Source organism: Cuculus canorus, chromosome Z, assembly GCF_017976375.1.
Source record: "Cuculus canorus isolate bCucCan1 chromosome Z, bCucCan1.pri, whole genome shotgun sequence".
Classification (NCBI taxonomy): Eukaryota; Metazoa; Chordata; class Aves; order Cuculiformes; family Cuculidae; genus Cuculus; species Cuculus canorus.
This window is the reverse complement of record NC_071441.1, coordinates 52,668,693-52,811,657: the sequence shown is the minus strand read 5'-3', so window position 1 is coordinate 52,811,657 and position 142,965 is coordinate 52,668,693. Positions and strand designations below refer to the sequence as shown.

The 142,965-nt window shown below is 39.4% G+C and overlaps 5 protein-coding genes across 8 annotated transcripts; 4 read left to right on the top strand and 1 right to left on the bottom strand.

Annotated features, from left to right (window-relative positions):
* Positions 1–8,998: 8,998 nt before the first annotated feature.
* Positions 8,999–19,806, top strand: MARVELD2 (MARVEL domain containing 2). Of its 2 annotated transcripts, none has more exons than XM_054055111.1 (7): positions 8,999–9,281; positions 10,612–11,377; positions 12,602–12,634; positions 13,809–13,945; positions 14,583–14,754; positions 15,179–15,229; positions 16,153–19,806. In XM_054055111.1, exons 1-7 carry the CDS (start codon positions 9,088–9,090, stop codon positions 16,267–16,269), a joined length of 1,470 nt encoding a protein of 489 aa, XP_053911086.1. In that variant the 5' UTR covers positions 8,999–9,087; the 3' UTR covers positions 16,270–19,806. The 2 variants fall into 2 exon arrangements, with proteins under 2 accessions (XP_053911086.1, XP_053911087.1); XM_054055112.1 differs by having other exon boundaries at positions 9,244–9,343.
* A 1,968-nt stretch (positions 19,807–21,774) lies between these two features.
* On the top strand, positions 21,775–33,985 carry GTF2H2 (general transcription factor IIH subunit 2). The gene is made up of 15 exons (XM_009561184.2): positions 21,775–21,976; positions 22,066–22,143; positions 23,154–23,190; positions 24,024–24,110; positions 24,956–25,006; positions 25,472–25,526; positions 26,315–26,420; positions 27,422–27,512; positions 27,677–27,764; positions 28,248–28,355; positions 29,581–29,644; positions 30,507–30,610; positions 32,503–32,605; positions 32,907–32,946; positions 33,363–33,985. The coding sequence occupies exons 1-15, from the start codon at positions 21,921–21,923 to the stop codon at positions 33,480–33,482; spliced, it is 1,188 nt and encodes a 395-aa protein (XP_009559479.1). The 5' UTR covers positions 21,775–21,920; the 3' UTR covers positions 33,483–33,985.
* Positions 33,986–45,013: 11,028 nt separating this feature from the next.
* On the bottom strand, positions 45,014–52,927 carry LOC104059504 (survival motor neuron protein). Of its 3 annotated transcripts, none has more exons than XM_054053811.1 (11): positions 52,790–52,924; positions 51,351–51,418; positions 50,167–50,276; positions 50,017–50,088; positions 49,812–49,937; positions 49,100–49,273; positions 48,533–48,673; positions 47,519–47,590; positions 46,884–46,994; positions 45,918–46,002; positions 45,019–45,283 (listed from the first exon to the last, which is right to left on the bottom strand). In XM_054053811.1, the coding sequence occupies exons 2-10, from the start codon at positions 51,403–51,405 to the stop codon at positions 45,946–45,948; spliced, it is 918 nt and encodes a 305-aa protein (XP_053909786.1). In that variant the 5' UTR covers positions 51,406–51,418; positions 52,790–52,924; the 3' UTR covers positions 45,019–45,283; positions 45,918–45,945. The 3 variants fall into 3 exon arrangements, with proteins under 3 accessions (XP_053909787.1, XP_053909786.1, XP_053909785.1); XM_054053810.1 differs by having other exon boundaries at positions 45,021–45,283; positions 49,073–49,273; positions 52,790–52,920; XM_054053812.1 differs by lacking the exon at positions 49,100–49,273 and having other exon boundaries at positions 45,014–45,283; positions 52,790–52,927.
* Positions 52,928–53,484: 557 nt separating this feature from the next.
* BDP1 (B double prime 1, subunit of RNA polymerase III transcription initiation factor IIIB) lies at positions 53,485–102,557 on the top strand. The gene is given in 43 exon segments (XM_054054263.1): positions 53,485–53,666; positions 58,062–58,611; positions 59,259–59,362; positions 60,317–60,376; positions 61,032–61,175; positions 62,059–62,192; positions 63,165–63,259; positions 63,873–63,927; positions 64,615–64,758; positions 66,369–66,647; positions 66,980–67,154; positions 68,148–68,307; positions 70,897–70,973; positions 72,274–72,418; positions 72,586–72,662; positions 73,198–73,357; positions 73,994–74,076; positions 75,145–75,376; positions 75,905–76,092; positions 76,819–77,026; positions 77,511–77,587; positions 78,148–78,358; positions 79,869–79,984; positions 80,681–80,891; positions 81,445–81,629; positions 84,105–84,321; positions 85,257–85,474; positions 86,458–86,854; positions 88,050–88,166; positions 88,458–88,494; positions 90,262–90,345; positions 91,121–91,241; positions 92,209–92,366; positions 93,024–93,156; positions 93,748–93,934; positions 95,123–95,183; positions 96,741–96,930; positions 98,255–98,471; positions 99,378–99,420; positions 100,267–100,561; positions 101,857–101,896; positions 101,898–102,098; positions 102,422–102,557. Coding segments are annotated over 43 exon segments (6,801 nt in total). The 5' UTR covers positions 53,485–53,580; the 3' UTR covers positions 102,551–102,557.
* A 5,415-nt stretch (positions 102,558–107,972) lies between these two features.
* Positions 107,973–142,056, top strand: MCCC2 (methylcrotonyl-CoA carboxylase subunit 2). Its single transcript, XM_054054839.1, has 17 exons — positions 107,973–108,291; positions 112,411–112,477; positions 115,464–115,548; positions 115,810–115,911; positions 116,478–116,605; positions 119,101–119,213; positions 123,793–123,906; positions 128,083–128,147; positions 129,162–129,261; positions 130,116–130,211; positions 131,427–131,499; positions 131,703–131,779; positions 133,833–133,899; positions 134,136–134,292; positions 135,019–135,133; positions 136,366–136,451; positions 141,106–142,056. Exons 1-17 carry the CDS (start codon positions 108,157–108,159, stop codon positions 141,221–141,223), a joined length of 1,698 nt encoding a protein of 565 aa, XP_053910814.1. The 5' UTR covers positions 107,973–108,156; the 3' UTR covers positions 141,224–142,056.
* The last annotated feature ends 909 nt before the right edge of the window (positions 142,057–142,965 follow it).

Here is a 142,965-nt window from a genome sequence, read left to right as displayed (position 1 = left end):
TGCCTTTTGGGGCTGGACAAGGTAGCGCTGGTGCGGGTGATGCAGCCCTTTCTGGAACAATACACAGAAGCATTCATTCGCCGGTTCATCACCACTGCCATGCACCAGTACGGCAGCGAGATCTGCCAGTACCTGGATCAGCAGTAGCACCATGCTGCCAGATGGGAGGACGATGGCTCTGCAGCCAGCACTAGCCCCACCACCTCCCAGGAGAACCCTCCCACCCCTGAACTCATGTCCTCCAGCTCTGCAGGCTCCAATGTTGAGAAGGAAACCAGCAGAGCAGGGTGCATATCAGAGGCCACCCGCCACGGGGATCCTAGATGCTCCTCTTCAGCGCCCATCCCTGCAGAGCAGGATCCACCCCAGGAAGAGCCAAGTGATGCGACGGCAGGTGGTCCCTCTGCCCGGGGCTGCAGCCACAGCCATTCCACTCTACACTGGAACAGCGACTGCTCACTCGGGAGGACCCAGCACCCCCAAGACACAAGGGACCCTGGCACCCAGAACACTCACCAGCCTCACCAGTGTCTGCAATGCTCCTGCCAGTAGCAGGGATCCATCAACTCCTCATTTAGGAAAAAGGAAATTAATTCCTCTTTCCCTGACCCACACTCTGGGTGTTGCTTTCTCCTCCTTCTCCTTGTGCCTTTCCCTGACTTCCACAGCCCACTGTGGGTGGCACCAGCCTGCTGGGAAGCACGATAATGGGTTTGTGGAGTCCCAGGGCCATGTAGGCCGTTTTCCCTGCCACAGATAACCTGTGGATTGCTGACAGTGTCTTTGGGGAAGAACTTACACAAGAGCATACAGAGAGCTGATATTTCTAATGCTGGCATCTTACACAGTGGTAGGAAACATAGAAGCATGCTCCTTTGTAGACATGTGGTCGCTTCTCTCCCAGATGAGTGTATTTGGAACGCTGCTTGGTAACACAGACTCCCTCCTCCTTTGGCTATGTCTTGGGATTGAGTGGAGCCCAGCCACTCGCATAGGAAGTGTGAGAATAGACAATAACAAATACACAGAATGTGCCTGTTAACAGATCTCATTCTAGCAAAATGCAGAGAAGGATTCCCTGAGGTGATCCAGTGTTTACCCTGTGGGAGTTTGGGGAACATTCCTGGAGTGAAGTGCCTGTGTGCCCTCCCCTGTCCCTGGGATCAGATGTTGCTTAAGCTGCATAAGGAAAATCTGTGGCCATGGCTTGGAGGGAAGAGGTGATGGCAAGATTGCTGCCTGCCTCCCAAAACACAACTTATATTTTCACAACAAACCGCTCCCATTGCCCCACGGAGTGCCACACACAGGGCTGCCACTTGGACCACTACCCTCCCATCACGGTGGGATAGGACAGTCCCCTGACCCTACCATTTGCTTACATGTTTTCTGTGCACAGGCACTGACCTCCACTAACTGTGCGCGTGCATTTGAACGTTCATTGGGTAGAGGCTGATTCCAAGGTAAGGGCTTTGCTCTAATTAGCAGAGTGTGAACAACAGCAACCAGCTCAGGTAATACGTGTTAATTGTCCTTGTGTCCAGCTCTCATAGGCAGTTTTTCTGACTAGAACATATTTCCTGTGTCCAGAAGTATTCCCACCCAAAATCATCATTAAAACACGAATACTTGTAAGCCAAGATGAAGAAGTCGTGAAGAAAACTCACCCTAGCATACAAAAGGAAACTAATTCTGAACATTTCTCTTTCATGTTAGCCTTTATATATTTTTTGTCATAGATCCTTTTCATGGTACCTATAATGACATATTTAAAGGAAAATGCCTAAGCAAGATATTCGACCTTTAATTCCCAATACTATTTGTAAATAGAAAGTGTAATAAGGTCTGCTCTTTCTTAGAAAAAGTATTAGTTTCAATGAGTCATGAAAGAGCACTGAATGACTAAAATCAATAACTATAATCGATACCCAAATTCCCAACTTTTTACATTAAATTATCCTTCGTTATTCTGCAATGATAAAAATTGAAGTAATATAGTCTTTTATTATCCTCACTGATAACAATGTATTAAAATTAGCCTTTATGTCTGTACTGCTGGCTCCATCAGCAGACCACTCCCTGGGACTAGGGCCTGGGTGTGTGTCAGGAGTGCAGAGCTCAGCCCAAAGACTCTTAGTCCCAGTTCCCACCGGAATAAATCATTTTGGAGCAGATGTCAATTTGGAATACCTGGGGCCACAGGTCTTCCCAGCCTTCAATGTATGCAGAGACATTGGCTTAACACAGCACACGAAGGTGCCTGGCCTTGGAGCTCAGTGCTGGCGGGGAACACTGAATAACCCACTGAATATTTTCTTGTCAAGTACAGGCTACTGTAACTATGACACTTGGTCAAGCAATGGGATTGGGAGAGGGGCAGTGCTGAACAGGGCATGTGGGGCTCACCAGAGTGTTGGCAATGTCAGCAATTCTCTGCACAGAAACAGCACCAGGAGCTGCTCCAGCCCTGTCATGTCGAGAGCTGTATCAGGACCTTAAGGCTTCATGTCCCTTTTTAAGAATGACAAAGAATCACAGAATCATAGAACAGTTTGGGTTGGAAGGGATCTTAAAGATCATCCAGTCCCAATCCCACTGCCATGGGCAGGGACACCTCCCACTAGATCAGGTTGCTCAAAGCCTCGTCCAGCCTGGCCTTGAACACTTCCAGGGATGGACCTTCCACAACTTTTCTGGGCAACCCATTCCATTGCTCCCTCACCATCCTCACAGTAAAAAAAATTCTTCCTAATATCTCATTTTAATCTGACCTCTTTCATCTTAAAAACATTCCCCCTCATCCTATCCCTGCACTCCCTGATAAAGTGCCTCTCCCCAGCTTTCCTGTAGGCCTCCTTTAATTACCAAAAGGCTGCTATACGGTCTCCCCAGAGCCTTCTCTTCTCTAGGCTGGACAACCCCAACACTCTCAGCCTGTCTTCATATGGGAGGTTCTCCAGCCCTCTGATCATCTTTGTGGATTCTTCTGGACTTGCTCTACTGGTCCATGTCCTTCTTGTGCTGAGGACTACAGAACGGAACACAGTACTCTAGGTGAGGTCTTGTGAGAGCAGAGTAGAGTGGGAGAATCCCCTCCCTCAAACTACTGCTTACACTTGTTTTGATGTAGCCCAGGATATGTTCGGCTTTTTGGGCTGCAAGTGCACATTCCCAGCTCATGTCGAGCTTCTCATCCACCAGCATCCCCAAGTCCTTCTCATCAGAGCTATGTACTGAGTTATTAATCAGTTTCAGGATTACACTTATTCATGTATTTGAATTATTATTTAGGTATTATGTATTATTTATTTATGTTGATTTTTAAAAAGGAGAGGGACAAGAATCCTAAATTTGGTGTTACCCTTACATTGCTAATGCAACAAAATAAGCTGTTAAGGAAAATGAAACAAAAAAACCCCAAACTCTAGTACAGGAATGCAACCACATCAGCAGAAAGACTGAAGCAACTTCCCTTGTTGGTAAGGAATTCACTTAGGTCACCACAGTAGGTGTCTTCACCTGTTCCTTCTTGCAGCTTAAATTGAATGAGTAGTTTAAATTCTCTTTACTTAATGGAGGGAGTCATGACATCTGTTTCACAGAAAGGTGGTGGAGAGAGCAGAACAAGTTGACTTGCTCTTGTCAATTTATTCATTATGTTTAGACACCTTTGTAAATACATTAGGGGTGATAATAGAAAATCAAGAAAATGTAGGAAATGGAGAGACTCAGAATAGAGAACATCTATGTCTGCCTACGTAAGATTCTACTGATTCTTTTTCGCTGCCTTAAATCACAGTTCAGACTATAGCTGAGGCAGTGCCCTCCAACCTCATCTCACTCTAGCAAACAGCCCAGCTGCGCTTGCTGCCCAGGGAGGTCACGTTGCAGCCTTGCCAGTAGGGAGAGCAGGGACAGAAAAATACCTTGGATCCCAGAGAGCCCTAAGTCCACCCTCAACTCAGTTCTAGAACTTTCCTAGAAGAAGCACTGCAGATGCCCACCAAAACGTATAAGTAATACTATGGAAGAGGGGCCATTTGGAGCAGCATGCCTGCCATCCTGGGAGAGAGAAGAGGCCCAGAGCCCAGGTGGTGTCCTTGAACCCTTCTCTCTCTCACTCCCCTCCCTTTCTGTCTTCCTTTCTTTCATTTCCCCTAATGCAGATTTAGCAAGCCAATGCTAATCTTATCCCTAAGAACACCTGTACAAATAAATTCCTTTTCGCACCAATCGTTTGACATCATTTTGCCTTCATTTAGCCTGGTGGGTATGGAGCCCATAAATTTTACAGGGAGAGCCAGGGTCTTACCGTGGCAACCCCTGGATTCTCCAGGTTGGGTCCGCAACAGGAGGTTTCAGTGAATGGAAGGAGCAGAAAAATGACAGATAAGCAATGTGTTTTAAGAACAGCCTTCTGAGCCATTTTTTGACTGGATGCCAATCTAATTAGAAGTTAACGGAATTGGTTTATGAAAACATACCGATTTTTGCATGCTGGCTCACATCACATCTTTTTGAAGTCTTTATTACCAACTCCTCCTTTTTCATTCTTCAAACAGTTATGGAAACCGAGACCTCTGCAAGATGCAAAGGTGTACAATGCTTCTTGATTCTCTTCTACTTTATTTCTCTGCTATTAGATTGTGCATTTTTTTTATTTCTGATATCCTTAAGTACTTCCCCTGATAAGGAAAATAAGAGCCGGGAAACCACTGGAGTAAAAAAAAATCATTGACAAAGATAAGCTTAGCTGAATAAATTAATGGAAAAAAGTGCTATGTACACTTTAAACCAGAAGAAAGAAGCTGTCAGGTGAATTTGCTTTCCCACAGCCAAAATCGCTTAAGTTGTATTTAAGAAGGGCTGCAAATAGTAAAATATAATAGAAACAGATTATGCTGGGCCTCCTTGAGGAGATAAAACATTTAATAATGGATACTTACAGGGAAGATACTTACAGAGAAGATACTTACAGAGAACTTTTTGTGTTCCAGGAACTACAATGGATCCTTAGGACACCCCAGGTAGGTGACTTGATAAGATAAAGTCTCCTGCTCAGTTTACCAAAGGGTCTACAAATATGGAAACAAGCTGTCATTATCATATGCCCAAGATTAAGCAACACTTTGATATGAGCCAGAAGGCAAGAACTACTGAGGTTATGGGTTTATGCTCGGTGTTGTGCTTGGGGGGGGAAAAGGACAATTTTGCTGCCTGAGATAAGAGGGATGGTAGGATGACAGGGTGCAGTTCTGCTTGAGACCAGGGGATGGGGCAGTGCAGAGGTAGGCTCAGGAGTAGGACAAGCCTGGGTGCCAGCAGCAGAGAGCGTTAACTTTAAAGCACAACAGGGTGTTGGGGTATTGCGCTGCTGTTAAGGTGTTGATGAAGCACACACACATGACGTGTGAAGCACTGTGCCAGAGACAGTGAGGAGGAATGATAAGGAGAAGAGCAGGCATGTAGTGGTTTGAAAGTCACTATAAAACTTATTTTATTTCAGCTCCAAGCAAAATAAAGGGATGCTGTTGGCCTGGAGTTCCTTTCTTATCCCTTGTATTTGCCTTTTTTAATCACTTTTTTATCGAGTTTCTCCACATTAAGGAGAAGGGAAAAGAAGAGATTCTGTTCAGGCTGGCTGCTTATGGATGTGTGAGCAATCTATAAAGCATATCCACCAGGATCTTTCCCGTATGCAAATGCACTACACCAGAGGTTTACTTGAAATCTTATTTACTCAGTTGGTCTTAGAACAAGTGTTTTATAAGGGACTTGAAGAGCTGCACTGTGAGTAGCTGTGTTCTTCTGAATTACGTTGCTGCTCATTAAGTGTCCATATTTTCAGTTGATCCATGTTTACAGCAGATTGATGCCTTTCTGAATCTTATGGTTGCATTGTTCTTCTTCCCCACCGCATCTGCCCGGTGCTGACTATGCTGGGAAATAGTTTTACTTCCAGGAAAGAAAAAGGCTACCTGCCTTGAACTATTCCTAAATGTGTATGCAAAGACAACTCACATTGCCTGGACGTGGTATGTTGGACAAAATATCTCTAGATTTTTCTCTAACTGTTCATGAAAGTTAGAAGGCAATTGTTTTCTGCTGAGTTGTATCACCTCAAGCATCTAATACAGCATACATGAATGAATTGTTAACGAATGCTAAACTACATCAAGAGTAGGAGAGATGCAGGCCATTTTTTTATAATTTTTTTTCAACTTCTGCCAGCATTTTATTACAGTGGATTACATTGTTTGTAAAATATTCCACAAAGTATTTTCAAGTATAACAAATTTATACTAAAAATGTACCAGAGGCCATTTCCCTAAAGCACTTGGCCTAGCTTTTTCATTCGGTTGCTTTCCATAGAAACCTCAGTATCTTCTGGATATGTCATGTCACTGCAATTATGGAGTGTGGTTTACTTCAAAAGACTTGTGCTCTACAGAACTTTTGAGATCATACAATGCCCAATTTCTATCTTAGCCACAACTTGGTACAGAAAAACATCATGCATCTGTAACTACTTGAGGGACAATACATTGAAATGCATTCAGATCCTTTGCCCATTGCCAAGAAGAAACCAGGTTCTGGCCTTTATATGAGCCCCAGGGGTTCCTTATCAATTAAAAGGTAAATACATGATGTTTTGAGGAAGGTATTACTTCAAGATTTCTTAGAGAGGTGAGTAGTACCAATGAGATTCACATGCAATGCTAAACTTGTCAAATATTTTACCATAAAATATATTTTTAAAAAAATATTTGCTTTTAGAGGTACATTTACATTGTTCTTTAATGGAAAAATAGACTATGGCCTCTAACAAACTCTGCTCCCTGTGTCCAAGTTAGTGTCTCTCCATACTTCCGTGAGAGTCTTAATGCCACGTTCACGGAGACAAAATTATAGAGTATAAATACTGCAAAGTATTCCTAAATGCTTGCACAGTTTAAACCACTTTAAACTGCCTTGTAATTTTAAATTACTGCTTTTGTGTTTTATATGTTTATCAGAAATAACTCCTCCTTGAGATATGAAAGCTTTTGGCAGATTTTTACATTTGAATCAACACTCTTGCACAGACTTGCAAAAACCAAGACATCAGCCTGCATCAGTGGTGAAATCTATGATCAAAGGATAAAAATTGTCAGGAAACTTTAATATTCACTGAAGACAAAGTGAAGGGATTTATCATTTTTGTGATCTGTATATGTTATCTCCAACTGCTTATTTCTTTTCTGGACTTATTCTTCAGAAGCTTGTATGTAGTTATCATTAAAATCATCACACTGTTCTTTATCATGTAGGATGTATACAATAATTATGGTTTAGCAGATTTGCCATTCATGTTTCAGTTTCCACCTTCCAACTCATACAGTATCAAAAAAGCTGTCTTGCTGCCAAATATCTTTTCATGCTTCTGTTTACCCCATCAATGTCTTTGGATGGAGCTATTGCCGTATCTTGCTATGTTAGTAAACTCAATGAGGAGTCAAGGCAAGGTCAGTGTAACTGTTGCACCTAGATTATTTTTCTTCAGTCAGTATGCATAATAATAGATGTTCGTAGCACAAAATGTTAATGTGATCTAACCATACATATGGTATAGGCGTATTACCTGGTATATAAATATGCCTCTAGCCACATAGCCAAGATTCAAGCTTTCCTGTAGGTTTGAAACACCAGCAATAACATCCTTAAAACTTACTTAACTGAAAGATTTAAACAAGTATCTGTCTTGCCAGAAGTGAGGCATACATGATGTATTATAAATAGGTAAGTCAGGCTCCTCATGTTGCATTATTTTAATATACTTCTTCCCTTTTTTTTACTGCATGGATTTTAGGTATCTGTGTATGTTGAATTTCATTATGGTATTGCCCTGTCTATCATAAAGTCTTAGCACAGTTCTTTTGACAGCCCAGCTCCTTAATAGCCTGTCCAAATTAGCATCATCAGCAAAGTTGCTCGTCTCACTCTTCACCCCCTTTTTAGCGTTGATCTCTGCAGGACTGCACTGGCAACTTTCCCCCACTGCAGGAGTTAACTATTAACTCATACTTCCCTTCCCCGTTTCCTATCTGTTAATTATTTATCAGATCTTACTATTAAGTCATTACTCTAGGCTTTAAGGCTTCTTCTAAGGCTTAAGGTTTCTTTCAAAGCCTTTAGGGGACTCAGTGAGAAACTCCTGAAAACACATACTAACTAGATCTTCATTGCCTATCAATACTTTTAAAGCAATCTCAAGAGTCTCAAAAAGCTTTAAAAAGCCTTTCCCAGATAAAGTAAACAAAATCAGAGTTTGCAGTGCAATTGAAACAGATTGTGTAACATGAAGGATCCAGTAGCAGGTGGTTACTGTGAATGGTATGTAATCCAAAAATCACTGTTCAGGCAGCTGGGTCATCTATGCGATGTTAAGTAAGTCTAATAAAAGGCTTCATGCCTTAACTATGGCTTTACCATCAGGATTAATTAATTTTGCAGGCTACGTAATAATAACTGTACCTGAAAAATACAGTTAATGGACAGTAGGGAACATAGACTAATCCACAGAATCACTAGGTTGGAAGGGACCCACTGGATCATCGAGTCCAACCATTCCTAACAACCCCTAAACCATGCCCCTCAGCACCTCAGCCCAAGTGACAGGGGACAGGACAAGGGGGAATGGCCTCCAGCTCCTCCAGGGGAGGTTCAGGTTGGACATTAGTAAAAAAATTTTCACGGAAAGGGTCATTGGGCACTGGAACAGGGAGGTGGTTGAGTAATCATCCCTGGAGGTGTTTAAAACACGGGTAAATGAGGTGCTCAGGGACATGGTTTAGTGGTAGATAGGAATGGTTGGACCCCACGACCCAAGCCGCCTTTCCCAACCTGGTGCCTATACCACTCTACCCCTCCCCGTCGCTCCCCCTCCCATCCTGCACCGCCCCCCGCACCCTCCGCCCCCGCCATCCCGCACCTCCCCCCGCTGCGCCCCACAGCACTCCCCGCCGCCCCCGCCCCGGAAGCCGCCGCGCCCGGAGGTGCCGTCGCGGCGCAGGTGCGGGCGGTGCCGGCCCGTCCCCGCCCCCGGCCATGTCGGAGACCCCTGGCGCCTGGCCGGGCCCCGCCGTGCCGCCCCCGCTGCCGCGACAGCCCCCGTTCGGGCCCGCGCCGCCCAGCCCCGAGATGAAACCCGTGCGCAGGTTCATCCCGGACTCCTGGAAGACCTTCTTCCAGGGGAGGCGCCACCGCGGCGCCAGCTGGGACAGCACGGCTTCCGACATCAGGTGAGGCGGGATGGGGAGCGGAGCGGCGGGAGGTCCTGCACCGGGGCTGGGCGATCCGCGATGTAAGTACAGGTTGAGGTTGACGTGCTTGAGAGCAGCCCTGCGGAGAAAGACTTGTGGGTGCTGGTGCATGAGAAGCTCGTTGTGAGCCGGCAATGTGCACTCGCAGCCCAGAGGGCCATCCGTGACCTGGGCTGCGTCAAAAGAAGCGTGGCCAGCAGCGAAAGGGAGGAGATTCTGCTCCTCTATTACTATCTTGTGAGACCTCATCTGGAATACTGTGTCCAGTTCTGGAATCCTGAACACAAGAATGTGGAACTGTTGGAACGGCTCCAGAGGGGGGCTACAAAGATGATCAGAGGGCTGGAGCACCTTCCTAGGAGTACAGGCTGAGAGAGGGTTGAGGTTCTTCAGCCTGGAGAAGAGAAGGCTCAGAGGAGACCTTATAGCAACCTGCCAGTACCTGAAGGGCTACAGGAAAGCTGAGAAGGAGTTGTTTACAAAGGCTTGTAGTGATAGGACGAGGGGCAATGGGTATAAAACAGAGAGAGGCAGATTTAGGCTAGACATAAGGAAGAGTTTCTTTACTATGAGGCTGGTGAGACACTGGCAGAGGTTGCCCAGGGAAGCTGTGTCTGTCCCATCCCTGGAGGCGTTCAAGGCCAGGTTGGATGGGGCCTTGGGCAGCCTGGTCTGGTGGGAGGTGTTCCTGCCCATGGCAGGGGGGCTGGAATTGGTTCATCTTTAAGGTCCCTTCCAACCCCAACCATTCTATGGTACAACAAGCAATTACTGTTACAAAGAGTAGAATGCTTTTTATTTAGGCTAAAGTAGAGGTGTCATCCAAGCAATTGTGCATTTTTGCAAGTTAGACAGAACATCCCTCTGATGGCAGGTTTTCCTTCAGACAGAGTTTTTTGGGATGCTGCTCATCTTGTGGAGGTGATAACACCTTGTTTTCAGTGCAGGCTGTGCTGAGCAGGTATGTCTCATAGAACCACCTCTGTTTGCAGCCTTTCTCCGTCTCAAAAGCAAAGTCAGGCAGAGCTGGAGCCAACTCCAAATGAGCAAGAGATTTGACTGTTGTGAAGCTCATAGTAATATTGAAATTAGTCTTTGGAAAGGAACAGAATGTGCATAAGATTTCTGGGAAAATGTGTGCATCTGCGTGTAAGTGGGATATACACCCTGTCCTCAGCTCTTGTCTCTCTATACAGGACCAATAGAGATCACTGCCTCATGTTGCCCAGCTCCTATAAAGGATGCTTGCTTTATAAAACTCCAAAATGAGTCTTAGAGAGTTTATTTGTCAGCATTTTCTGTACTACAGGTACATCTCAGATGGGGTTGAGTGCTCCCCGCCTGCCTCCCCATACGCGCTGCGGCTGCAGACTCGAGCAGTGCCTGGCTCCTGCAGGGACCCCTCAGGAGAATCAGGCGGGAGCTGCATCTGGCGGCCCGAGGCAGAGGCGATGCTGCCCAGCACACAGGAGGAAGCCTGCCAGCAACGCTACGGCTACATGAAGTCCTGGGCTGGGCTACTGAGGATGCTCTGCGCAGCCGAGCTGCTGCTGGGTGCTGCCGTCTTTGCCTGCGTCACAGCCTACGTACACAAGGACAATGAGTGGTACAACATGTTCGGGTATACGCAGCCCTACGGCTATGGCACCAGCAGTGTTTACGGAGGTTACTCCTACAGTGGACCCAAGACACCCTTTGTCCTGGTGGCAGCAGGAATGGCATGGGTTGTCACCATTGTGCTGCTGGTGCTTGGCATGTCCATGTACTACCGGACCATCCTCCTTGATTCCAACTGGTGGCCATTGACTGAGTTTGGAATTAATGTGGCCTTGTTCCTTCTGTACATGTCTGCTGCCATCGTGTATGTGAATGATACCAACCGCGGAGGGCTCTGCTACTACCAGTTGTTTAAGACGCCGATAAACTCATCTTTTTGCCGTGTTGAGGGAGGTCAGACAGCAGCAATCATCTTCTTGTTTGTCACGGTGGTCATCTATCTAATTAGTGCGGTGGTTTCTCTAAAGTTATGGAGACACGAAGGAGCTAGGAGGCACAGGGAGCTGATGGAACGGGAGGTGAGTTATGAGTTTCATTCTGTATCTGCAGGCTGTGGCATGATGGAGAGCAGTTGTAAGATCTGTCCATGCTGCAGCTGGAGTCATATCAGGTGTCCTCTCGGCAGCTGGTCCTGTGAGGGTGAACTTTCACCAGTTTTAACAACATTTAAGATCACTACATGAAAGGCTTTTTTTTTTAAGATGTCTGATCCAAATTCTTGGACCTTTTTCTATTTATTTACTTACTTTGGTAAGGAGCTGGCTCTGTAATACTCAGCTGTCTTCCTGCATCAGTTGATGAGATACTTCCTGGTGTGTATTTTCTAAACAAAGGAAGACAAAAGCAATGCACTTTAATCAGCTGTTTAGTGGTGTTAGGCTTAAAGCTACCTGACATTTATTTAGAGACTGTGCTTTCAGCATGTTAAGTGCTAGTATGAATGACGATAAGAACATGGCAATGCTGATTTTTACTTTGCAAGCAAAACTCTAGGTTCCTTCTTTATGTCTTTTCGGTTTTCCTTGTGATAGATATCAGAAAGTAATAGTAATAACAGAGTTGGCAAGATTTGAATCAACTTCGTCTTTTTCACGTCCAGTATTTTGCATTGCTGCTGACCTTGTCCTTAGCAGCATTCAATACTCGCCTGGTTAACAATAAGTTCTAGTAGAAGAGACATACCATTATCAAACGGAGAATTCATTATGTAAAACCTCTTTCACATGAAAACACCACCAAAAAAAAAAAAACCAACTTCAGAAATTCTATAAAACTTACTGTAGCAAAAAAATTAATGCACATGAGGCCTACATAAGCCTAAATTAAGGAGGGGTCACTGCTTAGGTGATTTTAATAGGAGAGAGCAAGCTTAAAAGGGACTTTTCCTGTTGTGTTTTCTAGGCAGTTATTCAGGCTGCAGTGTGTCAGTGAGTTAATACGGGCTGGAATGTAGAATAACAAAGGAGACTAGGAAGTGGATGGAGTATTTTGTGCAAGCTGTTCCTTACAGCTATGCTCTGGGAGATCCTGGTGTTCTGGGTTTCGGATGGTCGTTATTCCACTATTCTTAAACAGTCTTTAGTTCAATTGATCTGAAAACATTCCCTATACTCAATTTCTTCATACTTAAATATAAGTGCAATTCTCTGTACAGCAGGATTTTTAATTGTTTTAGAGTCTCTGCTTTTCCATATTATTTTTGCTTAAAACTAAACTTGCAGTTCTTTCCATTTTTTTGATAGGTGAAAACGCAGTCCTCTCTTCCAGAAAAGAAGGTAGGAAATAGGAATTTATTTTTCCATGTACTGATATTTCCAAATGGTTGTTCTTTTCCTTGTGACTGTTTTGACTGACCTATCTATATGTTATTTATTTATTTTTTTGGCTTGAAAGAGATTAGGTTTAATTCTTTAATGTAGTCCTGACAACATTCTCCCACCTAGAAGATTTGGAAGAAGATTGTAAAGAAGTTACTGCTAGTTAGGGTAATTTTACCGCTATTTTAGGCTAATAAAATTTACTGTAAACAGCAAATCTGGTGACTGCCTCTGTGTGTGTTCTTGCCCTCTTTCATGAAGTGACAAGTTCTGTAGCATTTATCTCAGAGTCTGGCAGACATGGCTGTAATAACTGGTCATCTGATGCTTGGTAGGTTTAGCAATTCTCCTTTTCCTGTCTGTCTGCTTAATTTGGAGGAAAGCCAGCAGTAGGTGATCTGTCAGTTGAGCTTGTTCCTGTCTCACAGCAGTAGGTGCTCTGTCAGTTGAGCTTGTTCCTGTCTCTCAGACTGCTCCAAAAACCTGCTGTTTCTGAAGCATCAGCAACTAGTGCTTTTTCCGCACAAAGATTTAGTTGCATACACTGCAAAGATTGTGTAGGATCTTAGCAGAAGGTTTTGGTGGTCCCAAGAGAATTTATGGTGTATTTATTTCAGTCTGAAATGTTGCCTGTTAGATACTGTGAATTTCCTACCACTGTTTTCTCTGTTGCTTCAGTACTGGATCAGGATCCCTTTTTTTGTCCCAGCAAGACTCCACATGCTTTTATTTCTGGATCAAGGGATAAATTGTGCGATAGGAAACAATGGGAAAACGGAACTCCACAGGAATGAGCAATTCCTATTCATTCACAAATTAGATGGCTACCCAAGGAAAATTCCTTAAATTATTTTTTTTAAGACAAATCTTTCCAAATCCCAGTAAAGTGTTTATCTGTCACTGGTACTGCTATTAGGACAAACTGAAGATGGGTACTGTGTGTGGAACTTTACTGTAACTGAGTAATTTTGCAATTACACTAAGGGTTTTAAGAAATATCTGATTTGCTTCTGCTGCTGCTCAATATTTGCATATCTGTCTTCAAGTGAGTGTTCTGTGGTTTATGTATATTGTGTTTGAAGGAAAATTGGCTTCATTAAGAACTACTTTTTTTTTTTTCCTTTTAAAACAGTATGAAAGTGATGACAGACCAAGAGAAGAGATCACTTACAGGCAGCTTAAATCATTGGAAAGAAAACCGGAACTACTTAATGGTCATATACCTGCAGGCCACATTCCTAAACCTATAGTGATGCCAGACTACTTAGCGTAAGTGAATTGCCTTTGATGAACAAACTTGATGGGAATACTTCAGTGATATTCTTCACTCAGCATTTCTCATATATACACTCACGGTTTCTCTGCCATGCATGTGCAATGGAAACTCGTAACTCCTTATTATGTTAAGGTTAAAAATAGACAGAATGGGGGCTGATATCAATGTCATAGAAGCAGTAACATAAGTAAAGAATCTTAAATAAAAAAAAAAAAAAACACACACACCCAAATCTCAAATATTAAAGAAGATTGTAACACTCTGCGAAAGGAAAGAAGGCTAACACACAGACAATTTAGAAAATAATAAAATATCTGGGAAATGACTTATCTTATTACTTATCCTGGGTAACCAGCTCTGAGCGGCCCTGCTTTAGCCAGGGCGGGGGTTGGACCAGATGACCGCCAGAGGTCCCTTCTAACCTCAACTACTTCAACTCTTCTGTCATTCTGTGATTTCTATGCTTTACATTCACCCAAATTTCAGCATGTGAGATTAACAAGCGATAATAAATTATGGTAAACAAAGAGATTAACAAATGATACAGAAATTCACTATCAAAGTGAAGGATCCATGTGTTTGTTGAAGTCCTATCTCTAAAACTAGTCCTTGAACCTTTTTTTTTTTAAGGAAATACCCAGCCATTCAAACAAATGAAATGCGAGACCGGTACAAAGCAGTATTCAATGATCAGTTTGCTGAGTATAAAGAACTGTCTGTGGAAGTTCATGCTGTATTGAAAAAGTTTGATGAGCTGGATGCATTGATGAGGCAGCTTCCTCACCACCCTGAAAGCATATATGTAAGTACCTGTGAGATGGGCCAATGGAAAGCAGGTGTGGTATGAGGCATTTTCTGACTGTCTTTAGCCAGGGCACAATGACTTTGAATGCTGGTGGTGACTCCATGGGAGAGAAAATTTCCCCAAATATGTTATTGCTGTTTGGGCCTCAGTCAAGGATACCAAGTTGCAATTAAGTTATATACATGCTTTTCTGGTAGGTTCCTTGGGTTTTTTTCTTCATGCTAGTAGCTTTCAAGTTTGAGTGAGTTAACTGTTAATGTACTTTGGCTGTTTCTTAAGTACAACACTTACAACTAAGATGTTACATTTAGAGTAGATTGATCAAATGAGAATTTTACTTTTGATGAGTATTTTGTAGATTTTATATGAAGATATGGAACACACTCAAAAGTGTTTAAATATGTGTGGTCTCTCTTCTTAGGAACAGGAAAGGATATCAAAAGTTCTACAAGAATACAAGAAGAAGAAAAATGTGAGTGTCTTCATCTTATATGGCTAATGAACCTAATGAATAGCAAAGAGAATGTAAATAGCCAATGTGTCTGACACCAAGTACAGTTCACTAGCTCATGGTGTCTGTAGCTACTACAGGACTTTGTATATTTTGTCTTTTAAAACTTTGGCAAAGTTAGGACACAACCCACTCCATTCATGCCAACAACCTGGTTTAAGAATAATTCCAGTAGCCAGATGTGGGGGAAAGAGAGAACCCAAAAGCTAAGCATTTTCATCTTCAGAGAGTATGTCTCATCTTTTAGCATTCTGCATTCAGAAGAATGGTTATTTTTTTGGCTCCAGTTCATTTACATTCACACACTGACACAGCCTACAGCTAAGTTAGCAACAGAAAACATTGTCTTACCCTTAAAAAGAAGTTTTCTATGTCTTTGCAGCATGGAACTCAGAGGTTCCATGAGGTCCATAATCCAAGAGGTTTCACTTTGTTGTTTCTAAAATGCGGGCAGTAAATGTGTACCTGTGTTCTACTAAAAATGTAACACATTACAAATACTTTTTTTTTGCATGGATTCAAATTTTGTATCCATGTTAGTCAAACTTCATAGCTTTTTTGTGGATAGGGATTTATTTGACATAACACAACACACCTATAAAATCTAAATTATGTAGTAGGATGTCATTTATATTGGCAAATTTTTGTTGAAAAACTGTTCTGTTTATTAAGTAACTGCAGCTTATAAAAGCATAACCTCTTTTTCCGGCATTCCATGAAGGAAGTGGAAGCATGAAATAAGAAATTGTGGCCAGTGTAGAAGACTGTGATTTTGGATATATTTTTATACTGCTGTAATGAAGAACATAATTGGTAATAGACTATTCTTGCAGAAGTTTGAAAATGTAATATATTAATGTAAATACGATTTGGATTTTTGGCAGGATCCTGCATTTCTGGAGAAAAAGGAGCGTTGTGAATACCTTAAGAATAAGCTTTCTCACATAAAACAACGAATTCAGGACTATGATAAAGTTATGAATTGGAATGTAGAAACTTAGCTGTGCCTTCACTTTGTGGATACTACTTCCTATTTTTGAAATTGATATGCATATTTTGAACTATTTATTTACACTCAGAACAGTACATCTATGGGGATTGCTTAATCGCTTTGTCACTTACTTAGATGTTGTAGATTACTGGTACATTTTGTCTGCAGATCCAATTTTAAAGCAATGTAAGGACATTCTCAGATAAGTTTAGAAAACTTGTGCTAGCACTCTGCTTTTATTAGACAATTTACAGCCTGGCCTCTTAAATATGAATACTTTATTGGAAAATACTGTATTTGCAAACTTGCAAAGCCCAGCAGAGAAGGCAGTTCTGAATGCTGTGTCAAAAGTTTGCATAGAAATACCACTAACAATTTTAGGAGTTATTTATAAATGGTCTCTTAATGACGTCAGAGAGAATTGAGCTGTTCTTTCTGGCTGGGGTTTAGTGAAGCTCTCAATCATACTAAATAGTTTTTGCAAGTTGAAAATTAATTTAGTAAGAAGTTTCAAGTTGTATTTCAAAATGCTCTCTTGTATTTCTGATGTTATCTGGAGTTTCAACAAATAAGAGATGCAAAATGACTTTCTGTTTAAACAATGAAAGTGTAGCAAATGGGGGTTAGGGGTTGGGTTGTGCTGGGGGTTGTTGTTTGATTTTGGGGTTTTTTTTTATTCCCCTTTTCAGAGGTAATGCCCCAGATTTATACATGGCCTTAAAGGAACAGCAGTACAGGATGAGACTCATTTTAGTGTTCCTTTGGTGTTGCTGTAGGCCAGTACACTCTGCATACCTTTTCTGGGTCATCCTTGTAGGGATCCGTGGGTTTAAAGGCAAAACAATTCATCAGCAAGTAACAGGACTTTTTCCAGGCAGCAGCTGTTTGTGAAATTAGAATTCAGAAAGTACAGTAAAATGAATTCTCATTGAGAGTATAAATGATTAGTACTTTTTTATAAGTTCAGGTTAAATGTTTTAATGGACATGCTTTCCAGAGCATATCTGCATAAGTTCAATATACATTTTTATATTTAATCTTGGGGATAGGTTTGTATACGCATACTATTTCATAAACTAGTACATTTTCTCTTTGTATCCTTTTTCATGTCTTTGTTTATTTTTATAACTTACTAAATTTGTTAGAATCATAATAGTTTCTTTGTACAGTTTTCTACAACTGCAATTTGTCTGTTCTGAAATATATTTTAATGTGAAAAAAAAAAGCACCAGTGTAACGGTGTTATTCTAATGCTTACAGAGACATTTTGTTAGAAAAAGGTGCTCTGGTTAAGATTATTTCAAATTTCTGTTAGCTATCATTTTTTCTTTAAGAGAAAGTTTTGAACTTTTGCCTTACTTTAAAGGCAAGACATCAGAAATATGTTTCCAGTTTAGAACAGTGATGGTAGTACCAACTCTGTTTTTCAGTACCAGAAATCCATTTATATACCTCCCTGTGGCATTGATATTCCTTCTGAGTTTTGAGCCTTTATTATTCACACTGCAGTCCTGATGGCTACAAAAACCCTCTTACGTATTTATAAAGCTAGCATTCCAATTTTATCAGCCACTTAATTCCAAGAGTTTTAGTGGATGAAGTAAAAGACACCATGGAAACACTGAGAGAATTTTCAGACTTGGCACCTCTTCTTTTGAAAGCCTTCAGTTTGATCTGCCTGGAAGGTGTCTGAATGTTTTCATCATTTTGAAATCAGGTGACAGTCAGTGCTATCCCTTGTTCTTTCTCTTTTCAGATTCCTCTCTCTGGTTTCGGTTTCTGTTCTTTTCAGAGAAGAGGACATTGCTCTCCCTTATAAAGGAGCTAGGCCAAGTGTTTTATAAGTATTGTGCTGTGTGCTTGTTAAACTTGTCTGTGTAACAGAGGTCCTTTCCTAAATACCTGCAATCTAAATGACCTCTCGATGTATACACAAGTTTCTCATTTTTTTATCAGTGGGACTTCTGAGCATTGCATCAGTACCAGGTGAAAAAGATTGATTCAAGTTTAAGAATAAACTGATGTTTATAAAGTGCTAAAAAGAAGCAGACCACTGCTTTCTTTGGAAGATTCACAAGTCTGCACTCTTGGTAGGTCTTCCTCCAAACGAGCACAGAGACCCAGCTTCAGACTTTCTTTGATAGTGGGGTGAGTTCCAGTCTCTGAAAAACTGACTCCTGGCCCCTCAGACAGTGCCTGCATAGCCTCTGCAGAACCAACATGCTTCTCCTTTCTTGCAAAGTTTCCAGCAAATGGGTTGGGAAAAGGGGACACCCTGCCTGTGGCTGGAATGAGGAAATAAACCAAGCGGAGACAGCTGTGTGTGGATCACTCCACATGTCTCAGCAAGGTGTGGCTGAATAGGTTATCCAAAAGCTGGGGAGGGAAGATATGTAGGGATCATCCCTTCTGCCAGCCTTCTGGGATTCAAATAGGATTAGCGCAATGCATGGCATTGGGGTATGCTGAGCACAGAGCCCCAGGAGACAGCATTTACCTTCACAGGAGAGGGCCATTTGTGACTGTTAATGGTGAATTCCTTGCTCAGTGCTGGATCTGTTGCAGACCTCGGCACTGCTAAGCAGGCACTTCTGGCACTTTGCTCTAAACTGGCAATGGAGGCCTGAAAAGGGTCGTGTCAGCAGTGCTCTGAACATGCCAAAGAATAGTAGTTTAAGACACATTTTTATCTCTCAGAGAAATAAGAATTAATATCTGGGAGCTGAAGGCAGCCAAAAGCAAGACAGGCACTAGGAAGAAGTTCTGTGAGAGTTGTGGTCAGAATGAAAATGGTCTCTTGGTATCCATAGAGAACAGAAGGCATATGTCAGACAAAACTAAAGTTATCAGATGATAATCACCTCTGTGTATATTCTCAATCTACTTTGTGGTATGCACACCTAAACAGTCTGCTTACTCATGTGACTAAGTTTTTCCAGAAAGTTGGTAAACTACTTGAATCTCACTGAGTGATATTGCCCATATGTCAATAGGCATACAGCGTCCACTTTCACTTACAGTTTCTCCTTTGACACTGTGAACATAACAAGAACTTTCATTCTTCAGTCTTCCTCTTAAATACTGCTCACCTGGCCCTGCAGACTGCAGATCTACAAATGGAAAAGTCCAAGAGGCTTGTAGTTTCCAGGAATATTACAGTTTTCAAACTGAACTTAAATACATCAATAAAGGGGTGCACTTTTTTTTTGTCTTCAAAAACAGCTGTAGTTCCTGGGTCAAGATAACTGACATCATCTGCACGCTCTTTACTAATTTGTATGTTTTTGCAGGGCACATAAAGCAGTGCCTGATAGATGTAAACAAAAGTATGTATCACATAGTAGGGTGGACTAGCTTTCATGGCAATGTATCAATGAAAAACCTAAATGATTTGAAATTGTAGAGAAGTTATCCAGTATTTTCTTTATTCAACTCAAAATTGATGTGGTGAAGGATTTGAAGCCTTTAGACAATCGTAATCAAAAAAATCATTGTATAACTTGTATTTCTGTCCAGCATTGAAATTCTTGGCCTTAACAATAAAAAGTATCCCTCTTTTGAAAGAAGTCTCATTTCTCTGTTCTATTAACATTGTCAGGCTGCAGACATAAAATGTTGAAATTTTCCATTTCAACATTTTATAAATTGGACCTTTTCCTTCTTAAGTAAGGCTGTGATAAAATGGCAGTAGATCAACCTACAAATGTATTTCAGTTCACAGAAGCAAACCTTGACTTCTTAAAAGAATTGTCCTTTTTCCATCTTTGGGAGTTTTCATTACTTTCCCTCAAAACATCTTGGATTTTTCTCAGGTATGGTTTAATTGAAAACTAAATAATTTCTCCTGTGTTTCCCCTATGTTTCTAAATTGCTCCTGATAAATGGAATAGGCTGGAGGATACAGAAGCAGTTAAGTTTTTCCCCACTCCTATTTAAGGAAATATTACTCCTGTGTAAATGTTTTCTTCCTAGTTTATTGTCTTACTTGGGTGCAGACTGACACTCCTTAGAAACGGATGCATGGCAGCTTTCCTCTAATTCAAGAGGTCAAGCCCAATCTTGGCACAATTCCACCATATCCAGTAAATTTATGATTGCTCTACAGAGAAATTGGCTAACATCATCTCTAGCTTTATTGAGGTAATCCTTGCTGTGATGCTTATGAAATGTAAACTCTTGGTCACATGAGACAGATCAGTGCTGGTCAGAATTACTTTAGAATCATAGAATGGATTGGGCTGGAAGGGACCTTAAAGATCATCCAGTCTAACCCCCTGCCTTGGACAGGGGCACATCATACTAAACCAGGCTCTCCAAGGCCCCATCTAACCTGACCTTGAACACTTCTAGGGAGGGGACATCAACAATTTCCGTGGTCATTCCAGAAGTGGAAACAGTACTCCAAGTGGGGTCTCATGATAGAGGAGTAGAGAGGGAGAACCACCTCATGAGGTTCAACAAGGCCAAGTGCAAGGTCCTACACCTGGGTCAGGGCAATCCTCGATTTCAATACAGGATGGGGATGATGTGACTGGAAGCAGCCCTGCGAAGAAGGACTTGGGAATGAGAAACTCAGCATAAGCTGGCAACATGCGCTTGCAGCCCTGAAGGCTAACCGTATCCTGGGCTGCATCAAAAGAAGCCAGGCTAGCAGGTTAAGGGAAGAGGTTCTGCCTCTCTACTCCATTCTTGTGAGACCCCATCTGGAGTATTGTGTCCAGTTCTGAAATCCCCAGCGTAAGAAGAATATGAAACTGTTGGAGGTGTTCAAAAGATGGGAAGATGAGATGTTTAGGAATATGATTTAGTAGTGGTCAGGTACAGTTGGGCTTGATGATCTCAAAGGTCCTTTCCAACCAAACAATTCTATGACGTTATTACAAAAAGCAGAATATTTATTTAAGCTAAAGAGAGAAGTTTCATCTAAGCAATTATATTTTTTCTTTTTCATTTTCTTTTTTTTCCCCAAGTTAGATAGAACGTCCCTCTGATGGCAGGTTTTCCTTCAGACAGCGTTTTTCGGGACGCTGTTCATCCCTTGGAGACCATACTGCCTTGTCATCAGTGCGCTCTGTATCTGCTGGAACCCCCTCTGTTCAGCCTTTCCCCATCTCAAAGGCAAGGTCAGGCAGAGCTGGAGCCAGCTCCAAATCGGCAAGAGATTTGACTGTTGTGAAGCTCATAATGACATTGAAATCAGCCCTTGGAAAGGAATGGAATGTGCATAAGATTTCTGGGAAAATTCATACATCTGCATATGAGTGGAAAATACACCCTGTCCCCAGCTCTTGTCACGCTGCACAGGATCGATGGAGATCGCTGCCTCGTGTTGCCCAGACCCGATAAAGGATTCTTGCTTTCTAAAGCTCCGGAACAAGCCTTACGGAGTTTATCTGCGGTCATTTTCGGTATCGCGCTGTTCGCTGCCCCGCCCGGGACCCCGTGCGCCCCGGAACGGTCGTTGCGCGGCGCAGGCGGCAGCCGGAAGGCGATCACGGAGGACGGGGCCGGGCGTGGGCGGGCGTTTCCGGGTCGGCGAGGCGGGGAGAGGCCTCTTTTCGTCTTTGGCGTTGACGCCGCATCGCCTCCGCTCAGCCCCTCGACCCGTGCTGGGGCCTCCCTTCAGGCAAGAGCAGCGGCGGAGCTTTCCGGGGAGCGGGGATGGATGAGGAACCCGAGCGCACCAAGCGCTGGGAGGGAGGCTACGAGAGGACCTGGTGAGTGTCCCCCTCCCCTCCTCGCCGTCCCGCTGGTGACGGGCGAGAAAAAGTTCCCTTCTGCTCACTAAAAGCTCTGTTTTGCCTAGGGAGATTCTTAAAGAAGATGAGTCCGGATCGCTAAAAGCGACCATCGAGGACATCCTTTTCAAGGCAAAGAGGAAAAGGTATTTTCTGCCCCTCGATTTCTCTCTTCTGTGAGACCTCATCTGGATCACTGTGTGCGGTTCTGGAATCCTCAACGTAGGAAGGATGTGGAGCTGTTGGAACGGGTCCAGAGGAGGGCTATAAAGATCATCAGAGGACAGGATGAGAGAGTTGGGGTTGTTCAGCCTGGAGAAGAAAAGGCTTCGAGGAGGCCTTCTAGTGACTTTCCAGTACCTGAAGGGACTACAGGAAAGCTGAGGAGGGACAGTCCGCAAAGTCTAGTATTGATAGGACTAGGGGCAATGGGTTTAAACTGGAGAGGGGTAGATTTAGACCAGACATAAGGAAGAATTTCCTCCCTGTGAGAGCGTTGAGGCACTGGCTCAGGTTGCCCAGGGAAGCTGTAGCTGCCCCATCCCTGGAGGTGTTCAAGGCCAGGTTGGATGGGGCCTTGGGCAGCCTGGGCTAGTGGGAGGTGTCCCTGGCCATGGCGGGGGAGCTGGAACTAAATGATCTTTAAGGTCCCTTTCAACCCAAACTATTCTATTATTCTATGATTGTGTGTCACCCTGAGCTTGATAGCAGTTTTGGGCACTGGTGGAGACCACATTGTTCTGGGACCAGGTCCTCTAGGTTGTGTGAGCACACCGGTACCCTTCTGTGTCTGTCTTTGTGTTCTGAACCCTTCAGAGCTCAGGCACCAGGTTTTTATTTTGAATTGTCAGAAAAATTACTAGATAAAATCTTGATATGTTTTATTGCAAATTGTGTTAAAATATTCAAATTTTGGGGAAGGAAAATTACGTTCCATTAAACATGGTAGTAAGAAAGCTTTATTTTGTTTGTTTTCTGAAAGGGATGAAATCTGTTTGTAATTGAGTTGCTTTTCTCTTTTTTCAATGGAAGAAAGTGTCTGTGATTTGTTGTTGCTTCATATGTGCCGGAAGTCTCATATTGGGTTTGTTCTGGACTTTTTTTTTTAGGAACCAGTCATTGTTTGCATCTTACCTATTTTTTTGTGTTTTGTTAGACTCTATGAGCACCATGGACAAGTTCGACTCGGGATGGTATGTTAACGTCTTAATCCTTGTCTGTACTGAGTGCAAAACTGCTTGAATAGGGGTAGTTCAGGGTGGTGGAGCACTGGAACAGGCTCCCCAGGAGCCAGCAATGGCACTCAAGCCTGACAGTATTCAAGAAGCATTTGGACAATGCCCTCAGCTCCACAGTGTGAATGTTGGGGTTGTCCCATGCAGGGACAGGAGTTGGACTCAATGATCCTTGTGAGTCCCTTCCAGCTCTGGACATTCTATAATTTCGTGATATGCCTCATCTAAAAGATGCTTTTGCTGTCTCAGTGTGCCTGAGACCAATGCTTACGCTGTCCACCACACCTTTTTTTTTTTTTTTTGTTAAAGAATGTTCTTTCTTCATTGGCAGCGTGGGATGAGTGTGAGTGTTCAGATGGTGGGGGTTTGGCGTGTTTATTCTGTCAGGGTGTGTTTTGCAACACTGTCAGGTCACAGGAAGTGCACACTTGCACTGTCACTTTTTCTTCATGTGAAAAAATGGGTGTAATTTAAATGAGTTGTAAATAACATTACTTTATACAATGGTGAGCTCTTCAGATGAAGAGGTGAAGGTGCAAACACTGCATATTGTTTAGCTTATCATGAAAGGAAAAGAACACAGTGCATTTTTCGAGATAGTCTTTTTTTTCATTTTGAAGGAAAAGTGGAAAAAACTCATTACTGTTCCCATTGCTGTTGATTACGTAACTCAGTATACTGAGTATACTGTTGCATAGAGAAAGTAGTTGCTTTTTTAGGTAAATGAAAAAATGAACAGCTCATGTAATTGTCTGTTCTGTGAGTGATTGTGATCTACTGTGATAATGCAGATGCGTCACCTTTATGTGGTTGTTGATGGATCAAGAACTATGGAGGACCAGGATTTAAAACCGAACAGACTTACTTGCACTTTGAAGGTATTTCTGTACTCAAAATTTGTTTCCTGTTGTTAATCCACAGTTTCTCTGAAAACTAGTTCAATTTTGTATTTATAAGCATGGCAATCTCCTGTGCCCAGAAAATGCACATAGCCTCATCTCTCCTCTCATCTCTGCTTTTATTTTTCCCACTTGTGCCTGTTGGTAGTCTGTAATTTTCCTCTGTTTTGAATAGTAGAATCTATGTGACGTTAGTTTGCCGTGCAAAGTACTTCTCTATAGTAAAGACACTTTGTAAGTACATATTGTGGAAAGACACATTATGAAAAGCATGTGGAAATTAAGCTGAAGTGTTGCCCCTGATAAGGACTGGAAGAACAACAAACATATTTTATTAAACATCTAGGATTTTTTTTTTTCCTTTACAGTTGTGTTTTGATGGATTCTGGTTTGAATGGATGCTAGACAGTGCTTGAATTGGATTGCTCCTTCAGATTGTGGAGGGCTTGAGCTGTACATTTCGTACTGTATGATCTTCTCTGATAACACTCAGCAGGGAAATGCTGGGGTTTGATTTTGTACAGATTAGTGTTTTTTGGTGTATCTTAAACTTCCATTTGAACCAAAAGTAGTCTAGACTTTTAATTAATGAAGTGAATAAAACAAGGGAAGGCTAGTTTCTGAAATTTACATTGCAGCAGTGACATGAGAGGAAGAAGACTGGAAGGGCTAGGCTGAAAAGGAGAACGAAAGGGGAGGTCTCGTTCTCCTTTTCTGTACCCAATTTTTTTTTAATTATCCTCGATGTTTTGCAAGTACCATCTATGTAATGCATGTAGATAAAACTGTGTTTACTTTTTAACAGTCTTAACATTTCTTTGTAGTTACTGGAATATTTTGTTGAAGAGTACTTTGACCAAAATCCTATTAGTCAGGTATGTATAATCATGCAAGAAACAAGTAAATGGAAATTATTTTAAAAATTTGGTTTAGTTGTAAGGCTGTCTAGTAAACTGGTTTCAGTTGATGGGTTCCTTCCCATCCCTTCCTTATCAGCCCGTGGGAATTCTTGCTCCTGCCTGAACAGATGAAACTAAGAACCCTTCTGTATCCTTTTCCTAAACATAAATTCTAACACAGGAGACTTGCCTATATTTTTTTTTCACATGTTTAGAATTGTAGATTATTTTTGTGCCTTCTGGCAAAAGTACAGGAGATACAGAAATGTATGTTAATTGATGCATAGTATTGTGCTGCTCTTGTGACACTTGCAAGAAAACTTATACACTTAAGTGATTCTGATCCATAGAGAAGTATTAGGCAAAGTATAGCAAAAATGTGAATCAACTTCTTTATAAACTTGATAAGAAGAGTTTTGCCTTTTTTTTTTACTTCTCCAGATTGGTTTGATTTTAACCAAGAGTAAAAGGGCTGAAAAAATGACAGAGCTCTCAGGTAGGGAGGTATTATGTTTTCTTTTAAAATTGGAGATCTGTTTTAATCTCATGTTGATGTGATCTACGTGGATGACTCGGCTGAAAGTGCAGTAATGTTAACCAATATTTTGTATTTAAAAGAAAAGTTATTGCAAATTATCTGAAATGAGGCTCTTTATTTTGGTCTGGTTTGATCTAGAATTGAAATTGCATGCTCATTTGTATTCAGGTTTTATCCAGATTGCAACAAAACCATGTGTTGTTAATTTCTCACTGTTTATTAATTTTATGTTTTATGACTTCCATGAGGCCTGGCTAGATGTTAAGAAGCAAGGTTTCTTTGATTCCTGGCTTCTGTCGCTAGCAATCCATGTGACTTCAGAGATGAAAACTTAATTTTTTTTTCTTTATTTGCCTGCGAAACTGGATGAATTTGAGGATCAATTAATCCCTGAACAGTAGTTTGAGGATAACAGAGGAAACTAATCTCTTTCTGCTGAAATACTTTGTGAGACACTTCACACTGATGTTAAGTGCTAATGATATGCAACAATGATTTTATGCGTTTTGACTTCTTAGGGTTTCTAATAATTGTGTGCCTGTAGAGTAGATATCTCTCTATTACTATTTTGTTTTATTGTTTTTTACATTCTAATTGAGAGGTCAGTTTCCAAGGAGAAATACGGAGTGACTAGTCACAATTTGAGAACTGTTGTTGTACAAGTACACTTGATTAAATATATAGTTTAAATATTTTGGTTGTTTTAATGTGTTGTTTAAGGTGAGTCTTTTTTTTTACGCTTACAGGTAATTCAAGAAAGCACGTAACTGCTCTGAAGAAAGCAGCGGATATGAACTGCACTGGGGAGCCATCTCTATATAATTCCCTAAATTTGGCCATGCAGACTTTGAAGTTAGTATATATATAGGTTTGGGGTTTTTCTGCTTTTTTTTGTTTTCTGTAATCAGTATAATACTGATTGTGAATTGAGGGACACAGACAGTATTTTTTTACAAATAGCATCTTGCATCATGCTGACCTGTGTCTGTGAAAGGCAGCTTTATCTCCTCTTAAAATATGGAGCTAAGTATACTAGTACTGCAGAAGTTAATTTTCTAACAAAGATGCTTCTGTTTACAACTATGCTGCTTATAAGAAACAACAATATTTTGACACAAAATAGGTTATTTTATTTGGTCTGTAAATATGGTGATGAGAGGCCCTGCAATTATTTTTCACTAGAAGGCTAAGGTATGAGAAGGCAGGATTAGGGGTTAATGGTATTAAGGGAACAGGAACAGAAGCACTATTGAATCACAATAATCAGTGGGAGTTCTGGCATGCTTTAGAAAGCTACATTTTTGGGTAGGGTATATTTTAAAAACTTTTTGCTATTTGAGGTATTGAAATATTTGTGGAAGACTTAACAAATAATTATAGCTGGAAACACAAATAGAACAAAACTAGTGGTCAGTGTCATAAAAAAATATTTGAATGACTAGTTGGAAAAGAGTTTTACATGAAGAACTAAAAGGCAGTTTTTGAAAGTAATGGATTTACTGCCATAAACTGATTAGAGATTTTTGTTTTAAGAAATCGGGAAGGCTTACTGCAGCGTTACTAGTTTGAAGGTTAATTTTACCTGTGAGAGTACAGATAAATTATAGGGATAACTAGCATTAGAGCAAATGATCAGATAACAACTATGCCATCAAATAATGTATTTTAGATACTGGAAAGGTTTGGCTTTTGGAAGGTGAAACTCTGGTGCTCAGAGAACGATCTTGCTGCAGTCTTTTATAATTTGTAGGGAACTTCATATTGTTCTGACTTGAGTGTGTCAAAGTCCTTGGAAACTTTAGCATGCAAGTAGCTTAATGTACAGAATTAAATTAACTGTATGCTTTCTTTAGGCACATGCCAGGACATACCAGCAGAGAGGTTTTGGTAGTCTTCAGCAGTCTGACGACATGTGATCCAGCCAACATCTATGATCTAATTAAGGTAGAGAAGTGAAGTTTAACTACTACATTGAACGTTCAAGCTAATCGACTGGAAACAGACAGTTGTAGAGCTATCATCAGTTAATTTCATTTACAATTTTGAAGCTTTTTACTCTTTTCTGTTCTGCATATGAATGTGAACATGTTTTCTTTTTCCATTTGAAGTGCTTAAAAGCAGTTAAGATCAGAGTATCTGTCATTGGCCTCAGTGCTGAAGTTCGAGTTTGTACAGTACTTGCCCAAGAAACTGGTGGTATGTATCTGAAGTTTAGTAGTTATACTGCTAATACATGTTTAAAATCAAGGTTAAGTGTCTAATTTTTCGTATATTTATTAATGTGCTTTGATATTTAAGGATGAATGTTCTGTTGCACTGGCAAAAAATACAAGGATTTCCCAAATATTCAAAATACAAAGTATTTAGTGAAAGTATTATCAGCTGGTAGCTTCATCTCTAGAGAGGAGAAATGCATGTACCTTAAAACCAAGTTTTCCACATACAAAGCTATGTGATGTGGAACTTAACGCAGCAATGTTAATATCTATTACTATGGGGGTAACTCTTACGATATCATTACTGCAGTGTCAAGTTGGAGAAAAAGCTATGGTTCTTCATATATAATTAAACATCCTGTTAATTTTAAAACTTAAGTTATTTTCTGTCATTTGGAGAATTTGTTTTATATTCCTTATTTTCTCATGATCTGAGAGTAAGGCATTTCTTTCTTTTTGTCAGGAACTTACCATGTTATTTTAGATGAAAGTCATTATAAGGAACTGCTGATGCATCATGTTAGTCCTCCACCTGCCAGTTCAAATTCTGAGTGCTCCCTTATTCGAATGGGTAGGTCATGGTTTAGCTAAAGTCCTAGCACAAGATGTGTGAATCTTGTCTTTTTCTTTCTTTTATGTTGTCTTTTTCTTTCTTTGCATATTCTATATTGGAGCCATACAAATAGTTAGAAACGTAATAAAGACATTGCACAACTGTGATTTTTTTATTTTAACTTCTATTTTGCTAAACAGGTATCAGTGTTCTTGATGTTATTCCTGCAAAGAAGTCAGCTTTTAAAGAAAGTGAAGAATTAAAACAAATAAGGCAAATTACTCAACTGCAGTTGGAAACAATAAAGTGTAATGATATTGCTTGTACAGTAGTTAGTGCAAGTGTAACACTTAGAAATGAAGGATGAAAAACTGTTTTATTTCTCCCTCTGTTTTGTTCCCTGCAGAAGGCAATTATTGTAAGCGTAATTCCCTGTAAGACCTAGCTGTTTGGTCATATAGTATGTGTTTGTTAGGAGCACTGTTCTGCTGCTCTTCCAACAAATGGATTAGGTACCTTTTCTTCTCCTGACATATTTCTCAATAAATTTTAGCCCAGAGTTAAAACAGAATATGAACTCTAATGCCATGAATTAGAACATTGATTTCTCACTTTCATCCAGTTGCTTTCACAGGTAGGAATTTTTATGTACAAATAAGTGGTTTTGTGTGAATTTAAATACTGAAGAGATTTACTTGTTTTAAGTAAAGCCTGAGTAGCAGTTTGAAAAACTGTCCACTTGACATGAGCTCTAAAAAACATGTACTAGAAAGAATAGCATCTGTTACAGCCTCTCTGAAGTGCTATAGTCTCATTTGACGTATACTGCACTTGGAAGATGAATATATGCCTGGTGTCTGCATGTAAAAATATTTTCCACTTAGTTAGAAGCCATTGTTCAAGTGAGCATTCATATAGTGCTCTTTCTGCTTCTCTGCCATTGCACATAATTTTCTTTTTATGTTTCAAAAGTAGTCTTCCAGTGAGCCTCGGTTAATAGGAAGTCTATGAAAAGATATTTTTCAGTTAGAGGAAATACAATGAGGGATTTGTTGTTGTATGTAGGTAGAGACCTTAAGGAAGAATTTGATACCTAGTAAGAATATATTACTTCTCAAATAATAGGCAAATAAAAAAAGAGGTAGCCCTTAATGTTTAGAATAATCTTTGTGAACTTTTTCACTGAAGTAAGAAACTGAAAGATTACTTTAAAATCAGTAATACTAGGTGTTTTTCTCGTCAGGTTTTCCTCAGCATATAATTGCTTCTCTGTCTGATCAAGATGCAAAGCCGTCCTTTAGCATGGTGTAAGTAGAGCTGATTAGAATTTAATGATAATTATTTATAATTAGAAAATCTGCTTTTCAGTAGAAATAATGTAAAATAACATAAAAAAATAATGTCTTCAGGCTTCTCAGTAGAAAATTTATTTCCATTTGCACATCTGGTATGTGGCCATAGTTACATCTGTTAAAGAGGCATTTTTAAATTTACATTGAAAATTTTTTTAAGGTAATAAATGGCTCTTGGTTGTGTTAATGCAGTGATTAGAAGACACGAGTGCTACGAGGTATTCAAGTAACTACTACTGATTTTACTTGCATTTCTCGATTCAAGTGTTTTTATCACCATGAAAATAATGATGAGTATGAAGGGTTTGTCTGGGATAAAGTTTGGGGTTTTTATCTATTTACTAATGTGACTATAAAGGGAAGCTTAAAATAGAGGCCTCATTTGAGTAGTATAATAGCACTCTTCTCAATGAAAGGAATCATAGTTTTCAGGGATGACAGAGGAGCCTGAATTTTCAGCAGGAAGTAGTGTCTGCTGTTTGAAGGAATAAGTACTAATGTGTATCTTAATACCGAATATTTGTTTGTGAGTGTTAGTAGAAATACTACTGCTGTTCTCTTTCATAACTTTAATTTTTCAAGATATATTGGCTTCTTTTTGTGGGAAGATTTGGTCTTTGTTCTGTTTCTGTGGGGAAATACAGTTACTGATATCTCATCCTATCAATTGCTTTCTGAAACTTCCATACTCTTGGAACTATTGCATGCAAGCTACTGAAACTTTCTAAACTATTTGTTGTGAGAACTATGTAGTATTTGTAGTTATGCAGTATTATGGTTTTATCTCTTAGTAACAAATTGTCCATTTCTAATCTAGGCAACTGGAAAACAACAGTGAGCCAGGTCTAACACTAGGTGGATATTTCTGTCCCCAGTGTAGAGCCAAATACTATGAACTTCCTGTGGAATGCAAAGTCTGTGGTGAGTAGCAAGAAAAGGCAAGCAGATGAATTTTGTGTTAGTGGCAAGACAGTTAAAGGGTAGAAAGATTCAACTTTAGGAATTAAAAGACAGCTATGCTTTAAGAAGCCTGCATTCTTTTGGCCTGAGTTGCCAGCTTTAGGGTTATACCTGTAACAGTAAAGCTGTGTCATATTCCCAGTATAGTATTGTGAACTGAAAGCCCTAAAGCAAAGGGAGAAAGAAGTGTAATTCACATATGAATGTTAATCCTGATTTAAAAGGGACACCAGTGCTTCAGTGTCCTCAGTACAGGGTCATGAAGGTAAAGAGTGCTTTGGAGTAAAAGAACAGAAGTACCTCCTCACATCTGGGAGGACGTGGGTGAAAGGTTTCAAAGTTGAACACAAGGGCACACTGCACAGTGACACACAAAAGGCTGTAGAATTGTAAAGGGAAGCCTTTTGGTCTTGCAGATGTTAATGGACTGTGCAACCAAATGCCTCCCCCTGCCTAATGACAGCGAGGATTAGGTTTTTTTATAGTATTATTGTGTGAGGGACAGCTGTACTCCTGTTAACTTCTCCAGGCATATGACTAAAACGTGATAGTTATTGTCAAGATGCATATAGTTGCCAAGAGGATGTAATCTATTTTTGTGTCGCCTTGTCATAATTTCATGTCAAGGTTTTCATATCAGCATGAATTTCATGTCAGCAAGATGATAGTGTAACTAGAGAAGTTCTGTGTGTCTGCAACAGATTCTCCTCAGCCACAGCTGTCGGCTTGAAAGTTTATATTGCACGTTTGTGAGTGATGAAGTTTGTGCGAGCCAATTCCATAAGACTAGCCCATTGCCAGGTTTAACCCCAGCTGACAACTAAGCCCCAACAGCCACTTATTCCCTTCCTCCTTCCCAGTGGGATAACAGAGGAAATTGGAAGGGTAAAAGTGTGAAAACTTGTGTATTGAGAGAAAAACAGTTTAATAGGTAAAGCAGGCCAGGCAAATTAAAGAATGTATTCGCTACGTGTGAGAAGCCTTCTCCAGGGAAGCAGAGTTCCATTATGCCTAGTGGTTACTTGAGAAGGCAGATGCTGTAACTCCAAATGTCCTCCTCCTTCCACATTCTTCCACCAGCTTTTATTGCTGAGCATGACGCCATATGGTATGGAATATACCTGGTCAGTTGGGGTCAGCTATCCCAGCTCTGTTCTCTCTCAACTTCTTGTGCAGGCCCAGCCTACTCTCTGATGGGGTGGTATGAGAAGCCAAAAAGGCCTTGACTCTGTAAGCACTGTTCAGTGGTAACTAAAACATCCCTGCATTATCCGGGCTGTTTCAAGCACAAATACAAAACATAGTCCCATTACAGTTACTATGAAGAAAATTCACTCTCTCCCAGCCAAAACCAGCAGACCTGTGTTAACTGAAACAGGGCTGTGGTGTGTCTCCAGCAGTCTTGCAGCAGGCTGCAGCAAGGCTTCGTAGCTGGACACTATTTTAATTGGTCATATGAAACAGCAGAGCCGTTGTTGCCAAAGAGGAGTTGTGCACTTAGATTCAATAAGAAGACTCTTCTGTGGTTGCATTTTGTTTATGGCATGAGGATGAAAAGCTTTCTAACTTTACAGCTGTGCGTTGTAAATGTACTTCTGAAGACTGAGTTAAAGTTTTAACTAGAAATGTGGGCAATTTGCTTGTTCTTTAATTTATATTTGGATTTAATTCTGGAAAGTATGGTGGGTTTGGATTATGGCAGCTGAAGAACAAATAATTTCATGGATTTTTAATTCTTAAAAGCCCTTGAACCACTCAGTAGTGGTTCTTTTTTCCTTTTTACTTAGTGAAAATCTTTTCTGTATTAAACAAAGTCCTCTCTTGTAATAATTTTGACGTCTCATTATTTGCAGGTCTTACATTAGTGTCTGCGCCTCACCTGGCTCGATCTTATCATCACTTGTTTCCGTTGGATGCCTTTCAGGAAGTTCCCTTGGAAGAATATCAGGGGGAACGGTATGCAAATTGTATTTGTGATAATGATTGTACTTGTTGTGGATCTTGTAATTTTTTTTGTCACAAAAGTAAGAATAGCTGGCAGCAGCTTCTTTGCTGCTGGACACCCTTAAATATTTGGGTGGTCTTGAGCACCTCTTGCACTGAGAAATATTTGTAGTCCCATCAACAGTTACCCCGCATGTTCAGTTGAACAGCTGAGGTAATTGCCACACATCTTTACTGTGTATGAGATATTTTTAAACAACATTTTACATAACCCTGACTTCTTTTCAGTTAAAATACATAATTGTGCTTTTAGGTGTTGTCAAGGCTGCCAGGGAGAAATGAAAGATCAAAATGTAAGTAAATTGAACTGCAAAGGGATTTGCACTGAGGGGTGTCAGAAGTAGGCATGATCTTTTAGTATAGTCTTCTGAAGACCAGAAAATATTTATTGAAGTTTATTTCGTGGTTAACTAGAGTTCTCTGTTATAGAGCCACTCCTTTTAGACTGTGAATCTATTAAAGCGTAGGAAGGGATTTCTTAGAGAGTTGCATGAATAAGCTTCCACTCTTAACCATTTGGAAGGATCAACAGTGGCTTGAGCTCAGCACCCTGGAAAGGCTTGCTATGAGCAAACTTTAACTCAGTTGGGTTTTTGTGATGTGAGCAGTATATTTAATCTATTTACACTGTCTTGATGATGCAACTGTTTCCCTATTGGAGTGCTCATTTTTTCTAATTTGACTTATTTTTCTATCTTTTCCTACACAGGTTTACATATGTAAAGTGTGTCAGAATGCATTTTGCTTGGAATGCGATTTGTTTGTTCATGATTCTCTGCACTGCTGTCCTGGCTGTATTCATGAGCAGCCTGCTCCCATATCTGTATGATGTCATCTCCTTTTAGAAATCATCATATTTATGTCATTCTTGTATAAATCTATTTTGTTTATGCAGCCATAGCTTTCACTGATAAGTCTCAAAACAGGAAGGGCCCCTAGATCATTACAGAAAGATGAACAATGGTTTGGGAGCAAACTTCAATTTTCCACTAATGTATTAATGATTTTCTAATGGTTACTATATTCTTGTATTATCTGTGTCTGATTGATTTTCTTTGTTCTCCTCTGAAAAGCTTTGGCTTTTTCTTAACATGTATATTTGTAAATGTGAAAGTGATAAAATTGGGGTTTGTATAATAATGTGTTGATTCATCTATCTTTCATTATTTGTTAAAAAAAGAAACATAAAAATTTATTTTATATAATGTGTTCTTGGTTTTGGTTGGATAGTGGATGTATGAGCTGTACACAGGCAAAGTGCAGAAACAACCACAAAGCCACAGATGAGATGAGATGAGATGAGATGAGATGAGATGAGATGAGATGAGATGAGATGAGATGAGATGAAAAACAAAACCCATTTATTTCTGTTTCTTCACTCTCTGGTGCAACGCCAGAAAACAACACATGGCCAACAGGAACGCAGGCAGGAGCACAGGCACCATGGAGCTCAGTATTTGCTCGCTAGAGTGCTCACTGCTGCTGCTTTGCCTGTATTTATCTGGGAAAAGCAGAGTCTTTGACTCTTTCTCACAGCAGGGCTGGAATCTCAAGGATGTTGTATGGCCTTGAATTTCACAGGCCTATGTTATCTAAACACAGACTTGTATTTAGATAACAAGTAGTGTCAAGCATACTGCTTGTCAAGCACACAAGACTAAACAATTAGTGTGATTTATGTGTTTTTCTTCACCTCATCTGCAGGTCACTTGAACGTTTTTTAATCCTTCTCAACAATCTTCCATTATATTCCACCAGTGGAATTCTGTATTTTTTTTGTAATAATTTAACAAGGATCTTTTTGAGCAATTATTTCAATTAGGGAATATTTCCAATATTAATATCGAGTATTAAGGCCTTTCACCTTGGCCTTCAGTAAGACAACTCAAATACAATTGTTATAATGTACAGAAAATGTGTTAGTTTTAATGATACAACTCAGAACTAACTGAATTCTATTATTGTGTCTGTAGTTGCATGGTTTAAGTTCCACTTTCTTGTAGGAATGTCAGGTTACTGAATTGCATGGAATTTGCAAAGGTGTAAGATCTGAGTTTATATTGGCTATTGTTTGATAGTCACAATATTGAAGATAATGATGCTATTTTTATTCTGAGGCTAGAACAAATTGCCAGAGCTGCAAGTCATCCTCTCTCCTTGGCTAAAACCCCTGGAGCAGGAGACAGGTAGTGGAAGAAGGGGGAGCATGTGTTTTTATGTGAATGTGGAAGAATGGAAATTGAATGCAAGACACTCTTTGCCACTTCACCGTGTTTGTACAAACTATGATGCAAATTTCATAGAATCACGGTTGGAAGGGACCCACTGGGTCATCGAGTCCAACCATTCCTAACACTCCCTAAACCATGCCCCTCACTACCTCAGTGCTGAGGTAATGTAACCTCAGCAACTTGTAACATGCCACACCTCAGTAAAAGGAGGTTGCGATGGTGCAGTGTCTAAAGCAGCACAACACGCCTGTTTTTCTGAAGTCTGATGTTTGTAATGCATCCACAGTGACTCAGTCTGATGTATCTATCTCACTTCATTTTTAAAAGTGTTTGACACATTGATGTCAGATTAGGAACAGCAATAATCAACCACTGAATCTTAACAGTACAAACAAACAAAAAGAACCCCAAACCTCTGTCATAAGCTAGTTCCCTGCTTTTCACACTCACCATATACAGACAATACATGCTACTTTTCAGTTTTCACAGCCATTTTTCATTTCAAGTCCTTTAAATATGCAAATTCTTGGTTGTTAACATAGCTCCTTACGTGCTTTTTCTACTATCTATGCTTGCAGACTGGTTAGAATGCAGTAATTCTACTGTGTTGGCCAAAAAGTTACTTTTTTGGCATCTTTGTTCCATTTTGTACCAAGTCAAAAAATCCCTATAAACTTTTTCTGCTATCAGGTGATTGCAGTGCCTGTTACTGCAAGGATGTCCTAAAAACTGCCGAGAAGGGATGTGTTCATGGATTTTGGGGTGGTCATTCCAAACCAAAGGAATGCCCTAAGCATCTGTCTCTGGGATATTTTGATACTGGTGACAGTGTCTTGATACAATGCTTTCTTCTAATATTTTTATCTTCCCAGTCAGCATTTCCTAATGGCAAGAGAGGTTTGGTCAAAACCCTTTAAGTCTGTTCTAGCTTTGTCGCTTGCTAGATACTGAAATAACATATTTGGAATTAGAAGTTATGGCCATATACTTGGTTATCTGCTTGTGGTCTGAGTAGTAAATTGGCTTCTACTTTTCCTTCTAATTGGATAGTTTGACCTGCACTTCCTGTGTCCTGAAAAATAGCTGTCAGGCCCACATTTTGCTGATATGTAAAGAATTCCAGCTGTGGTGTTCGTGTTTAAAGCAGCATGGAGGAATTGCTTCCTTCATTTGTACTCTTTGACTGGGATTCACTGGATCTCAAGTTTCCTTTTGCTTGTGGGAAGCTACAACCTACTTAATTCTTGTTCCTGTATTTTCTTACTGAATCTGCCACAGGATCAGTCAATTCATGAGATCCCCCATAAATTCTTTCTTCACCATCCTGAAGAACATAGTCAGCTCAACTGTTCCTCGTGTGGAGAGTGTTCCACATTTTTTGTCATTCTTGTTGCTGTTCCCTGCACTTTTTCCTGTTCTAATACATCACTTTTTGAGTTTGCAGGACCTCAGTCACATGTGATTTAAGATGTGATTTAATCATGGGTTTGTACAGTGGCATAATCATACTTTTTTCCTGCTTATTTGTTTGTAACAGACGCCAGGCTTACAGATCAGCTGTCTCTTCCTCTCCCTCAAAGGTGCAGACTGCTTTTTAAATATTGGCATTGTGTTCCCCCTGCTCTGTGATAATATATTGCATACTTGCTTTGATTTTGAAACCACCTTCTGTTGTATGCCCCTCCCCAGTTTAGACAGTGAATATTAATGCAAATATTGCAGAGAATGTCACTTCAAGTCCCCTGAAATTGCATTGTTTCTACTGTGCACAATACTGAGTATGCAGCTCTTAATAAATGAAACATCACATCCAGTTTTAATTGGAATTAATGCTTAGGAATAGTATTTTAGGGTTTTTTTAATAGGTGTAAATTCCTTCAAAGTAAGAAATCAAGTGAGAAAATGAAAAGTACATTGAAACCCACAGTGGATTTGTTGGAGTGGTGGTAGTGTTGCAATGTATTTCAACCTTCCTTATCATTTAAAGGCCCCAAGGAGGGGCTGTGTGGGTCTTCAAGACAAGCAAATTAGGCCTTGATCCTGATTTGTACCCTCTTCCTCCTTAAAGAGCCCCCAACAACTGTATATAATTGCACACTGTCACAGTTTAGTCCCACCTGGCCAAACTTGGCAGCTAAAGCCATGCAGTTGAGCCTCCAGAATTCCTCCCCTGCCCCGCAGGAAAAGGGGAGATGGAAGTGAGAGAAGGATTTATGGGTTGGAAACTAGAACTACATCTTTAATGAAATGATAATTATAACAAAATAATTAGAAAGTAACAAAACATACAAATATATGAGATTGCGCCTCCCACCCCTCGATGATTCTACATTACCACAAATACTGCAGAGCAAACAGGAGGGAATGGGCCCATGGCCAGGAGGGAGCTGGACTCAGGAACTGGATTCAGGAATGCACAGATCAGGATTAGGAGCAACCTGACAGACAAGGTCCTCCCTGGATGTCAGCTATCGCAGAAGAGAGTGAGATCCTCGTGATGTCAATTTATACTGACTATGATATATATGGGATGAATACTCTCTTGGTCAGTCTAGGGTCAGCTTCCCTCTTTGTCCCTCACAGGTGCAGCTCCTTTTCCGCCAGCTTGAAGATAGCCTTGGTTAAGTATTAGCATTGGCCTTTCTGGATACCAATACCCTGTGTTATCTATCACTTAAGTGAAGAACACTGTCTCAAAAATATGCAGATAGTTTTCAGAGAAATTGTTACATACAGCGACTCAGTCACAAAACAGACTCTTAATTTTCCTCAAACTCCAACACACACATAATTAACATCACACACTCTATGTGGAATTTGTTTCATGTGAGTTTATTTTGATGTGTGTATCCAAGCTACTTGCCTAAGCAGCACGTAGAAAGTTCATTGACAAAAAGCAACATAATTCTAATTGGCATTTATCCTACTCAAAAGACATGCATTAACTCCTCATGGCACCTATACATATATATTGATTATTAGGGAGACTGTGTATGAGTATGCTAAACTAAGGACTTCTGTCTGACTGAAGTCAGGTTAGGTAAGCTCTTGCCTGCTAGCTCTTCTTGTATGACTTCATCTTTGTTAGAGCAACTTGCTTTAATCAGAAAAAAATATAGGTAAAATTTTTCATTATTAAAACCCCTATACCTCAAAAATCTCAAAAAACCTGTAAGCTGAACCCATTAGCTGCTGTAAGATGAGAGGACTGGAAGCATCACTTGGAAAACACTATCTCGGATACCTTACATGTTACTTTTCTTTCCTTAGAGCTGCTACTATCTGGGGAGAGCCATTACTTCTCACTAATTGTAACCTGTCATCAGTCCATGGGGGATCTCACAGCTCTTCTCCTGGGTCAGTTTGTTCGGGCACCTTGAGGACATACAGAACTGAGTACAAAGCAATTATTTATTCTCTAATTCGTGCTAAGTATAGATGTGCTATTAGAAGTTCTGAAGTCTAGCATTAGCATGCTGAGCCCCCACTCAGGCAAACAGAGGTTCTCTGCTGGGCAAGCATGTGGCAGGCTCCTCCGGCCACCAGCTGCCCTGTCTGCAGAGGTACCTCCTGTGCATTGCTTCAGGATGTCTCATGGCACTCCCTCAGCAGCCTCTCTCAAGGTTATGCATCTGTGTCATATCAGAGCTTGGCCTTGAATCCTTGCTAGGCAGGCAGCAAAACCCTGAGATGGAAGAAGCTTAAGGGAGGGAGAGAAAGACAGAGGGATGTTATTACTAAGATCCTGCTTCTGGGAGGAGTAAAAGAATCTTGCTAGTGTTGAAAAATACAGACCTAGTACTGCATCTGTTGTAACTTGGCCTTGTAGCTGCTGGAGCTTGCTGCTACACAAGCTACTCAGCTTGAACTATTTGAAGGAGTATAACTGGATTTACTTTTGTTATAGCAAACTCCCTGTAGAGCAAATTTTGAAGAGAAGGCAACCCTACCTTCTGTAGGAGCTGGTGAAGTGCTGTGCAGCCTCACTTTAAAGGATGGCGCTACTCAACTTAAATTTTATTTTGAGAGGATTTTTGTTTTCTGGATTTGTCTTTTACGTAGTAAAACAAAATTTTCATTGAACTAAGTTGGATTCATGGATTGTCTATACATAAGGACAAAAAAAATAGTAGAAAATCTGTCAGCTACTGCTTGCTTTTGTAATCTGTGATTATAAACCAGTCCCTTAGCAGGCAGCAGTCACTTTGTGCAGACAGGACATAAAAAACAACTAAATTATTTTGTGACAATATGGTATGATTTTTTTTTTTATGTTTTAAAAAATGGCAAATATATATCCGCTGTGTAGTACATATTATATGTACATGCCTTTAAAAGCAAAAGACACTGTACTGGGAGAGCCTTCCACCATCTTTTGCTTCTGATGCTGCCATTTTTTTTTTCAAATACTATGGCCATTTCAAGGTAGGTCTTTTCTTGATACGCGTGTGGATTTCTGAAGGAAGAGTTCATACGCAATGAGTTTGCACAGAGCTGCTGCAGAACAGTACTGATGTTCAAGCATGGAGTTGATAACTTAAAAGTAAATCTGCTATAGTGATGCTGTCCAGATGCTTTTCTTTAGCAGCCTTCTGCTGATCCAAATAGTTATTACTGCCTCCTAGACAGGCCAGAATTATTTGGGATATATATATATATCAGATGAGCTGGTTTGTAATTTTTGAAGGCAGTAAAAGCACATTTTAGAGCTCTGAAAGCATAATTATAGTTTTAAATCTTCAAGGTACTGAAATAGTGGAGGGAACAATAAAGTCAGAGTTGCCAGTTTATTGAGGATGTTTTTTCATGCTTTGTATTCATCAACATTTTCATCTCCATGTTACTGAAAGTGATTGGGGCTGTTTCTTGTAGGAAGTCCTAGTTCCCCAGGCTATGGCATAAATATACTGTATCTTGTCTGAAATTCTTCAGAAAATGAGCTCTGTGATGCTCTCTTAGTGAAACACAGGAAGAGCCAGTGAGCATTTCTGGGATTCACTGCATTTTTTATTAAATATGCACAGAATAAAATAGTACCTGCTGCATTTGATATAAAAAATTACTCGTTTTTTTCAGCAACACACATACTACATACCAATATGATTACATCAGTGCAGAAATACATTTACCTTATTTCAGCTGTTTAGAAATACCAAAGGACAGCCCCAATGCATCTATTTTAGGACAGATTTTCTATTTTATGGATAAACTGTGCTAAGGGCACAGACAGAATCACAGAATCACACAAGGTTGGAAAGGACCCATTGGATCATCGAGTCCAACCGTTCCTAACACTCCCTAAACCATGTCCCTAAGTACTTCATCCACCCGTTCCTTAAACACCTCCAGGGAAGGCGACTCGACCACCTCCCTGGGCAGCCTGTTCCAGTACCCAATGACTCTTACTGTGAAGAATTTTTTTCTGATATCCAACCTGAACCTCCCCTGACGGAGCTTCAGGCCATTCCCTCTAGTCCTGTCCCCTGTCACTTGGGAGAAGAGGCCAGCTCCCTCCTCTCCACAACCTCCTTTCAGGTAGTTGTAGAGAGTAATAAGGTCTCCCCTCAGCCTCCTCTTCTCAAGGCTAAACAACCCCAGCTCTCTCAGCCGCTCCTCATAAGACTTGTTCTCCAGCCCCCTCACCAGCTTTGTTGCTCTTCTCTGGACACGCTCCAGAGCCTCAACATCCTTCTTGTGGTGAGGGGCCCAGAACTGAACACAGTATTCGAGGTGCGGTCTCACCAGTGCCGAGTACAGAGGGAGAATAACCTCCCTGGACCTGCTGGTGACCCCATTTCTGATACAAGCCAAGATGCCATTGGCCTTCTTGGCCACCTGGGCACACTGCTGGCTCATGTTCAGTCGGCTGTCAACCAGCACCCCCAGGTCCTTCTCTTCTGTGCAGCTCTCCAGCCATTCTTCCCCCAGTCTGTAGCGCTGCATAGGGTTGTTGTGCCCCAAGTGCAGGACCCGGCATTTGGTCTTGTTAAACCTCATCCCATTGGTCTCGGCCCAGCAGTCCAGCCTGTTCAGATCCCTTTGCAGAGCCTCCCTACCCTCCAGCAGGTCGACACTTCCTCCCAGCTTAGTGTCATCTGCAAACTTGCTGAGGGTGCACTCAATGCCTTCATCCAGGTCATTGATAAAGACATTGAACAGAGCTGGACCCAGTACTGAGCCCTGAGGAACTCCACTTGTGACTGGCCTCCAGCTGGAGTTAACTCCATTGACCACCACTCTCTGGGCCCGGCCATCCAACCAGTTTTCAACCCAGGAGAGTGTGCGCCTGTCCAGGCCAGAGGCTGACAGTTTCTGAAGCAGAATGCTGTGAGAAACTGTGTCAAAGGCTTTACTGAAGTCCAAGAAGACTACATCCACAGCCTTTCCCCCATCCAGTAGTTGAGTGATTTTGTCATAGAAGGTGATCAGGTTAGTTTGGCAAGATCTGCCTTTTGTAAACCCATGTTGACTGGGCCTGATCACCCGGTTCTCTTGCGTGTGCTTCATGATAGCACTCAAGATTACCTGTTCCATGACTTTCCCTGGCACTGAGGTGAGACTGACAGGCCTGTAGTTCCCCGGATCCTCTCTGCAACCCTTCTTGTATATGGGCACAACATCAGCCAGCCTCCAGTCTAGTGGAACTTCCCCAGTCAGCCAGGACCTCTGGAAGATGATGGATAGGGGTTTGGAAAGGACATCCGCCAGTTCCTTCAATACTCTTGGGTGGATCCCATCCGGCCCCATAGACTTGTGGACGTCTAGCTGGGCAAGCAAGTCTCTAACCGCCTCCTCTTGGATCACGGGAGCCTCAATCTGCCCCTCTAACTCTTGGATTTGTAAACAGAAGGAACAACTTTCTTTGCTATTAAAGACTGAGGCGAAGAAGGCATTAAGTACCTCAGCCTTGTCCTTATCCCCTGTCACTGTTGTTCCTTCTGCATCCACTAGAGACTGGATATTCTCCCTCGTCCTCCTTTTCCTGTTAATGTACTTGTAGAAAGACTTTTTGTTGTCTTTCACAGACTTAGCGAGTTTTAATTCTAGTTGGGCCTTGGCCCTCCTGATTTTTTCCCTGCACGATCTCACTTCGTCCCTGTAGTCCACCCAAGATGCCTGTCCTTTCCTCCAGAGCACATAGAGCTTCTTTTTCTTATTGACGCATCTTGAGATCACCCTGCTCCACCAAGCTGGCTTTTCCCCCCGCCGGCTCCTTTTCCGGAACACAGGGATGGCCTGCTCTTGAGCTGATAGGATTTCATTTTTCAAGAGCGCCCAACCCTCATGGGCTCCCTTGCCCTGAAGGACTGTTTCCCACGGGACTTTGCTAATCAAGCTTCTGAACAGGCCAAAGTCTGCCCTCTGGAAGTTTAATGTGACTGCTTTGCTAACCCCCTTCTTAATCCCACCTAGAACTGAAAACCCTATCATCTCATGATCACTTAATCCCAGGCGTCCTCCAACCGTCAAATCCCCAACAAGACCTTCCCTATTCACAAACAGCAGGTCTAGGAAGGCACCCTCCCTTGTTGGTTCGCTAATCAGTTGTGCAAGGAAGTTGTCTTCGATGCACTCCAGGAACCTCCTAGACTGTTTCCTTTCTGCTGTATTGTACTCCCAGCAGACATCCGGAAAGTTAAAGTCTCCCACAAGGACAAGAGGCAGAGATTTAGAGACTGTCCCCAGCTGTTTATAGAAGAGTTCATCAGCAGCTTCTTCTTGGCTGGGTGGTCTGTAACAGACTCCTATCACAAAGTCCCCTTTCTTGTGGGCTCCTCTGATTTTAACCCATAGGCACTCGATCCCGTCCTCACCGTAATCCAGTTCGAGAGTTTCAAAGCACTCTTTGACATAGAGGGCTACCCCGCCTCCTTTCCTACCCTTCCTGTCCCGCCTGAAGAGTTTATATCCCAACAGACAATATACTTGGCTTTATCCAAGTTCTGTCCAGAACTCAGAAACCCTGTCTTCACCACTCTAAGTCTGCTTGCAAGGCTGGCAATTCAGTGTTCATTGACACAGTGCTGCAACATTCATTACAGACCACGGATGGGTATGGATCATTGCACTGAGATACCAGTGCATCTCTGCACAGAGCTAGGTCAGGTCCAGCAAAGCTTTTTAGCTGAATTTTATCACTTGATTACTTGCTACACAGAAACTAACCCCACATTAAACTAGATGGGTGCAAACGCAACTAAGTAGGCTGCAGGAACTTGGTTTATCTAGAAGTGATACCATTTTTTCCCATTATCTAGAAAAACTCAGGTTCTTAGTACTCCAATTTAATGGACAGCTGACTATATTTGACTCTTGTGTACAGAATGAGCTGTTCACTAGGTTTCATTATTTAATGTCCTCCTTTTTGCAGATGTGACGCTTGTTGAACATCAGTGTCTTGTCTCGTTCAAGTTCGTATTTTATCTCTCCCTGACTTGAGAAAAGATCTGATCAGAGCATGGCTGATATTATATACAACCAACCAGCAAGATTTGTGGGACCGTTAACAGAAACAACCCTAAGGAATGTAATTCAGCCACTGAAAAAAACAGATCTTATTTCATTCGAATGACTATAGTGAGATGAATGCAGTGCCTCAAGTTGTAGAGCTGATACAAAAGATAGAAAACATCCACCAGCAGTTTGGTTATTGTTGTCTGTACTAGCAGGATGAGAGAAAAACCGCAACTATGCAACCACCACTTCAAGCACCACAGACTTGTCTGCCTAGCACCCTGTATGTATTAGTTTTCTCCTACAATATTGACCTTGTGGAACAGCTTCTCTTTTAACTGGAGTTTCAAAAGTATATGCAGACCATTCTAAAGACACTACTTTTTATGGTGTGTTTCTCTGCATACTGGTCACCAAAGGGTTACCATAATTCACGACAAGGCTATTTTTAAGAACTCTCTATGTGCTCTATCACTTACTAAATTACAGTGGAGAAAGAGAACGTAGCTGTTTTTCTGATGTGGTGAGTTTGCCTTAAACTCAGTCTTTTAAAGCGAGCTTTTGACTTCACCGAATACGATCTGCCTGAAGCAGCACTTTTTGGACAAGCAGCTGGTTTTACTGAATAAATTTACTGCCCAAAAACTTCATTCAGTTTATAAATTCTTTCACCCCTTGTTCCAGGAGTTTCTTGCAGGGAGAGGACTGAGTGAGCTCCCTGGTTCTGATGAAAAACTCGAGCTAGGGCTGCAGTAGTTGCAGCAAATCAACACATTTAGCGAAGTTGCTGTAATTTTTATTGGCTTACCCTTGTAGCTTTTCTTCCAAAGCAGTCCCTAAAATTATATCCTATTGAATGACTGCAAGGAGTCATTGGAAAGCCAGTCAGAAAACAATGAACATCTACAGCACCATTCAGACATTCCAATAAGAATGTTCTTCATTAACCAGTTAAGTGTTATTGATCCAAAACTGCTTCTTCCAGTTTTCACTCAGTATTTACTGGACTCTTGCCACTTCCATGAGTAAATACTGTGACTCTCCATGTGCCCCCATCACTTTTCAGTTCATAAAAGGCAAAGGTATTTTAAGTACATTTTTACTGCCACAAAATTCTAAGTGGTGTTTTTTTCAGGATTACCCATGAACACTGTCTCTACCCATCAGTTTTCAGGTTGCTTTGCAACTATGGTTTTAGCAATAAACAGTTGCTGAATAGCTGATTTAGCTTTGCATCCCCGCCACAAATCTTAATTTACCTCAGCTAGACAATTAAGAAAAAGCCTTCAATGTGGCTTAGGAAAGTTAAGACTATGTCTATCTCAATTATTTGTGGGAAATTTGACTTTTTGACACTTGACCACAAAAGGAACTGAACGCAGCAAAGTCCAGGCCTGGTTTTGCCTAGTTTCCCTGAAAAGCAAACAACTGGCATTAACTAAATTATCACCTAGTTTTGTGGCTGCAGCCTGTATTCTACACGAGTTAAGAATAAGGGTTGAAACTTAAGTGCATGCTTACCAGACAGTCTGCTTTTTCTAATTTGCTTTAAGTAACGGTACTTACAGGAAGGCCACACAGCAAAAAGTTTCTGGTGTGTTTCAGCCATTCATCAAACAGAGTGATGTCTACTGAAGCCAACAATAAAAGCCACCACAAACTAAACCACAACAAAAGCCACCACAAACTAAACCACAACCCTAAATTCAACGTTTGAAAAGTAGAATTTTATTAACAAGCATTTGTAACAAAAAACAAGCCTTTCTGCATCCAGCTGTCAGATGCTAATCAGGCTCTTAAGGTATCTCCTTCTAACGGGATGGTACACTGTTCTCCGGGCCATGGCCACCAGTAGCAGCACTGCAACACACATCACTACCACAGCTGGCTTCTGAAAGAATACTCTGTGTTTTCTAGTTCCGGTATTGTCATTCCCATAAAAAGTCTGAGGAAAACAAGAGGTGTTTAAATGAGAAATAAATGTAATCTGTCATGTAAGGTTAAAGGACTTAAATCTACCATGTAGTAAAAAGACTTAACAGTTGTTCTGGGGAAGTAAATATTTTATCTCTGCAGTCATTTCTAAATACATTTGACTAGAGGTCTTTAAGAAATAGGTCATTTCAATGCACATACAATTACCAGTCTCAAAGTTATTTGTTCATTTGTTATCAGGGGCAGCTCAATATTAAGATTAATTGACTTGATAAAATTTTGATCATCAGTATCAACCGTCGGTGCACAAGCGACATAATTTGTATCTGGCTTAGAAAGAAGGAAAAATAGTAGTATGGAAGAGCTTTTTAAGTTAACAAACAAGAATTACTCAACTGCACAGAAATTAAATATAGTCACAGAAAAATCAGAAAAAAAGTCCATAAGAGGACTTAGCATTGTTCTTTATGGAACTGAACATTATAGTGAGGAATTCTAAATAAAAGACTTCAAATAACAGCACAGGCACTGGAATAATTAGAACAGAATTGCTCAACAATACCAAACAACTATTGATCTTGCCCTGAAAACAAATTTTTTGAGCAACACTGTATCTTCATTTAGCTCAAAACTACGATACTTACAGTCCTTCAAAACAATGACAGAATTCAGTTATTTTGCATGTGTTTCTCTCTCCAGTGCTGCTTCCATCCGACTTTGTTTTAAACCCTACAGAATACAATTCAGGAAAATCCTGTTTTTTACTAATGTTTTTGCAGAACAGAAAAAATTTGACAGTTTTTTTTCAGTCCCCTACAAGTCAAGAATATCTTTTGGGGAAATGAGGGTAGTTTAACAAGGACAAAAGTCAAATTACATGTCTTCTTTACCATCAGTGGCTCTACAGAATGCTTGCAAATTGTTATTTCTTGTTCAATTAAAAGTATATTAAAGCAACACACAAATATACGCAATCTGAAGCAAGACATTCTGAAACAGGTCTTTTGAAGATACTAAATGGCACCAAATCTCCCCTTTCCGACCTCCCCAGTGAAAAGGGTTTAATACCTCCTGTAATTTTTCTTTCTTCTTAAGCATACAAAGCAATACAGAAACCAACACTCTATGTCTCTATGATTTTTCACCACTATGCTGAGAGCTTCTGATGGACTTCCACAGTCCCAAAAGCTGCTGACGAACACACTCTGCAAAAACGTCAAATTTAATCCTAAACGTGGTATTACCACTCATGCTCAAAGAAAAACACAGAAAATACAGAGGACTACTGAACAATAAACACATTCAGATTTACTCCACCTGTCTACAATGACAGAATTTGTTGTTCCAGAACTACTACAGGACACTGGCTATAAAAGTACCTAATGGAACCCCTTCAGTGGAACAAAGAACAGCACTCACTACACAGACTGTCTCATGTGACTCCTACGAAAGGACAAGAAAACTTACAAAATACCCTTAAATTTAGCTGTCATAAATTAGAGTAAGAGAATTAAGAAGCAGCCCTCTCTAAGTTCCTGCCGAAAACAGCAGCAGTAACACAAAAATAAATTACAAAGACAAAGACATTTCAAGACAGAAGCAGCACATACCAGGTAATAGCCAGTGTGATAACCACTCATGTACCAGGCTATCAACATGGTCCCCAATGCTTCATCATCCTCAGAAGAGTCTGGCCCAATAGGTGGTGGAGGAGGAATCAACTAAGAAATTACAAAGAAAATGTCAGTATTTCAATAGGGTATATCCCAGGTTAGACAGCAACCAATTCTAAAAGATCAAAAAAGCACTGAAACATATCCTAAATGCATTCTCTGAAAAGGAGTCAAAAGAGACTATTTTCTGAAAAAATATAATTTCCAAAGCCTAAGAGGAATATGATTACCGTAGCTTGATGGTACACAAAAAGTTTCATTACGGTAAAATATTTGTCTGCATGAGTGAAACACGGTTAATCACATGCAAGATGTAGTTTCTCCAAATAATTTTTCTCCTGATATTTTTACCAATACCTTTACTGTCGCACAAATGAGTGCAGACCAGACCTTGTGCATTAGATTCTTACAAATGTAATATCAGTAACTGAATGCATTATCAAAGAGCTGGAAAAGATAGACTCTTAACATGAAAACATGTTCTAAAAGCACAGGCAGAAAGCACACTCAGAAAACCTGAGTTCACCAATATTCATCTCTGACACTGTCTTCCTCACTCTCCTACCACTTACCGGTGGTCCTGCTGGGAAGGGTGGGGGCCAGCGTGATAAAAATGATGGAGGTGTCTTGAATTTTGATCCAGGCTACATTGAAAAAAAAATTGAATGATGAAAATTAAAAAGAAATTTTGGGCATTAGAATTTTGTTTAAGAAAATTATGCGAAAGAATTCACAAACCTTAAACTAAAGACAATACACCCCAGCAATTTAACAAAACTGCAGTAAAAACACACAGTAGCTAGTCCTGTAGACCACTCCAAGACTGGAAAAGTAGAACTTAGGTTGCACATGTCACTGAGATAAAGAGTAATGAAACAGGTTCTGATTAATGGAAGCATTTTTAAAAAGATATTTTCTTAATAGAAGTCAGTGGCTGCATTCTCACAGGAAGAAATCCATCTAGTATTGCCTAAAGGCAAACAGGTAATTCCTCTGCTCCTGCACAGCAGGGGCACATGCTGACTAGATTCCATTATGCTTGTGAACAAATTTAAAGTGAGCTTAGATACAAATCTACATATATTAAGGAAAAAAGAAAAGCTAATAAAGACATCTTTCATAACTAGTACTATTTAGAAACCATAATGCCACATTCAACTGTGCTATTACTTAAGGCTCCTATACAACAGGAAAACTGAAGAGCATATCAATACTCCAGCTCTCATAATTCAATAAAGAAGCTACAGCTAAGACCTTTTATGACATCTTGACAACACTTTTGCTGCCTTCAATGTCCTGTGCAGGGAAACATTAATTGGCTAGAAAAAGGGCAGTTTTAAAACATTAGCAGTGCCATCATTAAATGCACTGTCACAGCCCAGGGAACAATATCCCTCTTGTAAGCAGCACAGCACTATGGCCACATCACTACCAAGTGACAATGAGCCAGCATACATACCTGCATATCCTCTCACAAAATGCCAGGTTTTGGATTCTAGACAATGATAAATATCACCCTATTGTCACATAACTTAGGCACCAGGTTTAGCAATGGAACATTAATAATTTCAATGGGCTGAGCTCACCCTTTCCAGGACTGGGGCTCCTGGTGGTGAAGGAAAACGTAGGTTTTGAGGGGAGAATCTTGCTTTAGTACAGTTTTTGTTTTGAGCCGATTGTGAAGATTTTTCACTTTCATCTGTTGAATATGGAGTCTCATTTTCATTCTAGAAGGTCAAGACATTTTTATGAGATGCACTGAACAGGAGCTTACAGCAAGCAATTTTAATGTGAGAAAGCTTCAAAAGACCCATCCACATTCTTCCCTCTCTCTAGCCCTCCTAGTCCCACTCTGGAAAAATCCCATAACCTGACACCTTATCTGCTTACCATTTCATCTATGTCATCTTTCACTCATGAACTTCTTGTTGTCCCCTCCCTTTCTTCCCTACCGAGTTCAAGAATTAAGGGGATAATTTCATTCCCTCCATCAGCTTGTATCCATTCATAGTGGAATTGGGTTTCGAGCCTCAGTCTGAACACCGCATCGGTACCAGAAATACTGAAAAAGTTGATTAACCCACTTTTTCTTTTCCTTTACAGAAGAACAAAAAAGTGTCCCTCACCTCCCCAGAACTGCCCATCCCATTTACTGTTTCATCGCTGGCTGGGGGAAGTAGATCAGACAGGTTCTGCTCCTCCTGATTTCCATATCCCGTGTAAGTAACAACACACGTGCCCCTCTTCTGATTGATGGAGGCAATAGTTGCTAGGTACACGTTACCATCCTCAGACCAAACAGCATTACAGCTGTCACCAACTTTCCACTGCAACAGAAGCAACAGAGGCAAGTAAATGCCTACACCAACAGACAGAAAGATGCCTTTTTCTAAACTACTTTTTGTCCCAATCAGCAAAGTGGGCGCTGGTCTCTTCTCCTAAGTATTAAGAGACAGGATAAGAGGAAATGTTGCATCGGGGTGATTTGGACTGGATATTAGAAAACATTTCTCTACTGAAAGAGTGGTCAACCATTTGAAAAGGCTGCCTAGGGAAGTAGTGATCTCCTTCCCTGGAGATATTCCAAAACCATGTGGCTGTGGCACTTTGGCACACGGTGTATAGGCACAGTGATGTTGGGCTGACAGTTGAACTGAATGAGTTTAGAGATCTTTTCCAACCTCACTGACTCTATGATTCTAACACGACTCCCCCTTCCTTTGTGTTCAGTGAAATTGCTCAACACGATCTGTAAGGTTTACCACATTACCGCCACCACAACTCCAGCACACTACTCTCGAGGCCACGAAAAAGCCACTACTGAGCAGCACAGAGCAGCAGCACACGCCGGACGCGCGAGGTGACCTGTTTCATAGGCATGGCGTTGCTCTTCTTCCTATTCCTGTTCCTCCTATTGTTTTTCCTCTTCATCCGCAGGCGCTGATCTTGCCTATCCGAAGGCTCCGAGCACTCTCCATTCCTTAAGGCGTTCTGCGGGAATAAAACAAAGGAGATGGCCAATCCCGGCCCCTCCGCGTCCCACCCGGCCGCGCCCGCGCCGCCCCCTTACCTTGAAGGAGGCCACGGCCTTGTCATACGCCTTGATGAGGGCGGTGTCGTCCCACACGTCCGAGTCGTCGCTCTGCAGGGCCCAGAGAAGACTTTACCCCCGGCTCCGCTCCGCTCCCCTCCTCCCCGCCGCCCCGGCCCTCACCCCTACCTGTCCGGTGCCGCGCCGGAAAAGCACCCGCTCCGCCATACCGACAGAGCGCGCGCAATGCGACGTCACTTCCGGCCCCTCTGGCCACGCCCCGGGGGGCAGCCCCTGCCCTAGGAGAGATGGGGAGGGAGTCAGCGTCGGACAGGAAGCCGGCCCCGAGGGCCCCGCGCGGCCACCCCAGCGGCGGGCCTGCATCGTTGTGACGAAGCAGACACCCTTCCCTTCAACCCTGCAGCTTCTCCCAGGTTCCCATCAGCACCAAAGGAGCCCACGACATAGAATCAGAGCATCACCAGGTTGGAAAAGACCTCTTGGATCATCGAGTCCAACCATTCATATCTGCCACTAAAGCGTGTCCCCGAGCACCTCACCTACCCATCTTTTTAAGACCTCTAGGGACGGCGACTCAACCACTTCCCTGGGCAGTCTCTGCCAATGCCCCATGACCCTTTCTGTGAAATTTTTTTTCCCCCAATATCCAGTCTGAGCCTCCCCTGGTGCAGCTTGAAGCCATACCTCATTGTCCCATCCACCAGCTGAGTCCACAACTCGGCCATTTTCCACAGCACAGACTCACATGTAACTGACATGACATGCAGCAGCAGTTCTTCTAATACAAACTTCATTTTCACCTCTATTATACTTAAGTTGCATTACCCTACAATCCAACCTGTTCTTTCATTTCTTGGTAACTTAGCAACCAACCATTGATCAAGTGTAACCACTTCAGATTAGACAGCATTTCATGCAACATTTTATTGTAAAAATAATTTAGATGAGATTTACAGTTCAGACCTCTGTAAGGTTAAACACATTTTACAAGTGTGTTCCATTCTGTATGAAGCAGTACTGCAAGAATTAAGACAAGAAAGTCTGTTCTAACTGTAATCTCAGAAATTGTTACTAGAACCATTAAGTGAAACCAACAAATGCAGCCAAAGCTAGAGTAAAGCTATTGCTTGGTTCTCTTATTGATATGCATGCAGTGTAGTCAGTTTCATAACAGCACTCCAAACAACTAAATCTAAGCTAACCAGAAAATACACTAAACTCATGGTACTTTAATAACTCTGCAAGACAGACATTTAATCATTTCATGTCCAGACACCTCTATGAACTATCATCTAGGCCCTCCCGCCTCACTGGTGCACTCAGTCTCTTCTCCATACAGGCAGCTCATTTACCTCCTGCTTGCAGAGACTTCCTTTCATTTGCTGCTTTTTTTTTTTTTTGCTGCATTATTTCAGAGTCTCTGTGAAGAAAAAAAAAGTTGGATTTCAGATACTGGCTCACTGTTTTTCTAAGCAGAGCCTCCCCCGGCTTGTTTTTGCCCTTTAGCAACCCTGCACTTCAAGGCAGGAGAAACACTAGAATAAAACTCAGTTAGCCATGACGACACTGTTTCTATCTTCCTGATTTATCAGTACAGTTCCCTAGGAGGTAAGTAGGCAAGCTACTTGATTAAGGCAAAAGCTGTTCAGAAGAAACAAAAGCTTTACAGGTTTTAACAAAAATAACTGTTTAACAGCAGATATAGCAAAACACACATCCACAGTTTACGCTCTGGCATATGAATAGAATGTGAATCAAAACAAGGTATCCAAATCGGGAGCAAATCTCTCAAACAGATTCCAGCATTCAATACTGCTTACAAACTTTCCTCAGTATCCATCTCCTTACAGCACTTGAGTCTGCTCTGACCTGCCAGAACTGGTTTGCTTGCTTGTTGTTTCTTCCTGCCTTGTTTCTTTTGGACCTGAAGTGCTCTGGACAAAGTAGGCATAATCACTGTATTGTTGAACAAACATGTCCACAAGTCTGGAGATACTTCCCACGTTCAAAAATGAAAGCTTCACCTCCTCATTATTTCAGTTGTGTCTCTTCCCAGCCTTTCTCCAGACTTAAGATAACCTGTGCCATCCTTCAATCTGAAAGACTGATATCTCTCCAACCTCCAGTTACCTGTAACTTCAGGTTTATGGGAACAGTTTAGGACTGTCCATTTTAAACATCAACCTGTTCACAGGATTGACAACTTTGTACCCACCCCATTTCTGTGCTGATAAAAGTACCTGCCATATCAACAAGACAATAACCCTGTAGAAGCAGGAGTTCTGTGCGTTCTTCACACCAATAAGCTGTCTAGCAAGCAGCACCAGAGGCCCAAAGGAAAGCAGCGTGAGCAGCATAATATAACTGCTCCTCTGCCTTAGAAAATATATTTCAGTGACAGCCCATTAAGTACTTCGATGAAACCTAATTCTAGCTTAAATATACTCCAGTTTTTCTAACTACTTCTTGTACGGAAGAGTGGATACAAAAGCACCTCCTCAGTCCAATACAGGCAGCCGAGCGTTGCCCAGTGCATGGCGCAGGAGCCGAAGGAGCGACCCTGCCAGTCAGGAGAGCTGGCTGGGTAACAGGTCCCTGACACCTTAGAGCTGACACACGGGCCCTCCCGAGCGAAGGGGACCAGGAGCCAAGCCCCACTGTCCTCCTACCGGCGGCCTCTACAACAACTGCAACGCCTCGCCGAGCGGGGACACAAAGGCCGGGGCCAACACCGCAGCTGCTTCTCCACCACCCACGGGGACCAAATCCCGCCACCCCGCACTGAACTCACGAGTCATGGCGAGACGCTCAAGCCACACCAACAACTTCGACCACCTTTCCCAAACACCTTCCCACCTCCCCGGCCCAACGACGCAGCTTGTAAAGCCTTGAAGCGCAACGTCCGGAAGGGCTGGGCCAATCACCGACGGCCACTGCCGCATCGCCCCGCCCCTCTCTTGGGCCACGGCCCCGCGATGAGACCGCGCCCACCTCACCGCCCCTCACCGGGGCCACGCCCCTCTCTGAGGCCCTGCCCCTCCCGTAATCCAACCTGTCGCTGAGACCACGCCCCTCTCAAACGCCCGCTCCTCGCTCAGCCCCGCAACCCTTCCTAGACCACCCCCTCTCACCGAGACCACGCCCCCGCCCAGCTCCTCGCTGAGGGCCCCCGCCCCTTGCACCGCACGACCTCCTCGCCGAGGCCAGGACCAATCACGGAGACCACGCCCCTCTCCCAGTCCCTCGTTGAGGCCCCCCCATCTCTCCGCGGCACCACCCACCTCTCGCCATGGCCACGCCCCCTCGAGGTCACGCCCAGTCCTAGTTGAGCCCCCCTTTGAAGCCACGCCCCTTCGCTGAGGCCACATCCCCTCCTACAGTCCAGCCCCTCTCAGAGGCCCCGCCCATCAGCTAGACCGCGCCCCCGGATAGGCCACGCCCCTATCACGTCGGCCCCTCGACGTGGCCCCGCCTCCGCGGTGACGGTGCGCGCCGGTGCGTGTCGCGGGAGCGTGACGCGCCGGCCTTGTGGGCGCTGCTGCTGCTCGCACTTCTCGCCTCCTTCCGTGCCGGCGCCTCGCCATGTTCCGCTGGGCCCGCCTCACTGTGCGGCCCAATGTGCGGCCGGCGGGCAGGCCCAGCGCCGCGGACCAGCTGCCCCCAGACAGGTGAGTCCCGGCGGGGATGCGGGGTCCCCGCCCCTCCCAGGAGCTGCCTCAGAGCTCCTCCTAACCCCCCGTGACCCGACCTGGCCGCGAGAACTGCTCGCTTATTGCAAAAAGTGCAATTTTTTTATTTAAGCTAACGTAGAGTTCAGTTTCTTCCGAGCAGTTGGCTTTTTTTGAACGTTAAGGAAAAAGTCGCTCTGTTCTTTGCGCAAACGGTGTTTTTCGGGATGTTCTTCATCCCTTGGAGGCGATACCACCTTGTGCTCAGTGTGGTCTGTGCTGAGCAGCAGTGCCTGCTGGAACCCCGTCTGTTCGCAGCCTTTCCCCATCTCAAAGGCAAGGTCAGGCAGAGCTGGAGCCAGCTCCGAATCGGCAAGGGATTCGACTGTTGTGAAGCTCATAATGACATTGAAATCAGCCCTTGGAAGGGAATGGAATGTGCATAAGATTTCTGGGAAAATTCATACATCTGCATGTGAGTGGGAAATACACCCTGTCCCCAGCTCTTGTCTCGCTGCATGGGATTGATGGAGATCGCTGCCTCGTGTTGCCCAGCTCTGATAAAAGATACTTGCTTTCTAGAGCTCTAAAACGAGCCTCAAAGAGTTAATTTGCTGACATTTTTGGTATCATTAGGGCTGCAAGGGAGGGGCGTGGTGTAGTGCAATGCTCATTTTTTCTGGCACTGCAGCAGCAGGCAGCAAAAGGTCTTTGCACTTCATAATTGGATGACTTTTGCTTTGCATTTACTGCTTTGAATTCACTTCTTCATGCATTAGTGATGGAGAATTTTCTATCTTTTCCCTTTTTGATTGCTTAAGTTGTAAGTTAAGTTTTCATTGCAGTAGTAATGCGTAGTAAGGTTGGTCTGAGGACCAGTCCTTCAAGACCTCCTTGCTGCTTAACTCTGTCTGACTGCTAAGCCCCACACAGCTGCTTGCTTATCCCCCTCCTTGCAGTAGGATGGGCAGAAAATCAAAATGGCAGTAGTGCAAAAACTCTTGGGTTGAGATAAAGACAGTCTAACAGTCAAATCACATGATTTGATTTCCTGAGTGCAGTATATGATGACATGCAGCACAGTATGTTTGTTTTGTGGTCTGCCAGAAAAGTAAAGGCAAATGTGAAAATACCTTGCATATTGGTCCTTCCAACGAAAGGCATTCCTTGGTAGCTGCTCAAATTTCTATCTCTCGGTAAGGCAAAAGCCACACCCAAAATCAAAGTAAAATAGGGAATTAATTCACTGTTTGCTGTTGGCAGGTTAGCAGTTCAGCCATCCGCAGGAAGCAGGGCACCATCACGCATGACAGTTACTTGGGAATATACTTCAAATGTTCTCCTCTCTTCCTTCTTCACCCAGCTTTTACTGCTGAGCAGGATACCAGGTGGTATGGGATATCTCTGAGGCCAGTTGGGGTCAGCTGTCCTGGCTGTGTCCCCTCCCAGCCTCTGCCCCACAGGTGGGGCAGCATGGTAAAGGGCCTTGATGCTCTGTAAGCACTGCTCAGCAATAGCTGAAACATGAGTCTGCTATCCATATTGTTTTGGTCACAAATCTGAAGCATAGCACCGTATGAGCTACTCTAAAGAAAATTAGCTCTGTCCTTGGCAAAAGCAGTACAGACCAGTTCTTCAGGACATTTCCACAGTCTGATAATTGCTCTACAGAACAACATTCTCACTTCTTTTAACTAATTGGTTTTGCATCTTGCATGAGTACGTCTGTTCTTGTAGTTGAAACTTGTCCTTTATAATATAATACAAGGTCTTACAGTCTTTCCTGCAACTAGCAATTCAGGTGTCGGTCTCATTGGCATGGCATGTCTTCAGTAAACCAATGCTGCCTTTTATTCAACTTATACAGTACTTCTTTTATAGTGAAACTTGTCTTGCATTGTGCTGTAAGGATGTTTTCCTTTCAGATTTTATTTATAAAATGTGCGTATTACAGAGATTAGGTATCTGGATCTTTTGTTGTCCATTAGTTATTTTTCTTAAATTAAGATATAGTTACTGGTTTTAAGTGTTGTGGTACTGTTGCTGATTCAGCAAATTTATTGAAGACTTATATGTTTGTAGATTAATGGGCATTTCAGTGTAATCTAACTCTAAGTTTCAAAACTAGGCACTGATGCCATTCTGAAAGAGAGAGTATACTAGGGGATCCATTCAGGTGGCTGAAGAAAAAGACCTTTGCCATATATATAATAATATAAAATGTTTTTCTCAATCCATGCAGAAAATATCCAAGCACATAAATCTACAAAACCTTATCCTGCTGTTTCAAAGAAAAAGTAGAGCAGTTACAAGAAATTTAAGACTGTGATGGAAGTTGTTGACATTGAATATAGCATACAAACCCCTTCAGTTTGCCAACATAGTGAAACATATAGGATGTGGCTACGAAAGAGCTTCTTTGGAGCAGGTTTAGAAAGTGATGAACTTGTAAGTAAAAACACGTGGAGCTCTGGAGTGCTGTGGTGGGTTCCATGGCTCAGCTGGAGAGAGAAGGTACTATCCAACGTAAAACTGCTGTGAGACTCTCAGGGGAACTTTTTGTTCTCAGAGCAAGTATAAAAGGCAGAGGTGGGAGCTGCTGCTTTCTTGCCTCTGTTTGGTCACCCTAAATTCCACAGAATAGCTGGTTCTGAAAGTTTTTGGTCACTTTTGAAGGCGTATAGCAAGCAAATAGGAGAGAGCAGGCCCAGGGATGTGTTGCAGGGTAGACACTGTTCCTGGGGAGCTGTCTCTCTAGGTGATGCATTTTAAAGATTGTGTGTCTGAAGATTTGGGAAGAGTGGATTTGGGGAAAGTCACATGATTTGATTTCCTGAGTGCAGTATATGATGACATGCAGCACAGTATGTTTGTTTTGTGGTCTGCCAGAAAAGTAAAGGCAAATGTGAAAATACCTTGCATATTGATCCTTCCAACATAAGGCATTCCTTGGTAGCTGCTCAAATTTGTGTCTGTGGTGTCAGTCACTTTGTTTTGTTTTGTAAATGCTGCAGGGGTTTTGTTGAATATCAGGGCAGTGAAAATTGTCTGAACATGAGGTGTTTTTTTTCTTTTTAAATATGGTTTCTGCTCGATTGTATTTAACTGTTCAGAAGTCTGGTGTGGCATCTTGCTTATGAACTCCACTGAACACGGGTTTGTGTGGAAAAGATGAATGAAGAATTAGTTTGCACTGTCTCACTCTCAAAAAACAAATGGTATTGGGTGGAACTTGCAAGGTTCTCATTCAAAACACATAGAAAGGCACCATGAAGTGAGGGAGCTGAATTACTTGCTGAGGGATGTTCTGTATGCTAAACATGTATATGAAATCACAGTGTGGGACAAATTGATTCAGCCATTTAACATAAGCTGTTAAAAAAAAAACCCATATAATCTGCAGCATTTTCCTGAGTCACTGACGGTAGCTGGAGAGAATTTGGAAACATTTCACTGTGTCTTTATGCTTTCTTTGTATTCCTTCAAAGGCATTTGCTTATGACCGCCTTTGAAGATGGCTGAGTGAGCCATGGGTGTGGTCCTTATACAGGAACAAGGCACATTGCCAGTGTAAAAGTAAAAAAGCTCTTCATGACTCAGTGAATAATTTCTGCTGCAGTCTTACTGTGAGTAGCAGCCAAAGAGCTAGGCACCGGAGGAGCCTGCAGATTTAGGAAGTCCATACTGGTTGGCATTTTTCTTGCCCTTTGAAAATTAGTTCCGTGTATGGAATAGAAAAATTACTTAAAGAAGAAAGCTTTCCAGGCAAGCTAAAAGTTGTTGCTTCTAAAAGGCTGCTTTCAATATGTTAAGTGTGAGCAGTAGAATAACAGCAGGCAGACTGCTGAAGCTTTTAGTGAAATTCACATTTTATCTAGGATCTTTGTGCATATGTATAAGAGAAATGCTCAGACGAATTGTAATGAAAGTCATCAAACTGCTTGTTGTATATAGCTTTATTAAAATACTTTAAATATGGCACCTATGTTATGTGGGCTATTTTTTGTGTAGTTTATTTTATTTTATGTTATTTATTTTATTTTATTTTATTTTATTATGCTTGGTAGTCTCAGCTGAGAGTAGAGAGCCTTCCAAAAAAAAAGTGTGGGAGGAGGGGAAGGAACATGTGTGTTCAGCGTTATTTATCACTTAACTTGTAACAATAACATTAATTAATAGTAAATGATATTAGAAAATCATATACCAGTTCTTACAGCTGATTAGTTTATGAGTAAGTACCAGCTACAGGTTGGTTCTACTGTGGCTTCTTGAACTTAACTGTATTTTTTCTGCAGCACTATGTTTATAGTGCTCCGCAAGTAAATGTATCTTGAAAGTAAGGATTACAGATCTGTCACTGTAAAGTATTTCAGAATACTCTTCTAAATTTTCTAGTGATGACAAGGCTGATAGCTCAAATGGCACTGGAGAAGCTAGTAAACCTTCAGAGATGCCTACGCAGAGAAGAAAACGGATCTCCACCATGCCCAATCTTGTCAGACCCAGAGCTGGGCCTTCTGCTGAGCGTTCTGCATCAAAACCACAGAGGCGAGGATCACAGGCTGCTGATGGCGGTGCTCCACGTCAGAAAGATTCCCCTCCATCAGAAAAGAGTAATGCTGAAAGCTCTCCGAAGTCTCCCATGCTGCCTGAAAAGAAAACACCTGTGCCACAAGTGCCACAGTTTTCTCCACTAAAAAGATCGGTGAACAAAGAGCAAACTGTAGGTGTAGCTACGCAAAAGAATGATGATGCCTTGCAGAAGAATGTACCCTCCCCACTCAAGGAAAGACCAACACAGGAAGGATCAGAAACACAGGAGGAAAAGCTACCTACGAAGTCTGCTCCCATAAAAGAGAAACGAATGTGTTCTGACCGTGAAAGGATCCTCAAAGCTCGGAAATTAAGAGAAATGCTAAGAGAAGAGCTGAAGAAAGAGCGGATGGTAGGTTTCTGTGTTAAGCAATGGTGATCTTGGAAGTATAATGATATGCAATTCACCAAACATACTTTCTCTTTTTGCAGTAGTATTCAGTAGTTTTCTCTTTTTTCAGTAGTATTTTCAGCTGCTTGCTGCTAGTGGCTTATGAGTCTGGCTTTAGTCTGTTTATGAGCGGTAGGAGCACCGAGTCCCCTCATAATACAGATTTCAACATAAAATTTGTATCTTTACATTTGATTAGACCCACAGCCTTTACAACACGATACCTGCTATTATTGTCAACTTTCTAATTTTAAAAATTTCGCAGTTGGTAATACAGTGGGGAAATGTGCTGTAAGAAACATGGGATTTGGAGTTTCTCGTGTCCTTCCAATCTGATCGTTTACCAGGTTCTGTAGTTTCTGATAACTTTTCACTTTTACTTGTGCCAAGCATTGAATTTCTCTGACAGATTGTCACTTAAGGGTCTGTGGTGTCCTCTCCGGCAAAGGGATGCTTTTAAGATAAACTTATTTGGTTGTTGAGGCAGGAGTGGGGAACAATAAAACTACCTGAATGGGCTACTTGGAATAAAAAGAAAAAATATTGTAAAATACAGTGTTTTCTGGGTAAATTTAAGGGATTTTTTTTTTCTTTTTATATGGAAACAGTTGAAACACAGACCTCCAGTAATTGAAGGACGGTCTCCACCAGATCGTTCTAAAATGACCATGAGAGACTTGATATACTATCTGCCAGAAAACAATCCTATGAAGTAAGTGTGACTTTTTTCCCTCTCCTTAGGTTGACTGATTTTTATTTTTCCTGCAATTTAATAATTGTGAAAAGGAGATTTCTTGAATCTGGAGTACTAGCACAGATGCAGTATTGTTGCAGTTGTAACAAAAGCTTCTAGACATTTTCAGATCTGCCCAATCTTCAAACACAAATGAGAATGGAAATTAGTGTACTTGTTGAAATATGAAAGCACAAACATTTTGCCAGTGTTGATTTATCTCTGTATAAAAGCAGAATAATAATATTTATTTATTGCCTGCCTGCCAAATCTAGTGGACCACAGGAAGCTGAACATTTCTCCTTTCTAGACGCTGAAGTGCAAAACACACTGCAAGACCCATAAGTTCTCTCCATTCCAGATGGATGGATGTAGCCACTACTGTTGCCTCTACAGGTTTCACTGGTAGCAAGGCTGCGTGAGCATCGCAGAGGTGTGCATACGCAGGGAATAGCAGTGCAGCTGCCTGCAGAGACTGCCACAGACAGAGCAGGGCCTTTTTTCTCCAACTACAAAACCCAGTCACTTAAACATTAAGCACAGCTATCCAAGGCCTGTTTTTCCTCTCAGTAACAGATGAGTTTTCTGTTATCATCTGCTCATTAATGTTTCCATGCTTGTGTGTTTTATTTATTACTTTTCTTGTTATTTTTTCTTTTACACTGAATACTGCTTTAGCATATAATGAACCAGATACTCTCGCGTTCACTGTACCTTTTCAGTGGATTACTCCTTGAAATATCTTGCTTTGGTCCTTGCTTATACAAAAGAAAAGCAAAATTCATTAAGCAGTGGCCGTTGTTCAGTTAGACTCAATTCTATGTGTGGTACAAAGAATTGAAAAAAAGCATTATCTGTTATCCACTAAAAGCAGGTTTTGTGAAGCAGACATGTATCTGTGCAGACTGTATCTCTATTTTTATAAAATTCTAGGTCTTCATTGGTAGAAGAAAAGAGAACAGAGAAAAATTCTGCCGTGGGTCAAGTGAAAGAGTAAGTCTTGGTGATGGAGGTACCTGTAATCAAGAAGCTTTCTGATGTTGGGAAAAAACCATGTTTCCATGGTAATACTAATGGTGTATGTCTTTTTTTTACTGCTTCAGTATCACAGTCCTTATTTATAATGAATTGTAATTTAAAAGAATTGTTTGGTCAAAGACCATTTTGCACTTTCAGGATTATGTGTTTGGATTTGTCTTTTTACAAAGGCTTACAGTGATAGGACAAGGGGCAGTGGGTATAAACTGGAGAGGGACAGAGTTAGACCAGACATGAGGAGGAATTACTTCACGATGAGAGTAGTGAGACACTGGCACAGGTTGCCCAGGGAAGCTGTGGCTGCCCCACCCCTGGAGGTGTTCAAGGCCAGCTTGGATGGGATCTTGGGCAGCCTGGTCTAGTGGGAGGTGTCCTTGCCCATGACAGGGGGGTTGGAGCTGGATGATCTTTAAGGTCCCTTCCAACCCAAGCTATTCTGTGATTCTATGAAAATCGAATGAATAGCAGATTCCAGATTTTATGTATTGACTAACTTGCTATGGGGTTGTATTGCTGGGTGGCTCATTAAATTTCTGAGTGTCTGGTATACAAAGCAACAATTCAGAACGCTAACGAAAGTGATGTTTTCATTTGGTCTTTTAAATTGTAGACAGGAAGAGAAAAGTACTCCTGATCATGAAGAGGAAGATGAGGAGGAAGAAGAAGATAATGGGGAGGAGAGTCAGGATGGTCCGCTTTTAGTTCCTCGTGTGAAAGTAGCAGAAGATGGTTCAATTATTCTGGACGAAGAAAGGTAACAAATTCTGTGCCTGATTCACAGACAATATATACTTCAGCGGTGCTTAGTTTCTGAGTAGAGAGCAGTTACTTTGGACAGGGACAAAGGTGAATATGTCTGTGTTGAGAGTTGAGCTATCCTAACCTAGGAACCAGTGTGATGGTGTAGGAAAACTTGAAAAGTGGTTACCTGCATCTCAGTAGTGGCAGAATTTCTCTATGAGAAATGTTTTTGGAGAAGGAAATAGACAGGAACACATCATGTTTATTGCAGTGAATGGTTACTAAGTATTTGTCAAATGTCTAAATGCCTTCTACTTATTTAACAGCTTTGTTTCTCACAGTTGTTTGTGTCTGCTTACTGTTTTTCAGCTGTCAGTATGATTTGCTCCAGCTTTTCATTATGCACGTTACCACTTTAATCAGATGTCCACGTTTGCAGTAAATTTCCTTAGAATTTGGCTTTTCTAAGTGTTAGACTATCAAATTACTGAGTTCCCCAAAGTAATCATCAGCATGATATTTAGGCCAAGGTGTAAGGATAGAACAGTAGTGGTAAAAGAGTTTGAGATTATTCCATGAGGGTATGGAAAGGCTCTTGTGGGTTTGCAAAATCATTTTCTTGAATACTAAAAAGACAGTCTTTTTTAAAGATAATTAAATATGTTTGTACTGTCTTATAAAAAGGGAAAAGCGAATTTTCTTGCACAGACTGAGTAGGATAATAGTTTTTTTCTGCATTCTCCCATTACAATACACATTAATGTAGTTATTAAATCAAATTGCACAGTTCAAACTTTGAGTTGTGGCAGGGAAGATCGAATAACTGGCTTATAAACATCTATGTGTCTCGTTAGCGATATTTTCAGGTAAGTCTTTTTGTGTGTGTGCTTTTCCAGTTTAACTGTAGAAGTTCTAAGAACAAAAGGTCCCTGTGTGGTAGAAGAGAATGATCCCATCTTTGAGCGTGGCTCTACAACCACATATTCCAGCTTCAGGAAAAGTTTTTATACAAAACCATGGTCAAATAAAGGTGAGTGTATTTTTAGTTTCAAGTTTTGAGTCTGCAGAAAAATCTTAGTTTTCCGTCTAAGCTTTATACTCAACAGTTTTTTATTTTTAGTGGAGTAATTGGATCTGCTTATGTGTGATGTACTCTCAAACTTCCAAACTCTTACAACAAGCAGAGCTCTGATTTTTGCTGTGAAAATTGCCATGCTTAAAAAAGATCCATTGCCTTATGATATGCAGGATGCCTGTGAATTTTTTCTGTTGTGGATGTTTAGATGCTGTCAAAATGCTTGCCTGCTTTAACAAGAGCAATTCTCGTGTCCAGATATTTGAGCTCTACATGGAACAGTTAGCACTTCTAAACAACTTCTTCACTTGGTTCTTCCAGCATAAGCTGGAGTAAATTGTATATACCATCTGTATGTAGGCTGGTTTCAGTGCACGTAGACAGCTATGCTTTTATGAAATGGTGTGTTGGTTTTTTTGGTTGTGCATGCTGGGAATTTATTCTTATCTCTAGGCTAACAGCAATGTGTGACTTTTTACTATTGGAAATATTTTGGGTTTTTTTTTGTTTTTTTACAAGTGCAGATGAAAAAAATCACAAATAATTATTAGCAAATAATAACGGAGATGGTATTTTTACATATTCTTTTTTTTTCCTGATTTCTGTTTGTGATGTTGGTGTTGTAATGGAAATGTACATCAGCAGTTTGGAGTTGGTTAGCTTTGATTTACGAGCTTTACAAAACAGATTTCACATTCTAAAGTTTTATAATAGATTAGATAGTTCTTCCTGTTAGTAGTTCATTCAGCAAGTGTTATTAGAGATAGTTAAGTAAAATAACACTCATATACCAGCTGAGCTGAACTTGCAGCCACAGTAGATAACCTTAAAGTTATCAGTCTTGTTGCATTAAGTTTGAAAGGTGTTTCAAACAAGAAGGATGGTTAACTAAGTACTGACATGTATGTATCTTCCCCTCCACTCCAGAAACAGACATGTTCTTCTTAGCTATCAGTATGGTAGGAACAGACTTCTCCTTGATTGGACGCCTGTTTCCTCATAGAGCCAGAGCAGAAATTAAGGTAAAAATTGACACACTCAGTAAAACAACTAAACATCTGTGTTTGCTTTTCTATTTCTTGTTTGCTATTCCAGTGCTTCTTCTATTAATATTAATAATTTTGATGTTAATTTGCTCTCAAGCAATGCTTTTTTTAATACCTGTTTCCAAGAGGTAGTAAGTAGTTGAAACATTAAAATGCTGGGTTAAATTCTAATCAACATTTGTAGTAAAACTAGTATACCTAGACACAGTTTGTCTTGGGCTTATTTTAATTGAATACTGCTGTTAAGCATAAGAGAATGTTTGGTGTCTGTCTGCTGTGTTGACTGTTCTGTGGCATCCAGCTGGAAATAAGCTCTGATATTTGAAACCGTACTTGGATTGGAGTAAGGACAAAGGTGTTGAAAATAATAAAAACTTATGACTGGTGATATCTATTGGTGACAGATTTTATATTTAAAAGTTAATTACGAACTTGTATTCTGTGAGTGTGCTTGTAAGTTTTAACAGCTTTAGTTGGCGGAATTATTTTTTTTCTTTGAGAAAGGCTTATCTTGCTTGATCTGCCATTTGTATAATATAATGTTGCGTTTATTGCTAACTGAAATAGACAAATATACCTTTGCTTTTAGAACAAGTTCAAACGTGAGGAAAAAGCTAATGGATGGAGGATAGACAAAGCTTTCAGTAAGTAAAATAAATTTACCTCACCCTACAATGAGTCATTAAATGGTGATCATCTTTTTTCATGGTATTTCTTGTCCTCTGCCTTGTGTGAATTAATTAAAAAGATTTTGCTCTTAGGTAGGTTCAGAAACTGAGGAATCTTAGGTTTTTAACAAGCATAGTTCACAGTAAAGATCTTTAGGTTTATTTTTTTGGTTTTCTGTATATCTGATAGGTAAGATTAACATAAACTTTCCTGTATCTATTCAGCTGAAGATTATTCTGATTTCATGGGAGTTTCTAGCAGAGTTACTTACTGTAACCTGCTTTGAGAATCCTTAAAAGCTTTGTCTATTATTTGAGTGAGCTACCTATGTCCTAGAGCAGCATGTTAATACATTATTTGATACTATGGTATAATTTGTATATTTGTCACTTTGTACACTTTCTAAAATGCTAAGTACTGTGAAGTTTTTATGATTTCTTGTTTGGTTTTTTTTTAAAAAAAAAACAAGCTACATCATCCATGTATATGTCGGCTCTAGTCACTGCTCAAGTGATAATTTTCAGAAAGAAATCTCTGCTTAAATTCATGCAAGCCCAGCTTTTTGATATTGTAACATGTACAACTGGTTATTTTACAAAGCAGAAACTTGGAAAATGTATCAACTTTGAAATCTTTTCTATTTCTTTGCTTTAATATGATAGAAGAAAAGCGACCCTTTGATTTTGAGTTCTTTGCCCAGCTGCTTGAGAAGGTCTTAGCAGATGAGGAAAAGAGGAAGCAAAAGACTGCTAAAAGCCAGAAGCCAAGGGAAAAGAAGCCATCAAGGCCTTGCAACAAACCAAAAGGTACTTCAAAACAGTGCATGAGATAGCTTTACAGAGCAGCGTTCAGTAATGTTTTGCTAGCAGAGAAAAAAAATCACATAGGGACTCTTTTCCTTCTGTGTTCTGGGCAGAGCAAGAGGATCCTGGCTTCATAGCATAACTTTTTTCAGGTGCAGTTTATTGATATATGGGCTGCTAATAATTGGTAGCAACTGGTTTCCTGAGATGTGTTTTCTCTGGGCAGAAGTGTGGGACCATACTGAGATTAGCGCTCTTCTGTGGTCTGAAGCACTGAGATTCTAAATGGGATATCCTAGTTTTACAGTTGATGAATATCTCCATATGCTGGTAGTGAATTCACTTTTAGAATTCTTGGGCCAAAGCTGCATTTTTGGCAAGCTCTTCTATGACTTTTAATTTTTCTTACATTGTAAACCCTTTCTTTTAAGTGTTCTGTTTCTCCTTTAACTATAGTTTGACTCTGAAGGGTGTGGTTCTTTTCAGGGAGTCTTGTAAAAGTTGTTTTAATTTTCAGGTCTATTCCAAGTGAAGGATAAATATATATTTGTTTACTGTTGATCACAATATAGTGTCTTATTACCCCAGTACCTGTGAAAGAGCCTTCATAGGTGTGTTTAATTTATAAAGTTACATTAATGGTATTTTATAAATTCCCTGCTAATTCTCTGAGGTTATTCACATGTTTGTTCCATAAGAAACGATTTTCTTGTAAGTGGTATTATGGAACAAACAAGTGAACAATGTTTTTAAAGGGGATGCTAGCTAGGAAGCAACATCACTGCTTAAAATTTATGTAGTTGCTACCTTTCTATAGCCTTGATTTCAGATTTGGTTAAGTAAAATATTCCACCTATTAGGACTTACAGTTACATACAGAAATTCTGTTCCTAGACTTCAATGGTAAATTAAAGGTACTTTATGTGTAAAGCAGTGTGAATATGCTTTTCTACTTCCCTTGCATTTTGAATTCTTTCTTACAGGGGAACAAGTTAATGTAAGAATAATAAAAAGCATAGGGAAAGGTTTTTTATGGTTAATAAAACAAGATCCAGACAAAATGTCCTGACAAGGGGAGAGAGGGGAATTTTAGAAACTCGTTAAACCCAGAAGAAAAGTTGTGAATTATTAGCTAAATAGTAATTCAGCTTTTTTATGTGAATGAGAATGGTTATCTGCAATATATTTACTGATGAGAATTACTTTTTCATGGCATACTTTCTGAAACCGTCATCACTTCTTTCTGCAGAAATACGATAATTCTTTTCAGGAATAACAAGGCCTGTTTTCCCAGATCCAAAAGTGACTGTGTAACCTGTTAGGAGGAATAGAAACAAGAACATTTACTAAATTGGCTTTACATCCTATATTGACTTTGCCCTGGTGAAATGTTCCACATACAGAACATGTTTTGCTTTTAGAGTTGAAGCTGATCTGTGCTGAAGCTTTTCTGTTAAGACAGTGGCTGACTTCTTATGGTCCTGTTCCTATGCCTGGCAGGATATTGGCTGTGATGTATTGAATCCACAAGTTGTTGCTTGTGAAAATATCTTTGATTTATGGCTCCTAATGCTCCTCCAGTCTAATAACCAGGGACCATATTGTTTCACTAGCAAAAGCTGCCAGCACAAAAGCTGTTAATGATCAAGATGATCTTCAGGAAACTGGAATTTCTGATGCAGAAACAGAAGCAGATGCTGTGATGGCTGAGAAAGAAAATGAGGGATCTTTGGACGTTTCTGAACAGGCAGAAGAACAGGTTGCATTGGAGCCAGTGTTAGCAAAAAAGAAGAGAAAAAAGAAGAGAAAAGGTGATCCTGAAGAGGAAAATCTTCCGGAAGAAATGGCTGCCCCTTCAAAAATTGCAGACAGTGGGAAATCCTCTAAGAAAAGTAAGAGACAGAAGTGTTTATTTCAAATGTTCAAATGTAAATTTTATATACAGATATTGCAAACTTAAATGAGAGCTTGGGTTTTGATTTTATGTCATTTTTTCTGCCTTGGGAGGCTGTGGAACGATGTCTTTCAAAATCAACTTTTCACACTAAATCTAAACACATTTTATTTTAGCTGAGAGCAGTTCTCTTTGATCTTAATACTTAGGCATTTTCTACTGGGATTATGTATCTAAATTAACTCTTGCTTCACTGTAGCGAGGATGTGAGAATTGGAATTCTGAGATGTTTCCCATAAGGTCTGAATTGATTTAATTCCCATTCATTAGCCCAAAAGAAAGTGGTCTGTGATGCAAACGATGATAACACTACCTGTACAGAAGAGCTGGATAATGTTATTGAAGGAAAAGAAGATGAGACTCCTGTTACAGTGGAAGAGAGTTCAGAGTCCTGTTTGCCAGTGGATTACATACCGGAGAGGGAAAGCGGTGACAATTTACGCAGGTAAATTTTACAATGCAAAGCTTAGATAAAATGAAAAATAGTTTAAATAGTTTTATTATTGGTTTTATGTATTCATGCTTGCCCTCATGTTACCTGGCACAGAATGGGCAGATTTTAAGTTTCTGAGGACTGTCCTGGCTTTTAGTTAGCTGATATTAATTTGCTTTCAAAATATATTCTCTGCCTTGATTGGCTGTCCTTGCAAAGTTAATGTACATTAGTACTAAAATCACATCCAAAACTGCTTTCGCTTTTTCCTTTTTAGGATGTTTTAACTCCTCATATTTGTTTCAAAGCAGTGCTAAGTAGTGTTACTTCACACTTTGGATTTATATCTATGATCTACTTCTAATAATATAGTTCTTGTGGGAAAGGAAACTTGCTCAGACTTTATTTGTGCAGGACAAATGGGAGGCAAGCTTCTGGTTTCAATTTTGGGCATTATTTTACTAGAAAAGTGCATGTTTGTTTTATTAAACTTGTCATATAAGAAAGTGGTACATATAAGAAGTCATCATGAAGCTGTTAGTGCTATTTCAGAATTTTGTGTGTTAATTGTTGTGTTTAGCTGTATTGTAATTGTTTATTTTGTATGGATTCCCAGAGTCTTCTATGTGTGTTAATACCTCATTGGAAGCATATGAGGGAACAGTATTTGTCTTTGAACTCAACATAGATTGTTACTGAAGATCAGGGAAACAACAGCTTCTGCATACAATGTTCACAGTAGTAAAGTCTGTTTAAAATGACTATCTATTCTAGAATATTGAGATAAATTTTTAACATAATCTTGTAATAGCATTGCAAAATTGCTTTGAAGCTCATATTCTGCAGATAACACTAAAACATGCAAGATTCTCTGAAACACGTGTAGTTATTTAATATCAAAATTGCATAATTTTTTCTATGTAACTTGATCTATCTGTAAACCATAATAGTCTTTTAATTAAATTACACCAGTGTGATGTTTTCCTGTGCTTTTATTGATTTCAGCTTAGAAGATAGCAATGATGTTCTACTAGAAATGGAATCTCCTGAACTGAGAACCCTAGTTAGTAGAGATGATACATCACAGGAAAGCCAAATTTCAGAATTACTGGCTTCAAAGATTGGAAGCCAAGAAGGAGAATCTGAAGAGACCAGGGAAACAAAGGTATTTTTATCTTTTATGCAATTCTTACTTCTTAAGATCTTCTTCTTCATTATAATGATGTTTCTGTAAATCAAAGCAATTTTTTGGTGTTTTTTGTAATATTTTTACCACTAGGTGGAAAAAAGAACAAGCCTGAGAACATTACCAAAATTTGAATACTATCAGTTTGGTTGTCTGCAATGGGTTGTCTGTTATGCTAAATGTATTTAGAAAGTATACTGTGCATGCCTGGCCGATCTCATAGACAATTTAAACAGCTGAACAGCTGAGTTATTTGAAAGTGATGCAGTACAATACCAACAGTAAAACCTTGGAGGAAGGTTTTGGCATATGCTTACTAGCATGGTGTTGGAAACTGATTTGAGCAGGATGAACATTGGATTGTTTGTGCTACCTCAGAATGGAAATATATGTAAACTCTTGCTCACTGCTAGTGGCTGCCATGAGGTTCTTCAGCAAAGTTACAAGAAAATTGACCAAGATATTTCTTGGGGTATTGTCTGATCAGGTCCAGTGGTTCAGAAACTTCCTGAAATTGCATCTGGCTTCTTTTGAAGCACTTGATGTACTCATGAGTTTGGCTACTTTTTTGCACCTATCTGTACCTTTGTGATGAATTGCATACTGCAGCTAAGAGTTCATTCTTTTAACTATTCACTTCACTTAAATATATATATATATTGTTTTATGCCTGATGCCTGGTAGTTTAATATGCAGTGTGCTTCCCTTGTTATGTGCCTGTTTATCATTGTGCTGTTCCTGATCATCTTCTCCAAGCTATTATTGTCCACAATGTCACTTTTTCCTCTTTCCAGCAATATTGTTCTCAAGCTGAAGAGTCCTAGTCTTACTTTTCTCCTCAAACAGAGAAAGTTCCATTCCTCTGATCATCATTCTGTCCTCGCATCATTATCACTTCTTTTAACTTAATATACTGTTAAAATACTTGTGCTGAGGGGAATGAATTACTTTCTCTCGTGCTTTCTAAGGTGAAGAAAAGAATGATCTTATGTCTAACGTTTGTGGTGAGGGATTAGGAAATTCCTAGTGTTATTGTTTCCATAATGTGATGGGCAAACTATTTGTCCTTTGGCTTTTTTTTGTACGGTTCTGTTACCTAAAATAATGTCTCCATCTTAATGGAAAATCATCTACTTAGGATCTGCACAAATACTAAATGCCTGTAGTTGGAAATACTGTAACAATACAGTCTCATGGTATTGGTTAGAATAATATTTATAAAAATAGATTAACGGAACAGGACAACATGCTATATGCACCAGCCTGTTATAGTGATGTTAGTAGCCTGAGTAGCTAAGCTGTCTGGCTGATTCATTGTGGCTCTTTGAAGGGAGAAAAAGGCATAATAATCTCTAAAATTGACAATTTCAAAAGACCTTTTTATGTCACTTCTAATTACCTTGCTCTGCTGTGCGTAACATACTTTACCAGCCTATGAACATAATCACTGAACTAAAACTAGAAATACTGAGCCAGCTGGTGATGTGAAACATGATTCTATTAATATTATTAAAGATGTAAATAAAGTACATAAATAATTGTTTTAGGCAGTAGACTTTTCCGTTGGTTCACTAAATATAATAGATCTCATAAAATCTTTGCTGTTATTGTGATTAATTAACTATGTTGTCAAGTTCTTTTTCAAAGTGATGTTCAATGCTGTCTTAAATTAACAAATTAAATGCTAGACCTGGAAAGTAATGGTAGATGATACTGCCTAATAAGTCTGTTACCAGCTTCATCCAAAGAAAAGAAATGGGCTGACAGGAACCTCATGAAGTTCAGTAGTGGGTCATCCAAAGTCTGGGAGCCGCTCAGATGGAAAGCACCTTTGCAGAAATAGCCTTCAGCCTCCTGGTGGACACAAAGATGAACATGAGCCATCAATGTACTCTGGATACAAAGAAACCTAATGGTATCCTAGGCTGCCTTAGGAGAAGGAGGGAGGTGAATCTTTCCCCCTGTTCAGTTTTGGTGAGGCCACAGCTGGAGTACTGTAACCAGTTCTGATCTCCCAGTATGAAGGACATGAACATACTGGAGATAGTCTGTTGAAAGGCCACGAGGATGGTGAAGAGACGAAAGCATCTCTCCTGTGATGAAAGGCTGAAAGAGCAGGGACAGTTCAGCCCAGAGAAAGAGAAGGTTCAGGGGGATTTCTTTAATGTCTTCATAAAAACTTAAAGGGGGGGTGCAAAGAAGACAGAGCTGCGCTCTTTTGAGTGGTGCTCAGTAAAAGGACAAGAGACAGTGGGTGCAGAATGAAATACAGGAGGATCCAGCTGAACATTGTGAAATACTATTTGAGCATGAGAGTGACTGAGCACTGACACAGAGAGACTGTGAAGTCTGCTTCCTTGGAGATATGGGACATGCTGGGGACCAGCTCTGGGCATTTCCCTGCTTGAGCCGGAGGGCTGGGCCAGGTGACCTCCAGAGGAACCTTTCAGTCTCAGCTGTTCTGTAAATCTTGTTCTTTATTCTGCTTTTCTTTACATTACAACAAGGAGTTCTTCCACAGTAATTGTTTCTTTTCTACAACATTGTCGTTTTCTTTTCCTTATTTAGAACAAAGACATACATGACTTACGTAAACAAGATGAAAATCGGAGTGCATCAGAAAGTGTTTCTCAGTCTGAAATCATGTGAGTAGAATTATCTTACCTTGCAGTGGTACTTGAGCTGAACTTAGATTTACTTAATTTGGATATAATTCTAATTGATTGTGATAGATTGTACTAGATTATGCTAACTTTTTTCCATATTCAGGTAAGTTTTTTGATAGAAATTTTAATCAATGCTTTGACTAAGATTTAAAAAGTTACATGGGAACCAGATGGAAGACTTAACTAAGCTTAGAAAAAAGCTAGCCCGTTTACAGTTAGCAAGAACTAGAGATTTCTCTGAAGAAATTCTGCTGGTTTTTTCGTGAACTTTAGTTGTGAAAATTTATTGTTTTTCATAAAAATGCTGCAATGTGTGCTCTGAAATTCACATTTGTCTATTGGAGCTTATTAGCTGTACACATCATGTATGTTATATTCATACCTTCCTATGGTATGGGAACTCTGGCTCGTTGGAGTTCAGTGCAAAACCCTAAGTTGATACATGCCTCTCTGTCTTACTTGCTCTTCTTTATGAAGTTAATCTTCGTGACTATTTCATATACTTACTGCAGTAACTGAGCAGTGCTGTTTTTTAAAACGTCTGTGCCTAAAGTTTCCGTTTTTGTGTGACCAGTGACTTCCTGTTCCATGATAAAATTTTTTAAAGGTGATTAAAGGATGGACTAGCAGTTAATGCTAAATTCTTTTTCACGCTTGTGTCTTGGTGAAGGAAACGTGGCGAAGATTGTCAAAGCTTTATTTGTCCTGGCCTAGGAAAAATATAATAAAGGGTAGTAGTTCCCAATCTGGACATTATTGGTAAGTTGTAGGGCTCTGTCAAACTATATGTGAATCCTAGAACACTTTATTGCAATGGTTAAGGACACAGAGGCTGATGAACCTACCCCATTCTTCAATAATGTGTGGATGTTGACAGTTGGAATAGCTGTTTCAAAACAGCAGTTCATAGTTCCGTGAGTGGAATAGCTTTGAAAGGGGATGGAAGGACAGGACAGGCAGATGCACAATTTTGTATGTAAAGTAAATCTGCTCTATTTTGGAGCAAATTTCTGTGTTTTTATTGAAATCTGTAACCCTGTTCACACTGGCATCAGTTTGATCCTTTAATCAAAAGGTATTACTGTTTATTTAACAGTGAGAAACATTTCCTTCAGATATTTTTAAGTAGATTCCACTGAAAGCCAGCAAAGTTGTTAAAGGTTTATTTGATGTTCTCTGCATTTAGAAGTAGCATACCTTCTGATATCAGACAGATATAACTCTTGAAGTACATCTTGGACATCAAAGACTTTAAATTTCTCTTTGTTTATATCTTAAGGAAAACTGAAAAGCCAGCAGGCAGAGGGCGCTTGCAAAGGCTTAAACCTGGTTTAGTGAGATCATCTGGAAGAAGAGAAGCAGCAACTCAAGAGACAACAGAGGCCGAAACTTCCTCTCCAGACTTTGTGAATACACATGAAAAGGTCTGAAGGAGAAACGTTGTTTAATATGCTATGCTTTTGATGCTGTATCTGTTTCGACTAATGCTGATACTGTGGACCAGCTACAGTCTAGTTAGCAGTAGTCTGAGAAATGTCTCTGAGGTATCTATATGCTTGTCCAAGAGTAATATTCTGTGCCTCAATTCCAGTGCTCTGAGCAAGACAGTAGAAGAAACAGCAATGGAGCCACGGAAGTAGACAACATGGATTTGGATACTAAATCTGAGTAAGTATTGAGATCACTTTTCCAATCTCCTGGCATTAACTAACTATAATTGTTTATTTATTCTGTATAACACTGTTCTAAAAAGAAGAGTAATTGTGAAGTTTTAATATAAACCTTAAATTTGACTTTAGCATTTTCTTGGGTTATATCAAGTGGTGCTCTTGGTAGAATGCAGGTACTACATTTCTGGGAAGTACCATCTGTGCTTGGAATCTGGGAGGGGAAAGGAAGGGAGGTGATAACTGTGGCTTCACCTTCTTTCCACCCTTGGTCACCAGCTAATGGCTCTGCATCTGACACTTGCAGAAGCAGCTATGGTATACAATCTGCTTAGGTTTCTCTGCTGTGTGATAACTTCATATTTTTTAATAGATAGATAAGTTGACTTTACGTGTTCTTTTAAGACTAAATGAATTTTAATTCTCACGTGAAGAAACTTGCATAAGTTTGCAGTAAAGAAAACTGCAAGTCATTGAATATTACATTGGCTTAAATATTGTGTAGTAAATGTCACCATTGTGAATCTTTTGTGCAGAGAACCTGAAAGAAATTTGATTGCAAAGCCAGTAGTGAGAGGATGTCGACAGAGATTTAAGCCTAATGTTACAAAAGCATCTGGAAGGAAAGAAAAGCCTGAAAAAGATGGAGGAAATGATAAAATGCCCCATCCACAGCCTAAGGGGGAGACTGGAAAGGTAACTGGAGATAATGCATTAGCTAAAAAGTTGGTGGATGTAACAGCAATGTTATCTTTTTTCCTCTTTTGTTTATTACTATTTATTACAAAAGTTGCAGGTAAATGCATCATACAAGTTCTCCACTGTGCATGCTTGGTGAGTAGGGGCCTGCTTTGCAGGCGGGTTTCTTATGTTCCTTTGCCAAATTGGCAATCTTGATGACAAGGCCTGATTTAATACATCCTCCTTTGGTCCAGATGTTCAAGATGTTCCTTACATAAGATTGTGAATGCTTTGATCCTTTATTTATTGTAAGTTCTGCTATTTAATTTAATATTAACACGTTAGTCTCTTCTGCTGGTCGCTTATTAAGATACAATACACTTTTGCAACCTCAAAGCTAAGCCTAAACTAAGCTGGGAACTTGTCACACAAGCAGTAGATGCCAATAATCTCTTATGTCCAGCAGTGAATACAATTTTAGTTGTTTGATCTAGATTTTACTGCACCTTTCTGACTATGTGAAATGTACCCTGTAATTCTCTGTGTCTGTCCTGTGGATTTTTTATCCTGTTACGGACAGTTGCCTTGTCTGTTAGGTACTGCTTTATAAATGTAAGAGGGTTAATGTCTTAATGTTTTGTTTCTGTTCAGAATACTGACCAAAATAATATGTCAGATGCTATCAGTGAAGAAGGTGCAAAAGAAGATGATAAAGTTCTAGAGGCAGTGTCTCAGTAAGTATATAAAAAATGAGAAGACATGAGCAACTTCCCAGCAATTTGCCGTTCCTCTCATGTCTGGTGTTATTACCTAGTGAGGTAATTCTAGAAGTTGCTGAAGAAATTTCTGCAATGAGCAGAAAATTGATAGAAGAATAGGAATCTTTTAAAATGTATGAAACAAATACATTAAAAAAACCCATAAGGTTAGTCCCTTCAAAACCAAAACAACCCTTCTCCACTCACTATCTTTAGTACTGAAACACATCAGTTTCACTGGATAAGTATTTAAACAATAGGAATAAGCATTCTTAGAGTGTAGTGTTAAGTGTGTGGTATTAGGAGGAAAAATTCCAACATATGGGCAATTTGATGCACATGTTAATTAAGCAGTGTCCCTTGTATTTTTCTTCAGTGGAGAAATGGTAGCTGTAGTACAGGAGGAAGAGATGTTTTACAGCAGAGATAGTAAAAAAAAAAAAAAACAAAAAAAAACCCCAAAACACTCCCCCAAACAAAAACCAAACAGACTTTTGTATTAAAACAGGGATAATTGAAGAGGATGGAGGGAGGTAGACTGGGTTTGGTAATCTGCCAGAAAATTGCTTTAGCAGTCATTTATTTTATTAACTTGCTTTATAATTTGGTGTTCAGGGTAAAAAGACGTAGAAGCACCAGACAATTGTAGTGTGTATCTGATATATTTACACTATTAAGATTACGAAGTTATTTATGTGTTTTCTGAATGTTTGTAATTTCTAACCCTTCATTAAATTAGGTCCATCTACCCCTAGACCACATAGGAATACAAGAAGAGCTATTATGGGTCAGAAAAAGGTCTGTCTAGTGTGGTATCCTGTCTCCATTGGGAAAGGAGAAAGAACAGGTTTAAACTTGTCAGGTGCTTGTTCAGTCTCTAGCAGATAAACTTGCAACTTTGTTTCATTAAGTTAGTGCATAGCTTCAATTTAGGTAAGTGTACATTAGTAACTTTAAAAATAAAAAAAGGAAAAAATCTCTTCTCCGAGACTCCTGCCGCTTTCAGGTGTGTTATATACTCATTGATCTCATGTATTTTTCTAGGTCTAGCGGAACAGCTGATTTACAAGAAGACAGAAAACTGAGTGTGCTGAAACCAGCACCTCTGAAGAGAGGCAGAGTGCAGAGACCAAAACCAAATCTAGGAAGAACTGTTACAAGGCAAAAAGACCTGACAGATGAAAAAGATCCTGAAGAGGAGAAAGCTGAAGGTGCAGAAGTAGAAAAAGATCTGATACACCATAGGGATGAAAACAATGATCCATGCCTCAAAAATGTAAGTGTCTTGAGCAGTTGCTTAGGCACAGTTTTTTGCTGGGCCCTAGGTAGAAGCCTTTATTAACAAAGGTTACATACCACGTAACAAAGGTATGTACCATATATATGTATATACCAATTTGTAAGTATAGCCTTTGCATGTTTAGTTTATTCTTTCAGTTTATTCAAAATAAACTGAATTCTCATACAATTTCTTCATGCCTGCACTTGGATTCTGTTTTCCGTGGATAGATGGATTATATCTCACTTTGTTGTATTATTTATGCTACTAGATCTGAAGAGAGAAGTGCGAAGGAGAAAGATCTCTTGGAAAAGAGACCACTTAGATAGCAAATATGTAGACAAATAACAAATTTTTACTTTTAAAGTATCTGCTGGTATTAGTTAGATGCATAGGACACAAGAGAGATATTTTTGACTTTTTGTAGAGATACTAAAATAATTTTTTTCTTTTCTCCCTGCTCTTCTAAAAGAAAGGTCAAAGAAATGTTTCATCTTAATAGACTGAAACTTTTATTTTGTTTAGGATGTGATGGTTCCTGAAGGCATTCAGCCTTGCAATGTGATGTTAGAAGGGGATGTTTCTACAGATTCTGAGATGAACTCAATACATACAAGGCAGCGTCCCCAAGAAAAGTCCTCAGAAGCAGAAAGCTGTGATAGTGAAAACGGATTGTCAGATGTCTCAAAACAAGTTTCAGATTTCAATACAGGGTAAGGTCAATTTTTTAAGTGGAGAAAAGGGACAGATCAATATCTGTAGGTATTCTGCACTTCAACAGTCAACTCCAGCATTACAAACAAGTTCTGTATCTATAATGAGATATATAATCAAGAAAATACTAGACTTAAACAATCCCATGTTTGCTGGAGAACACTAAATTTAAATGCTATTTGATGTTAATTTGATCTTTAGACTATGAGCTCAGATTTCAAATAAATGTGTTTTTTCCGATGCTCAGTTCCCGTAGTACTTTCCATGTTGGTCCTCACAATGGACCTCTATATGGGTATGTAAATCCTTGAGTATAGGATTTGGTTTCGTATTAAAGTGTCTTTAAAGAAAAGGCAACAAAAACCCACAAACAACTGTGCTATAATTCTACTGGGTAGTTTTAAACGTGATTAGACAAAGGCATTTCTAAAATGTTTATATGCCTCTCAAAAAGTGAGTGGCAGTTGCACTTTTTTAAATGGCATCTTTTTTAAAATTACCTTTGCTCACCTGTTTGTAAGATACACAGTCTTTTAGTGATCTTAAGTGTACTTTCATTGCATCTTTTTTCACCATGTTAGTAATTTTGTTATCACTTTAGGAAAGCTATAGATTTTCCTACTTGGCTACTGTGTCAAAGAGAGCTAGGTAGAGGTATGTCATGCATGACTTGGAGAACCACCGTTGTCCCATGACTTCAGTTGTTCTTTTGTTTGGTTTTGTAGGCAGTCTGGTCCTCAGAAGGAAGAAGGAAAAACTGTTGTATCATCAGCTCGGCTGCTGAGGAGTCGATTCCAAAGACCAAAGCCAAATTTAAGAGCAACAAATAGTAGAAAGGAAGTGCTGGATGTAAATTATAAAGGTGTATCACAGAAAGATACCAGCAAGGAAGAAAGTTTGACACAGTGTGACAGTATCCTTCCTGATACAGATGTAAGGCTTTCTTTTTGCTTTGATTATATTTTAACTTTTGGATCTGTGAAATTAGATACCAATGATTTTTAAAAAATTAAGTTAATCTTTTTTTTTTAAACATTTTTTTCAAAAGCTGATGGAAACTCCAGTACTTTCCACTTGGTTTTATGTGAGTTGAAAAAGATTACATCCATTCTGTATCTCTTGTTAGGCGTCCAGATGTCTTTCTGACCTGAGGTGACCTTGTAGAGCTGACAGTGAAGAAAGAAAAGTATAAATAGAATATGACAAAAAAGAAATCTAGATTTCAGGCTCTTTTGTTTAAAAGAAATAAATGTGAATTTGTTCTGGAAGGACTAGAAAATTATTAATGAGCAGTTACAGAGGAGTTTTTGCAGGAAATACTACAGAAAGTGATTAGTACCAATACTTGTAGACATCATAATGTCTCCTGTTGGTTTAGTACCATGACTTTTTTCGTTCTTGTGTTTACATTTTTCAGAAAGCAGGGAAATATGAAGTTCTGCAACAATTGGAATCTGAAGTTGAACAAGGACACACCTCAGCTACTAATGCAGGGTAAGAGCTCAGTTACTTCTGTCTTGACTGTTGCAATGAAAGTATTTTAAAAGGAAATCACTTTGCTAATGAATTGCTAACTAGCAAAGAAAATCCAATAAAAATACTCAACAAAATCTCAATTCTCATAGTTTTGACGCTAGTGATATGAAAATTCCACTTACTTCTATGCTAAATGTTAAATTAATGAGCGTTCATTTTACAACTGTTTCATCATCTGAAACACTAGATTCATTTTGTGTAAGCAGGGGGATACTAGTTTGCCTATCAGAGGAATCAAATAAAAATTCCTTTAGCTTTGTAGTAATGAGCAGACAGTAAGTTAATGGCTCCAGCGTGGTAGTTAATTCTGTTGTGGAAGTAGTTAAGACACCAGTGCTTTGAAATTTTTGCTGTAACAGTTTTGTTTGTAACTTAAACTCTGCAGAGTTTTAAAATTTTTTGTATGGTGTCTCTTAAAACCTCCCTTGTTTTCGATATGTAAATATAAGGAATTGTGTTTGTCAATGACATGCTTTTGTATTAAGTTTCTGATTTATTTTTATTCTGCCTTGCATTAGCATCGATAGCAAAAATACCACTGAAGAAGAAAGTAAACAAACACCTCTTCAACCTGTCCAGTTAGGGCGGAGCAGATTCCAGAAGTACAAGCCAAACTTGGGAAGAGCTGTTGGAAAGAAGGACTTACAAATATCAAAAAATGAGAGGGAGAAAAAGCCTGAAGCAGAGCAGTTGATATTGCAAAATGATGAGACTGTCGATACTGATATTGTGAGTCTTAATATGAATAAGCACTTTGCTTTCAAAACTGTAGTTCCAAGTTGTGTGTTCTATTTTATGAGGTTAAATTAGAACATGCAAGTTGCATTCCCTGAAGTTGAAACACCATGAAAAAAATTCCCCAAAGGCTGATATGTTGAGGTATTGCAGGTATGAAATCAGTGATGGCTACAACTTTTACTATTAATGTCATCTGGAAAATAAGAATCTGATTTTGATTGGATTGCATGATAGAAAAAAATTATTACGTATATTTAAGGTAATGTACAGAATAAAAATGTGGTTTATATTGCAATACATGCAAAATTAGCCTTTTTGCTCACTCTGTATTTCCTGTTTGGATGAATGAAATCTGTATTGAGGAATCTACTATTGAATATGAAGAAAAGGCAGAGGATAGCTTTTTTTTATGTTAAAAAGAACAAACAACCCAAATACTTCATGCTAATTTGGTAAGCTTTGACCGGCTTCACAACTACAGAACCTGACACTCCTCTTTTTTACACAGGTAAATAGACTCATTCACCTATGCTGTTTATCCCCAGAAGCACTTTACTAGGCACTGTAAAAGGTGTTGAAGCCCTTGAAAGCCATTGAAGTATAATGAACTCTTCTGTGACCAATTTGTGGGTTGCTTATGAATCATGTTATGGATGATAGGCATGGAGATCTCAAACACAGCTAACCTTTGCAAGAGTGACTTATTTTTTGGAGTGGTTATAGCTGGTTTGGTTCTTGAACCTGTGTAGAGCTAGCTTGGAGTACTTATATGCTGCATTCCCAGAGAGAAGCAAAAGTGCAGTACTGCAGCTGCAGTGTCCCTCTCAGTGGCAGTGTCAGCTCAGCCCCAGCTCAGATAGCAATTTGTAGTTCAGCATTAGCTGTTCTAGGCCTGTGGGCTGTTGACCATGCACATACATCTGCTCTGTGACGTGCAAACCTGTAGAACCACCACAGGTCCAGTGCTTCTCTGTACTAATAAAGCTATCACAGACCTAGAGTGCTGAGGGATGTCTTTGAGAGTCTTGGTTTTGGAATCAGTGTGGCAAACACAGAAATAAAACTAGAAAGACTTTCTGAATCTGCAGTTGTGTTATACTGGCTTGGGTGTGCCTGTGCAGTGCCCAGTTTCCCAGGCTTTTTCCATTTGCCAAAGTATTTTATTTCCGTAGTGCTTCATGTAACAGAGAGTTGATGGAATGCTAAATAGAAAAATGTTATGCACAGTGCTTGGTGCATACAGTATTTAAGAGTCTTAACACCAGGTAGCCCAGGACTGAGACAACTTCTGTTCCCACTTGCCTATAAATTGAACTGCATGCTCAGGTATATTATCCTTCATAAACACAGCGTGATTCTTTTCTTGATTCAGATTGGGAAAATAGCACAGATTTGTAGTTTTGGCTTGTTGGGTTGTTGTTTTTTCTATTAAATACACAGTTGTATTAAAAACTTGCTTGATTTCTCTTTTTTTTTGTGCTTTGTTTATTGCAAATTAAAGAGTGAAAAGGAACCTGTATTGTGTCAAGCAGATGTATTGAGCAAAGAGCGAAAGGAACAGCAAGAGGAACCTCAGGGACCCTGTATTTCTGGAAACATATTGTGTGAACAAAGCAGGTAAGCTTAGAGTTTAGCTAAATTGCATTTGAAAAGCTTTCATCTGGTGCATAATGAGACAGCTTTGCTAGTGTGAATTCTTTTGTTCCTGGTTAACCTGTCTTTCTTGTATGTTTAATTTTTCAGTGCCTACAGGGAGCTTTTTCCCTTTGTTTTCAGAGCACGTTTTTAGCTGAGCTGAGCATACTTGTCATTTCTGATCTGGTACACACTTGGTCTATATGAGCTCGTAGCTCTTTTTGAAAAAGTTTTACTGGATCTGTATTAGCATATACAGCAATAGCAGAAATAAATTTTGCAAAATGTCAAAGACCTCTTTCACTTATCCTAGTGTGCTCTTCTATTTTACTGCTGCTGTTGTTAAAATAAGATCGTTAGAATGTGTTAAACTGCAGATACTTTGAAGTTGGTATGGTTAGCAACATGGCTTTTTTCTTCATCTTAAAAATGCTTTGACAAAGAAATGTTGTTATTCCCTGTCACATGTTAACCATAAATACCCCAAATGAGAAATATTTATTTGAAAAGGTAATTTTCTTCATTTTAAACAACTGTGTATCAGTCTCTAACCATCTTGTATAAGTGTTGATTCAAAACTTAATGAATGCATAATTGCTTTATTCCCCTCTCACCCAAAGTCAAGTGACATCTTGTTTGTTTTGGTTTGTTTGCTTAAATTTGCTTTAAATTTGCTAGTGCTGAAAACCCCACTTCCCAAGAAGGAGCTCTGAAACCAGGACAATTTGTAAGAAATGGATCTCCGAGAACTAGACTGAACCTTAAAAGAGCATATAGCGAAACAGTATCTCCTGTGACACAAGAACTTGCGGCTCCAGCTGAGGAAGAAGCAAATAAAGGAGAGAATCTGCCTGTGGCAGAAGAATCTGAGGAACTTCTTTCCTCAAAAGTGAGAATTCAGTTATTTCTGACTATGCTTTCTGGTGCTTGGTTCTGCACCAGCTGTTTTTAAGACATCTAAATAAGCTGTTTCAAATGCATAAACTGGTTTTGGACTAGTAAGAATTACAGTCTTGCTTAGTGTTTGCACCCTAATATGAAGTCTTCTAAAATTCTGTTAATGACACATTGATAATGTATAGAATTCTGTTAACAATTTAAAGATTTCACTTAAACTGTGAAATTTCAGTTATGTTCATGATACACAAATAGTTAAACCAATGCCATATTTCTGTTGCTGGGTTTCTTCTGAACTCCTCAGTGGTTGCTTCTGAATGACTATGTTTGTCATAGTATCTGCTTTTATTAGGTGAATACCTTCTTTAAAGGAACAAGCAACAGTGATGGGTTCCATAAATCACTTTGCAGTTTTTATGTGAAGTTTTCTGTCATGTTAATGTATTGGTCATAACTTGCAATGCTTTGTTTGATAGGTGATATATTTTGTGCTAATATTGTTGTTTGATATTTTTTGCTGGTTTGTTTGTTTTCACAAATCTAAGGATGACGTGGAGATACTATTTTCTGGGGGGAATTTGGCCAAGAATGACAATGTAGACGTAAATCCAAAATGTATGAAGTCAGAAACACTCTGTTCCTCTAAAAAATCACCTAACTGCCATAGCAAGGGAAAACAAGAACATCTGTCTACAGATGCTGTAGGAAGCATCCAGGATACCACGGAAAGGTAATGTTCCCATTGACATGCTAGATACTGTGAAGGTCACTAGGTGGCGCTTTTAACATTTTTTTTCTCAAGGCTGTTTCCTTTTTAGAAGGTATTTTACAGGTGAAAGTAGAAGCGAGTAATGAGAGTGTAGCTGTCTGAATTTCTCAGTAATGCATTCTGAGGGTACAGTGCACCATAAATGTGGACTGTGAAAAGGAAGACTGAGTAGTGCTATTTGCACTCTCAGTTGAGAAGTAGTAGGTAGACTAACATAAAAAAAGATCTTGCTCTCTGAGATATGTTCGTTACTGTTTCTTTGCAGGGGAAGTTCATGTGACTGTGTGCAGTGTTCTGGGTCTTTGGTGGAGGGGATGCTTTTTATTTGTGCAGAGTATGAGGCAGATAGTACCATTTACACATAACCATTCTGGGTTATGTTATAATCTTTTGCTCAATATAATATTAAGTAATACAGAGCAGACTCAAATCAATTTACTTTTGCTATTTTCTAAAATTAGATTCTGGTTTCCATCTGTCTCGAGCATCTGTCTAAAATCCCTTCTGGAACTTATGTTGAAATTATATCCTAAATCTTTGTGCTCACAAGACAAGGGTCTTACCTTATAGTCTTCTTGGCTTTTGTGACAACAGAATTTCACAGGATCACAGAATGTTTGAGGTTAGAAGGGTCCTTTGGAGGCCATGTGGTCCAATCTCCCTGCTCAATCAGGGACACACCTTGCTGGCTCCCCAGGACTGTGTCCAGGCAGCTTTTGAATATGGCCCATTTTAGAAGCTCTACAATCTCTCTAGGTAGCGTGTGCCATTGCTTGGTCACCCTCACAGTGAAATAGTATTTCCCGATATTCAGAAGGAGCCTCCTGTGTTTCATTTTGTGGCCATTGCCTCTTATCCTGTCACTGGGCACCACTAGGAAGAAACTAGCTCCATCTACCTTTACACCTTCCCTTTGGGTATTTATTGAAGTATTATTTATTTGGGTATTTATTGAAGAGATTTCCCCACCCTGTCCCACCAAGCCTTCTCTTTATCCAGGCTAAACTGTCCCCGGTCTTTTCAGCTTTTCATCATATCATAAATGCTCGTCTCCCTTCACCATTGGTAACCCTTTGTTGGAGTCTATCCATTATGTCCCTGCCTCTGTTCTGACCAGTTCTGAAGACTCCAGTACAGTACTCCAGGTGTGACCTTACCAGCTGAGCAGGGGGAAAGGATCACCTCCCTCACTCTGCTGCCAATGCTTCTCCTAACACAGCCCAGGCTACAAGGGCACATTGCTGGCTCATGTTTATTTTCATGTCCACCAGGATGCCCAGGGTTTTTCCTGCAAAGCTGATTTTCACCTCTATGTCTCCCAACAGGTACTGTCACCTGGGCATGTTCTTTCCAGGGCGCAGGACTTTGCCCTTCCCATTGTTGAACTTGAGGTTCCTGTCAGCCCATTTCTCTAGCTCCAAGTCTGCATTCTCTGGAGTATCAACTACTCCTTCAAGTTCTGTATCATCTTTAAACTTGCTGAGAGTATACCCTGCCCCATCATCCGTATTGTTAATGAAAATGTTGAACAGGACTAGGCACAGTATTGACCTCTGCAGTGTGCTGCTAGATTTTGGCCTTCAATTAGACTTTGTGTGACTGATCACCAGCCTCCGAGTCTGGATGTTCAATCACTTTTCAGTGCACTTTCTTATCTGCTCATCCAGCCCATATTTTGTCAGCTCCCTTTCGAGGGTTTTATGGGAAGTGGTGTTAGAGGACACATTAAAGTAAAGGTAGGCACTATCTACTGCTCTCCCGTCGTCTGTAGAGCTAGTCATTTCATTGTAAAAGGTTTTCAGGTTGGTTAGGCATGACTTCACCATTTTGAATCCATGCCGGCTACTCCAATTTACTTTCTTGTTTTTCATGTGTCTGGAAGTGGTTTCCAGGATTAGTTATACCATCACTTTCACAGGTGAGGTGAGGCTGACTGGCCTGTAGTACCCTGGATCCCCCTTCCTGCCCTTTTCTGAGGCATGAGTTTAAAAGCCCAAGATCTGTCTTATGACATATCTTAAGATACGTCTTACTGATCTAAATGTGCTTGAACAGATGTAAGAATTTAATCCTGTTTAAAAGCTGTACTAGCTTGCACACAGGAATTAATGAATACATTGTTCGTATGGTTGCTTAATTTTTGGAACCGATGGTGGTATAGCTGAACCTTTCTGCTGTACCTGACTTTTTAATGTTGTTTTCCATCCAAAAGATTTTTCCAAAAGTAATCAGGTCCACTACTGCAGAAAAGCAAATTATCTCCTTTGCACGTTTTTCTTCTTTCATGTTGTTTAAACTTCACCAAATGAATAAATAAAAATGCAAAACACTTGGGTTCATTTCTAGCTGCAAGTACTAAATATTTGGTAGTAATCCAAGCTTGTAGACTATATTTTGTAGTTCCTGAGACATAAAAGTTGAATAATGCTTTTGTAGGTCCAATGATAAATTAAGTTCTGGGGAAGAAAGTAAACAGTGTGATACAAAACCTTTGCATGAAGTGAGGGGAACCCACCGGAGCCCAAGGCCAAACCTAATGAGAGTTACTAGAAAAAAGCAGTATCCTGAAGAAGGTGAAAACAGAGAAGAGGACCATGCCAAGAGCAGAAATGCAGAAGAGTGTTTGGTGTTAGAAAAAACAGGTGTATCAATGGTAAGTGGTGAGTCAATTTATATCTCAATTCTTGTGGTTAAGTTCCTAGAATCATACATGGCACAGAAATCTAGCATATGGCTAGGAAAGGTTAATATGATTCTTTCGGTTTTTTAATTCACTGTTGGAAATTATTCTGAATAAACAGAATCTAGAAACACTCGTACCAATTAATTTCATGTCTGTTATTCATTGGACTGTGGAAATTAAGGCAGCTGTCTAACATCATGTCTTGCATGTCTAAAATCCTTGTAAGCATACTTACAAGCTGAAATGTACATGAACAAAGTTCAGTCCTTCTGCTTAAACTTACTCAACGAGCCTAACCTAACCCAGACTAGTTTCTTCTCTGTCTAAAGTTGTGATATCTGAATCAGGTTTATCTGGTGTTCTTTTATTTTCTGGATGGATGACTAAAATCTTTCCGTTAACATACTATTTTATCCAGGCATCCATAGCTCACAGAACTGTGCATGCTGATGCTTTTTTGTGTTCTGGGATATGTTTCTGCGTCTATGTGTTGAATAATATTTAAATGCTGCTTTTTAAAGCTATGGTAGTTTTTTCATCCTAGTTTGTTCCAAGGGCAGAAAAAAACGGTTTTTCCTTCCTTCAAACTGTTCTTCAAATTAATAGATAGTTTTAGAAAATGATTTATCGTTCTAGCTTCTAGCTCTTGATAAGTTGAGCATGGCTTTGGTCTATTAACCAGCAGCACCATCAGGAACTCAGGCATCGTAGATAATAAATTCTAATGACACTTCTGTTGTAGAGCCTGAAATTACAGAAAATGGGGGAAAATGTCGTTAGCTATCAGAGATGACAGCTGAGCATGTTTTCAAGAAACTCAAACTTGGTTCTTTAAATCTTTTGTCACCAAAAACAGTTAAAAATTTTTGGCACTTAATGTAGTAGTGATTGTCTTCTCTGTTCAGCAGGAATCTGTTAACATAGAGGAGGTTGCATCCCTCTCAGAGGCTACAAGAAAACACAATTTTACAGACTCTGTTGAAGAAACATCTTGTAAAAGAGTCAGGCAGGATAATAGGCTCCAATCTTCAGAGATACCATCAGAGAATGAGAGTCAAATAGAACAAGATGATGATTCTCAGCTTTCTACATCTCAAGAAAAAAATTCAGACAATCTCACAAGGTAAAACAACTAATTTTGGCTTGTCAGTTCAACTGACTGGTTTTGGTTTTTGTTTTTTAAAAATATAGTTATTAGTCATAGTTCTCCAGTGTTATGCGAGTGCATGCAGGATGTCTTTGCATACTGGTATCCTGTTGTCTCATACCCTACCTGCAATCTCATAAAATGAACACAGCCAGCACTCCCAGCAAGCCATCTGTTTGGTTGGTCTGCCAAACAAAGTTCCAGCCTTTACTTCAACAAGAATTCCTGATTTTGAAAGGCAAGGCTTTGAAGTACCCATATTGGGGGCATAGGGATTATGGGATTAACCTAAACAGAAACTCCGTGCTGGAAGTGTCCTTTGCTGCTATTTGTTTGACCTCCTCACCAGTTTAGCAAGGGGATGTTTTTTGAGGGAAGTTTGGAATTAAATTTGGTACCCAAGGTGGTTGTGCCCATCATTTTCAGGAGGGAAATAGTAAACAGCTTCTGTTGAAGAGATTGCTGTCTGAGAGACCGGAGGAGATAATTGTTATCATCTAACAGTTATAGTTTCTAGATATTAGTCTGATCAACTGAAATATCATCATCTGGTGCTCCTAGTATAGCTTTAGGAAAAGAGAACTGGAAATGCTCCCATGACATAGAAAGCATGTGACTTCCACATCCCTCAAAGTGAAAATGAATTCATACTTTTCCAAAGCAAAGAATTCTGTATTTTGTAAATATAGTTGTGCAGATTTTCAACACTCTGAAACTGCATAATACACCTTTACAGTCAGTACTTCGTGTATACATGAAGAAAGTAGGATTTTTGATTAAATGGTATCTGCATGCGTTTTTGTCACTATACATTAGGAAGTAAATAGATTGTATTGTTGATTGCCATGATCTGTGTTATTCATTGAGTTCGTTTTGATTTGTGGTACCTCTTTTTTTTTTTTTTAAAAATGTCTTGGATTTTGCTATTTTTTTAAACACACTTTCGTTCTGTACTTTAGAAGGCAGTCCAGAAGGTCATCAAAACAGTTAGTGCTACCAAAACATGTCTCGGGTCTAAGAACTGCTGCTTCTTCTGCCTCTGAGTGTGCGGCTGATGGCAGTGAGAGAGAGAATGAAAGGCAAGAAGTCAAACTGAATGTTACTAGAGGCACAAGTCTGAAAACTACACATATGAAGAAATCTGGGAAGGAGCACAGAAGTTCAGAGATAACCGTGGTAGTGCCCCAGGCTTCTCAAGAGGAAGAGGGGGAGGAGGAGGAAGCAGATGACTTTGAGCCTGATAATGAAAATGAATGCTTTGCACCAGAGGAAGTAAATGAAGGTCTAGCATTTGTTCCTATAGGTCTTCAATCTCCAAAACCTATTCCTGTTCGGACAGAAGAAACCATGGATGAGGTATCATGTAGCTAGGTTCTGGATATGTACTTCTAGTTTGAGTGTTTAAACAGCTTTTATTCTAATTGTGTCTCTGAGTACTTGAGGTTTATCCCAATTTAGTTTAATTCATTAAGAATGTCCTTGAGAGTAGCAGGGGTATTACTTAGCACATGTCACATGTACTTGGTTTTTAACAACATGTAGTATTACATCAGTTTAAGGTCCAGTTATGCTTAGAAACTGTGTTTGGGTCTGCAGGGGCTTACCAGTTTGTTTTTTGGGATTGAATGTCGGTACAGACTTCCATGATTACTACAGGTTTTGAAGCCTAAGATAGAACAAATGGAGAATTTCAATTTTATATTTGAATGTTAGGAAATGAGGGAATGAGGGAGATATATCTGTATGTGGTGTCCCCCTTGACAATAAACTTCTAACTGTGTGGTGGGCTGGCCCTGACCAGCAGCCAGGCATACACAGCTGCTTGCTCACTCCCCTTTCCCATGGGAAAAGGAGAAAACAGAAGGAAGCTAAGAAGACTTATGGAGTGAATTAAAGACAGTTCAGTAGGTGAAGCAAAAGCTGCATGTGAAAGGAAAGCTAAATGAGGAATTTGTTCACTACTTTCCATTGGCAGTCCACTTTCTGGAAAGTTGGGCCTCAGGCTGCTGAGAGTTACTCTGAAAGACAAATGTCATAACCACAAATGCCCTCTTCCTTGTCCTTTCCCTTGGCTTTTATTGCTGAACATGACATCATATCATACGGAATATGCCTTAGTTCAGCTTGGGTCATCTGTCCCAGCTGTGTGCCTTCCTGACCTGTTGCCAATCCCCAGCCTACTTGCTGGGCCAAAGAGTAAGAAAAACAGACCTTTAACATTGTGCAAGCACTGTTCAGCAACAGTAAATACAACTGGTTTTTTTTTCTTTAGCAGCATAACATAGTTTGGTGGAGTAATACACAACTAGAAACAAGGTCTTAGGCCATGTGATGCTGCCACTTAGATACAAGCAGCACTATCAGTTCTGCCTCTGAATCATGTAAGTGCTGCCTTCTCATGAGGCTGATCAGTGCTGACTGATGAGCATAGGTGGTTTATAAATTTTTATAATAATTTACATTTGACTGATCTTGTAGGTTATAAAATTTTGCATTTGACAGATCTTCTAGGGGAGCTGATTTAATATAGTTTTAAAAATTATTTTTACAGCTGGAAGTATTTGTGACTATACCGGATATGCAGGTGGCTACTGATGTTGGATGTCTCCCTTGCACATCTGTCCAGCCAGTGGTAGAGAGGGAGGAAAAAGTGAGCACTTCAACAGCTGTAAGAATATCATATTTTTGTTTGTTTCATTGCACACACAAAGTTATGTGTACAGCATCTGGTTGCCATGGCTGCTTTTCAGAGTGTAGCTTAGTAGACTCTCATATGTGCCACACAGATGTGAGGGACACAGCTATGGGAAACCTGTGTAAGTAAATAGTGTTAGCCTTTAAAATACCTTTTCAAAGCCAGGGTAGCCTTTTGGGCAGAGAATTTACCCATAAGCATTAAATGAAAATTGTGGACTCATTTTATGTAGAACTTTGATATTGTTTTTCTTTTTTGTTGAAGGAAGCAATCGAACATGAAAATCCAGAGGTGAACAAAGGTAGATATGGAACAATCTTGTTCATGTCTTTACCATTAACTTGCTACAATCTGTAGTTTTTCTTGCTGCAAGTTTGGAGGTTTATAGATCTTATAAAGAACCTGCTTATGAGATACTGGATGTTTTTATGTTTGGAGGGAGATTTAAACCATTTTCTTTCTTACTGTTCTCTATCAAGCAGGGGGACCAAGCATTGCAAGGTTCTGTTTTCCAGAGTCAGAATGTGCCTTTCATATATGCCATCTATCGTTTTCCCATACTTTTGCTAGTTTTACTGTGAGAAGAGTAAACTTTGCGAGTGTTCACTTGCAGCTTGCTTGATGTGTGACTGGGTGATACAGTGAGCAGATTGATAGCTTTGTCAACTCTGTCGTCTCTGACTTTAGTATCCTAAACAGATAAAATAGCACATGTGACAGACTGAGGTCACAGTCTCCCAGAAGCAAATATTCTTTACATATGAGATACGTTACAAATCCTTATGAATCTATTCAATTTTTAAAATAGCTTTCACTTCTAAATTTAAATACTTTCTCAGTACATCTTCCTAGGAAATTGAGTGGCTGCTGTCTTAGTTGAAGGACAGGAAACCTACTTTGTTCTTTCAATTTAGGCCAATTTCAGTTTACAATACATTTGGAGGATGGAACTGTTTTGTTGGATATGACCAATTAGCAATAAGCAAAGGGATGTATTCTGCAGAGACGTCATGAATTGAAGCTGGGATATGGATTAACACTTACATATTACAGATTTTTGTGATTAAACTGTTACCTCTTTCTTTTCCATTTGTGGTGGGCTGACCTTGGCAGGCTGTAAGATGCCCACCCAGCTGCTCTCCCACTCCTCCTTCTCAACAGGATGAGGGAAGAAAATAAAATTGAAATAAAATTAAAAAGCTCTTGGGTTGAGATAAAGACAAGGAGATCACTTACCAAGACAGACTTAACTTGGCCATAGGTTAAATTAGTTTTCCTGAAGTGAAATAGAGTGGGATAGTGAGAGACAAAGACAAAGCCTAAAACACTTGTCCCTCCTTGCCTTCCTAGGCTCAGCTTCACGCCTTGATTTCTCGCTTCTCTACCTCCTCTGCCCCAAGCAATGCAGGATGAGGAGTGCATGTTGCAATCAGTTCCTAACACATGATCTATGCTGCTGCTTCCTTACACTCTTACCCTTCTCCCATGTGGGGCCTTTTGTATGGGGAACAGCCTTTCAGGATATCTTTCCCACCACGGGCCTTCTACAGAGTGCCTTTGCCTCAGAGAATATCTGCCTGCACAGGTTGCAGGGGAATCTCTGCTTACATTCATGGAGAACCTCCTGCATCTCCTTTCCTACCAACCCTGGTGTTCGCAGGGCTGTTTCAGACTCTTTTTTCGTCTTGCTCTTCACTACTGTACAACGTTTTCCCCTTCCTTAAATATGTTTCCCAAAGGTGCCACTGTCTTGGCTCAGCTGTGTCCTGTGGTGGGTCAGTTGGAACCAGCTGTGTACAGGCCAGGCCGTTGGCTGCCAACACCTTGCCACCTGTACACAGTACATCATTAAAGGCAATAATGTTGCTGCTTTGTGGTTTTACAGTAGCTTGAATTTAGTGGGTGAGAATTGCTTCCTGTGTACAAGCATCTTGAGCTGTAAATGGCGACAATTTAAAAAATACGTACTTCGCTATATGGATGATAGTGTCAGTGCTTTTTGAATATGGATAAGTGGATTTGTGGTTGATATGCTTGTGACTTTTAACATATGTGAACGACTTTGCAGGAATTAATGATGGAAGCACAGAAGCTGCCATGACTTTACTTGCAATGGGTGATCCAATGTTCCAGTTAAAAACAAGCACTGAAGGTATGATCTGATTTATAAGACAAAGCCCATGCTTGTACTGTCTGGGCCCACCTAAGGAGGGATGGAGCAGTGGCTGCAAAGCTCTTCCACATGGTGCTTGTGTCGCAGGAAGTCAAGAGTATTTTATGCTTTTTTAGTCCTGCTGAATTGTAACACATAGTGAGATTAGGCAATGCAGGCTGGCTGGAAAAGTAAGACCATGTTACTGGATACTGCCAACTGCATCACTGTGCTAGAAGGATGTTTGAGACCTGTTTTAGGAAGGACGTTTGAATTAATCTGGTTACCTAAACTGGACAAAAATGGAATCAGGCTTAAATGACCATAACTGTTGGTGGTCTTTTCAGGCCTTTAGCCTAAAGCATAGCTTTTTCCACCTAACTAGCTACAACCTGGAATTACCTGGGCTTAATGTAGTGCTTTATACACTTTTATTTAGGATTTATTATCTGCTTTCATTGGTTGGATGTTGGTTGCTGCATTCTTACTATCAAAAGTGTGATCTTGGGACTGTATTTACCTGGGATTTGGATTTGCAGGTTTGGAGAATGCAGATTTTATTAAATCAGGCTTGAAGTTGAACATCTATATAATAGCTCTATATGCATGCCAAGTTTGAGTCTATTGAGTTATGCTTTGCTACTCTGTTTAGTGTTCTAAAGAGAATGGACACACATGTTACCCGCTCAAGATGGGTTGAACATGGCCAGTATCCTTGTAACCCACAATGACTCCAAACAAAATAGAACTCCTAATCAGTATTTACTTTCTTCAGACACTTCTACCAAGGAATCGGTCCCTTCTGAGGATGGAAACCACATTAACGTAGAGGATCAAAGCACTGGCACAAGAATAGATATTGAAGAATATTTTGAAGAAAATACTACAGATACCAGGTTAAATCACTACTTCATTTTTTTTAGTGAGGGAGATTCTTCTGACACTACTTGCTTTTGCTGGGTTCTTTCTGGCATTTTTATTGAGTTGCAAGCAGTATTGCATTAGCAAAGACTTTTCAGTGTATGTAACTTGGTATGTAATCTGGAAAACCCCTCTTGTCTCTCTCTTACAAGTTTTGTGAGGTGCTGGTATATAATTTTGGGATGTAGAACTTGTTCTTCACTTCTGAAGTTAAGTTTACCCTGGTGGGCGAGAAAAGAATATTTGAACTTCATTGGTGTGGATTACTGTTAATTACCAAGCTCATTTTCCTGAAGTACCTCACAGCTAATCAGGCCAAGACAAATTGCTTAATTGTCACTGCTGCTGTAGGACATAGATCAAAGATTCAGAGCGAAAGGATGTCAAGGTTCTGGTTGATCTTCTATCATTAGATTTCTTGATGTTTTGCTTTTTTTGTTCAAGCATTTGTCAAGGTTGGAACACCTTTTCAGAAAAAAATTGCTGGTGATCATGTTGTAATATTTGAAAGACTGTTAATTGCTTGAAAAAGCTATCAGCTCATACACCTCTGAAAAATTACAATCAAAGATATCTTAAGTTCAGTGGTTCTTTCATTATATTATTAAGCAGAATTTATTGGCATGTGAACAGTGTTAGATTTCTGATATTTTCATTTTTTTAAAATATTTCAGTTACTCTTTTCTTTTTTTCCTTCTGTAGGTAGGGAACATCCTAGTTTGCAGTACACCTGCCTGTTCCAATTCCAAGATCTTTATTGTTCTGCCAAGTAGTCTTCTGTCTCCTCTGCCAGCTGCAGCCTTTGTTTCAGCTCTTCATCTTCTCATCTACTCCATCTCATATTTTCTTCGCACAGTGTTGTTTTCTGGAAATACTAATTTCCTCTCACAACTGTCAAAAATCAAGAACTACATTGATGGCATTTTTCCTTTTTACTTGCAGTGATAGCTTTTTGCCTACAGTTGATCATGTGAGACTGACAAGAGACAGACTCCTGAAGACTGAGACAGACTTTGGAGTATTGGGGTCCAATGAAGACATAATTCAGAAGCCACTTAATACATATGTACTTGTGGAACAACTAGAGCAAGTTCATAGTGGTAAGCTTTTTTATTATCCTAGGGTTCTGACAATGGTTTCTTCTGATAGTCTCATCTCTTTATTAAACAAAACTAGGCGGCAAGTAGTTTTTGCTTTCTGTTCCTGTTCATAGATGATGCATCACCACTGTAACATAGGGCATCCATTTTCGGTATAGTTTTATACATAAGTATACCTTTCAGTATAAAAGCAAATTAAATCTGCATAGCTGTTTTTCTGTGCAGGTCTTAAATCACCTAGAAAGCCCTTAAATTACTGGGCTGCCAATTATAGAAATATATTACAATACAGTGTACTTTTTTTCTGTTATTACTATCTTCTTCTGTTAAAATGAGAAGGGGAGATACACAGAATTGCTTTGGTAGTCTTAAAGCAGTTACAAAAAGGTCTTCAAACTCTAAGTTACCTTCGTATCACTGGTAAAATGTACAACATACCAAAGGCAAGAAGAGATTTGTGTATATGTTTCATTTATGTAAGATGTGTACATATACAGCAAAATTGTTAATAATTTTAAAGTATGTTTATATATACACGCATCTATATATGTATACATTTTAATGTACAAAAGCTTATGTGTAGAAATTATATATTTATATACACACACGTGCACACACACTCAAAATTATTTTACTTTTTATGCTTATGTATCTTAGAATCTGCCAACATGAGGGGTAATGCAGAAATGCAGAAGGTGGAACTAGAACCAGCTGCAGGTGATTCTTCAGTTCTGCATGATTTTGCAACTAGAAGTATCGAACTTGCCAAGCAAGCAGACAAAATGAAGAGGTAGGAAGAATTACCAGTTAATATTGACTTCAGGAGTAAAGTTCTCTTATAATATGCAGTTTAAGTTCCCACATAGCATGCATCTGTGATGGTAACTGTGCTTACAGATATTATGTGTTGTTTATACATGTATACAGTTTAGACTTTTATCTTGAAGGATTTTGTCTTGTGTGTTGTCCTACAGCTTTTGGAGGTAAAACAAACCAAGCAAAAGAGCAAACTAAGTTTGCCGTTTCAGAACTTAGTAATCACCATGCTGCTTAATTGTCTCCCATGTAACTGTGTCTGAAAGGACATGTTAAGGAGTTGATCAGTTTAGAAATGTTAACAAGCTTGTAAGTCTTCCTTCTTGGTCATGCTTTTAGTAGTAGGGTCCTAAGTAGCAGTGTTAGGAAGGTTTTTTCCCATAATACTTTATGTAGACTTGTTCAAAGATTACGCATGTTTAGTAAAACAGTGTAGGCTTTAAACAGGTGTCCCATTGTTCTCTAACTGCATAAGCTTCATAGTGAATAAATAATTTTACAGAATTTACCCTATGCACTAGTTATCTTCCATTGTTTTCAAATTAACTAGATATACACCCTACAGAACAGAAAAAGATACGAGAGATGCTTCTGGAAATGCTGGAGATATAAGACCTGTAACTGTATCACCAAAACCTGATAAATCTTGCATTGAACTAGAGGATTATCTAAATCAGAGTTCTGTGGATGGACTTCCTGAGCAAAATCCTTGTGCTCCAGAGCACAATATATGCACAATCAACTTTACTCAGGTAAAGACTTAATTTAATTACAGTCTAGAAGTGCTCAGTTTCTGAAATTCTGTAAAGGAACAGGTTTTCAGGGCAAATGGATTCACCCATTTTGAAGACTTGGTACTTGAGCTGGTGTGTGAAAATTTTTTTTTTTTTTTTTGGAAGAGCATAACCAAACTTGAACTTCCAGACAAACTTAATTTTGGTAAGCCTCACAGCTTATACTGAGAGGAATACATTAGCAAATTTTTGAGCAAGTTAGAGTTTTGATGGAAGACATTACCTACAACTCATGTATTTATTTAGTCTGATGTCTTACTGTTGTATTTGTTTAAATTAAAATTAATAGTCAAATGTTACTGCTGGACACAGCATTTTATTGCAGCGTTCATTTGCTTTATTTAAAACAAGCTCCAACATTGCAATGCTCTTTCCCATTTCAAAACCTGACTATATGTTCTATGTGTATATTATCATGGACAAACTGTATGCCTTTCATATCTGTTTCTTTGCAGTGGTTTGTGTATCCCTATTGTAGTATAGATAAGTACATTATTTATTCATGAGAGAAAGGTTCACGCTCAGTTCCCTCAGGTTTTCAAGTGTTGCCCAAGATTAATGTACATGCAGTTACAGTGGAAGAGTTGATAAGTGGTAGCTTGTTTCCCCAGAGCAACCTGTTGGTGTGTCAAGGCTGATCTCATATTAGAACAACAAAAAAATGTTTCGGCTCTCAGGGCTGGCAGAGAGTGCAAGAAGAGGAGACTTGTAGTGGGATATTTTTGGTTTTAGCAAAGGTACATGCTGTAAAAGGGAAGGGATAGACGAGTTGCAGAGTGCTTTTCCTTGACACTCAATGTGCTTGTAATGGTTGGGGAATTCAGGTTCTTAGTGCAACTGAGCAATATATTGTGTGAGTCATCTCTGATAGAGTTGTACCATTGGAAGTATAAATTTATTTTGACAAACCATCAATACAGACAGTGAGCTGCATGTACATTTTATATTGCCCAAATGTATCTTGTCCTTGTCAGGCTAATATCCTTCAGCCTAGGAGGCAGAAGTAAAATCTGACAAAATGCAATTATGATGTTATCATTAGATTTTTTGGCTCTTCGGCATTTGACATGTTTTGTTTTTTTCCTGTTTTCTAGAGTTATTTCTCAGGTTTATTAACTTGTTTTATTTCAAATAAATTATTTCTAGGAGGAAGGTTGTGCTCAGGATTCTCAACAACAGTGTGTAAGCAGCACAGAAGAGCTTTCAGGTATAATGTGCTAATATTCTAAGTTAGCAAAAGCCTGCAGTTGTGTATCTTGCCATTATGCAAAAATGAGTTTAAAAAAAAAAAGTGTTTTCATTGAAATGATTCATCAGTCTAGTTCATTAACAAAAATAATGACCCACAGCACAGTGTCATTCCCTTCCCTAATGTCTTACCATTTCATTTCATTAACACAAACTGGACTTGGAAACTTTTTGAATGGCACTCTATTAAGTTTAAAAATCAGTGGAAAGGAAACTTCTTGCTCTTTCCTCCCTGCTGTGAGCTCCTGCTGCATACCTTGTGCTAGGTTTAGCACTTGTTAGAGCTCTTTATGAGCCTCTGACTCACTTGCCCATCAAAAATTGAGTCTGGCAGAGAGAGACAACGTGTAGTTTTCCACTGTCTTAGTGAGCTGTAGTAGCTCACGAAGCTGTTGAGTGAATGCAAGTGTCAGAGTTGTGTGAGCAGGAGGGCTGCACTCTCCTACGCTGTAGAGCAGGGTAGAAAGGAAAAGAAGGAAAAGGAAGAAGACAAGACTTCCCTCTTTAGCAGTAGTGAGTCAGCAGATTAATTGCTACCTAAGTATACATGATGAAAGGTATGAAGGTGGCTGCTATTCCCTAAAACAAATTGAAATGGAGCTAGTTTGGAACAAGTACTTGCCTAAGGTACGAGAAAATCACTGTATCAGAAGCCCAGAATACTTGCTTTGCATGGAAACTGCAGTCCAATGTTGTAACTCCTGTGCATGTGCAAAAGATAGGGCAAATACTCCTTCTTCTTAAACATCTGTTATGCTGTGTTATTGCAGGAGTCTTGCAATGCTTTACAGAGCATCTTAAATCATCTTTAATTACATGAAGAACCAAAGCGAGTTGAGCTTGGAATAACAGCAGCTTTGCATGATTAAGAATGAAAGCTGTTTTAAGTAATGGAGCAGCACTGTTGTTTTCTATCTTTTGAGAACTTCACAAGTGTTCTCTCCTTAAAGTCATTCTAACAGATGACAGTTGGCAGTTATTTGTTACTGTCCATCTGTTGACTAAATTATTTATATTTTTAATATATTAAATTCAACATCATGCTTATCAGATCCTCTTCTACAAGTCTGCAGCTAGGAGAAAAATCCTTGTGTTTGCCATTGAAGCAGCAGACTCCTGACATTTAGAGAAATAGCTCTTCATAATTGACAGATGCAATTAAAGACAGAGTGTCATTTAATCACTGTTACACAAGTTTAATTAAACTGCAAATTGTTCTTTAATGCTAGAACACCCATTTTAAAAGCTCCATCCCTACTAGGTATTTTTTATATTCTTCATTCTGAATAGTAATCAGGAATTCACTGCAATGAATAGGCTCCAGGGGGTGACAATGCCCGTCTCAACTAAGAAGAAAGGAAGTGCAATGTCTCAAGGATATACTCAGTGCCTTTTCACTGGAGAAATGAGTGCCTAGAATTTAATCACTTCAGGTAGGGAGGGTATGAAGAGAACATGTAATTTCAAACTTGATTAATAGATTTTTATGTCCCTTTTTCCCTTGAAAAAATTGTAGTAATGAACAACTATCATGGATGCCCAGAGGAGGAACAGACATTCATTTTAACATTGGTAGAAATTCCAACTGAATCAAAAGAGTTTGATCCATCTGCTTTGCTGGAAGAAATCTCAGAACCATTACTACCAGCCCCAATACTCATCAGTCCATTAAATGGAAGTGAAACAACTGTAACTGAAGTGGAGAGGTAGATGCTTTGTTTTGGTGAAACAGTTTTTGTGAAGCTTGATTGTTCCCTGAATGTGCATGACAGATCAAAATTTCTCAAATGAAATGCAAGAGGAAATAATTCTGGCAGACTTGTTGGAGAATTAAGAAAGTGAAAAGGGCTCTAATGAGATTTCAGAAAGATCTCATCAGTGTTTAAAAGTTAGTCTTTTATTAAGGTTGACACCAAAGTCCCAGCTAACGTCTGATTTATCCTTTATAGCAAATATTCCTTTTTAGTAGAGGTCATATGTCCAGCCTCAGTCTCTTCTGCCAAGGAGACTTAGAATGAAAAGCAGTTGAAATTAAAAATCTAAGAATGCTTGCATTTCTGTATTACTGTAACAGTTTTGTGAAGCAGCCTTTTAATGATTCCAGCTTTTTAGTGTGGATGGTCTTCTGGAGAATGTGCTAAACAGTGGACATAAATTCATATATCATTCTTTTCAGTTTGTGCTGTGTTCAAAAGGCAGAAAAGGCTGAAAAAGCAAACAAATTAATTAGTCAACAGAATAGTAGCTGTTTTGCAGTACTATGATATAAAGAGTTTGAGTTTCTTTTACAAGGAGTACTCCTCAAAGCAATGTAACAAAATTGTTGTGTCAGCATTACAGTTGAACTAAATCTCTATATCAGTTTAGGAGGAGAAAAAAACAACTTCAAAGGAAAAAGTGTTTCAAAGTTATAGCAAAACCTGTTACTATAGTAATATAAGCACAGAAATCATTAGAGGTGTGATGCAATTTCACATCATTATGGAGGACCTTGCCTTGAACATCGTTTGTTAATGTCATTCCCTTAGTTATTGAAAGGATAGGTATTTCAGTCTTTTCATTTTGGCTACCCAATGCAAGAATTTTAACTCTGTGGATCTATTGAATTGCTGACAGGCAGAGTTAAGGTACATTTACTGTCTCGTTGTTCCATTACTGCTGTTTCCCTAGATGTTTTGCTGTCTGAGAAGGTGTGGGGATGAAGATTTAACTGTGTATATAAGTCATACCGTATTTTGGGATTCTAGAGTAATCAGTTGTCATATTTTTACATTTTATGAAACTGTTAATTGGAGTTCAAATAGAACAGATTCTAATGTAACTACATTCAATTATGGCTAGAAAAAACTTCATTCTGTAACTCAAGATAGTGCAGCAAAATTTTTCTTGGTACTAAATAATACATTTGAGGTTACTGTTGACACTAAGCAAGAAAATCACCGTAGATCCATGTGTAATGTCTATATACAAATGTTATACAAGGCAAATTTTGGCTCATGTTCACAATAATGACTTTTTATATGTAAACAGCATTGGATCCTTCACAACTGCAGCTGATGAATTTTCAGCATCTTTAAACTGTAGTATGGAAATGAAACAACTACAGAGTGTATCAGTAGAGCCCATTCTAGATTTGCAGACAGCTCAAAAAAGGCCAGCTGCTAAGCTTGAAAAGAATGATTTTCCTCCTGCTAAGAAAACAATGTCTACTGTTGTACTGGAAGGTGACTTGGAACCCAGTTATCAGGTGAGATGGTAATTTAGTGAGTCCTTATGCATAGTGTAGGTGCGTAACATGTAATATAGTATTTTAATTATGTTTATAACCATATCACTTGCTTAAAAACGTCCTACTGCCCGTGTAACTTTAAAGGAAACCCAACATCCATAGATCACTTTTTCCTTTGAGCTTTACATCAGCTTTTGAGTCAGTATTATTGTTTTTCAGAATCTGTAGGCTCTTGGTTGTCTTGGTTTCTGTTTTTTTATTGGGCTTAGCTTATTAGTAAGCAGTGGTACGGTCTTATTTGGTTCTTGCACCACAGCCTTTCCAGCAATGACATTGCAGGAAGGGAAACTCTGGATGTGTATTGGATGACTGGCAAACTGTCCAGGTTAACTACACAATGTTATAATTCCTCATAGTGTCTGTTACATTACAAAGTTGTTAGAGATGTTCCTACCATTTTTTTAAAATAGTGGGTATTAGTTTAAAAGAAGCTGCAAATAAAAACTGGGCAACATGCTTCCAGCTCCCCTCTGTGCTTTTAGACTATAACCAAGCTTCTGGCTGTGACTACTATTAATTTTTGTGAGTAGGCTAAGATTGTGTAGTGTGTCTGAGTGAAAGAACAGGTGATAATTCCCTGCATGATTCAGAGAGCTTTTCTAGGAAGGACTGGATAACAATCCTCTTCCTTCTTTGACATGTCATCTTAACATCTTTATCCTGAGTCATTTGTCATAAGAACCACCTTGAAAAGCCTGCTTGGGAAATGAGTTAAGTAGTAAATGATACTGTACAGAAGATGTAGTCTGCTGTATCACTCCTGTTCTTAGAGCTGTACACACATGATATAACTTTATCAACTACCATTGTCTGGTCTGTATTGAGAGACAGAGAAATAACTTATTTTTTTCTTTTTAAATACAGGGTTATTCAATTAAATCCACAAACGCTCCAATGATAGCTTTTGGTAGGTAAACTTAGAAAACAAAGTATAATTAATGTAAATGCATAAAACATCACAGATTATTTAGGACAACAACTAGTACTAATCTTGTCTGAGGCTATCTAACATAAAAGTAGAAACAAATTTTCACAGTAATACCCTAATGCCACCATTCTGTGCTCTCTGCTATAAAATAGATGGATTGGATTACATAACTCGCTGCTAATTTAATAATGGTTCTAAAAACATAGCTGTAGCTAGTCTATTTGTTAGATTTGGGAGAGGGTTTTTGACTAAATATGGTATCTTAGCTTAAGCGAATATTTCCACCTGTTGGAGAGCGCTAATAACTAAAGATATTTTATCCATACTATGCCAAGATAATTTTTCTATGTTGTTTTGTATTTGTCTTTAAAAAAATATATGTAATTGTTTGAAAGCTTAATCTGCCTCTGAAGAGCCAGAGGGAAAGCAGAATTGCTGACAATGCAGTCTTCAGTGATCTGAGACTGAAGGGTTTAAGAAGTAGTTCTTGACCCTGAAAAAAATTTTAAAGGGAAATTGTGGAACCTTAAATATAGATGACTTGACTAAGTTCTATGGTGTGCTGTAAAGGGGTGTGTATGTGCTATAAATTCACACTTCTACTAGCTTTTCACCATAACTTCTGTAAGATCTTACAGACTTTAAAAGTAGACAGTGAACTTTTATTTCTTAGCAGTGACATAAAAAAATAAAATGACAAAAAAATGGACAAAAAATCAGCCCTTCTTTTGTACTGGTGCAAGCCATCTAAGCACCACAGGTGTCTTAGGGCTGTTGTGTTATCACTGAAGTTAAGTAACTGGAGACTCTCAACACCTCTTATAGGGAATCCTTTTGAAAACACAGAGGCTTCAGCAAAGGAAGATGTACTTACCTCTGTGTTGATTCCTGAGTCGGTGTCACCACCGGCTCAGAAAAGCCAGCTTGAGACTTCAGAAAACTCAGGGGAAGCACCAACTGAGAATTCAGCATCTAAGCAAGAAGAGGAGATAATATCTAGATTAACTCCTAACAGAAAAGCAGAAATAAGTGGACAAGGAAAGCAAGGGGACGTTCATGAATCTGGACAGTTGGAACACACTGGAAGCCTAGCATCTTCTTCAAAAACTCCATTACTCAGGTATTTATGCAATAATGTTTTGTCAGCCTTTTCTGTTCAAAAAAAAAAAAAAAAAGACTTTTTTTCCATATTGAGGCTTTTATATCCTTTTTCCACTTGGTATTTCAAGACAGGCAGTACTGTTGTTTCTGACCTAAATGGCTTAAGACTTATAGTACGTATTCTCTTCAGCAAATTAGATAGAAACAAACTGTGTGCTTTGAAATTTGAATTATTTTATTGGTTAAATGAGCCAATTGACCAAGGGACACTACTGACGTATGGTATGTCTACTTAGACACTGACAGATGTGACATCTGTTGGCTATGAGACAGATTTGAGATAATTGTTGTTTTCCTTAGCTCAGTCTAATGTTGTGATGTATACACCCATTCACTTGTTTTGATTTTTGTCCGTCTGCTAATAAGATTTGTTACTGGTGTAGCAACCAGCACACTGGATTTTTAGAACTAACAGTATGTGTCATTTTCCGAAAGGAGTTTCAACCTCAGAAAGCTCAGAGGATATTCCTCTATCCATCTGACTGTGTTTAAGTATTTGTGCTACTGCTCTCTTTTGCTTTTGCACTCACTGGTTTTGATTTTGGTCCTCTACCAGTCTCTCCTGATCCTGTCATTCACTCTTTCATTGTGCTTGTGTGAGTACCAAAACTGGTGTTTGTACCTGGGACATCCACAGCAATTGGGTAGGGATGCATTAACATCCAGGTCCTTGCCCCGAAGTTTACTCTGAGTTGTAGACTCTTAGCAACATGAGCAGCAGATACTTTCTGTACCTCCCTAATCGCTGTGAATTCTGTAATTTTGCTGGTAACAGGTATGATGCCGTTAACAGGCTGAAACCCTGCAACAAGTAGTCTTCTTTCTGGTGTTTAAGACTGTCTGCTGTAGGTTCCATCCTTTGGAATCAGGTTTCTTTTTCTGTTGATTACATGAAGGATGCTCTCTTCAGTTTGTTCTTTAGGAGTATGTCTCCATTTCTCTTGGAAGCTTTCTAAAGATCTGGTAGCTTGTTACAAACTCTAATTTAGCAGCAAATTTTAGGTTCCTGTTCTCAGGGTTGAAGATAGTGGAGAGTCTCTGTAACTCTCAAAAAAATTTTGTGCCAGAATATTCAGTAATACAGAAGCCTTTCTCACAATGACTTTTTTTGGGGTTTTTTTTCTTAGAATTTTCATGGATCTTGGAAGTGTGTATTTTGTTTCCTGTGTAATGAGTTGGACTCCTGTAATACTATTTACATCTTACTTTTATGGAACAATCCTATGACATCCTGACTGTATTTGTTTTGAATAGGAGTGGACGAAAACCACTGGGATTTTTGTCTTTAATTTGCAAAAAAAAATAGTTCTGAATCTGCAGAAGATACCAGAGGGAACAGAGGAAAGATCCAGAAACCTCGGATTGTGGCTCCAAAGCGAATTGTGAAAAAAAGCACCCCATCCACTAAGGATGATAGGGAATCTTGTTCCCCTCCCTCTACAAGCACATCATCATCTGCGAAATATGAGAATACAGTTGCTCATGCTGCAGTTAGGGTATGTGTTTACTTTTGAGTTTTTGAGATATGAACAGTGAATTAGCTGCTTCAGGGTAGATGGGTATGTAGAGTTCATGTTTTGAGAGGCATTTGCTCCAGTGAATAAATCCTGATTTGTGCATGTTGAGGAAACTTATAAGGGAACTAAGTTGTTTTCTTTTCTCTGCACATTGTCTTCTTGTTTCCCATTTTCATTAAATTGAAGGTTCTGTCTAAATTTCCTATGTTTACTGGAAGCTCAAGGGCATATATATGTAGACATATACAGATAGACACACATGGATTAAGACTGTTAAGAGCATCCTCTTCTTTCTCTGTTAGGTTCCGAGTAATGAGCCATCTAAGAAGCCACCCCCTTGTGCTAAAGATCAAGAAAAGGATGAAGAGCCAACCAGAGTCTCTGAGTATTTTTTCAGTGACATCTTTATGGAAGTGGATGATCCAGAATAGCAAATTTGCTTTATAAAAACCTGACATCTGAGGCTATAATGCAGCAGAAAAAGACTATTTGTTTGAAAGTCCTGGTTTGTTCTGATGTTCATTACGCCATACTTACTGTCAGCCAAGCTGTCCATAAAGACGAAATGGATTCCCTCTGAAGCCATTGGGATACTTTTAAAATGTTGACATAATCTAAACCACTACATTGATGTCGTTGGATCAGACAAGTGGCTGCTGGCTTATAGTTTCACTTGTTTAGATCACAGAATCACCAGGTTGGAAAGGACCCACTGGATCATCAAGCCCAACCATTCCAAACACTCCCTAAACCATGTCCCTAAGCACTTCATCCACCCTTTCCTTAAACACCTCCAGGGAAGGCGACTCGACCACCTCCCTGGGCAGCCTGTTCCAGTGCCCAATGACTCTTTCTGTGAAGAATTTTTTTCTGATATCCAACCTGAACCTCCCCTGGCGGAGCTTCAGGCCATTCCCTCTTGTCCTGTCCCCTGTCACTTGGGAGAAGAGGCCAGCTCCCTCCCCTCCACAACCTCCTTTCAGGTAGTTGTAGTGAGTAATTAGGTCTCCCCTCAGCCTCCTCTTCTTCAGTCTAAACAACTCCAGCTCTCTCAGCCGCTCCTCGTAAGACTTGTTCTCCAGCCCCTTCACCAGCTTCGTTGCTCTTCTCTGGACACGCTCCAGAGCCTCAACATCCTTCTTGTGGTGAGGGGTCCAGAACTGAACACAGTATTCGAGGTGCGGTCTCACCAGTGCCGAGTACAGAGGGAGAATAACCTCCCTGGACCTGCTGGTGACCCCATTTCTGATACAAGCCAAGATTCCATTGGCCACCTGGGCACACTGCTGGCTCATGTTCAGTCAGCTGTCAACCAGCACCCCCAGGTCTTTCTCTTCCATGCAGCTCTCCAGCCACTCTTCCCCCAGTCTGTAGCACTGCATAGGGTTGTTGTGCCCCAAGTGCAGGACCCAGCATTTGGCCTTGTTAAACCTCATGCCATTGGTCTCGGCCCAGCGGTCCAGCCTGTTCAGATCCCTTTGCAGTGCCTCCCTACCCCCCAGCAGATCCACACTTCCTCCCAGCTTAGTGTCATCTGCAAACTTGCTAAGGGTGCACTCAATGCCTTCATCCAGGTCATTGATAAAGACATTGAACAGAGCTGGACCCAGTACTGAGCCCTGGGGAACCCCACCTGTAACTGGCCTCCAGCTGGAGTTAACTCCATTGACCACCACTCTCTGGGCCCGGCCATCCAACCAGTATTCAACCCAGGAGAGTGTGTGCCTGTCCAGGCCAGAGGCTGACAGTTTCTGAAGCAGAATGCTGTGAGAAACTGTGTCAAAGGCTTTACTGAAGTCCAAGAAGACTACATCCACAGCCTTTCCCCCATCCAGTAGTCGAGTAATTTTGTCATAGAAGGTGATCAGGTTAGTTTGGCAAGATCTGCCCTTTGTAAACCCATGTTGACTGGGCCTGATCACCCGGTTCTCTTACATGTGCTTCATGATAGCACTCAAGATTACCCGTTCCATGACTTTCCCCGGCACCGAGGTGAGACTGACAGGCCTGTAGTTCCCTTCTTGTAGATGGGCACAACATTAGCCAGCCTCCAGTCTAGTGGAACTTCCCCAGTCAGCCAGGACCTCTGGAAGATGATGGAAGGGGGTTTGGAAAGGACATCCGCCAGCTCCTTTAATACTCTTGGGTGGATCTCATCCGGCCCCATAGACTTGTGGGCGTCTAGCTGGGCAAGCAAGTCTCTAACCACCTCCTCTTGGATCACGGGAGCCTCATTCTGCTCCTCTAACTCTTGGGTTTGTAAACAGAAGGAACAACTTTCTTTGCTATTAAAGACTGAGGCGAAGAAGGCATTAAGTACCTCAGCCTTATCCCCTATCACTGTTGTTCCTTCTGCCTCCAATAGGGACTGGATATTCTCCCTCGTCCTCCTTTTCCTGTTAATGTATTTGTAGAAAGACTTTTTGTTGTCTTTCACAGACTTAGCCAATTTGATTTCTAGTTGGGCCTTGGCCCTCCTGATTTTTTCCCTGCACGATCTCACTTCCTCCCTGTAGTCCACCCAAGATGCCTGTCCTTTCCTCCAAAGCACATAGAGCTTCTTCTTATTATTGACACATCTTGAGATCTCCCTGCTCCACCAAGCTGGCTTTTCCCCCTGCCGGCTCCTTTTCTGGAACACAGGGATGGCCTGCTCTTGAGCTGCTAGGATTTCATTTTTCAAGAGCGCCCAACCCTCGTGGGCTCCCTTGCCCTGAAGGACTGTTTCCCATGGGACTTTGCTAACCAACCTTCTGAACAGGCCAAAGTCTGCCCTCTGGAAGTTTAATGTGATAGTTTTGTTAGTCCCCTTCTTTATCCCACCTAGAACTGAAAACCCTATCATCTCATGATCGTGTAGTCCCAGGCGTCCTCCAACCGTCAGATCCCCAACAAGACCTTCTCTGTTCGCAAACAGCAGGTCTAGGAAGGCACCCTCCCTTGTTGGTTCACTAACCAGTTGTGCGAGGAAGTTGTGATGAGAATGGGTGCATGACTATTTCCAGAAAAGTGCAATGAAAAAATGCTTAATTTTCTGACAAGTCTCTTTGAATTTTAATGCTAAAGCTTGTGGTACTGGTTATACAAGTTCTTTACTTCTTTTTGTGAAGTATGTTATGTTAGTAAGGTACAGTAAGGATGAACCTAGATCACGATGCAAATACTGGAAGATAGTGTAGTAAATACAAAGATGTGTTCAGCACTGCAGGTATTTTTATTAGCATTTCCAAATTATGTATTTTTGTAAGAGTTTTTAATGACATAAATTAAAAGATCCTAACTTGAAAAGCCAGATGGGTTTAATTCTTTAAAAATGTACTGAGGACAACCAGAAAAATACAGTTTACTAAAAGATGCTACACAATGTCTGTCTTTGCAACTGTCCTTTTGGATTGGGAGGAAGAGGTTAATATTTCCTAGTATGAGTGCTAACTTCCTCCTAAATTTGAAAACAAGGGGATAGATACCATTTCTTTTCTTTGGTTTTACATATAGGTGTTTGTATCTCTACTGACTTCCTTAGTTTCCCTTGTGCAAAGTAGGACAAAGATAGCATTTAAACCATGACCAATGTGATTGCTTTGGGGATTTGCTGCTTTGAAGCAGTTGAATTTGAATGATATTTCTCATGTTGCATGTCTACTTGTACTGTGATTCACTATAAAATGCTGGTGTATCTTTAGATGTTTGTCTAATTTTTTTACTTACCTTGTCAAAAAGATTGTCTCGATGAATTAACAAGGTCCATGCAGTCCTAATGTCAGGACGTCACTGAAAGATGCAGTATTTATTTTGAAACTCCTTATTACACAAAAATGACTGTGCAGTTTGTGTAAATTTTTGTCCTGTTAATACCAGTAGGTACTTGTGTAAAACATAGATTTAGTATCAAGTGAAACTGATGTTTAAATGGTATTGTTATGCTCTCAAGAAGCCTATCTTCAGCTTTGGACTGGATAATCATTTACTGGCAAATATTTTCATATAAATATCTATTTAATCTTGATGAAGCTTGAGAACGTTTGCCTTTTTAGAAGTTATTGGCAAGACTTCTCAAGGAGCCTTTAAAATTTTGTGAATGAGGAAAATACGCAGAAAAGATGCTGTTACTGCAAATTGCTGTGTTATCAGGCTTCTGTCCATCAGCTGTGGCAAGCAGCAGTATCCTCTTGAGATGACAAAAAGGGACCAACAGTCCCAATGTAAATAACTTATTCAAAAGCATAGTGCCAACCTCCACCCAAAAAACCCCACGACCACAGACGGTTTCTGTTCAGACAAATTTAGGCAGTATGCTTTGCCTAATCCATTTAACTTGAAATGTTTAACTAAATATTGTCTTACTGTAAACACAATGAAATAGATTAACCTATACATAAATGTCCATGTATTGTATATTTTGTAGATATTATTTTATATATGCAAGTGTTTAGCTCCTGATACATGTGGCATGTTTAAATTACTTATACTGATAGAGTAAAATAGATTTGTGGGGAGTGGCTATAAAATAATTGCCCTCAGTACTTTCTGAGGTGTAAACCATTCTGTGTTTAGTTGCATACATTTTAGTTTGCATTCATATTAAAAGGAAAAAAACCCAACTATTTCATTACTAAGATTTAAGGTGCCTTATCTACCTTGTTAATCGGGGTTACACTTTTTTTTCCCCTGCAGTAAAATACATGCACTTTGTTAGAGAATTTTAATTTGAACAGAGATAAGACAACTTTGTGTTCTCTTTTCTGTATAAGCATTATAATGGTGAAGGATATAAGTTCAGTGAAATCCCAATGGCTGTTAGTTTAGCATTTTTACAAAGATGTGGCAATGACTGATTTGCTTTGTCTGGCACCCTGTATCATTGCAAACAAGCTTTCTGTTTCAAAAAAAGAGTAGTCATCTTCTGTATGTAAATTATATGAATAAATTATTTTTTATTACCTGTGTTTCTGTTTCTTGGAATGTCGTTTGTGGTTTCTAAATGCTCAGAGGCATAGTATGTTAGTGAAAGTGTGGGCTCAATGCGTAGCCGAAGTCCCGGCTGCCCCACTGGGGTGCATGCAGGTCTGCTTGTTAGGCGTGTCCAGCTGAGAGCACAGAAGCAAGAGCTTTGCTGTGTTTAGTGGGGTTCGGTTTTGTTGTAGAATAGAGTTTAATCTACCCGTTATCTGAGGTCCCGGCATTCTCTCGTTGTAAATCCTATGTGTATAGCGATAGAATCATAAAATGGTTTGGGTTGGAAGGGACCTTAAAGATGATCCAGTTCCAGCCCCCCTGCCATGGGCAGGGACACCTCCCACCGGACCAGGCTGCCCAAGGCCCCATCCATCCTGGCCTTGAACACCTCCAGGGATAGGGCAGCCAAAGCTTCCCTGGGCAACCTGTGCCAGTGCCTCACCACCCTCATAATGAAGATATTCCTCCTTCTGTCCGGTCTAAATCTGCCCCTCTCCAGTTTTGCCCCTTGTCTTATTGCTCCGTGCCATGCCACAGGACTAAGGGAATGGCTTTAAAGTGGAAAAGGGGAGATTAAGACTAGACAGAGGGAAGACCTTCACCACGAGGGTGGTAAGGCACTGGCACAGGTTGCCCAGGGCAGTTGTGGATGCCCCATCCCTGGAAACGTACAAGCCCAGGCCCGACACGCCCTAAACGCCTGGCAAGAGGCGCCCCAGGCCCTGGGGGGGCTTCGAGGTCCCGTCCACCCCAACCCCTTCCATGATCCAGCGCTGAGGGGCTGAGTTTCAAACCCAATTTCCCGCTCCCGCCTCAGCATCCATATCCCAGCTCGGAAAGGCGAGGTGCGCGAGCAGGACTCCCCTAGGACTTCTCGCAGCCGAGCAGCCGCCGCGGCCCCGTGCTGCCTATTGGCTGCGGACGGGGAGGGGCGGCCGCTCCGGCCCCGCTCGGCTCCCTCCGGCTGGGCTCGGCTCCTTTCGGCTGGGCGCTCGGCTCCCTTCGGCTGCGCTCGGCTCCCTTCGGCTGTGCTTGGCTCCCTTCGGCTCCGGTCATCTGGGCTCGGCTGCGCTCGGCCACCATGCTCCTGGGCCTGCGGCGCCTGCTGTGGGGCTGGCGGCTGCCCTGCCGCGCCTTGCCGCCCGCCCGTGCGTACCGCGGCGATGCCGTGGCAGCCGTGGGCTCGGCCCCCGACGCGGGCTCCGCGCTCTACCAGGTATGGCCGGGCCCGCAGCCGCGGAGGGGCCGGGCCGCCCTCTGGGGGGGAGGGGCACACAGAGCGGTGTCGGTGTGTTTAAGCTAAAGTAAAGTTTCATCTAAGTAATAGCGTTCTTCGAAAGTTAGACAGAACGTCCCTCTGATGGCAGGTTTTCCTTCAGACAGAGTTTTTCGGGACGCTCTTCATCCCTTGGGGACGATACCTTTTGTGCTCAGTGCGGTCTGTGCTGAGCAGGTGTGTCTGCTGGAACCCCCTCTGTTCGCAGCCTTTCCCCGTCTCAAAGGCAAGGTCCACCTCCGAATCGGCAAGGGATTTGACTGTTGTGAAGCCCATAATGACATTGAAATCAGCCCTTGGAAAGGAATAGAATGTACATAAGATTTCTGGGTAAATTCATACATCAGCGTGTAAGTGGAATTACACCCTGTCCCCAGCTCTTGTCTTGCTGCACAGGATCAGCGGAGATCCCTGCCTCGTGTTGCCCAGCCTTGGTAGAGGATGCTTGCTTTCCGAAACTCCAGAAAGAGCCTTAGAGAGTTTTATTTGCGGCATTTTCGGTATCAGACGCGCTGACACCGCGCAGGTTCTTGTTTGGGCCCAGGCAGGTGCGGGGGATACGGTGGATACGGAGCACGTGAAGCAGAGACGAGTGGGTGAGTGGTGGAAGGCAAAGTCGGAGAATTCCTTGTGTGTACATCCATCCCCAAGTTGGAGACAGGTGGGATAGTTTCATAAAGTCATGGCGCTGCTTCCAGGAAAGAGCAGAGAAAAGGAGAGATAGGTGGAATTACAGTTGTCTTTGCGAAGAGAACAGTACTTACTTCTGGTGTAAATTGTTTATTTTTAATGGGGCATTATTAATGTCACCTGTTTAAGATAAAAATGGAGTTTATAATTAGGCCAAGAATAACAGTGTTGGGTGTGCATCAAAACTAGTACAAGGGCATGCATTTGTTTTCAGATTTATTCCAAGTAAAATATCAAACAGCTACTGAATCAACAACGTATTCCTACTGAAGTATTTCCTTTGGTTCTGTGTTTGGTTTTGCAGACACTAAATTTTGCGATAGAAATCAACTGAAACTTCTGTGACATTTCAGTATGTGTATATATACACACATACAGAACTTGTGTGTTTTCATATTTTGCATACAAAAAAAGTATTTTAATAATTGTGTTTACTCGACTAAGCTGTTGCTGGATTTGCATTTGTGGCTGTACACTTGTGATTTCATGGTAACTTTTGTGGAAGGCATTTTTTACTTTTTGTGGTATTCATGTATTTTGGCAGCCACTTCCAAAAAGATGTCAAGACAGGAAAAGTTTGCCTAGCGCTGCTTGACAAAGTCACTTACTTGGGTACATCTAATACGTCATTCAACCACTGAAATAGCTAATAGTGTTAGTATTTGATAGAAATAATTTACAGAACACTGTAAATGCATGTAGTGCTTTACAAACACAGAGAGCTGAGGTTCCTGCTGTGAGATACTAAACCATCTGCAATCAAAGTAATAGAGGGAACAACAATGCAAGCACAAGAAGGTGTAATGGTACATGATGAAGGTCTTGCCTTCTTTAGCTAATGTTTGCCTTTTTGGCTGTGAATGCAGCTAGACAGGCTGTGTAAACTGTCTTTCAAACCAGACAGAGAAAAGTAATGTAAAAGTGGAGTAAGTCTGAAATTCTGGAAAATAAAGGAAAATCTATGCGAAGATTCTGAGTATAGCTCTTACAGCAGCTCTGTTTGTGTTGCAGCAATTGGGTTGGCTCATGCAATAACTATAGGATTAGTCTGTCGGTTTTGCCTCTTGATCATGCTTTAAAGTTTGTAGGAGCCTTCTTACTAACAGCAGAATTTTATTCAGCTTAGGGGTGCAAGGGCCAGTTTCCACAAAGAACTTCAGTCACTTAATTGGCCTTTTTATTGTTAATTAATGAGGAGCCCATAAATGTATGGTAAACCTGGCACATTTGGTCTGAGAGGAGCCTTTTCTGTATGTATTAAAAACCTGCAGTAGGATTTCAAGGCATCTCTACTTTTCCTTTGTAAATTATAGTGAAGTCGTGTGCTGGCTAAAGGCATGAAAGATAAGGATAGAAATTAAGTGAATTTAAGCAACTCAGGTATTTGAGTGCGATAATTTTACAGGTGATCTAAAAAAGTCACAATTTTTCATATAGAATAGCTAAAGTAGCTACAGTCAGGTGTTAATTCAGAGTCTAATAAACAAGTGAATAATTGGGACTGCTGTGCTCCTTTTAATTTCTTCTGCCATTTTAGCTGCTTCTTTACTCCTCTGTCAAAGGTGAGTTTTTAAGCTCAGTATTGTGTGCAAAGGGCGAGTGTCTTTAGAGAGAATAAACTGAACAAGGAGAACATGGAAAATACCTTGGGTGTAACGCTGTGAAGTGAGACAGCTGGAGAGGCCAGACACTCACACATAAAATAAAATCAGGTGTTGTGGCAACTGCAGGTTTTTGAAAGTATGGAATGATAATGGCTGTTTTACTGATTTTTCACAAGAGAAAAAAACAACAATCGAAAAAAAAAGAGGAAGCGAGTCTTTTGGAAAGGAATAAAAGCAGATTTTGTTTTCTTCAGTGCTGCGTGTGGCTGTGGGTGCTGTCCATAGCCTCTTCTGGTAGTGGCACAGTCAAATTAACGAAATGTGGCTTGTTTTGTCCTTGTTTTTTGGATGCTGTGACAGTGGTACGCCTGCCAGTAGGTCAGTGCAGGTCAGGAGGAGAAAAACAGGTACAGCGGTAGGTGTTGGAGCTGTGCTCTTGGTGTGACAGGGAAGTGGAGGATTATAGTGTGGAAAGAACCAGACAAAGTGTAATACTGGGGTGGACATACTTATACAGCCTTACAAGGGAGGGAGGAGATGCAGAAGTCTGGTGCTCTCCTGTGTCCTTGGTAATCAGGGGCTGCAGAGTGGCACTGCACATCAGAGATTTGGTTAACTGAGGCTGGTATTTTGAGATGTTAGGTGTTGGCTAGCAATTGAGTGTGCAAAATTCATGCAAGTGCAGGCTGCGAGCCGTATCAGAGGTAGTGCTTTGCTAGAAGATGGAGAATCCTTCCGAAGAGCCAGCAGGAGCGCAGGAGTTGGAGTTGGTGTTTCACTATGTCACCTTGGTCTTGCTGGATGACCTCTAAATGCTGACCTCGCATATTAGTTGTGTATAAGAGCTGATAAAATTGCCAAGACCTGGTTTTACCTGATATGTTTTTACCTTTCAGTACAATATTTTTAATCTATTTGTTGCAATTAAAAAGGGGGAGAAATGTGTTCCTCTGACAGTTTTACTGTGCAGCTAGAACGGTTTGAATGTGAGGTGCCTGTATACCTGTTTTTCTTACTGCTTTGCATCTTAGTGCCTTTCAGAGACAGAGCTGAACAAACTTGTCTGCAACACTTGTTGCTTCTAGGGGAAACCTTAGTTTCGAGTGTTCCAGATGACTCAACACATTTTTGAGTCTGTCAAAATAGAGTCTAATATTTTCTAAGTAAGCATTAGATAAGGTAGTATGGGGAGTGAGTGGGTTATGCAGTATTTATTACATTTCTTTATTGCAGTTACACTTTTCAAAGAGGTAACATAGCTCAGTATGTCTGGGGGCAAAAAAACAACCCCCAAACAAATTTAGCTTGGCTAATAACTTTTAGTTCCTAAGAAATGGTAAAAATCCTCTACTAATGAGCACACAGAGTTTTTGATAATTCTGATAGAAATGGTAAGCTCAATACTGGATCAGTCATATTAGGTTAAAGAAGCAAACACATCTGCAAAAAGAAAAAAAAACCATGAAAAATAGCACTTCAACTCTGTAGTGACTAATTCTGTTTTTGTTTATTACATCTGGAATATTCTTTTATAATCCTAATGCACTAAGAGTTTTTGCAAAGCATGTTTATTAAATGCTTTGGGGTCTTTGAGGAAAGGCAGTACATAGATAGGAATGTTATTACTTGAAGGACAGTACAGAGCTAGTATTTAATAAGCTAAAATGAAATTAGAAGAGAAACCCTGTGCTTTCTGGGTTATTTATTAAAGAACAATGTTTTCACTCTTGACTGAACTTAAAATGCTCGTTTTTCTCCCACTTAGGAAAACTATGAACGAATGAAAGCACTGGTAACAGAACTCAAAGAGCAAGCAGAAAAAATCAGGTTAGGTAAGTATGATAGTCTAGCATTTAGAACATTTGGTCCCAACCCAATTTTAGTCTTTGGATTTTCCCCTGTAGCTCTACATTCATTAATCAGCTCATTCATACGTTCATTAATCAGTTCATTTGGGTATGGCTTATTTGCTGGATTATAGTAGTAATACTGATTTTTTTTATCTGTTTAAATCTAGATTTACTGTCTTTAGTTGGTTGAAAGTCTTAAAAGGTTTACATCCAAGCTAACTTGTTTCAGGATTTAGGCTTTTTTTTAAGTAACTCAGGCTAGCTAAGAAAAATATGTGTACCATTAGCACGTCTTTGTTTACCACCGTGTGTAGTGTATAAACACATTTTTTTTTTCTTTGCCTGTTGAGTATCAGAGCAATAGCCTAATGCAAGCAGATTCGTAAATTACTGGAAGCAGATGTAAGTGAAAGCAAGGCCGATTTAGTCAAACAGAAGATTAATTTCATTGCCAAGGAGGTAAAAAGTGAGAGAGTAGGAAGTGAAAACTGGATGTTTAGAGTCGGTTAGTTTTTTAGTTGGTTAAGATCCTGATAGTCAATGGAATGTATGTTTCTGATGGCAAGGTTTTTTTTTTTTTACATAGATAGGATTATTAATAAAAGGCATTTAATGATGCACTTTGCACTTCACCTGCTTACTTGCTTCATCCACTGTTGCGTACTTTTATAACAAATTGGTGTTTCAAATGTGCTTCAAGTTGCCTTTTAGTCTCTTCACAGGCAGAGAGGATTTTCAAAGACCCTAGCTGTAGTTGTGTTGGTAAACAGAAGCAGGTCTGTAATAGCTTAAAAGATTGAAATCTGTCATCTTGTCTTGCAAGACTGCCAGAATTAATTACACTTGACTATAATTAAAGGAGACGGTAAAATGAAAGTAGTTTATAAATGCTTATGTCTTGTTGCTGGAGGTTGAGATGCAGTTATAATTCTCACTTTCTTCTGTCTGTCTTGATACTGTCTGTCTCTTCATACAGTGTTTCTTATAGACTGTGATTTCTTTTACAGTTTTGGAACGAAGCACAGTTAAGATTTTGTGTTTATTGTTTTTTTCTTGCTTGCTGTGAAACAAAACACCAGGATTCCTGTGGAGGTGCTGAAACCCATGGACTTACCTTTCTGTCTTTTATGAGTGTGGACTGTTCAGCAGTTCCCTGTGTGGTTCATGGTTGTGGCCTTCTTCACTGCTGCATGTTTTCCTATTCTTGCACATTACATGGTAACAGGACAAGAGTGTGGCCCTCACCCCTCACCTTTTCTCTATCTCGGGGAGCTCTACTGAGATGTTAAAACACTGTTTTGAGTGGCATAGATTGAGATTGCTTTGCTGGTCATATAAGTATATGAGAAGAATTAGGTACTTACTTTGGATAATTTTGAAGGATAAGTGTGACATTTTCTTCTTTGTAAGATCTGTCTTTTTGAGGATGAGCACTTGCTTAGGCCTTTGTAATGAATGCTTCTTTTTTTTGTCTGTTACTTCAGTGGGTAGGGTATTTCTGAACCCATACACCATTCTACTGAGTAATCCCCCTCTGTGAAACCACCCAGGAAGGTGGTTCCTGCTATGGTAAATTTCAATGGATAGATTTCTGATGGTAGCCACAAGAAGCAGCTGAGATACTTTTAGTCTCCATGACTGACAACAATCATAGCATGTCAACAGTCACAGTGAAGTTTATGTAAACATTACTGTAAAGGAGAAATTAAACAAGAGAATTCAAATTAAATGCCTCCGAGTTTGTTAAATTGGCAAGGATGCTGTTTCTCACAACCTGCGAAGTGGAGGCTACTGTAGGGTAGAGTAAACGTCTTGAAATAGAATGGCCTAGAGGGGAAGCATTTATGATGGGTGTGTAAAGAGAGAGGGTGCACAGAGATGGCAAATAACAGGATAAAAAAGTATTTTTGCAGCATCACTTCTGGGCGTGAATAAGAAAGGCAAGATAGAGGTCAGAGAAAATGTTGTAGGTGTCATGATGTGGGGTGTTGAGAACTTGGATGAGAGCGTTAGCTCTGTGGGTGGATATGGGAGATGATATCTTAAGATGCTTGCACAGAAAGATTTAGAAGGTTTAGACTTAGGGCTGACTGTGGAGATCTAATGGACAGGCTGAATCAGAAGTAAATTGTGGGCTTTCTGGCATGCCTAACAGGTACGAAATGATGTGCATAGTGATCAAGAAAGGAAGTAAGAGAGAGAGTGAAAGCTAGGCTTAAAACCCCTGTTTCAGTGATGCTTAGCTGACAAAGAAATATTGAAGTCTTAGAAGCAATATTAGCAAAATAGCACCTTATTTATTTTGGATGGGGAAAACAGTTTTAGTGATGAGGCAGATCGGTGATCTATGTGCATAGACCATTTGTTACAAAGAGGCTGAGGTGTTTCAACAAATCTTAGGTATCAAACGACACAAAGCTCTAGAGAGCAAAAGATGTGATTTAGGATGACCTCAATTTAAGAGCTGAAATGAAGCAAAGATAAATTTGATATTAAATTCTGTATGTCTGAACTCTGATACCGTTTTGGAGTGGTCTAAGGAATTGAATCCAGATTGCTTTGGGTCTTTCAAGACTGAATTCACTATAGCAATATTGAACCAATTGGGGGAAGAGTATTTCTTATGGTTCTTACTGTTGTGCTTTTGTGTGTGCATATGTGATTTCGATGCTTCTGTTCATTGCTAAGCAGTGGGAGAAGTTTCAGACAACTGTATTTATTCAAGTCTTTACCTTAAGACTAACTATAAAAAATGAGGGGGAAAATGGAGTAGATTCTGAAAAGCAAGCATTTTTATCAGTACCTTAAATCTGGTTTGAAGTGAAAACTGTTATTTATTAAATTCATTATTAAGGTCCATACTTCAAAACTGGGAGCTCATCAGTATTTCCATTCTGAGTTTTAATATAAGTGGTAATTTATCTATCTGTGTCCATAGTAAATCTAGCAATTTACTATTTTATCATAGGAGGTGGAGAAAGAGCTCGTAAGCTTCACACGTCAAGAGGAAAGCTGTTACCCAGAGAGAGAATTGACAGGCTTATTGATCCCGGGTAGGTACTTTGTCCCTAAAAACAAAAAAAAACACTTCAGGTTCCCTTTTGATGGTACATACTGTAACAGGCATGTTTTCTCTTTTGTTTCTGTAAACACTGGCAAACAACACAATTAAAATTTAACAGAAGTGTTCATTGAAAGACTCGTCTCTTTTTCTAAAAAAATCTAATTTTGAAAGATTTGACCTTTTAAGTGAGATTTAGTGACAAACATGGCTGATACCTTTTTAAAGTCATGTTGTGTTTGTCATTATTCAGGTCTCCATTCTTGGAATTCTCTCAGTTCGCAGGTTACCAGTTGTATGGTAATGAAGAGGTACCAGCAGGAGGCATTATCACAGGCATTGGACGAGTATCTGGGTGAGAGATACTAGTGATCTACATTATTGATGATATGAAAAGGAACAAGGTATAATTTTACTTAGTTTCCAGTATTAAGCTGTTAGAATTTTCAGTGTTTTGTTTCTGACACCCAGAAAATCAACAAAGTTGGTATCTTAATTTGTTCAGTCTTAGCTAAAAGGACGTGATTTTATGGGTTTTTTTCAGTTAGTCTGTCCCGTATTAAAGCAGAGAGCACAGAATGTTTCCAGTGTCCAATTAAGGGAATAAATTAGTGCAGGAGTAAGGCAATTTTCAGAAAAATGGAGGTATTCTAGGCTAAGAACTAGTTTCCTTCATTAAAATTACCCCCAGGGCTATTGTTGAAATGAAATATGATGCTATACAGTATTATTTTATGGAGTTAAGGGACTGTGAAACACAACATCATAGTGCTGAGACTGCTGATGTGATGCTTATTTGAGGGAATGCAGGAGAGGGCCATCAGGGCTTCAAGGGTCCTTAGCATGTTACAGTTCTTAACCAACAAATATACTTATTTGTTCGAAATAGTCTCTCCTCTCATGAGCTTGTTTTACTTTTAGGGTGGAGTGCTTAATTGTTGCTAATGATGCAACTGTCAAAGGTGGTACCTATTATCCCATCACTGTTAAGAAACATTTACGTGCTCAAGAAATTGCAATGCAAAACCATCTCCCTTGCCTGTATTTGGGTAAGTCCTGTTGCAGAAGTAGCTGCATCTGATAGGTCCAGATGTCTAGATAAGATGCTGCTTCTTTAGATAAATGTTATTCAGACAGATGCGTTCCCAGATTTGGCTTAATGCTCCCAGATGCACTTACATAAATGTATTTTCATCAATACTGTGTTACCTCTACAGATTGGTGGCAAATCGTAACTCGAGGGTACCCACAGGTTTTCAGGTCTGTTTTCTGCACTGTGATAGGGCTGGGTTCCAAGATACAGTTGTAACTATGCCACTGTATGACTTCTTTGTTATTCCTTTCCCTTCTGTCATGCTTGAGCAATCCATCCTATAATCTCATCCAGTCTTAATTCAAATTACAGTTTATATCAAAAAAGTTACTTTGCCTTGAGTAGGTATCTGCATGAGAGAACATAAATAAATTTAAAAAGTCCTAGTGTCAAAAGTGTCGGTGATGGTTTGGATCAACAACAGATTTTCACAGTTTTGGATGACTTTTACTGAAGTAGAAGTTTGATTGTGTTTTATTTAGTATCTTGAGTTTAGTCTTTTAAATAGATATTTAGCCAAACCTTCGTGTAAGTTTTACATACATATACTTTTATTAAACATTAAGATCAGAATATGAAGTGTCTGTAGTATATTATAGGTTTTATTTTTTTAGCCTGCTTTTGTACAAAAACAAAAGCTTTCTGCTAAGGTCTGTCTTTCAGTCTCACTACCCAGTAATAAGTTTAGAACCCATTTGCCATTTTCAGCCATATTTAACAGAGATTTTTAAGAGTGTGTGTTGCTGTGGATTTTGTGTAGGTCATTATCGGAGGACAAAGACCTTTTACTGTCTCAGTTTAAAAAATAGGATGGGTTAGTCTTTGTGTGTTCTGCTTGGCTTAGCAGCATACATAGCAGCTGAGAGGTATTAATTGGTTTGCTAGTCAGGATGTTTGTACTATTAATAGTTAAATAGTCAACATAAATGTAGGTCCTGGCCAGCATAAGTGTTTGTAATTTCTTGCCCTGCTGCAGGCCAAACATGCAAAGAATACTGAGAGAAGATACAGGGCCGGTGTGAGTGGGGACTTCGTGGGATTGTTACGCTGTATTGGAAAGCCTCTTGGAGGCAAAGGGAGAGCTAAATTTTATCTTAGTCATTAAAAAAACCCCAAGAAACATAACTTTGCTGTTTGCAAAACAACTGTATGATTTTTTTTTTTGTTCTCAATTATTGGCAAATTCTATCTGTTCAGACAACTCGTCTATTTTTTGTGAGTTATCAGCAGTTGTGTGTGATACAGATATGCTTTGAACAAGAGTTTAATTTTTCTTTTCCACCCTTGAGATGTATAATCCCTGTATGTGTGTATATATATATATATATATACACACTGCTCCTCACTCAAACATGGTGAATTATTTTGCCTTGGCAATTTCTGTACCTGGGCTTGTATCAGTTCATTTCAGCTGTGTGGTCAAGAAGGAGTCCTTTGTCATCAGTCAGCACTTTGCTGACCTGGTAATTTTCATACCATTTGAACTGCCTTTTTCCTCAGTGGTAACCATCTCAGTGTTAATTCATTGGTATGAGCACCTGGTGACATTTGTCACCGAGTCAGTCTCTGGCGTGGGCATTTTCTTTTGTGTTCAGAGATGGCCCATTTCACAACACTGGTATGTTGACCAGGTTGGAGTTTGTCTACTTGCCAGAGCTGATGCTGTTTTGGGACAGTGGTTCTGCAACAGCAGGAGAAACAATCAAAACTCTGTTTCAAGTAAAGCTGCATGTAGGGCATTACCATTTGCAGTCGTGCATCACGAGAACGCGCATGTAGGCTGTTGCTTGTATTTAAAAATGAATTACCAGCAACCAGAGTTTTCAAAGATGTTTGGACTCTCTCTGAGTTTACTTCTAGTTTTCTGCTCTTCTTTGGAGTGTTACGACATGAGGCATTTTCATGATTTAGAAGTGGAGAGGTGGCCATAGTTGAGCTGGAGGGCACATCATGAGGCAAGGCCACATAATGAACATTCCTAAGGATAGTATAAGGTCCTCAGTATATCTCTATAATCAGGATATAAAAGTACATATGCTATACTTCTTGAAATCAGTGGTGGCTAGTCTTGCCCTTTTCTGGGACATGTGACAGAATTGCAATAGAATAATTGAGTTAAAAATCTACATTGAAAAATGTTCTTAGTTTAAGTGTTTTGCAGTAAGATGAGTTTAGAAGTTTGTATAGGGAGTTAGGATTGCTTCTCTAAGCATATCCAAATTTATTTTCCGTTAGAATGTTGGGTAGGATGTTACTTGGAGGAGGAGCATGTTACTGTTTTTCTTTTTTTTTTCCAAGAAGAATATCCTAATATACTTAGATAGTGGAGAAATAGTATAGCCTTAATGATAGTAATTGCTATATATTTTAAGTAACATGGCGATACCTTACCAACAACTTAAGTATATAACACTGTTCAAAGACGTGTTAATATATCTTCATTCACTCTAGTTGATTCAGGAGGAGCAAATTTACCTCGGCAAGCAGAAGTATTTCCAGATCGAGATCATTTTGGACGTATTTTCTATAATCAAGCAGTCATGTCCTCACAAGGAATTCCACAGGTAATTTGCTTTTGCTGGAGAATGAAATGTACTAATTAGTTTTTGTAGTTGCTGCCTTTATTTGATTTCAAGTCATGTAGCCATGCATTGTTTTTCACAGCACTGTGTTATGCTGACCTGACAGAGTGGTCTGGGGTTGGAGGCACTGTAAACACAATAACTACCCTTGAAAAGTCATTATAGTTTTGGAGAAGCTGTCTTCTTTCTTGGCCTTAGTGTTAATTGCATGTCCTACCAGCTCCTATCTTGGAGTGGGAAAACGAGGGACTTGACAATATGGTGAGTAGGGCCACGTGAGGAAGCGCTAGGAAATCTCTTCAAACTGTTGACTGTTGTGCATCAGCACTGTAAAGGTGAGGAACCGTTTAATGATGTCTAATAAATGAGACATACTTTCTGCTCACAGGAGTATGTGTATATTTATACACCGATGTGCTCTATGATAAAACTGCCCTAACAATGAAATTCTTGTCTAATGCATTAATGATGCATAGAATTACTGTTAGTCACAGTTCCTGGATTTAGAAGTGGGTTTGTGTCATGGTTATTTCAGGAGTGCATTTGGGTCAGTTTTTTGACGCAGGTGGTGTGCTAGGAGAGGTGCACTTCTGGATCTGTTACTCATATAGAATGTAGAACTGTTTGAGGATGTGATTGCTGATGGCAACCTTGGCTACAGAGAAAGCAAAGAGCAGAGTATAAGGTCCTGATGGAGGTGAGGAAGGAAGGTGGCAGGATAAATACCCTGGACTTAAGAGAAGAGTCTTAGACTTGTTAAGGGAATTGTCAACAGACCTCTAAGAGGCTGCCAGGGTGAGCGGAGGAGTTCATGGTCTTTGAAGATGACCTCCTCCAAATAAAGGAGCGTTCCAGCAAAGCAGACAAGCAGGTCATTCCTACAGCATTGCTGTCTAGTGACTTAGCTCCCAGCCTCTTCATATGGTTGTGTGGCCCTCTCGTGTGCCTGCCTTTTACTCCCCTTTGCAGGCCAAGGAATTCAAGCCTACTTAGCCATTTTTCCAACAGAGAGCGTTCTGTAAATTTGATGGTCCTAGCTTTTCTTTTGTAAACCTTTTCACAGGTCTCTATCACTTCTGAGATGAGGGAGCCAGCCTACTCAAAATGTTAGCTAATGGTGGATATAGCATAATGATACACACTATTCTCTTTTTCTACTCCTTTGCCGGTAGTGCATAACATCTTTGGGTTTTTTTGAATTCTCAGCAGTGAGCTGGTGTTTTCACTGAATGATCTTAAAGAGCCTGCTTCTAGGTGTAGTTGTCAATTCAATGCCTGTCACTTTATATGGGCTGGGTAAAGGAAATTTTCAGGATATTCTAGATGAGAAGAAAAATTGTTTTAGAACCTTAGGCTCATAAATAGGTGTTGGAACCTGAAGTTGAGTAAATGTTTAGCTAACTTGCTCTTTAATCTGAGTACTGTCATAGAAGCATTTCACTGGCACGTTGTTATGACATACTGGACTGTTGAACTCATCATTAATGTAAAGTGGAAATAGGTCTTAATTTTCTTCATTGTTACCAATGTCTGTCATTGAGAGGCATGCTTGGGCTGGAGCCATTTTTATTTATTCTCTGTGAGAAGCTGTGCTTGTGTGAATCTTCTAATCCAAAAGGAAGAAGTCAAATCTAATACTTCCTTTCAGTTTGAAGCAGGCGCACCTATTACAGATACAGTATTGCATCTGCATTTGACTCCTCCTTGCGTGGAAGACATTGGTTTTGCATGATTTCTGAGGAAACTGCATTTGTTACCATGATATCTTTTTAGCACATTTTGGAAGCAAGTCAGACTTCAGATCTTCACTCACCTTTTCCTCTTTCAAAGAATCCTGGAATCCATTGCCTCCAGAGAAATCCAAGGCTGAAGATTTGAACAATACACTAAACCTCTTTAGACATAATTTAACTTCTGCAGTTCTTTCTTCCCAACAGTAAAAGTGGAGCAATTGCAGTGATTAACTTGATCTCCAGAGAGAAAGCATTGTTTAGTTAGGAAAAAAAAATATTTAGGAAAAAAGACAGTTTGCAAGCTGGCTGTCCTGCAGAGTCACCAGTAGGTTTAAGTTGTACTTTAGATTGATACATGTGAATGAAATTGATCTCAGCGTTTTTGTGGAACAGTCAAGGGAGACAGTCACAGGGCTGGTTTGCTGAATATCTTTTTAGGAGAAGTTTCGGTAAGCCTTATTTTTGCTAGAGACTGCAGTCATTATCTGGTACAGGATTAGTGCTTTTGAAATGCCGTGTCAGAGATGAATACATAAACCCAGTCTGCAAGGCTGAAATTACTGACTTTAGGCAGGACCTTTCTCAAAATGCCTGGCCCTAAAGTTGTGCTGGTGTTTTCCTGCATGTCTTGAAACAAATTCAACGTGTTTGTAAAGTTCCGTATGAAGTTGAACTTGGTTTTGTGTCAGTTACCACCTAGTGTTGTAGTAACACTAGCATACTTTGATACAACAAAAACTAAGGGTAGGAAGGATTTGCCTCATAATAAAACACATTTCTATTTTGGATTGCACTAGTGAAAGTTTAATTTCTTGGTGTTACACTGATGAAAGGTTAATTTTCTTAAGATAGCTGTAGAAGACTGGGAAGAATGTTTTACTGAAATGCTTCATTCATAGAAAGGGTGTAGTACAGATGTCTTTGGGAGATGTTTCTACCCATTGTTTCATTTCAAAAAGTTGCTATTGGCATTCATAAATCTGCTACCAATTCTGTGCTAACAGACTGTGGTAGCTAGAATCATCTTCCCTATCTAGGGAGAGGTTTCATTAGGAAATGCGTTTGGAAATTATGCTCTCTGATTTCCATTCCAGTTAATTCTCCTAACTGGATGTTGTTAGTTTTCTACGTGCTGTTCGGTTGCCTATGATGCTTTTAATTTCCCTCTCCACTTTTACCTGTGACTAATTTATTATCCTCCTACTGCAGCTTTAAATACATTGATGTTTGTATGGCTGTGAATCAGAAAACTGTGATTAGCTTCTCATTAGCTGCTTCCTGAGCTGTCTCACGCTCATATGCTGCCTGGATACATGGGGAGCTGATCTGTGGGTATGAAATACTGTATATGCATTCCAGACTGCGGGATTTTATTTTGCTTTTAAGTAATTTCCTATGCAGTAATTCAAAGAATGAATTCAGGAAGTAACACATTAGTTGGGAATTTAAGATTGTACTATTTGACAAGTAGATTTTAGTCTTTCCAATATATACGTATCCCAATTTATGTATTGGAAAAAGTAAGACCTGAGTTTAAGTTTAAATGCAGGCACATTTTTTAGCCTGAGCATGGTAAAATAAAGAGTAAGAAAAAACTACAATTCCTGGGGAATAAATCAAATTAACTTTTTTGCCAAGTGTCTCCCATTTTTAGATGCTTATGTTACCTTTGTCTTTACCTGGAGGTATTTATTAAGTGCACAATAGAAATGCTGTAGGTTAATCATGTGGCTGTGAGTATAGTTTAACACAGTGAAAATCATTTACAGCAAAAGCTGTTTGATTTTGTGATGGCAGGTTGACATAGTTCATCTGCTCCTGCTTTAGATACAAGTAATGTGATTCAGAAATTTTATTTCTGTGTGGTCTTTTCTCTTAAGACCAAACACAAAATTACCATTTAATGCAGAATATAATTTGAAGTTGCTGTTTCCTATTGTGTTAACTATTTCCAAAGTTAACACAAAATAAGATTGTTTTGGTTTTTTCATATTTTTTATGGCTGTGAAAGAAAGCAATAATTAGACTATTACATTCTTATTGCCTGCCTTTTTGATATGAGTATTCAGTTTCTTTTGCTTTTCAAGCCATTTTGAAAGGTCTTTGTAGGAACTCTCTTGAAGGAGAAGTTCAGTGAGAGAAGTTTACTGTCATGAACATATCATGCTACGATATTTGTCATGTCTTGTGTCAAATTGGTTTAGTGGAAGTGTCACCAAAATATTTTGGGTGTACTCTGTTCATTGGGTAGATGTTCATCTCAAAAGTAGGCCTACGGTTGAAGCAAACGTTATCCATGCTAAAGCCTATAACGAGATAGGCAACACGCCTTGAAGGGACAGAGTTAATTAGTTGATCGATTGAAGGACTGAAGTTACATACTAGTAGATGTGAGGAAGTTTCTTCAAAGCATGTTAACGTTGGTGAAACTGTGCTAGTAAGCAACAAATAAAGCTCTAACTGAAGTATAAATACCAGGAGCAACCTCTAGATTTCAACCTTTTACCATTCATTGGTAAAACTAAATTTTATAGTAGAACATGTGCCTCTGCAACCATTTCAAAAACCTAGCATATGGTACTTGATACATTAATTTTATTGGATGGCCTGAAAATCATGATTTTAGACTGCTGGAAGCTAGATAGATTACCTGTTTTTTTTAAGAAAAGCTAAAAAATAAATAAAAAGTTTGCTTTGTCAGGCAAAAATAATCTTGCAGTGCTGTTCTAGTGCTGTATTAAAATCACTGCAGTATGTAGTGCCATGTGTGTTTGCTGGTCTTGAAGGTTGGACAATTCATTAACTTCTGGTTTTTGTCTTCCCTGTAGATAGCAGTGGTAATGGGGTCCTGTACAGCAGGAGGAGCATACGTACCTGCGATGGCTGATGAAAGTATCATTGTTGGCAAACAGGGAACAATATTCTTGGGAGGGCCACCACTGGTAAGGATACAGAAGCTTCTGGTAACATGACCCCCGAAAATATTTGTGCTATTGACCATTGTACAGCTTAAATTATTGACGCCTTTCTTGGTGAGATATTTCCAGATATTGTCTAGATTAGTTGGCATTTTTAAAGTACATCTGAATATTTATATCCTAAATTAAAACTTTTTGATGTATTAGGGGTGTATATATGCATTAAAGTGTTTTTATAGTACTGCTTTTAGATGGCCATGCACATTATAAATGATAAAATTGTGTTCTGTATTAAATCATATAGTCTCTAGGTTTGACTTGGCATTAAAAAAAAATTACAAGCACATACATTATATCTTGGAGTCAAGATAGTGAACTTCAGATGCCGGACTGATGAGCTATATTTTATGTCAGTTTACAGTGGAGGTGCACTTAGGATGGATTTTTTCAGCATTTCTTTACTTCCTTAGTAAGGAAATACTTTCTAAAGAAACTGACCTGAAGAAATCCTGTGAGTTAAAACTTGCTTTATCGTGGAACTCGTGGTGGAAATTGTGACTGTGGAAAATATTGCAGCATGAGACATCTTTACGACTCGGCTCCAGCAGGAAAGAGAAAGCTTGATTGGGCTTTATTTTTTAAAAAATAGCTTCAGCCAGCATATGTTCCAGTGTAGGCTCAGTTTTATTCTGATGCAAATAATAATCTTTGTTAACAAAGATTATTTTACTTAACACAAGCTTTAAGAGAAGACACGAATTTCCAGTAGTAAGTGTTGGGCAAGTGCTAGAGCTAACAGATAGGGCAGCACCAAGTGCAAGTGTTACAGTCACTGTGAAGTCTTGCTGCCTAAACTTGTTTTTTTGAAATAGACAGATACTTCCTTATTGAATGAACTGGTCTGAGGTAACACTTTGGCTCTATTTTTGTTATAGTCTTTGGGGAACTTTTAGGATTGCTTCCTGCGACGAAGCCAAATGCAAATCAGATGTCTCTCTGAAGTCCTTCTAAATCCCTCTATAGGAGGCCTAAATGGAGAAATTGCTTTGTGACAACACTGCTCCACTTAATCCCTGTAGTTAAGGAAGACTGTGAACCTTCTGGGAGTTGCTTCTTTCCACCATTTAAGATACTGGGAAAATGTAGCAGGTCCCATTAGCTATGGAAAGACAACCACTGACTGATTTTGTTCTTGACCAGTTCCTAGGGCATGATTGTGTTAATTTTCTTAAAAGCATGAAGAACTTTACCTGTGATGTCGTTTAGCGTTTACTCGCATAGCAGTGCTCTTGTTTCCACAGTATGTTGTTGCATTTCATTCTTTTTCTTTACTTTATGCTTTCTTTTTCCCCCACTGTGTCATCCTGATGCTAAAAGTGGATTTAGTATTTTATAGCTTTTTTTTCTCCCGAGTTCAGTGTATAGATTGATTTTGAATTTTTGTGCAGCTTACAAAAAAAAAAAAGTCTTATTTATGCAGACATGCTTTTCTGTGGCTGGTAAGTGCTAATTACTGTTCCAGAATATCTTACATTCAGAATGTTACTGACATGCTGTAAGCAGCAGGGGCACACACACCCCTATAAGTACAAGGTTCCTTTGTTCTCTACCATAATAAAGTACATGTTTAGCTTGAAGTATTTTATTATTTCAGTGGAGGTTTTCCAAGTTTACAAGAAGAACAAAGTGATCATGAAAAGCAGATGATGTAATTAATAGGAACTCTGTCAGTTAATGCTGAATTATTTATGGCTTATTAGAATTTAGAATGCTAGAGTTTCTTTGTTGGAATTTCTTTGGCAGTAATTGTTTCTAGCATCTTACGTGGGTCTCTGTTCCTTTTTGTCTTGTATTAGTCTCTTTAATAAAGTTTCTTGCTTAGGGGTAAACAGACAAATCCTCCCTTAAACGTAAGCAGTTTTCAGTAAATTTATCACTATAAATTAGGTATTAGGATTTCCTTAGTGAAAAGTAGCATAAATGTGTCTTGGAGAGCTTACTTAAAGCCAGTTTCTTTCAAGCTCAGCATTAAGCAGGTACAAAGTAGGACAGTAATACTCAGTACTACCCAGGAACCTGGCTAGGAATCTAAGAAAAGGGAACTTGTTCTAAGAGAATGGTAGTAATTTAACATCACAAGAAAAATTACATCATACATGTGTGTTGCTGAGATGTAGCGTAGGAGACTCTTGCTGCGATAGGCAGCTGAAAAAAGGTGGCCTCAAGTCAGGTCTCAAAAGCGAAACTTTGCTAGGCAAGTCAGTGACTGCAAAGATGCTGTAAAGTTACAAAGAACATAAACTTTCCACCAGTTGCAGAAGAAGATTTCACAGCTATCCACCAATTTAATTTGATCCTTAGCAACCTGCAGATGTAATGATTCTTATCTCTGTATGTATAGATCAAACTTTAATATTGCTACCTGTCAAATTTTCTGTTTGGTAGAGCTTTTCATATTCTCACTGAAAATATTTTGCTTGCCTTTCTCTAAGCATCAAAATTACTTTGGACTCCCATAGAAACTTCCATTCCGTGTTGTAGCAGATATTGTAGACATTATTGTGTATACTGTGTTCTCCAAAATGTATTTCCTATATAAAGAAAAATGTACTGGATTTTATCACTCACTTACCTAAAAGAAAATATCCTAAGGAAGTGAAAGAAAATCCCTGAAGTTAGTAGTAATTAGTCTGTTGATGTATATGTTTTTAAAAAGTGTATTGTAAGCAGTCTAAAGTGCAGGTTTTCTTGGCCTTCTTTTTAGAAAGGCAAGGAATAATGACTTCATTAACAAATAGATCTCAATAGTAAGAGGAGAATTGTCCGAGTGATAGTATTAGGTAGGGCCATTTTTCTGCACTGCCCCAAGCTGAGGAATCTATGTTCTCATCCTTGGTAGTCCATCTCTAAACCTAACATTGCTGAGTCCATCATTAAACCATGTCCTTAAGCACCACATCCTTTAAATACCTCCAGGGATGGTGACTAACCCAGCTCCTTGGGCAGATTCTTCCAGTGCTTGATAAATATTTTGGTGAAGAAATTTTTCTTTATTTATCCTAAAAGCATGTTTTTCTGTTTCTTTTTTAATGAAGACTCAAGTTAATTGTGTCTTTGACAGAAACTCATTAATTAATATCAGAATGCAAAATCTTCATATTACACAGGTAGCCATTTAAATTTAAAAGCAAAAATCCTGCTTACATAGCAAGTTCTGTGCTTAATTTTACAAGTTCGATAGTTTGGAAGTTTGTGTGCATATATATATATATGTTTATATACTTACTGTGCTCTGCTATCAGACATGAAACTTGGAAACTGAAATCTGTTTTGAAAGTGATCATAGTTTTCTTTCCCTTGTCTCTTACATTACCGCTGTATTCTCTGTGCATAACGAATAATAATTTTGCTGGCTTAAAAGGAATCTTTTTCAGAGTAGTTACAGTAGAGTGGAACTGCATCCAAAAGAGTTTTTTTACCACACAGTAAATACTGCTTTGTTTTAAGAAGGAGTTCACTGACTCGAATTATCCTGTTCTGTCTAAGATTTGACAGGTCTAGAAATTAGATTGTGTGTTTCAGCTATTGTTATGAGTACTTGATCCAAACAGTTTTATGCCATTAATATCCTTTTTTTTGAGAAAATTATTCTTACTAAATTATTATGTGTTTAATGAAAAAATTAGAAAATCAAAACTGCTAATGGTTGTTTTATCATTAATACATAAATAAGTTAAAATCCACTGAAGAGTTTGTGTAGAGAAAGCAAAGTTGAACAGCACTAAGTTTCAATTGAGTTATTGTTTGAAACAGTGCAGGAAAGTATCACATTTGAAATTGCTTGATAAGTCCTAAAAAAATTTTGGCAAACACACGTTTGTACATCAAAAGGGTATGTAAGTATGCCAAAGGGTATGTAAGCCAATATTTGCCACAGTAATAAATAAAGCAGTAAGTGGAGGATCTTTCTCAATAAAAATTGCATATTAATGCTACAATAAGGATACAAAGTCAGAGAAATTAAGTAATTTTGACAAGACTCTGTTGGCACATTTTAAATGCTCTGAGGGAAAGTAGCTGTGAAAATACTATTAATGAAGCATTTTTCAAATATCTCTTATTGCTATAACTAAGCAAATATAATTACTAATGAAAGACAAGTGTCAACTTTGAAGCCCATTTTAATTTTTTTTATGGTAGGTTAAAGCAGCAACTGGTGAAGAGGTATCAGCAGAGGATCTTGGAGGGGCAGATCTTCACTGCAGGTTTAAAGAAATATTTTCCCACAATTAATTTCTTCCATCCTTTAGACTTTAGTAGGGTGTATTTTATTTTGTGTTATGCTATTTTTATGTTATTTTATTTTCATATAATCTTGTTTTTTAATTTCTATGTAGATTTTTTTAAGCTATATTTAGAAAATCAAGATTTTCTATGTCCTTGCCAGGTACTGATGAATAATTTTATCCTTAAAGTAGCACAGTTACCTTATGTTACTCTAGTTTGAATCTAGTCTCCTTCATTTACTACTTTAAAATACTTATTGTGTCCAATGTACTGCAGCATCATGCATAATATGGCAGACTTTTCTGTACTGGTTAGTTCTGAGTATTAACAGAATAGTGCACATAAAGATAATATAGTTTGCAAACTGTGTCTTACTGTCACTTAGAACTTACCACAAACAAGGTGAAAATAGCTTGTGTGTTTTGTGAGAGAATACTTGTTATCAAAACTTGCTATTCTACATGCTTTATGGTTCTAAAATGAAAGGAATAGTAAAGTTAGATATCACTGTACAATAAGTATTAGTGTACACTAAATGCTTATTTTTTACTTCCGTTTACTGAAATAATTCTTTTTAAGGGCAGTTCATAACATTTTTGTAAACATACTTGAAAATATAAAGAAAACATTAGTTTTAATTTCCATATTAACAGTGTTTGTCATCTTTTATATTGACATTTAACGTTAGTTTTGATTTCCATATTAACAGTGTTTGTCATCTTTTATATTGTCATTTAGATATTTTACTTCCTAGAGTTGCTATTTTATGTCATGCCTGATAACATGAATATACTGTTTCAAAGAAAAATTAATGGCTGGGTTTTATTTTGTAAGTAATTTAATAACAAAACAAGGAGAGCTGTGTTGTAGCATCTGTATTTTAAAGATAAATATAAAACTCTTAATGACTTAGAAGTTTTTAAAACCTCAAATTTTCATTGTAGGATTTTTTTTTTTTAAGTCTTCATATTGCTATTATTATTTATATACAGAAAGTCTGGTGTGACTGATCATTATGCTTTGGATGACAATCATGCACTTCATCTTGCAAGGAAAGCTGTAAGAAGTTTAAATATCCAGAAGAAAGTAGATGTAAGTACATAGACTCTGAAAACACTGTGGTGTTTAAATTGGGGACATTTGTCTTCACCTGATCTATACAACACATTTTTGGTCACTTTTAGACACTTTGAAAATGGAAATTATAGTTATTCCCCTTAAAATCACGGGGATGACATGCAAGAGTTCAGGAACTTGTGCATCAGGGTTACAGAATTGCACTTTAACACAGTCTTGCAAGGTGCTTAATTTAATTTTGAATGCACATGGTCATTCCTGTGGACTTAAAATTAAATATCTGCTAAAGCATCTTTTTGAATAAACATTTTATATAATCATTAGTGAAAAGTATAAACCTGAGCAGACAGACCTAAACAATGTCATCATATCAACTTAAAATTTCCTTGTAGAAATCTTTATGCATAGCATATGGAGAAGGAATTGCCTTAGCTTCCTTCGGCAGGAGTCACGACTGGGTGAATTGAAGATTAGAGCTCAGCAGCTTAAGGAAGGCTAGAGGTTGTATGCAATTACGTAGCAAAAATCTTCATTGATTTTTCAGAATACTACCTGCCTAATAGAGCACGGGGGGAAGGTAAGCAAATGGGAGGCGGTCATGCTTAATTTTGATAACATGAAAGAAGGAGCATGTGTGGGGGTATACACAGGAGTAGAGGTAAAGGTAAAAGTAAATGAGAAAGTGTTTTCAGCCTTCAGTTTAAGAAACTTGATCTTCATGCAGTGAGGACAAGTGAGTGCAGCCATTTTGATGTGGTTGGTGAAGACTGTGCTCAAAGCAGCTGGCAAATTAATTGTTTCTGGTTTTAAGTAATAATGGGGACTAATAATTTCTTTGTTGTGTAAACTGTTTTGTTAAATTGTGACAGGTGGCTATAGAACCATCAGAAGAGCCTTTATTTCCTGCTGATGAAATATATGGAATAGTTGGCGACCAGCTCAAAAGAAACTTTGATGTCAAAGAGGTAGGAGTATAAATTCAAGACTGCATGATCATGCATGCATGCACTCAGTTTTATTGCAGGAAATCACTCTTCATAACATAGTTTGTCTACAGAAATCTAATACGGGGTATGTAGCAAATATTTAAATTTCGTAAAATCTTTTTTTATATTTTTGTCCAGCGGATTGATTGCAATGGCAATGACATATTGGAAGTACAGTGCTTCTTGGTTATATTTTAAGGAGAAGAAGCAAAGTTGAAAGCATGCTGAAAAAGATGCCAGGTAGCAGGGAACTTTGTCTTGGTAAAGCATTCTGTAGACTTGCTGAGTGATGTGATAGCTTTCTTTTCCTGCTAATCCTGTGAAAGTAAAGCTCAGTTATTTAAAGATGTACAGAATATGAGGACCCCAAACAATTCATCTCTCTTCCAATCACTAACGGAGACTGTTGTACTCTGCTGCAGGCCTAGTGTAATTACTTCATCCAAGACCACATCGTTTCTCATACTTTCTGTAGATCTTGTCATCAAAGCCTTTTTCACTACCAACCAAGTATTTTTTTAGAAAGAGGCTTAGGATGTACCTTTCTTAAAATACATCATCAGAAATTACTTGGATTTTCTTTGTGTTAAGAGGAAAAAAAGTGAACACATTTTTTCAGTCTCATACTGCACTCTTGAAAACTGTAATAGGTTGAATTTAAAATTGAAATAAGTATCTTCTGACAAATGTCTCAGTAGCATGGATCTGTGTTTATGTAAAATGGCTTCTTTGCATCTCAGAGAAACCTCAGAATACAGCTTCATTATTTTTATATGTCACAAACTTAAGCAAAGATGAAAATAAACTTATCTCTGAGAAAGTGACTCATGGCTGTATATGTTTTTCTCTTTATAAATGTGAGCCTGTTGAATAATGTTTACAATAACCAGAGGTACTGGTATTATTTTAAAGTTAAACTAATCAGGAAAGCTTTGTTCCTGTATAATTTAAATTGTTTGGTTAGACTATCCTTAATCTTGAAATTCTCTTTTTTATAAATGTGACATAAATCACACTTTAAAAAATAAATAGACTTTGCCTGCGATCCACGTTATTGATATGGTGGGCTGCATAACGGTCTCTAAGTGGAAAGCATTTGTTTTAAGCTAGGTATTAGCATGGTCTTTTTTCCTAAAAAAATACAAAACTATCTAGGTTTAGGAATTTCATTGTAATTTTTTTTTTTTTTCTTAGGTCATTGCTAGAATTGTAGACGGAAGTAAATTTGATGAATTCAAAGCCTTGTATGGGGATACTTTAATTACAGGTATTTAGAAATATGAGTATTTTTTATATATTCTCACTGGGTTTATACTTGGAATTGTTCTGTTTGGCTCACCTACTGATATTTTTTATAACGCTTTTCTTCAAAAGAATAGTAGTTTTTGTAACCAAGAGAAAGTGTTACCTTTATATGCTATGGTAAAATAAATATATGTAAATATGTTCAAATTTATCTTTCTCCTTCAGGGTTTGCAAGGATATTTGGGTATCCAGTAGGAATTATTGGAAACAATGGTGTTCTTTTCTCAGAGTCAGCAAAGAAGGTAAATAAATAGATCATTTGCTGCTTTGCCATTGGGAAACAAGACCTCTGGTGGATGAGTTGGTCTTTAAATGAGGAACTTTTCTAAGTAATAGAAGTGGACTGACTCCATGTTTTTGATGTAAACATGAAAGAGCTTAATAAGCTGTAATGGTAATTTGCCCTGTTTTGGAAACAGTATTCTCTAGTCTTTTTTCTGATGTGAAGTAAATAGGTCAATAGGAAGATACACATAGAAAAACAGCATTTGAATTTGTGTTACTACAACACAGTTGCTACAGTATATTGTGAAAGTTACTACTATTAGAAGAGAGGTTCATGCTGATTGCTTAGAATACTATAATGACTATAATTCCTAACCTCTGAATTGTGAATTACTACAATAAATCACATCATTGGTTTTGTAATAACTAGAAAATTTCAAGCCTGGATTCCAGTTCTCACTTCATTGGTTTAACAGAGATTTAATTTTCATGCTTTGCTGTGGCAGCTCCTGGCTCAGACTGATGAGTGAAAACGTGCAGTTTCATTAAATTTGTGAACTCAAATACCTAACTAGTGACATCTTTGATGGAATATTGTGCTTGCATTACCGTTAACAGTGCTTTACAGATTGGGCTTGGGGGACTGATTGCTATAAAAAGTTGCTGGGTATGGCAGAGTGGTTACTTTGTTCTATGTTGTTTTGTTTAGTTCTTTATTTTTTCAAGGAACTACTGTCAGTAGAATGTGTCGTAATAGCAATTACGTATGGTAGTTTTGTTCTAGCAGGGCCCTCAATCTAATGGTGAGAAAATCAGTATTGAAAATCTATACGAAAAAGGAAGCCTTGGTGAGAGATTTGGGGAAAGTAATTTTACTTGATTTATTGCTTTAATAAAATAATATACGAAATTGAGTTTCATGTACTGAAGGAATACTTTCAACGTGGAACATGGCATTGTTTTCAGCTAGCATTTGTTTTAACACAGTTACTTTGAAGTTGAAAATAACTTTCAGTATTTCTAATACTTGCAGTATTTTTCTGATAATTTAGTGCTGCAACTTTTTCCCCATCAATGAAAAAAAGTAAGGGATCTTCCTTGCTGACTTTTGCTGGCATATCAGTACTGTAAGAGGAGATGGTCAGGTTTCAATTGCTTCACTTCTAGAGGCCTTTGTTGGTGGTGTTACTTCTATAATTTCATAGTCCAATGATATTTCTTTTTTTTTTCTTTTCAACTTTTAGTAATGAGTTGTGACACATTTTTCACATGATCATCACTGTGCTTTTCAAGTAATTATCTGGAAAAGTTAGCTAAAGATTATGCTTTATGATTTTTCTCTTTTTTGTTTTCTTTCCATAAATTTTGCTGGGTTTGTACTGTGAAACTGTTAGAAGTTTTTGTTTTTTTCACTTGCTGTGCTACATACCTTTTATTATTTTTTTTTTTACCACAAGTGCATAAATAACTTTATTGACTTCAATTATTTCTATCTTGGAATCTACTGTTTGCATCTTTGCTAGGAAAATAGTCTTTTCCTGGAAAATGGGAAGAGGGCATATGCCCTGAGGAAAGAATGTTACAGCAATTAGTGGAGCCATAAGCAAATAGTGTGTGTGGGCCTTTCTCAATTACAGGGAACGATTTTCTTCTGTGCAGGAGGTGGGGAGGTATTTTGTTTCTGACTGACTGCTTTCATTTTCCTGACAGTGTCCTACAGAACTGTATGTAAGATGGCACGCTGTGAAGCTCTCTGCACTTTAACTACGTATTGGCTAAGTCAAAACAATTGAGCTTTTCAGTATCAGCAGTAATGCTTTTTAAGGATGTTATTTCTACTTTACCCTTGGTCTCACAAATTTTTGGCATTTACTTACTTCTGCTAGAGGGAATGCGTGTTTTGCAGTAGACTGTGGATGAACCAGTAGTAGTACAGCGCTTCATGATGCAAATACTGTCATAGACTTCAGTGCAAGGAGACTTGTCATAGGCATCAGAATGCTGGTAGTAATTGCTTCACTGGTGCAAATTTTAATGGCTTCCTTTTTCTTTCTTATTTCCACTCCACAGGGTACACATTTTATCCAGTTGTGTTGCCAAAGAAATACTCCCCTTGTGTTTCTGCAGAATATTACAGGTGAATAAGCTCAATATTTTGAAGTTTCAGTGTGCTGCAGGCTTTGCTGTTAGCTGTTGTGGCTATGACTTCTGGACAGCAACTTGCATGCTTTGTTGTGCCTGTATCACCAGCCTGTTCTGAAACAGCCTTGCCTTATTTTTTGGTTGGGGTTTTTTTTGCATAGGATGACATATACCACAGTCTAATAATACTGAAAGTTAGTAAGCCTTTTTTTTTTACGTCGTAATTCTTAGGTTTCATGGTTGGTAGAGAATATGAAGCTGGAGGGATAGCAAAAGATGGTGCCAAGATGGTAACTGCTGTAGCTTGTGCCAATGTGCCTAAAATAACAGTAATTATTGGTGGCTCTTATGGAGCTGGAAACTATGGGATGTGTGGAAGAGCGTATAGGTAAGTGATACTTCACATGATGACAGGGAATAAGGTTAACTTAAGAGAACATAACTTTAAAGAACCATTCTGAAAAACAATCTAAATTCTGCAGACTTACAGATATTGATAGGCTCATCATTAACCTTGAATTAGGTGGTGGAGGAGATCTTCTAACATGTAAACTTGCTGACATGCTTTTGTGTCATTTTAGCTCTTGAAGGAAAAATTGTCCTGTCCTAAACGATCACAAGGTAGTGTGGGCTGGTCCATTATTCTTCATTCATCTGAGGAGTACCAACTTGTGCAAAAATCCTTTATTCGCTTTAACAAGCCTTGTTTTGTGAGTAATGTCTGCAGAACCCTAAAAGGACTTTTTTTTTGACCCTTTGGACATGACTCACGTAAATGTTTTTCATTTTTCAAGGTCCCTGATAATAGTGAAGTTGTTGGTGATATTTTAAAAAGAAAAATTCCTGCAGGGTTGGAATTTTTCTTGAGAGAGAAATCAAGGGACTCAAGAAAGCGAGAAATAAATTTTTAATGTGCTTGAATATAGGGAATACTATTTTCACATTTTCAAACATAATGCTGCAAGAATTGAAGTACATGAATTTGCATTCTTTAAAACCTGATATATTGTAAGATTCTTATGCACAATAATGAATTCTTAGCTGAGTGAGAATAAGTCCTTTATTAGGAAATAACCCAGTGTCTTATTTTAATATACAATATGTATTTTTTCAGTCCAAGATTTCTTTATATGTGGCCAAATGCTCGCATATCGGTGATGGGAGGGGAACAAGCTGCAACTGTTCTAGCAACAATAGCTAAGGACCAAAAAGCAAGGGAGGGCAAACAGGTACATCTTTTTTTTTCATTTGCAGTAATGTTATTATCATTTACTTTTTCACTGAAGTCACTCGCTTTATGACCTAGGAAGGGATGTTACAGGGTGAGACACAAGTGCTTGTCATCCTGCTAGTACCACCTAGTGCACTGACGGTCATGAAGCATTTGTAAAATGTTATTGTTTACATCTTCTAAATGTGAAGATTGTTCATGTCATTCCTTGTCTTTGCTTATACCATCACCTTTTTAGATTTTGTGCATCAGATGATTAGTTCTCCCCAAGATGAGCAGCCAGGGATCCCCCCTGGTTTGGGATTATGTGATAACAATGTGTCTTTTCAGTAATTTTTGAAGTAGGCACTTTTATGGAAAGCTTATCTTCAAATTATTCAATGACTAAGAAATACAAAACTTAAAACAGTTTGTAAAGGTTTGGAAAAGATTTTGACTCATTTCAACATTTTAATTGAAAATCACTGGTATTTTGTTTAATCATCTTTTCTAATTTCTCTGTACACTCTTTTCTGCTGTGCTTTTGAATTATGTAGTTTATACTGGTTCTTTGATCCCATAAGTACTGATTTTATTGTGTTCTCTTAAAATTGCCTGTACTTATCATGGATAGTTATTCAGAGTAATGGAGCAGTACATACACATTATCTCAACAGTTTTTTTCTACAATTTACTGGGCTTACTGTGGGTAGAATATATTCATCCTCATCTCTGTCTTAATTTAATAAATTTGCTAATGCCTAAGGTGGGCAGGATGATACACAGAAACAAGTTTGAGAAAAATAGTTGCAGTTAATGTCAGTAAAATGTGTTAGAAGCTTGAAAATCTTCTGAATTACAGTGGTGGCCACTCTGGATCACAGAAAAAAAACCAGTGTTAGAATAGCACAGACTTATTTTATTAAAAAATCTTGCCAAAGGCAGCTCAGAGCAGCATTTGTTCAGTACAGTAGCTTCAGTAAATTTTCAAATGGTAGTCTCCAGTTATTCATATAATCAGTTAAGTATATTTTTACTCTTCCAACTCACCCATCGTGAAAAGCGGTATTTTAATTCTGTTGTCAAATATGCTAAATTGATAATTGTTTGAAGAAAGGGGGGAAAACTTTTGGGAGGCCTTGTAGGCAGTTTCTTTGTGTTTGATGCTGTGTATAGAACTCTGCTGTCATTGTGGTAGAAAATAGTAAAGAATATCTTCTGTGTGTTTGGGTTTTTTTGCGTGTTTTTTAGTTATCTGAGGCAGATGAAGCAGCTTTGAAGGAGCCAATCATCAGAAGGTTTGAGGAGGAAGGAAACCCTTATTATTCCAGTGCAAGGTAACATATAAATGACTTCTCTGAAACTCATTTTAATCACAGGTCATAACAATAACATCTACATGTGGAAGAACAGCAAAACAGAGCATTCTGGAACAAAGATTATGTTTGACTGTAAGAGTGCAACACAATAAACTTCAAACCAATGTTTTATCTGTCTTGTCTCTGAGACTTTGTAGTAGTGCTGTTTCAGAAGACAGCATGTACTTGGAGGACTTACTCTGCTGTTTCTGGAAGTAATGATATGGTAGCATAGAGTTTGTTCCATGTATTTTATTCTGAATCAGTTTTATATCATTCTGTTCAGTGTAGTACCTGGTCACCTTTCTAAAGCTCATTGAACAGTGTAGTGAGCGGCTGCAAGTGCATGAGGAAGAATTCATTTTAGTGGGAATCTGCAAGTAGAAAAGGCCGGTGGTAAAGGAGGAGCTTCAGGAAGACCTGAAACCATTTGCAGATCTTGGGTCATGATCTTGGTAGGTGGCTGTATTGGGTGATAGCAGTTTGGATAGGGCATTAGCTGATGGGTGCAGCATATTCGTGTTTGTTGAGGAGTCCTTTGCAGCAGTTTGTGTTCAGGTTAATGGCATAAGAAGTCTGGAGACAAAGTCTGGAAACAAAGAAAGCACAAAGTGGTTGGGATATGATAAACTTTGATGTGAGCATCATGGGCAGAAATTATGTGAACAGGCAGGTGCAAAGTACTCTGTCAATGTCATAAAGATTTCAGTAAGAGAAGGAGGTTGGGGCCTGTCTGTCTAACTTGATACCTGGTTAATCTCAAGTATGACAAATTTGATACAGCAGCAACGTAACATCAGAGTTTATGACCTGTTTATTATGAGCTGAAGGGAAATATAAAATTAGTGGTAGCTTTTAATCTGATTTCTGTTGGGATAGTAGAATGAACTTAACTGAAATAATCATACCTGGGGGACCCATCCTCATTTTAAACTTCAATAAAATTAGTTCTTTCATCAAATGGAAGCTCTTGCCGTTTTGCCCTGGCTGATATTGTGATGGGATAAATATTCTCAATAAAAAATACAGCATGAAGTCTGTGGTGTCATCTACACAGATTTCAGTGGTTCAGTCACTGTGGGTCATGGATTTAGAGAGAGTTTTAGTCTGATCACTGTTTGGTCTTTTGTTCTGGCAAAGCCCTGTGTGGTAGCGTTGCAGAGAGTTAATATTCTCAGCTTCTTGAGGTTTTATGCATATATACGTAGCCCCCATTGCTACTAAGCTACAGTTTATTGGGGTTTTTACACGCAAACGATGAGGATACTTCTGTGAAATCTTGAATGGTTATTGACATGGACTGCCTGGTGGCACATAGGTTTTGGTTTAGTTGGTTGGTATTTTTTCATCTTTTTAATTGATTTAAATTGCATAGGATTTTCCCTAAATGGAGAGATAGTGTCAGCTGTTGAAAGCTGTTGAAAGCTTTTGTATGGTGTCTTGAAGATCAAGCCTAGTACCTGTGTCAGAAAAGCTTGTGCCCTGAGGCAGGAGAGAAAAATGAAAACACATACTGTCATCTTTTTATGACTAGATTTTAAGCAGAAGAATTTTCCACTGATATAATATTAAAAAAATGAGTCAAAACGCCTGTATTTAAAATTAACCCCTATCATGGAGGAGAAGATGAATGGTTTGGGGTTTTTTTTTCAGTTCCTTTTTTTATACAGGCAGTAGAAACAGTCATAGTCTCTTTGTACTCATGATTTAAAGTATTTTGATTTAGTATATTAGCAGTATAAAAACTAGTCCTCTCCTCAAAACCAACAGACCATTGTCAGTCTTTACAACAGTAAGTTATTAATTTGCAAGGAAGTAGTTTTACATGTAAGGTTAAAGTTTAAAAAAAGTCTTATTCCACACTTTTAATGATGCCTAGTGATTTTTAGATGTGAAACTTCAGTATTTAACACCAGCTTTATGCTCTCTGCTGAGCAACTTTTATCAATTTATGCTTCCAGAATATCAAGCCATTTTGTGAAGTTAGGTTGCAAATCCAGAATGCACCTCAGTATATAGCCTAAGTTTGCCTAGCGTAAGGATAAGGAAGTGCTCTTAATGCTAGGTGTCTTGTTCTTCATTTTAAGAAGAGGGTAGTTACGTACTTCTAATTGCGCTGCTAGCTTGGAGGAGAAACGTAACATGCACAGACGTGAGCTGGTTGAGAACTCCTGTGGGTCTGGCTTGCTTGTGGTTGGGTTGGTGTGACACTGCATGTGAGCCAGTAAGGCCAGCGGAGACAAGTCAAATGTCAGAGATGAACTCCCGCTGAGGTTCATCTGGCTAAAAGCAGTGAAAGTGAAATGCCTCTTCACTGAGGAGTGCTTGTGAGAACAGTGTGTAACTGGCTCAGGTCAAGACAGTCCAGCCTGTTTTCTCTCCCTTCAATCCATGTAGGTACAGTCTGGATTGTCTAGGAGCTCTTAATTACTCTCTGCTGTCTTGCAGAGATAATTGGATGTATCAATAGATATTCATATGTTTTCTGACCTGATTTTATGCCTTCCTGCCAGTATTATCACATGTGCCTTGCTTCTTCATTTATTGCTAATTCCTAAGCAAGAGCTCAGATTAATGGCTCAAAATTTTTCATTACTGTGGAATAGGCTGCCCAAGCAGAAGCGGTGAGATGAAGCAGAGTTATAGTTTTTGCAGCAAGTAACGTACCTGAAGGAGTCATTTAGCCACCTTGTACCTTTGAGCCAAACCATTTGTCAACCAACATCAGCAGGTGTTATTTGGCAAGCATTTACTGTAGGCCAGGGAGTAGAGCTCCCTTGGCTCTAAAGGATGGTGTCTGTCAGGTCCCAGGCATGGTTAAGAGAAAACAAAACCAAACAAAAACCAGTTGACAATCAACTGAATGTCAGGGTGCTGTCCTGAAGCTGAACCAGGACAGATATTGTTTTGCCAGGTGCTATCTGGATCCCTTCACCAAGAACACCAACAAGAAAACGCCAACAAACAGCTTTCCATTACGGAGGGGAAGAATGATAGATGCACAGAAATACTGCTGCCTATGTAGCTGCTCGGGTGCAGCCGTGTAGGAGGCTCCCTCGCGCTGTCCTCTTGCTAAGATATGGGACCAAGCTGCCTCACCTCTAATGTCCATTGAGATTGGTGTGACCCTTCCATTTGACTTCGTTAGGCTTTGAATCAAGTTTTTAGTAATAATGAGAGGGAAGGAAAATGTCTTAATGGTCTTAAAATACAAGCAAATTTCTAATTTATTCTGCTTATAAATTATAACTTGTTGTATGTACAGAATGTCAATACTTTTCCCTGCAGTCATATTTTCTAATCAAACTTTAATCAATTATTTAATTAGACCTGTCGTGGTGAGCAGTCTTAATTAACTAGGCAGCACCTTTTTTTAAGAGTTATATTAATATGCTTATAGATTTCTAAAAGGATTTCAGCCATTAAGTAATTACATTTTACTTTTGGAGACCTAATTTCTTTTACATACGGTGTCTCAGTTGCAAATATTTTATGAGTGTAGTTATTACTTGTGTTCTAGCAGTGGGATTTTAATAGACAGTTTAATTATTAATGTTACATCCTAGTAGAAAATGCAGTTTTCTTTAAACAAAGAGAAGCAGAATCCAGGGGTGACGTCATGAAAGTAGGTTGACTTCCATGCAACATAAAATCTCAGTGGTAGCCAATATAAGTTGATTGTGTTGTTACAAAAAAGACCAAAATCTGCAATTAAAATGTGCTTCATGTTTGGAAGTGTTTACTACAGTGGTAGTTACTATGAAACTGCAGCTTGGAAGGTAGCGTATTAAGTAGATGATTTTTTTTTATTCATTCATCCCTGCCCTTTTTCCCCCGGCCTTTAATATATTTATTGCACACTTTTAAGAAGTATCAATTCTTTCATTCGGTTTCAATGTGTTTCATAAATAAAAAAGTTAATTGCAGGTGTTCATTAAAAAAAGTTGATGCACAAACAAACCTGTAACAGTCAAAACCCCCAAGTTTGCTTAAAAAAGATTGTTCTTACAGTTATTTTTTTTCCAAGATCATGAGAAAACAAAGGGTTTGATTTTCATTATGCTTTTCACTGTTAATAGGGATCTTCTCCATCCATTCAGCAGATTAATCTAACTACTCATCAAAAGTAAATCAAGATCTAAAATAGAAGAAGGAGGAAAGAAAAATATATGTATTAAATTTCGGTAATGCATAGTTCATGATGTTGAAAGCATGGGAAAGTATAGGAAATATTCTGTCTTGGTCGTTCTATTATGCTAGATTATATGAGCAAGTATAGCTAGTGTCCTGGGTAAAAACAAAAGAATAAAGAACTCTTAAGCAAAACCAAATTATGCTTGGACCTTTAGTTATTTTGAACAAAAAGCTTTCAAATTATTTTTGCTGTATGGTAAGAAGCAGTCTTTTTTGTACTTTGTTCTAAAAGAAAATTCCACCGAGTAATACACAGCAATCTGTTGCATTGATGACTGAAGTGAATTAACTCCATAGCTTCAAGTAGAATGTAGATCTTTAGTCCACTGTCTTTAGTAGAGTACTAAATTTACTCTATTTCCAGTTTCATGTGCTTGAAAATCTACCTGCCGTGTATTTTCATTTCCTTTTAATTATTATTGGGGTTTTTTTTCCCTAGGTTATGGGATGATGGAATTATTGATCCAGCTGACACAAGACTGGTTTTGGGCCTCAGTCTCAGCGCTGCATTAAATGCACCTACAAAGAAGACAGAATTTGGGGTTTTCAGGATGTAAATTTAAGTGTACGCTCCTCAGAATTACTTCTGTATATTTGTTGTAGTTGAAGGTAAATTAGAGCCCATTTTCTGACTGAGTTGCTGTATGTAACTTCATTTCTCTGAGAACTTACTGCATGGTTTTGAGACAGCGTTCTTCTCTAAAGTGATAGATAACACAGGGTATTGGTATCCAGTCAGGCCAACGTTTATACTTGACCGAGACTATCTTCAAGCTGGTGGAAAAGGAGCCACACCTGCAAGGAGGGGCAAACAGGGAAGCTGACCCTAAACTGATCAACTGAGTGTTCCGTCCCATATATGTCATACTCAGTGTAAACTGAGAGATCACAAGGGTCTTGCCCTCTTCTGCCATGGCTGACATCCAGTGAGGACCTCGTCTGTCTGGTTGCTTCTGGTCCCATATTGTGTGTTCCTGAATTCAGTTCCTTAGTCCAGCTCCTGCCTGGCTGTGGACTCATTCCCTTGTGTTTGTTCTGCAGCATTTGTGATGATGTAGAGTCATCCAGGGGTGGGGATGTGATCTCATATATTTGTTTATATTTTATTACTTTATAATTATTTTTATTGTTATCATTATGATTTCACTAAAGCTGTAGTTCTAGTTTCCAACTTTTTCCTTCTTTTTCCTCTCATTTCCTTCTTTCCTTTCCCTGAAGGGTGCTGGGGGGAAAGGGATTTTGGAGACTCAACTGCACGGATTTAGCTGCTGAGTTTGGCTGGGTGGGGCTAAACTGTGACAATATTTAAATTGGAGCTGGAGAGCAAACTAACTGTAATGTTGAGGTGATTAAAAAATAAAGATTTATACAATGCTGTTTTTAATGGAAATGTTGTAATTATTTGTTTGCACTGCGTTATCATCACAGAGTGCCTTGGTGTTTTTATAGTAATATGAGATCAGCCACAGTGCTTGTATAACACTGTATTACATCAATAAACTGCAATTTCTAGCATTATGTTTCATGTTTGACAAGAAACCATTTATACCATCTCTTATTTAAATAACCTGCAAAATAAGCTACATACTTGGTGCTTAACAGGTCCTTTATTTCTTTTCATTCTTATGTCTCCTATAAGCAAGAAATATTTTTGCAGCTGAACAAAAAAGAAATCCACATTTGCTAGTGAACAATTTTTGCAAAAGCACTGTAAGGTTCTGTTAGGGCAGCCAGGGAATTCAATACAGCATGACATTATAGATGTTACGCAGTAGCTGGCATTTTGGCCTTTCTCTGCCTCTCATCCAAAACTGTTTGCTCTTCAGTATGGTTCCTTGAAGTCAAAACAACAAGAGAACCTGATGGATGCATGGTGGTTTCTGGAAGAGCTGGGGAGCACATGCTGATATCCATGGGAACTGCAGGTTGCTCAGAGCTCTTCTGAAGACAGAGGTTGGCTGCAAAGGTATTTTGACGTCTTGATGTATGATCCTTCTGGCAATTTAGTTTGACAAAGATGGAGCATTCTCCCCACGTGGATCAATGCTTCAGCCATGGCACATGCCTGAATCACACTGACTTTAGAGCTATTGAGATGGTGGAGTGCTTTCGTTAATCTTACTGATTTGTTGTGGTTCATTGCGGTGTAATGTTTTTCAAGAATTCCGTGTTGGTCATTTCATTTGTTCTCTTAAGAAGTATTGTGCCTATTAGAAACTTAAGTATTTGGCATGTAGCGTGTCTAGAATAAGGAGGCAAATGCTGAGCTAGCTGAGGCTAGGAAGGTTATTTTATCAGG

Bases quoted from the DNA above. Each gene is read 5' to 3' on its own strand.
- MARVELD2 (XM_054055111.1), top strand. From the start codon at position 9,088: ATGTCGGAGACCCCTGGCGCCTGGCCGGGCCCCGCCGTGCCGCCCCCG. The intron at 11,378-12,601 runs GTGAGTTATGAG...TTTTTTTGATAG, and splicing joins GGGAGCTGATGGAACGGGAG to GTGAAAACGCAGTCCTCTCT. The intron at 14,755-15,178 runs GTAAGTACCTGT...CTCTCTTCTTAG, and splicing joins ACCACCCTGAAAGCATATAT to GAACAGGAAAGGATATCAAA.
- GTF2H2 (XM_009561184.2), top strand. From the start codon at position 21,921: ATGGATGAGGAACCCGAGCGCACCAAGCGCTGGGAGGGAGGCTACGAG. The intron at 25,007-25,471 runs GTATGTATAATC...TTACTTCTCCAG, and splicing joins ACCAAAATCCTATTAGTCAG to ATTGGTTTGATTTTAACCAA. The intron at 32,947-33,362 runs GTAAGTAAATTG...TTTCCTACACAG, and splicing joins GAGAAATGAAAGATCAAAAT to GTTTACATATGTAAAGTGTG.
- LOC104059504 (XM_054053810.1), bottom strand. From the start codon at position 51,405: ATGCAGCAAAAAAAAAAAAAAGCAGCAAATGAAAGGAAGTCTCTGCAA. The intron at 48,674-49,072 runs GTGAGGGACACT...TTGACCTTCTAG, and splicing joins GGATGGGCAGTTCTGGGGAG to AATGAAAATGAGACTCCATA. The intron at 46,995-47,518 runs GTAAGTGGTAGG...GTAATTTCTTAG, and splicing joins CCTTCCCAGCAGGACCACCG to TTGATTCCTCCTCCACCACC.
- MCCC2 (XM_054054839.1), top strand. From the start codon at position 108,157: ATGCTCCTGGGCCTGCGGCGCCTGCTGTGGGGCTGGCGGCTGCCCTGC. The intron at 129,262-130,115 runs GTAAGTACATAG...AAATTGTGACAG, and splicing joins ATATCCAGAAGAAAGTAGAT to GTGGCTATAGAACCATCAGA. The intron at 136,452-141,105 runs GTAACATATAAA...TTTTTTCCCTAG, and splicing joins CCTTATTATTCCAGTGCAAG to GTTATGGGATGATGGAATTA.